This window comes from Triticum aestivum, chromosome 2D (genome assembly GCF_018294505.1).
Source record: "Triticum aestivum cultivar Chinese Spring chromosome 2D, IWGSC CS RefSeq v2.1, whole genome shotgun sequence".
NCBI classification, from domain to species: domain Eukaryota; kingdom Viridiplantae; phylum Streptophyta; class Magnoliopsida; order Poales; family Poaceae; genus Triticum; species Triticum aestivum.
Window position 1 is genome coordinate 278,322,398 of NC_057799.1, and position 144,179 is coordinate 278,466,576.

The window sequence follows — 144,179 nt, forward strand, 5'->3', positions numbered from 1 at the left end:
GGACAACCTAATGGCCAGTTTCTTTGCCGTCTGCTGGCGGACGGCAAAAATTCTTTGCCGTCCGCCAGCGGACGGCAAAGAGAAAGCACACCATGCGGATCGATCACACGGATCGATGACATGGCATGATCTGCTCCACACATGCATCTCCACAACGCAAAACTGATGCGGCCCATCCCATGCCCCCACCACCCACTCTCTCTCCCTCTTATCCTCCTGAGAGCCACCCCCACCACGATCTGTCTCCCTTCTCTCTCGTACGCCTCTGCTCCCCGCCTCTCGTCGCCCCAGCCGGCCGCCGTCCCCGGCTCCCGTCGCCCCCTTTCGGCCACCACCTTGCCCGCCGGCACGGCCCCTTCTCTCTTCTCCCCCGACGCCGCCGTGCCCGGCCCCGTCCCCGTTTGCCCCCGCCGGCCCCGGCCCCAATTGCCCCCTTCCGGCCACCACCTCGCCCGCCGGCGCAGGCCCCTTCTCTCATCGCCCCCGACGCCGCCGTGCCCGGCCCCGTCCCCTTTTGCCCCCGCCAGCCCCGGCCCCCATTGCCCCTTCCGGCCACCACCTCACCCGCCGGCGCCGGCCCCTTCTCTCTTCGCCCTCGATGCCGCCGTGCCTGGCCCGGTCCCCGTTTTCCCCTGCCACCTCGAGCAGCGGCGGCCTGCGGCAGCTCTGCCCGCAACCAAGGGTGCTGGGTGCTGGCCCTCATCGTAGGGAGGGGTCGCAACCAGATCCAGCGCCAGGATGAGCGTGGTGAGCTCTGGCACAGCCGCGGGCGGATTGGAGCTCCTCGTTAAATCAAATCTCTTGTAATTTGTTCGTGTATACTGTAGTGTTTGTGGGTAATGTATTGTGAAATTCATTTGTCGATTCTTGGAGCAAGTGTTGATGGTACTGTAGTGTTTATCGTCGTCCGTTCATTCCTCTCGTCGGTTTGTATTGTTGGAGTACTGCTCGCCAGGCACCGGACACGCCAAACGCAGGACGCCGGACAGGCTGCTCACCGAACTTTTTTTAATATTTACTAAGTTCTTTGCCATCCGTGATTTTACGAGGCTGACAGCAAAGATTGCGTTTGGCAGACGACAAAGGGAGGGCATCTTTCCCGTCAGCCGCTGATGGCAAAGGGCCCTTTGCCGTCCGCTTCAGAAAGCGGACGGCAAAAAAGCTCTTTACCGTAGCCTACTTTACCGGAGCCTTTTGCCGTCCGCGGCAGACGGCAAAGGCCTTTGCCGTCCGCCATCCTTGCCTTTGCTGTCTGCCGTGGCAGACGGCAAAGTAGCTGATTCCTGTAGTGTGAGTTTGCCCCCATAGCATTCTCACATATATTTGGAGATTTTGACATATTTCTTGTGAAGCATGCTTGTCTTACCTCTTTGCACCATATACCTAGTGCCATGAATATTGCCATTGTGGCATCATATTATTCATGCACTTGTGCTTCTAATGGTTATGTGCAAGAGAAGAGAACCATCATGATGGATGATGTGTTTATCTACCATGCGCATACGTTCTTTCTTTTGTTGTGTGCATGTGTAGGATACTTGGACTTTGTGTCGACTTCCACGTCACGTGAGTTGACCATTCGAGCTCTTGAGAGTGAACCACCTTCTACCACGACGATTCTACATCGCTTTTGCTTGCGCTTCGGCATTGTGAAGGACGCACAAGGACACGCCTTCAAGGTGACATCTTTCTTGAGCATGGATATGACGGATCATACTACTTGTGTTGCTTGCGCCATGAGACTTATTGGTCACCTTGGACCATTTGATTGCGCACATGTTAGAGATCTTTCTTTGACTTGTCATTTTCAACGTTCCATGCATCATGATATATAAGCCTTGTATGTTGCATCCGATTCTTGGATTACTTGCTCCTATCACATGTTTGGTTGCAACAATGTCATCACTTCACATGTGCCATGTCCCATTGATTGCTACATGCTTGCCTTGATTGCCTCACACATGATGAACAATTGCTCTTTCCATTGTGTTGAGTGCCACACGATGTTCACTACACCCTATGCACATTATGCTTGGATTGTCTTGCACTTAACCCATGTGTTTAGACATCTCATCTTCTTAGGTGTTGTGAATGATTCCTATGCCTACCATAGACCTTTCATTGAGCGCTTTGCCCATGCTTGCTATGAACGTGAGGTAGATGCTTATTCTCTTGACACACATATTTGCATCTCTACCTCCCATTTACATGCTTGTCCCCATGATATCTTTGCTTGTGCTCGATTGATATACTTACATGCCATGTCTCAATCCTTTGTCACACCATATGCTTTGCATGATGACGACACTTGTTTGGTGAATCACCTCTTGAATGCTTGGTTTTGCACTAACGCTAACCACATTTGTTTTTCCAAGTGTTTGTTGTCCTTACTCCTTTGGAGGAATCACAAGACGGTGCGACATTGGAGAGTGCCCATTTCGAGCTTCAAGATGACAAGTACTTGGTGAACGTCCACTTCTACATGGCGAAGCCATCTCTTTCCCATGGTGATTTGGTTTTTGATCCGAGGTCGGATCTTTCCCAAGGGAGGGGAGATGATGCGGAGCATCCTATGGACATCACCATGTCAAGAGTTCGTTTGGCAAGTGACACGTGTGACATCTACTTCACATACGCAAAGGTGAATCATCTCCTTTACACGTGCTCACTTGACCCCTTCGAGGATGGTATACTACTTGACACTTCTCCCGTGTGCATGCATAGGTATTGTCGGAGCTTCACGGATGTTGAGGAGGAGTGCAAGCGCCAAGGAACAACTACACCATCCGCGAGAGAAGCCTGGAAGCGACGACGGAAGAAGACGGAGTTGCTGAAGCTACAGCGGCCAGACATCCGGGCCAAGGGCCGGACATCCGGCGCTTGTGCAGCCGCCCAACAGCTGCACCAACAGAAGGCCGAACAAGCTTCAGCGACCGGACATCCGGCGCCAGCCCCGGACATCCGGCGCCTCGCCAAAGCCCGGACATCCGGTGCCTCTCCCGGAAATCCGGCATCGAACGACAGAATGCACCCGAAGTTTGGCCACTTCAGCCCGGACATCCGGCGTGAGCCCCGGACATCCGGCGCCTGCCTGCGCGCAGCCCCGGGCCAGAGGCCCATGTATCCCTTTCCCACTTACCCCTTCGTGGCTTAGACTATAAATAGACCACCCCCTCCTCCATTCGAGGGTTAGCAAAGTGATAGCTCATTTGATAGAGAGCTTTGCTCCTTGTACCACTCTACTCTTGAGAGAGAGAGACTACTACTCCTTATGGAGGCCAAGACCTCCATCTAGGAGAAGATCCTGCGGGATATATCATCAAGACCCCCTCTTGGGCGGCCCCCCTCCAAGACCTCCTCACGGAGATGAACTCTACCTTGTATCTTTCCCTTTGTTGTTCATGTACCTTGTGGATCTTGTGTGTTTGATTGTCCAGTGGATGTGTGATTGGACTTGTTCTTGAGTGTTTCCCCTTGTGATTCCTCTCCGTTCTTCCCCGCGTTCATCGTGTTGTTCGAGGGAACCCACTCCAATCATGAAAGATCGGCCTACACCGGGTTAGCCCCGTATCACGTTGAACCCTGCGTCGCCATCGATGAGGGTCTTGGTGACTTGGACGTTCCTGATGACGGGTGAGCAGAGCATCAGGAGGATGCCAGCGGTTGCCGCGCACTTCAGCTGGTCTGACGAGCTGAAGGTGATGGCGCACTTGGACCACCTGAGCGGGCGCGTGGCCTCGAGCCTGGGAAGGGCTGCATTCACCTCGCGAGCAAACTACTTGAAGATATGCTAATAGGCTGGGGCTTGAGCACCACCCAAGATACAGGCGATGGCACGAGGCTCTTGGAAGCCCCCAGCCCCCTCGTCCTGATGATGGTCATCGTTCCTCCTCGGTGGCGGCGAAAGCAGAGGGAGGCCGGCGTTGCCCTGAGGGTGATCCTCACGAGGCTCGTCTCTCCAGTCGCCCTTGCGAGGATTGTCTTGCCAGGGGTCCTTGAGGGAGTCCTGGATTAGGGGGTCCTCGGGCGTCCGGACTATGGTACGTGGGCCGGACTGATGGGCTATAAAGATACGAAACCGAAGACTATCTCCCGTGTCCGGATGGGACTCTCCTTGGCGTGGAATGCAAGCTTGGTGTCCTGATATGAAGATTCCTTTCTCTGTAACCGGCTTTGTACAACCCTAGTCCCCTCCGATGTCTTATATAAACCGGAGGGCTTAGTCCGTAGAGGCAAGAATCATAATCAATTCATACAGGACAGACTTCTAGGGTTTTAGCCATTATGATCTCGAAGTAGATCAACTCTGGTAATACTCATATTCATCAACATCAATCAAGCAAGAAGTAGGGTATTACCTCCATAAAGAGGGCCCAGACCTGGGTAAACATCGTGTCCCCTGTCTCCTGTTACCGTCGACCTTAGACGCATAGTTCGAGACCCCCTACCTGAGATCTGCCGGTTTTGACACCGATGTTGGTGCTTTCATTGAGAGTTCCGCTGTGTCGTCGTCAAGAGGTTCGATGGCCCCGTCAATCGTCTACAACAATGTTGTCTAGGGAGAAACCTTCCTCCCCGGACAGATCTTTGTATGCGGCGGCTTCACACTACGGGCTAACTCGCTTGGCCATCTAGAGCAGATCGATAGCTACGCCCCTAGCCATTAGGTCAGATTTGCAAGCTTGAACTACATTGCGGATATTCACGGAAACTTGATCTTCGGCGGATTCGAGACCACGGCAGCCGCTCCCTGTCACCGCGATGAACATGACTTAAATCTGTCATCGGACCATACCCAGGAGACAGAACCTGCAACTGCTCTGGCCCTAGATCCGGAGCTGACCGCGCCACCCGAGGACGGGAGGCTCAGCCCCGCCTCGGAAGCCGCAGACTCAGCAGCGTCGGAGCCGCACACGGATCCAACCTCGAGTGGGATCTGTGTCACCGGAACCTCGGACTCGTTTCCGGCTACAGGTTTCGAACTATGTGTGTCCGCGCACGTCGAGCTTGATTAGACATCGATCGTCGAATTCAGCTCCGCGGACATCTTCCGGCACTCGCCTTTAGGCGACATGCTAAACTCATTAAAAACACTCTCCTTAGCGTTGGACTCACAGCCGAATTATATCCGGTTCGAACTGGAGGCTGACGACGGAGAATTTTGCTTCCCACCCCCCGCCCACTTAATAGCCACTGTCGAAGACTTAACCGACATGCTCGATTATGGCTCCGAAGACATCGACGGTATGGACGACGATGCTGGAGAGGTGCAGGTCGAAAACCCGCCGTTCACCGGACGATGGACGACCACCTCCTCATATGACGTATACATGGTGGATGCACCAAAAGAGAATAGCGGTGATGACAAGGAAGATCCAGTTGAGGATAAACCTCCTGAGATACAACTAAAGCGCCGGCGTCAGCGGCGCCGCTCTAAATCACGCCACAGCAAAAACAACAACACCGGCACAGGAGAAGATAACACTCCGGACGGTGCTGAAGACAATGAAGACCCCGTTGAGGCAACTTCCGAACAAGATGAACGGGAAGACAGGCAAGTTAGCCCTGATGAACAGGCCACACACGAAGACTCGGAGGACAGTAATTATCTTCCGCTCTCCGAGGATGAGGTGAGCCTCGGCACCGAGGATTTTATTGTGCCGGAGGAACCTCTCGAGCAGGAGCGCTTTAAGTGCCGGCTAATAGCCACTGCAAGGAGCCTGAAAAAGAAGTAACAGCAGCTTCAAGCTGATCAATATCTGCTCAACAATAGATGGACTGATGTCCTGGCAGCCGAGGAATATGGCCTTAAACGCCCAGCCAAAAGTTACCCGAAGCGCAAATTGCTACCTCAGTTCGATGATGAGGTGCTGGAGCCTGTACCATCATCACGCAATGCGGCTGACCGACCACCACGTGGTCAGGACAAAGCGGCAACTCAAGCCGAACACTAGCCCTCCCCACCTCACCGTAAAGGCAGAGACAAAACAGCTCGGGGACATACATATGACCTGCGGCAGGAGTTGCACTGTAGAGCAGGATAGAATAGATCGATCTATGGATCATGGGGACGTGCCCCGACACGCGATAACGGCTATCTATCCGGACGCAATAATCATACTCATGCCCGGGCCGAGAACCGCAAACGGACTCCATCTGAGCTACGTCGTGACATGGCCCGATATAGAGGCGCCGCACACCCCTTTGCCACTGACGAGGTAATGGAGCACAAATTGCCAGAAGGGTTTAAACCCGTAAACATCGAATCCTACGATGGGACAACAGACCCCGCGGTATGGATCAAGGATTTTCTTCTTCACATTCATATGGCACGCGGCGATGATCTCCATGCCATCAAATACCTCCCACTAAAACTCAAAGGACCAGCCCGGCACTGGTGGAACAGTCTGCCCGAAAACTCCATCGGCAGCTGGGAGGACTTGAAAGAGGCCTTCCTTGACAACTTCCAAGGTACATATGTTCGACCTCCGGATGCCGACGACTTAAGTCACATAATTCAGCAGCCCAGAGAGTCAGCCAGGAAACTCTGGACTAGGTTCTTAACCAAAAAGAAACAGATCGTCGACTGTCCGGATGCTGAAGCCCTGGCTGCCTTTAAACACAGCATCCGAGACGAATGGCTCGCCCGACACCTCAGCCAAGAAAAGCCGAAGTCCATGGCAGCCCTTACGGCACTTATGACCCGCTTTTGCGCGGGCGAAGATAGCTGGCTAGCCCATAGGAACAACAATGCAAGCGAACCTGGCACTACGGAAGCCAGAAATAGCAACGGCAAGCCCCGACACAACAAACACAAGCGTCGAAACAACAGCGATAATACCGACGACACGGCGGTCAACGCCGGATTCAGCGGCTCCAAGTCCGGCTAGCGGAAGAAGCCGTTCAAAAGGAACAATTCGGGCCCATCCAGCTTGGACCGCATACTCGATCGCCCATGCCAGATACACGGCATCCCCAACAAACCAGCCAATCACACCAACAGAGACTGTTAGGTTTTTAAATAGGCCGGCAAGTTAAATGCTGAGAACAAGGAGAAGGGTTCGCAAACTGAGGACGATGACGAGGAGCCCCGTCCACCGAACACAGGGGGACAGAAGAAGTTCCCCCCCCCCCCAAGTTAAAACGGTGAACATGATATACGCTACCCACATCCCCAAGAGGGAACGCAAGCGCGCGCTCAGGGACGTCTATGCGATGGAGCTACTTGCCCCAAAGTTCAACCCATGGTCTTCCTGTCTGATCACTTTTGATCGCAGGGACCATCCGACCAGTATCCGTCATGGTGGTTCAGCCGCACTGGTCCTCGACCCAATCATTGATGGATTCCACCTCACGCGAGTCCTCATGGACGGTGGTAGCAGCCTGAACCTTCTCTATCAGGATACAGCGCGCAAAATAGGCATTAATCCCTCAAGAATTAAGGCCACAAAGACTACCTTTAAAGGAGTCATACCAGGTGTAGAGGCTCACTGTACGGGCTCAATCACACTAGAGGTTGTCTTCGGATCCCCGGAAAACTTCCGAAGCGAAGAGCTGATCTTCGATATCATCCCTTTTCACAACGGCTATCATGCACTGCTTGGACGAACCGCATTTGCGCGCTTCAACGCGGTGCCACACTACGCTTATCTTATGCTCAAGATGCCCGGACCACGCGGCGTCATAACAGTCAATGGAAACACGGAGCACTCCCTCCGTACCGAGGAGCACACCGCTGCGTTAGCAGCAGAAGTACAGAGCGGCCTTCTCAAGCAGAACCTTAATTCGTCGGCCGAGCTCCCGGACACTGTCAAACGAGTTCGGAATACTTTGCAGAAGGACAGCCCAGCTCGTCAAGAGCTCGATTAGCAATTTGGCCTCCGTCCCAGTCCCAACTAAGTGGCGGCATTCGTACCGCGCGTACATAACTATGCACTCAAAATACCATGGGCATATACGGAGGCGTAACTAGCTTGTGATCCATAATACGGCTCGACCGCTCCTGGACACACATACTTGCAATTTTTCTTTTTTATCCGCTTCAGGTTTCTTTTCCACAGGCTTCTTCCGACGACCTGATCATCGGTCCTCTCGACAGGATGGATACACTAAGATGGCAAGAAGCACTGGCGTACAAGGGAATTTCTAGGTGGTCTCTTTAATGATAACTCTACCTGCTTTCAGGACCCGCACGCAGCTCTCCCTTGGTTGTGGCATGTCAAATAGCACGGTTGCTTATTGCACCACTTGTACAAATACGTTTTAACGTATTAATGAAACTATAATGGAAACAGTCTGCGGCCCAGCTTCTGCGGCAATAGCTTACTACCCCCCTTTTTTCCTTTTTTCTTGATAATCTTCTCAAGATTGCACCCGTACACTTAGGTACGCTTTAAATCTTCCAGGGGCTTCATCGTGACCCATAATACGGCAACAAAGTCTGAACACTTTTTACAATATAGTTCGGCACCCCAAATTTAGCATTATATGCATTGGCTCCGAATCATGTCTTTGGTCAATAGTTGGGTTGCCTGGCTCCTGTGCTTACTACCTTACGTTCCGCTATATCGGCTAGGGTAGTAAAGGGAGAACTACTGCAATTGTGTCCTGGTTTATCCGGATGAGCACCTCAGTAGAGAAAGCCGAAAACTGACTGTCATGATGTGGCGAGAGCCGGTCAGGTCTTCGGAGGTTTCAAATCTTTAGCAATTTTTCCGCATTATGCGATGAATCGGCTCTTACCCGATCAGGCGTTTACAGTACCCTAGTTCGGATACTAGGGGCTGCGCCTAAATTTTCATTGTCAAACTCCTATGGCTAAGTGAGGGTGATAAAGGCACATAGTCCGATTGCCTGGTTCGTTGCGCTAAACACCTCCTTCAAGGACCAAACAATTGGATCAAGAGTGTTTACATTCCATCCCGAACACCCCCGTACTATCTACGTGGGGGCTGATGCCGATGACTGGCCAACTCTCAAAATTTCATAAAACATGGCCGCACAGGAGGTAAAATAGTAAACAAGCATTATATTACATAGCCGAACTTGTTTCATAACACAGAGCGATACAATATAACTGCATACATTCAAAGATTACATCCTTCGTACATTGCTCCGCCACAATGCGGGATCCCTCCAGGACATCGCTAAAATATTGCTCGGGTGTGCGGTGCTCCTTGCCCGCGGGCGATCCCTGCATCTTGACACGGGCGAAGGCCATCCGCGCACCTTCAATGTAGACCGACCGCTTGATGGCATCAAGCCGAGGGCAGGCATCGACTAGCCGCTTCACGAGACCGAAGTAGCTGCTGGGTATGGCTTCGGCAGGTCATAGCCGGATTATTAAGTCCTTCATGGCCAGTTCGGCCACCCTATGCAGTTCGACCAGCTGTTTTAGCTGATCGCTAAAGGGCACTGGATGTTCTGGCGCGAGGTATTGCGACCAGAACAGCTTCTCCGTCGAGCTCCCTTCTTCGGCTCGGAAGAATTCCGCAGCGTCAGAAACACTGCACGGCAGATCCACAAATGCCCCTGGGGAACTCCAAATCCGGGTTAGTAAGAGATACCTCTTCTTCACATAGTTGCTTTGCATACTAAAAGCCTTACCCGCCGCGATTTTCTTGGCCTCCTGGATCTCCTGGAGGGCGCCCTGGGCTTCAACCCGGGCCTCTTCCGTGCTTCGGCGAGCCTTGGCGAGTTCGGTCTCTTGAGTCGAAGCATCGCGCTCCAAGGACTCGCATTTCTTCACGGCATCCTAGAGCTCTTGCTGGATCTCATCAAGCCTGGCCTCGTGCTTCTCACGGGTGGCTTGTTCCTTGGCAGCTTTCTCCTCGGCCTCGGCCAGGCCTTTTTAAGGACCTCGACCTTGGTCGCCGCTCCTACAAATATCATGGCACTACGGTCAATACGTGTCATTCATTCTTTCCGAATATACAGCAAGTTACCACATAGCTTGCTTGTCCTCCAGCTGCCTTTTTACAAGGCTGAGCTCTTCTTCGGCCCGCTCCAGACTCTGCTTTAGTCCAGAGACCTCAGCAGCATGAGAGGTTCCGGCCAGCAACGACGCCTGCTTATTCACATAAGACATATTTAGTTAGTTTCCTGCAAAAATTACTTGATCCTTTGTCCACCTTTTCTTTCCGAACACCGGACAGTGTCTCAGGGGCTACTGTCTATACTATGACTTTCTCTTTTGTGTCGCTTACCTCAAAGCCTGTCAGCAGGCTGGTGCAGGCTTCGGTCAGTCCGCTCTTGACGGACTGAACCCTCTCAACGACCGTACCCATAAGGATATGGTGTTCCTCCACAATGGAAGCGCCTCATAGCGTTTCCAGCAGATTATCCGGTGCCTCTGGTTGGACAGAGGTCACTGGCGGAATAGGCACGCCTCCTTCTTTCGAAGGAAGCTGCTTGCCGGATTCCGGAGCCGTATAGGTCTCCGGAACCGTATTCGACTGGGGTCGAACTGGACATGGCCCCCATCGCCAGTCTCCATGGGGGTCCTCTCTCCCGGGTGTCCGGCGGCTGAAGGGTCACCCTCTGGCGCCACCCTGACAGCTTCCTGAACCTCTCCCTGGCCCGGGAAGGTCCTTTGGGACAATATCTCGTCGTCGCCCTTGGCCGTGGGAGAGTGAGCGGCCGGCGGTGACTCGCTGGCCATCGCCTTTGAATCCAGCGAACCTCCTGATGAGGATCGCAGGGAGCTATCGTGGGCCGGACTGCAAGCGCATGATTCAACGCGTTAAAACTATGAACCGAAGAGGACGAATACACGAATGTGTCAGAGTCTTTTGTGTACTCACGATTCGGCCAGGGGCTTGTTTCGGGGGCGCGGCTTTGGGCTGCTTTCGACGTCCCACGCAGAGTTACCTGCGAAGGAGCCCTTCCCCCTCTTGGACGCCTACGCCTCCAGATTTGTGGAGGCCGCCCTCTTCTTCCTTCCCCCCTCAGGGGGGAGTTGCTTTCTTCCTCCTCCTCATTGTCGTCCTCGGCGGCGGAGGAGTGGGTCTCGTCGTCTTCGGACGTTATGTCTGAAGCACCCTTGCGGCGAGGGCCACTTTTGGCCCCCTTGGCCTTCTTCTTGGCCTTCTTCTCCGGCGCCTTGTAGGGCGCCGGAACCAGCAACTTCGTCAGGAGCGGGATGGCTGGTTGCTCGGGCAGCGGAGCCGAACACCTAATCCGCTCCGCTTTCTCTGTCCATACTGAAAAAAAAATAGTGAAGTTTAGATATCTTCCTTGAATAAGCAAGTAGAGGATACACCTTGAAACGCGAAAGACTTACCGCACTGGCGGGATGGGCCAGATCATGCCTGCGGTCCTCGGTGGTGTCCGGCGGCGTCTCATTGCCCTTGAAGAGCAACTTCCAAATATCTTCGTGCGTGGTTCCGAAGAGCCTTTCCAAGATCTGGTGCTTCTCCGGATCGAATTCCCATAAAGGGCAGGTTCGACTCTGGCATCGAGGGATCCGGCGAACTAGCATCACCTGGATCACATTGACGAGCTTGATGTTTTTGTCCACCATGCTTTGGATGCGCGTTTGCAGCGCTATCAGCTCGTCGGACGAAGACCAATTCGGGCCCTTCTCTAGCTAGGAGGTGAGCCACATTGGAGCTCCGGACTTGAATTCAGGAGCCGCGCGGGTGGCGTCGCGGGGCTCTGTGATATAGAACCATAGTTTCTGCCACTCTTTGACGGTCTCCACAAAAGTACCTTTGGGCCATGTGACATTGGGCATCTTGCTCACCATGGCACCTCCGCACTCTGCGTGTTGGCCATCCACCACCTTCGGCTTCACGTTGAAGATCTTAAGCCACAGTCCGAAGTGGGGTGGAATGCGGAGGAAGGCCTCGCACACAACAACGAATGCTGAGATGTTGAGGAAGGAGTTTGGGGCTAGATCATGGAAATCTAGCCCGTAATAGAACATGAGTCCGGTACGAAAGGGTGGAGAGGAAACCCTAACCCACGTACGAAATGGGGGATGAACACCACTCTCTCATTAGGCTTCGGGGTTGGGACGATTTGCCCCTTGCCCGGAAGCCGGTGGGCGATTTCTTTCGCCAGATACCCGGCCTCCCGAAGCTTGGTGATGTCCTCCTTAACGGAGGAGGCCATCCACTTGCCTTGCGCTCTACATCCGGACATGGTCAAGTGCTTCCTTGAGGCGGAAAGGATAAGGACTTGGGCACTGGAGCTCGAGAATGGGAGGGCAGAGAGAGAGAAGGCGTGGGTGAAAGAAGGGAATTCTTATCTCCTTATAAAGGCAGTGAATATCAAGCGCCTCCCCACTCGCCTTAAAACTCGCCTGTTCCCAAGGGCTGCAAACGGCACGGTTGGATTACCCACGCCCTTATTGATAAGAATCCCGCAATAAGGGGACACGATCTCTGCTTTGACAAGACGTGCCAATGAGACAGCATCGCGAAGCGGCAGGCTAAAAAACGGTTTGAAATAATGACCGGGTGATGACGTGGTGTCACATTACCAAAAGTTGTCAGCGGATTGGACTCGTGAAATATTATACTCTCTGCGGTTGTGTGTGGTATTTGTTTTGCGGAGCCGGACACGTTCGTTGCGTCCGAAGACTGTGTTGGAGTATTCGGAGAAGGAACCCGCCTTGCAATGTCGAAGACAGTTTGCGCACCGGACACCTCGTCATTGAAGCCTGATTCAGGGGCAACTGAGCGAGTCCTGGATTAGGGGGTCCTCGGGCGTTCGGACTATGGTACGTGGGCCGGACTGATGGGTTGTAAAGATACAAAACCGAAGACTATCTCCCGTGTCCGGATGGGACTCTCCTTGGCGTGGAAGGCAAGCTTGGCGTCCTGATATGAAGATTCCTTTCTCTGTAACCGACTTTGTACAACCCTAGTCCCCTCCGGTGTCTATATAAACTGGAGGGCTTAGTCCGTAGAGGCAAGAATCATAATCATAGTCATTAGGCTAGACTTGTAGGGTTTTAGCCATTACGATCTCGAGGTAGATCAACTCTGGTCATACTCATATTCATCAAGATCAATCAAGCAGGAAGTAGGGTATTACCTCCATAGAGAGGGCCCGAACCTGGGTAAACATCATGTCCCCTATCTCCTGTTACCATCGACCTTAGACGCACAGTTCGGGACCCCCTACCCGAGATCCGCCGGTTTTGACACCGACAGTCCTCACGAGGCCGGTCGCGCCACTCCTGGCGGGGGCCACGGTCGTCCCAGCGTCCCCCACTTCGTCCTCCTCCTCGGCCATAGCCTCGGTCGTTGCGATCGGGGCGTCGACCGAAGCGCCCATCGCGAATGGCCCTGAGCTCCTAATAGTCGCTGGTGTTGTGGCTGTGAACGTTGTGGAAGGCGCAGAATGGGCGGTTGGCCTTGGACGACTCAGGATGGTCGCGGCCGCGCTTCATCTCTGGCTATGCCGCGAGCACGGCAGGCCCCTTGCGCTTCACGTCCTTGATCTTGGCCTTCTTGTCCTCCTGGTCGGCAGCTGGGAGCTCGAGGAGGGAAAGGCGCCCTTCCTCACCCCTCACGCACTTGGTCGCCATGTTGAACATCTTCAGGGCCGTGCATAGCTCCTCGTGGATGGCGAGCTCCTCCTTCATCTTGACATCACGGACGCCATCGCAGAACACGCAGATGATGGCCTTGTCCGTCACCTTGGGGATCTTGAGGTGAACGCTGTTGAAGCGCTCGATGTACTTCTGCAAAGTTTCCCCTGGTTGTTGTTTGATGCACCGCAGGTCGCCTGCGGCCGGCGGGCGGTCGCGAGTGCCCTGGAAGTTGGAAACGAAACGTTCGTGCATCTCGCCCTAGGAGGAGATCGATCCCACGGGCAGGTTCAGGAGCCACGAGCGCGTGCCATCCTTAAGGGCCATGGGAAACCAATTTGCCATGACCTTCTCATCACCGTTGGCCGCCTTGATGCTTAGCTCATAGAGCTGCAAGAACTCCGCGGGGTCGGGGGTGCCGTCGTAGCACGGAGGCCGGTCTGGCTTGAACTTGCCGGGCTAGACGACGTTGCGCAGTTCGGGAGTGAAGGCACGACAGCCTGCTGTGGTCACCGGAGCTCGTCGCGGAGGCAGAGCCTGATCTTGATATCCACGCGACGCGGCCGCAGGCGGCACGCGGTGGTGCTGGGAGCGCAGGAGCGTTTTCTTGCAGCCGAGGGACTTCTTGGCAGCTTCCTTCTTCGTGCGCGGGCGCCCTGCGCGACGGGTCGCGCCGCGGGGCTGCGCGTCTTGGTACGAGGGCAGTGTCTTGATGCGGAGGTGGTGGAGGCGCTCCGTGGGCTACGTCGCCCACTGCTAGAGGTGGTCGAGGTAGCGAGAGGGACGGTGCAGGAGAGCCGTCAGCGGCGCTGACGAGCTCAGCAATGCGGTCCAGCTAGTCGTCATAGATGTCATCGACGGGGCGGTAGCGCAGGAGCTCGCGCGCCATGAGCAGGGCGGCCTGCGCATCCGTGGGCGTGCGACGAGCGTGGGACGACGAGCCAGGTGGGGTCAGTGACAGGGTGGTGGTGCGTCCATCCCGCTGCACGGAAGGGTGCAGTGACAAAGCTTGCTGCTCGTTCCCGGTCGGGCCCGTGGCAGCATTGGAAGCAGGTGATGGAGAATGGCAGGGAGGTCCGCAAACGGGTGCCGTCTGAGCAACGCGGGCAGCAAGGGAGGCCAGGCGCTCAGCACGGGCTCGGCGGGTTCAGCCATGGATACGATGGAGCGGCGGAGCGTGGATCGGTGGAAGAAAGGCTTCAGCGCACCCCTACCTGGCGCACCAAATGTCGGATTACGAGTTCCAGCAAACCCTTGAGGTTCGAAAACTGGGGTGCACACGAAGATCTCTTTCTCCCTAGCTCGCTCTCGCAACGATCTCAAGGCCTAGCTCGCCGAACCCAAGGAACAAGAGACACGAGAGTTTATACTGGTTCGGGCCACCGTTGTGGTGTAATACCCTACTCCAGTGTGGTGTGGTGGATTTCCTTGTAGGCTAAGGATGAACCTGTACAAGGGACGAACAGCCTCCTGAGGAGAGGTGTTCTTGAGCTCGGTGAGCTTGTGTGTGCGAGGATCGCCTTGGTGGGGTGGATCCGATCCAAGATGAGCCGATCCCTGACTACGGTGGTGGCTAGTCCTATTTATAGATGCCCTGGTCCTCTTCCCAAATGTTAGGCAGGAAGGGATCCCACAACGGCCAAGTTTGAAGGGGGACAAGTAGTACAAGCTATCCTGACAAAAGGTGGTCTTCGCCTGCCAAAGGCTCTGGTGGTGACGCCGCCGTGGGCTCCGCGGTGACCTCCGTCCTGCCGTCCTGCTGGTCTTGGTCTCATTGCACCGATATGGAAACCTTTGCCTGATGCCTCGGGACTCCTCGCCTGCGCTTTCCCCTTTAGCACCAAAGATGCAACTCGTACTCTGCACCCGCTGGAGCCTGCCTGGCCTTGGTCGTCACGGCTCACGTCATGCGCACCTCGCGAGGTGCCCCTTGCAAAGATATCTGCGCTCCTCGGGAGCCAGCCTAGTGAGGCTGCCCCTGAGGAGATTTTGGTGTCATCCACCTCGCGAGGCTTGGCCCCTCGTGAGGGTCTTGAGTGGTTGCTGATGGAGATGGGTCGTACAAGGCCGTTGGTGGAGCCGCGCCCTGGGCCGCAGGCAGGCAAGTCTGGGTACCCCCGTTCCCAGGACGCCGACACATTGCATTTTACATATTTATTTTCATTATGGAATATTTGACATATTTCAACTAATAATAACGGACTGGGCATTTTTTAGTCCATGGGAGGCGCTTCACGATCGAGGTCGCGACACTTAACTGTTCTAGAAGGCCCAAATCCATCGCTCCTCTCTTTTAACAATTTGCAGCTGGTGTTGGCATGCCACAGCCCAGTTTCGACATGCTGCGTCCAACTATCAGCCTGTGAAACTGAATGGATCCCCTGCGTACTTCGAAGATGTAAAAAATTTGGAAAACTGGGAATTCGAACGGCAGGTGCTTATGCTACCCATCAAATAAACATCAGGTGCCTGAAAATTCATTTCAAAACAAATGATTTAGCTTTATATCCATGTCGACCCTCGACATGATGGTTGGAAGAAAATTCCAAGTTCATACTGAAAGATCGTTAACAACAATACCAACTTGCAGACGACCAGGTAGTACAAGTACCAATACCAAACTAACTTATAATCTTTTTAGTCCTGGCCCTAGTGTTCGTCTGGTAGAAAATCTTGCAGAGGACCAGCTCCCGCTCCCTCTCTTGCTCCAGGTCCCCGAGGTGGTACTAGTGCATCACCCAGTTGGTCCTCTGCTGGTCGAAGTTGTTGGTGTGCAGCACCAGAACCTTTTTGCTACCCGTCCGCCAGCCGTTGGCCATCACCGGCAAGGTATTGTCGGTCTTGTGCCACATCGCGTGCATGCCGCACTCCGACTGTATCTTGCGACGCGTCCACGTGCCCCTTTCGAACGCCCTGGAGTTGCGCTGGAAGAAATGCTTGCTTAGGCCACTCAGTGTGGTACCTGCAGTATTGTCAAATACAGGATTTAGTGTACATAGTTGGCATTTTCATAACATCTTTGGCATGTTGCAGTCACTTGTTTCACTTTTTATTAACTGTCAAATTGTAATTGCTTCACTAGGTCTGCGTCTAAAAAGAAAAATAGAGCTATAAACAAAGGAATATGTTTGTGCAAGTAGACGGCCGATCGGTATCTCACCTGGAAGTTTCTCAGGATGGGTGTAGCATATGTCGTGCTCGCTGTCGATGGTCGGTATGAACAAATCGATGAGAGGGTGAGATCTCGCGCTGTCAGCACTCACTTTGGACTCAAGGTTCTCGATCAGCTCCTGATCCGTGGGATCGAACTTGACGCCAGCCGGCAGCATCGGCCAATCCTTCTTGGACTTACATCGGTTAATTCCTGTTATATGGTACTCAGTGTATGATCAATTGACTGTTTTAAGTGAATGATGAAAGATTTCGACAGATAAGTGGTACTCCAAATCTGAAGTCCACAATACCCGAACACGCCGCCGGGACTCTTGAGGACATGACGACTAATTTGACCGACTTATACTAGTACTACTACTGTACTACTTACTGGTCGTATTTAGTGTCACATTTTAACCATAGGTTTAACTAGCAAAATGTCAATGCATGTCACCAAAAATTATACCATTGGAAACTATGTTCAAATACGAATCAAATGATATAATTTCTTGTGACATGCATTAACACGTAGTTAGTGAAATTTATGGTCAAAATTTGACACAAATTACGAAGGGGACCAATAAACCAGGAGGGAGGTAGTAGTACGAGTAGCGCAATATACGGTATAGAGGACTAGTACAAATTTAGAAATGGAGTAAGAAGTTACATGGCTGTGCGGCAAACTTTGTAGGCTACATGAGTAATACAAAATATAATTCCCATTGGACAACACTTTCACCAACAAGTACGCACTTGAAGCCTTATATATATAGGGTCGCGCTATTCGTCACTCTGGGTGAGGAATAGTTATTCTTCACCCCCTCTCTATTTTGACATCAATGCACCGTATTTTTACGTTTTGCAAATTTTGTCTTATTTCATACATAAAAAAAGAACGCAAGAAAATATGTACTCGCCGTTAAAAATATTTTATGTTACATAAAATTACAAATGTAAAAACATATTGTAAAACATACATAAAATGTGATTTTTCTGATCTTATAACTTTTTTTAGACCAAATTTTACATATTGAATTAATGTGCATGTAACTATTTATATTCTAAACGTAATTTATTTAGGAAGTGATCGTAAGATTACCTCGGGTGAAGAATAACTTATTCTGCATCCTGGGTGATGAATAGTAACACTATATATATATGGCTTCTGCACAACATCTCTATCATCATTATCAGTACATCCTACGCAGGTGAGTTATGATGCACTTGATCCTAGAAAGGTATCTATCCTTCAAACCAGAGGAGTGCTTCAAACTAACAACAGTACATAATATCCAACAAAAGAGGGTCATGCTACAGCAGCAGGATACATGGCTCAGTCTAGATATCAGTACGAATCAAGTTGTGCATATTTGTTGTTGGCATGAACCACATCGCCGCATGTCGGGTTTGCAAAAGCCATCAATCGCATGGAAGCTTGATGCCTTTCACACACTGAAGATTATCTGGCAACAAGCTGTGTCGACGAATCTCTAGATATGGTGATTCATGAAACCCATGGTATAATGTGTAAACACAGTTCCCCCTGGCAAATGGAAGTTGCATAGCACGATAATCATCGCCGGTGATATGATCAATGATTGGTTGGATGATCGGATAATTGAGCCCGAGGAACATGGAGTGGTTGCCGAGGCTGTAAACCGGCCTCCAGTTGAATACGCCTGGCCCAACGGAGCTAGGATCTTTCTCAAACACGAAGCAGCCATAGCCATCACAGTCACGAACACCCCAGGCATTGTACTGCATGTGGTTTGATGAAATGGTTTGGTCAATTTGGTACGTGTGAATGAGCATGAAATGATCGCCGTCAGCTGAACAAGCAATAAACCACCACCCATTGACTAGTATGATTCCAGGTCCTGGAATCATGAAGGCGAGCGCATTTGCGTCTGCTGCAACAAATCAAATTGGAGACCAAAAGGACAAAAATATACAATCATGTTCAGAGTATGTGTGGAATTAAGATTATTATCACAATGACACATATCATAGACAGAGAATTGCAATGTCGTGGTCATAATCATACCCCAAGTTAAAAAAATAATCCAATGGCTTTCATATTCTAGCAGTATGTCATGGTTGAAACATCATGTAACAATGAGAGGAAAACAACTATGACAGGGCCTACTCATATTCTACCATAGCACTTACTACTGTTCTCATATCAACTCTAAGCAATAACATACGTTGTTACAAAAATCTTGGAAATGAGAGTAACATATAGCAATCATGAGGTTATACTCACAATATCTATTCTAACAATCATTAGATGCCAATTGTTCGCATATCAACTCTAACAATAACATGTGTGGTCATAAAAATCTAGGAAATGAGAGGAACATATGGCAATGATGTGGTTATAGACATACTATCTATTCTAAATTTGTAACAATCAACAGGCAGTTGTATTCATAAGGTAAAGATGAGATGAGATAGAACAATTACACGACGATAGATTCCACCAGTATAGGCAGCCAATTTGTGCGTCGACCGTGTAAACGATGCCATCATGCACTATAGCATCAGACAGAAATGGAGGCTCAATAGGATTGACTATGAGCCATAACCATGTATGGCGACCGGATTCCAGATAGACTAATCCCATGTTTAACAAGGCAATGAGATTGTAATCCATGTAGTCTTCTGATGGTGTGGGCACTTCACAGATTAGAACCTTCAGCAAACAGAGGTCGAGCCAAAAGCTCAACGTGTCTCGTGCGTTGTAGGCAGGAGTGTCCAATGGGCCACGAGGCTCAATGGCGGCGGTGAAGGGTGATCTCTCGTTGGGTGTAGATATCCACGAGATGCCACAGACTATCAGATTGGTGGATGAGGACGATCTAGTTGGCCTTCATGCCCGCCCAATAGTGGCCGCACATGAAGGACAGGTGGAGGTGTGGTGGTAGCATGTCGAGGGGCACCACGGCAACCTCCGTAGGATCGTCAAGTCAGCCACCTGCGAGGATCGGGCATCAGCAAGCAGGGTGTCTTGAAAAGGACCGGCCGGTTGCAGACGAGTAGACGATACAAAGACACCGAGCATGCGGCTAGACGGACGGTGCTAAGCAGGTCCATACGATTACAGATCTGCTCCAAGAGAACATCAGGGAGGGAATTCCAATCGCGGCTCCGCGTGTCAGTCAGTTCTGCCATAGGGTTTTTTAGGGCGCTGAGTGGTTGGGGGGTTTCGGTGCCTGCGAGCCAGCGGGGAAGTGGATTCGGGCGGGCAAGTGAGAAGATGGCGTGTGTGGCCGAGCAGTGAGCGGGGGGATATGGTACGCGCGAGCTACCAAGGAAGATGGCGTGGGCAGGCGAGCAGTGAGCGGGGGGAAATGGTGTGCGGCCGACGATGGGGAAGAGAGGAAGAAGAAGAGTGAAAGACGGGGAAGAAAGTGCATTAAATCTCAATTCTACTAGTACTACTACCAGGATATACCGTCCTTCGAAGTGTAAATAGTTACTCCGATGACATGTGGGTCTACCTCAAGAGGGCCCATATGTCAGTTAATGGAGGAGAGAGGTGTGTAGTCGTATTTGCGGAAGCGTGCTCCACTGGCAAACATGATGGCAGTACTGGGTAAGGTAGATTTATTAACACCAACACGCTGGTTCAGCTAATTAATTAAGTGTCCCATCTGTTGCAGCGTGTATTGTCACTTCACTATGAAGACTAGTTGAATAGTTCTCTCTGACCGAGATGGGGAATAATGGATCGCTAAGACTTCCTATCTACAGTATCCCTATGCCTCTACGATCATCCTGTTCGTCAAGATGAAACATTGGCCAAGGCACCCGGCGCCAATAATGTAGGAGTGCTAGTAGTATTTTGTGTCAAACTTTGACCATCTACTCCCTCCGTCCAGGTGAATAAGTCATCTTTGGTTGCGCACCATGACCAAGAAGGAGGGAAAAACATGAGAACTTAATGTTTATTTGCTAACAATAGCATTGCATGCAATGAACTAACCACTGCATGTCGTGTTTGGTAGTCTCGAGTCATTGAAAACATGCACGCCCACATCTCTTATTAGTTGATATGTCAAGAAAAAAAGAAACGAGGTGGGAGTTAATGCACCACGCCTAAGTGTTTTGGGATTAGTTGGTTTTCGTAAAGTGACTTATACACCTAGACGGAGGGAGTATTTAACTATTAAAATGTTAATGCATTTCACCAAAAATGATATCACTGGATTCGTATTTGAACATAGTTTTTAATGGTATAGTTTTTTATGACTTGCATTGACACTTTATTAGTTAAACTTATGGTCAAAATTTTACACTAAGTACGAAGGGGACCATTAAACCAGGATGGAGGTTCATATACAGGTCAATAAAAAAATCATCAACCAATGTAGTAGTAAATGATGAGTGCCCAAAGAATTTTTTTCCTGAAAGTACTCAATAATGGGCTCGTTTTCCTCAAAAAAAATTGTGTCTACAAATGTATTAATTGGAATGCATGCGTGAGGAACAAATGACCAGAACTTTTACACGCATTGGTGAGTTATCTCTTAATTCTTGCATGCAACGTCTTAATGAAGCTTGAAATATGAACATGTCAATGGGTGGGAGTAAAAGCCTCATGCATGCATGCATGCAACATGCAACACTCACACGTACACATGCACGCAGGCAACACTCACGCATCCATGCGGCACACAGCACATGATGCAACACACACGCTCACGCTCAAGTGCTCAACCTACTCCCTACGTCCGTGAAAGACTGTACATATAGAGATTTACACATTGACCTAGAGGAACTGGAATTTCATGGCATAATTAACGCCCAAAAGTAGCAGACTTATGTGTGCATGTGACCATTGAGAGAAGAAGATTAAATGAAGGTTGTTGCATGCTGTAATTAAGGATAGACATGTAGCCAATAGCTAGAGCACAAGTTGGTGCATTAGTCAATCAATATCGATTAGATTAAAGGCTAAATGCATTGGAAGTGTAGATGTACGGCTTTGTTTTTGAGTCGATGTACACTCTTTGTTGGAAGGCCGAGGGAGTACACATGCATGCACTCACATACACAGCCAGGGTGATTCGCGCGCAAGGGTTGGACTCCTGTCGCGCCTGCGTAAAGTTTTGTTTAACTGATTTCTTTACTCTGCCAACTGACAGGTGGGACCCAGAAGCCAGGTGTCAATTTAACCAGTCAACAAAGTGCCACATCGACTATGTGGTAGGTCAGTAGCGTGCAATACGGTGCTCTACCATGAGCTAGTGATCGTATAATCACCGCAAAACTATATAATGACCATAAAGGGTGTACTGTTACATACGTTGACCGCCAGTGTATTTTTTCGTTTCAAATTAAGCCATATTAACCGGAAAGGACGCAGTATGGACTAGTACTAGTACTGCTTTGATGTGTCCCGTCAACTCGCCGAACAAGGAGAAGCTTGCTTACTATGCCTTCTCCCTCACCCACGCACGCGGTGGCTCGCAGGATGAGGAGAGGGTTTTGACTACAGCACCCTCTCCCTCTCCCTCTCCCTCGCCCTCGCCCTCGCGGTGGACGTGCAGTAGTTCTGTCGGAGTAATTGGACACGGGTATCCCGAAGACGGCAAGACAATATTTCAAGACATCGGGGCTAGCAAAGCCCCTCAGTCCAACTGCCCGGCCGCTCCTGCCGGCTCCCCGTCCGACTGCTCCACCTGGCCGGCTGCCAGCTGACCGACTGCACCGACTAGCCGGCTGCCGACTACAGTCCGACCCGGCATCGACAAGACCCCGACGAGACGGCCATACCGCGGACAAGACAACCGTACCGCGACACTGTCATGTATAGTGTCACTTGTCCCCTGGCACTATTCATGAAGTGACCTAGGGGACAAGCATGACATGTACCATGCCTTGCTCCCATACCTCCACATAGCTTAGATACAAAGCTACCTCACACTATAAAAGGAGACACACATCCATCCATCCATGGATGGACTCACGTACACACTTACACAAGCAAGCTAGCTAGCAAGAGAGCTAGCTAGCCATCCATCCATCCATCCCCATGGGCAAGCATGCCCAAGCACACACATACGGCCATGCTCATGGCCAGCCACTAAAGCATGCTTTGTGCATGCATATATGGAGCCAGATGCCCATGGCACTGCCCCGAGATACAGCTCTAGGAGCCCTTTGTACTGCCCGATGTACACCCCAGATATATATACTCAGACATGCAGGAGTAGGGGTATTATCTCTCCGGAGAGCCCCGAACCTGGGTAAACTAGCGTGTGCTACTCGCATACCCGCTCCCGATCCTATCAGCAGCAGTCTTACCCTCACACAAAGCCCTTGTGGCATCTGTCGACTCACCCCCCCCCCGTGAGAATACCATGACAGTTGGCGCCCACCGTGGGGCGGTACTATGCTACCGCGCTGCTGCTGGTTTCGCAGTCCGGGCGGGACTGTCTTCGCCATCACCACCGTGGTGTCGCGCCGTCCCTCCGATAGCGGCCGAGGGCTCGATATCGACACGCCCTCGGAATGGCCACGAGGGGCGGCGCGTCCTCGCCGTAGGCCTCGCCTTCGTTATCATCATCGCGGCGTCGCGCCGTCCCTCCGATAGCGGCCGAGGGCTCGATATCGACACGCCCTCGGAATGGCCGCAAGGGGCGGCGCGTCCTCGCCGTCGGGACCATTTTCACCATCACCGCCGCGGCGTCGCGCCGTCTCTCCGATAGCGGTCGGGGGCTCGACATCGACACGCCCCCGGAGTGGCCGCGAGGGCGGCGCGTCCCCACCGTCGGCCTCACCACCTTTATCATCACCGCGACGTCGCCTCCGTCTCTCCGGCACCGGTCGGGGGCTCGACACCGCCATGCCCCGGCGCGACCGTGCGGGACGACGCGTCCGCATCGTTGGCCTCGGCATCGCCGGCCGTCCGTCGCGGCTCCGCGGACACTCTGCACCGCGCGCCTCACCAACAAGCGCCCGCGGCCCAGCGTCCCGCTGTCCAGGCAGCAGCGGCGCTGCTCAGCGTCGTTGCCAAGTCCGGCCAGTGCGCACTCGTCTTCCTCCTGCTGCTCCATGCTCATCCTCGTACATGAGTGCCCACGCTGCGCTTGCTCCAGCTCACTTCCATACAAAAGCCAGATAATGGCCGTATATAGCCTGTACACTACCCAGACCATGGTCGTACTCGTACACCACTCCTACAATTCTCAGACGATGGCTCTCTGCCCATACTCCGCCTGCTCCGTCCACGGCAGTGCGCCCGCTCCGCCGCACCACTTCGCGCTCCGGCCGGCTGCACCACCTCCACGCGCTGCTCAGGAGCCCCTGCCGTGGCGACCTCCTCGTCGTCTCCAGCCCCGCACGCGCGCAGTCCCGCGCCCGTCCGCGACCAGCCGTCCGCGCCCCTGTGGCCCGCGGCGGCTCGTTCCCCCTCCGGTGCGCTGCTCCGCCTCCGTCCACACCAAGTGGGCGCCCCGGGCCCCGCCCCACAAACCGCACGGTCGGCCTCGTCCCACGCGCGGCTCGCCTCCACGCGGCTTCACCCTCGACCGTGCTCGGTCCCGACGCGCCCGACTGCCCGTCCGGCCGGCTCCGGGTTCCCCACCCCAGCGGCCGGGAGGCCGCCCTGCGCCCCGTTGCCGTCTCCACCAACCGCGCCCATCGGCGCCTCCGCACGCCCCGTGCCGACTCCCGCTCGCCCCGCGCCGGCTTTGCGCCTCCGCGGCCGGCTCCGCCTGCTCCGCCGGGCCGCCTCCTCGCACCGGCTCGGCCGCGCGCGCGCTTGCCCCACCTCGAGCCCGGCCGCGTTCGGCTCCCCCTGCCGCCCCACGCCAAGCCGGGTCCGGTGAGCGTCGCCTCCACCTACGACCGGGTCGCCTCCTGCGCGCCCCCACGCTGGCTCCGCCCCGCTTGCGCGTGGCACCTCCGGCCGCCGCTCCCCCAACCCTGCCGGCCTCCACGCCAGGCTCCGGCAGCTTGCCGACTCTGCCCCGACTCGGACGGCCGGCTCCGCCCCGACTCGGACAGCCGGCTCCGCCGCTTGCCGACTCCGCCTCGACTCGGACGGCCGGCTCTGCCGCTTGCCGGCTCCACCGCCGGCCGGCTTCGCCCACCACCCGGCCGTCCTGGCTGGCCGCCGGCTCCCCGCTCGCCTGCTGCTGGTTCCCACATCCAGCTGTCCAGGGCCGGCTGGAGAAGAAAAGAGAAAGGGCCGATTGCCCGACGCGAGGCAAAAGAGAAAGAAGAAAAGTCAAGCCGGCTCAAAAAAAAGAGAAGAGAGAGAGAGAAAGAGGTCGGCTAGGACAAAGAAAAGGAAAAACTCCGTCTATCCATCCGCCTGCTTCGTCACTCGGACGGTCGGACGCGACCTGGCCTGCCTGTCCGCCTCGACGCCTGGCTGGTCGAACCTCGGCCCGAATCTCGGGGGCTACACCCCGCGGGTGCGCTGACGCGCCCCCGCGAGGAGAGAAGACAAAGTAGTCGCCGGGAGATCCGGCCAGACTGCTCAGCAGTCGGCCCGAATCTCGGGGGCTACACCCCGCGGGTGCGCTGACGCGCCCCCGCGAGGAGAGAAGACGAAGTAGTCGCCGGGAGATCCGGCCAGACTGCTCAGCAGTCGGCCCGAATCTCGGGGGCTACACCCAGCGGGTGCGTTGACGCGCCCCCGCGAGGAGAGAAGACAAAGTAGTCGCCGGGAGATCCGGCCAGACTGCTCAGCAGTCGGCCCGAATCTCGGGGGCTACACCCAGCGGGTGCGCTGACGCGCCCCCGCGAGGAGAGAAGACAAAGTAGTCGCCGGGAGATCCGGCCCGACTGCTCAGCAGTCGGCCCGAATCTCGGGGGCTACACCCAGCGGGTGCGCTGACGCGCCCCCGCGAGGAAAGAAGACAAAGTCGTTGCCGGAAGATCCGGCCCGACTGCTCAGCAGTCGGCCCGAATCTCGGGGGCTACACCCAGTGGGTGCGCTGGCGCGCCCCCACGGAGACAAGAGAAGAGTTTCGTCCGGCTGCCAGCAGCCGGCAGAAGAAGAAAAGGGTGCTGTAAGACGCCTCGCCGCCTGACCGGCCGGGACCCTCCTTCGAGCGACCAGGGGCTCGAAGGCTACACCCAGCGGGTGCGCCGGCTCTCTTCGGCAAACTCCGCCTCGGCTACACGAAAACCAATGTGAGGTCCTCACCCGCAGATTTTTTCACCGCGAGAGCACGGATAACCCCGAGCGATGCTCGGGGGCTATCTCCGCATTTCATTACAGTTGCATCACTGTTCGCCCCGGCGCCAGCCAGAGTTGGCCCGGGGACTGGCCGCTTGGCCTGAGACGTTAGTTCCCGCAGACGGCTTAGTAGCGTGCGCGGTATGAAAAGCCCACTCTTAGTCACAGACCGCAGAGCGGCTGTCCGACTGGCAAGAGTGAACGCTGGAGGCCACCCACGCGAAAAACGTCCGGGAAGAAAAACGCTTCGGGCGACCCGACCGTTTTCTTTATGAGCATCTACTCGGTTAAATTCGCTCCCAGAGTCTGAGTATTGTACACTCCACTCCGCGGCCCACTCTCAGCCACAGACCGCAGAGCGGCTGTCCGGCAAGCGAGAGCACAAGCCAAAGAGCGGAGGGAACATGAAAAAGATTGAAGGGGGCTCGGACGAAACCGAGTCGGCACCCTCCGCATAAAACTTGCAGTGCTAAAAAGCAATCATTTGATATATCTGCATGGACTAACTTTGTCTTTTGCATGATCATTTCCATGAACACTCGCGAAAAAACCTCCGCCCGACTTTGCCAAGTTGCCCGGAGGCTTGGGGGCTACTGTCGGAGTAATTGGACACGGGTATCCCGAAGACGGCAAGACAATATTTCAAGACATCGGGGCTAGCAAAGCCCCTCAGTCCGACTGCCCGGCCGCTCCTGCCGGCTCCCTGTCCGACTGCTCCACCCGGCCGGCTGCCCGGCCGGCTGCCAGCTGACCGACTACACCGACTAGCCGGCTGCCGACTGCAGTCCGACCCGGCATCGACAAGACCCCGACGAGACGGCCATACCGCGGACAAGACAACCGTACCGCGACACCGTCATGTATAGTGTCACTTGTCCCCTGGCACTATTCATGAAGTGACCTAGGGGACAAGCATGACATGCACCATGCCTTGCTCCCATACCTCCACATAGCTTAGATACAAAGCTACCTCACACTATAAAAGGAGACACACATCCATCCATCCATGGATGGACTCACGTACACACTTACACAAGCAAGCTAGCTAGCAAGAGAGCTAGCTAGCCATCCATCCCCACGGGCAAGCATGCCCAAGCACACACATACGGCCATGCTCATGGCCGGCCACTAAAGCATGCTTTGTGCATGCATATATGGAGCCAGATGCCCATGGCACTGCCCCGAGATACAGCTCTAGGAGCCCTTTGTACTGCCCGATGTACACCCTAGATATATATACTCAGACATGCAGGAGTAGGGGTATTATCTCTCCGGAGAGCCCCGAACCTGGGTAAACTAGCGCGTGCTACTCGCATACCTGCTCCCGGTCCTATCAGCAGCAGTCTTACCCTCACACAAAGCCCTTGTGGCATCTGTCGACTCACACCCCCCCCCCCGTGAGAATACCACGACAAATTCAATCGGTGTCAGATTGCCAGAAGCATATTGTACTGTAGTATCATCATTGTTGGACCTTCCGAAGAGGCGAAGAGCCAAGTGCAAGGTTCACACGAGTACGAACTGTTGAACCTCCCGAAGAGGTAAAGAGCCAAGCTCAAGGTTTTATAAGAGTTGTCATCCTAGTAAGAGTACTACAACTATAGCGAACAGTGCTACTGTATGATGCCGCCACGTCACCTATATCCAAAGCTGTGCCACCTTTTTTTCTCAAAGAGCGTGTTGGAGCCCGTGCAACAACCACACAAGTTGCACGTACACATAACACATTTATTAGCAATAAATTCTAAAGGACAAATGCTAGTATGCCACACAAGTTCGTCTCCACTTCATGTGATAAATTTGTGCATGACTAGTCTACATATATTCACAGCGCTACCATTCACAATTTACCATACTCCACTTACACGTTATAGATGGGCTACATGTCCTCCTCCAGGTTCCAGTCCCAGGCGTTTTTTATGGATGGCATGATCCATAGCGGTGGGCAGCGGGAATCATTGTCGCAGCTTTCTAGTCCGGTTCCACACGATGGAGACTCATCCAAGCTGAAGCGGCATAAATCAGAGATAGTGTGTCCCAGCATGTCGTTCATCCGGCGGTGCACACTCAAGACACAACCATGTTTCATGAATGGCAGGCCTTCGGTGTCGTGCATGGAAGGTGGCATCCGCTTCACAATGGGGTAGCTGTCCCCAATGAAAAGCAAGTACTCTCCAAGAGTGTTCCTCGGCACCCACATAGCATCATGGGGGTCGAACTCGGCGCCATTCATCTGGTACATGCGGCATCTCAGATCTGGACACATGGTGACGTACATAGTCAAGGTCCATGCATAATAATGTTGTGCTCAAAAATGGCGGTCAGTAATAGTGTGTAGCAAATAGTACTACTCCGGTATAGAGGAAGTAAAATAACCAGCTTATTATATATAGTCACTCTTGGCTACATGGATGAGATAGTAAGACATGGAAAAACAAAAATGGTGGGAGCTAGTGGGTTCAAGTCTTCAAGGGCCTAGCTAGCTATACGCGTCCTCCAAGGTAAAAAGTACTCCTACTAGTACTAGTAAGTAGTACAACAATGAAACAGAACGCGAGAGGGTTAAAAAATATAATACTAAATTGTACTACAAGTAAAGTAAACATGTCCCAGTCAAGAAAAGAAAATAACTAACAAGTACTACTACTCTACTACTCTAACACATAGCAATGAGAAAATGGAATACCTGGGTAGATGGTGACGGTCCGATCGTGGTAGATTGTGTGACCACATTGCACATCAGTGGTACGTACCATGGGTAACGACTGCTAACATAGTTGATCCCAATATTCCAAAGTCAGCTACAAGGTTCCAGGTTTGACGGAATTGCGGATACAATGCACATCCAGGATCGGTGATCTTATTTTGATGGGGGGATGACTGGTCCCTCCAAAATAATGGAGTACCGTTGGGGATGCAAATGATGGTTTGTGCATTCCGTTTGTAATCTCCCGTATCGTAAGATGTCAACCAGATGAAACAAGTCCCCTGGCTTGTCACCATGAAGATGCGACCTAGATGGCGCCACATCGACTATGTGGCAGGTCAGTAGGGTGCAATACGGTGCTCTACAATGAGCTAGTGATCGTATAATCACCGCAAAACTATATAATGACCATAAAGGGCGTACTGTTACATACGTTGACCGCCGGTGTATTTTTTCGTTTCAAATTAAGCCATATTAACTGGAAAGGACGCAGTATGGACTAGTACTAGTACTGCTTTGATGAGTCCCGTCAACTCGCCGAACAAGGAGAAGCTTGCTTACTATGCCTTCTCCCTCACCCACGCACGCGGTGGCTCGCAGGACGAGGAGAGGGTTTTGACTACAGCACCCTCTCCCTCTCCCTCGCCCTCGCCCTCGCGGTGGACGTGCAGCAGTTCAATCGGTGTCAGATTGCCAGAAGCATATTGTACTGTAGTATCATCATTGTTGGACCTTCTGAAGAGGCGAAGAGCCAAGTGCAAGGTTCACACGAGTACGAACTGTTGAACCTCCCGAAGAGGCAAAGAGCCAAGCTCAAGGTTTTATAAGAGTTGTCGTCCTAGTAAGAGTACTACAACTATAGCGAACAGTGCTACTGTATGATGCCGCCACGTCACCTATATCCAAAGCTGTGCCACCTTTTTTTCTCAAAGAGCGTGTTGGAGCCCGTGCAACAACCACACAAGTTGCACGTACACATAACACATTTATTAGCAATAAATTCTAAAGGACAAATGCTAGTATGCCACACAAGTTCGTCTCCACTTCATGTGATAAATTTGTGCATGACTAGTCTACATATATTCACAGCGCTACCATTCACAATTTACCATACTCCACTTACACGTTATAGATGGGCTACATGTCCTCCTCCAGGTTCCAGTCCCAGGCGTTTTTATGGATGGCATGATCCATAGCGGTGGGCAGCGGGAATCATTGTCGCAGCTTTCTAGTCCGGTTCCACACGATGGAGACTCATCCAAGCTGAAGCGGCATAAATCAGAGATAGTGTGTCCCAGCATGTCGTTCATCCGGCGGTGCACACTCAAGACACAACCATGTTTCATGAATGGCAGGCCTTCGGTGTCGTGCATGGAAGGTGGCATCCGCTTCACAATGGGGTAGCTGTCCCCAATGAAAAGCAAGTACTCTCCAAGAGTGTTCCTCGGCACCCACATAGCATCATGGGGGTCGAACTCGGCGCCATTCATCTGGTACATGCGGCATCTCAGATCTGGACACATGGTGACGTACATAGTCAAGGTCCATGCATAATAATGTTGTGCTCAAAAATGGCGGTCAGTAATAGTGTGCAGCAAATAGTACTACTCCGGTATAGAGGAAGTAAAATAACCAGCTTATTATATATAGTCACTCTTGGCTACATGGATGAGATAGTAAGACATGGAAAAACAAAAATGGTGGGAGCTAGTGGGTTCAAGTCTTCAAGGGCCTAGCTAGCTATACGCGTCCTCCAAGGTAAAAAGTACTTCTACTAGTACTAGTAAGTAGTACAACAATGAAACAGAACGCGAGAGGGTTAGAAAATATAATACTAAATTGTACTACAAGTAAAGTAAACATGTCCCAGTCAAGAAAAGAAAATAACTAACAAGTACTACTACTCTACTACTCTAACACATAGCAATGAGAAAATGGAATACCTGGGTAGATGGCGACGGTCCGATCGTGGTAGATTGTGTAACCACATTGCACATCAGTGGTACGTACCATGGGTAACGACTGCTAACATAGTTGATCCCAATATTCCAAAGTCAGCTACAAGGTTCCAGGTTTGACGGAATTGCGGATACAATGCACATCCAGGATCGGTGATCTTATTTTGATGGGGGGATGACTGGTCCCTGCAAACTAATGGAGTACCGTTGGGGATGCAAATGATGGTTTGTGCATTCCGTTTGTAATCTCCCGTATCGTAAGATGTCAACCAGATGAAACAAGTCCCCTGGCTTGTCACCATGAAGATGCGACCTAGATGGCGCACGGCGTCTTCGAACGTGTAGGGGTACAAATCTGCCACGGCCAACCTGCGCCAGCCTCTGCCGTTACTGCCTCTTGCATTGATGGCAATCCTTATGTCAAACACCGCAATGATATACTAATCGTCGTAGCCACGTCGCTTTGTCGGCGGGTCCGCAATTGCTATCTTCTTCAATCTCATTTAGGCATCATCATACGTATTCAGACCCAGCCAGTCCAGAGGGCCGATCCCAATGGTGGAGAAGGGGTCTACGGGAACGGCCACACTGTTGTGGATGTTGTGCAAAATGATGGTCGTATCCGGCCGGAGGTATGCAAGCCAATCTTCGTTGGCACTGACCCAGACCTATATATAAGACGGTGGGCAGCGGAGAAATTACGGGATGGAAATGGAACAACTAAGTACTACATGATCAAACTCCATTACTGACTTGCTCATCAGACAAAATCCAACTACCTCTCAACGTCGGCAACTCTAGCGGAGTCAACGTGCAACCATGGCCAGGGAGCGGTGGACTGTTCGAACGATTGTCCCATAGAATAACCTTCTCCTCGAGGATGCATGGAAGACCAACAAGCATGCCCTTTTCCCAAGCCTGTTTGAGCACCGTCTTAAAAAAGTTGGTGCAGGAAGCACCGAGTCTTGCGGCGGTGAGGACGTCGGAGCAGCGTGCGATTTCTCCGAGAGGATCGTCGTCCAAGGTCTCCCAGCCCCAACGAGAAGGAGAACCGCCTGGCGAATCCATGGTAGCAGCGACGAACTGCCTTCTCTTCAGGGGGAGGGGAACTGGCGAGGAGGATATAAGAGCATAGTAACCGCAGGGCCTCGTCCCTTCGCTAAGGAAATTATGCGGGCACGCATAGTGATAGTGCCTCGTGCCCCGCGATGGTGAGGCTATTATTTACTACGTACTCGTACTGTAGCAGTACTAGTACTACTTTATCAATTAGTGGTGCGATGTACTATACTTCTAGTATAGTGCACCAGTTTTGAACTCTTGAATCTCAGGGCCAATGAGCTACAGTTGGAAGTCGAGGGTACTACTATTCTCTAGAAGCAATGATGTACAATCAATGCAGGGAAAATACACCTGCGTAGTGGGTACTCTCGGTGCTCTATTCAAGTGCGTAGCTGGCCTACTCAGCCGCTCCTCTCACGCACACACTAGTAGCCTATTTATCAGCGACGGTTACTCCGGGGGCAGAACATTTGAGTTATTTGATACAGCGAGACTAGGCTTCTCGCTTCCATTTGTGGAGGTGTAATGGATCTCGTCGAACTTTGTTAGTAGTTCCTTCTTTATGAATGAGATGAGGCAAAGCTTTTGCCTCCGTTTCAAAACAAAAAAATCACGTCAAGAGTCTTTTATAGAGCTGATAATATGCGTCCAACACCACAAGCTACAGAGTAGTATAGTACTACCACTTTACGTACAGAGCCATACTGCACAGTTCCCAATGCCGCCAGGATTTTCCGGCTCCTCGGGCTTAATTGGGAGGCACTAGTTTAAATATGCTAGCTAATGAGGAAGTTGCAAGCGAGGTGCGGCTTGGGCGAGCACACAGGCGAGAAACTTTGCATGGTGTGAATTGATATATAGGAGTACTACTCTAGTACGCGAGCCACGAGATGATGGGACGGAAAACCCGTTCACGTGGCTGGGCTATCCAGTGCACCCAAATTGTGGTGCGACACGGCCGTTCGACTTCGAAAGTCAAACTACCAGTGTACAATATTGGCCCGCAGTGAAGTTACTATTTAAAAAAGGCCGCCATGCGTTCAGCCGGGATCGAACCCACAAAATGTGCTATACACTCCCGCGACCACTAGTAGTACTCGTTGGAGTACAGCACAACCTAGAATCGCCTTTTGTCGCTAGTACATTGTTCCTTACAAGAATCCACTAATAATGCCAAGAAACCACTAATAATGCCAAGAAACTACTACCACTTGCATACGTGGCAGACTTGAGATAAGACTACCTTATCAACCATTGTACATGCCCTTACCAACCAGCCCTACCAAGAAATGACTATTCTAAAAAGTGTCGTTATAGGCACGTTTCAACCCATGTCGCTCCTTAAGTCAACGCCTTCTATTCGACCGACAAGTTAGGCGTTATGACTTATGCGACCTGCATGTCAGTCTGGACAAAAATCCCCGAGTGACCTCCTACCTCCGGCCCGTCCACCTGGTCATCCTCGGCCATGGGACGCAGCTACCGCAGCCGGCAGAAGGCGAGGTTAAAACCGTCAGCGGTGTGGAGCCCATATTGCGGCAGCCCAGATGCCAGCTCCGTCCGGCGCTCGCGGCCGCTAGCTATCCAAGATAGCACACACCCTGCTGGATGCATCTAGCTGCTTGTCTGCAAGGTTTGCTAGCTAGGTTGGCACGGTGGTGCGGCGGCTTGCTCGCGCGGGCTGTGCTAAGGCCAGCCATCTGGCTCAAGCAAAGGCCAGCGAGACGGCTTGCTCGCGCGTGAGTCACGCTCGGGCCAGCCAGCCAACCCATGCAGATGCCAGCGCGGCGTCCGGCCCGTCCGGCGGAGCGGCGGCCAACTCGCTCATCACCGGCGCCACCGACCGAACACGCATCAGTGCTGTTTGAAGTAATGTTCGGGAAAAATAATGATTTGAGGAGGAATAACAGGATAGAAGGTCATATGTGGGTCCCTCGTGTCAACGGTCAAACAAAATGTGTTGGTTTAAGCTGCCTTGTCAGCACGGACGTGTGGGCCAAGCCTGTCATAAACGGGTTTAAACGAGCCTAATTGGCACTAGGTAGTTGTTTTTTGGCACGGATTAAGAATTTTGGGTATGTTTTTGCTATTTTTTGTACAATAGTTTCTTCCTAGGGCTGGTTGAAAGTGGTAGTTTTTTGTTAAATACTCTACATACTGCAAGTAGGAGTGAAAGTTAAGCTTTGGAAGCCAATAAGCAAGGCTAGTTACATAGTGCCTATGTGTACGTGATTGAAACTAAATATCAACCATGAGTGACTAATATCTTGATGGAAAACACAAAACTATGGAAATACTAGCATTTTTTGCATGGTTGGAAATACTAGCAATGTTCACGTGTGTTGCAACGGATCATAATTAGAATAATACTTATTCACAAACTTGATAGAAAACACTCTAATTTTGATATACATATATCACTAGAGATATATTATGTTTCAATCAGAATATATTCCTTGGGCTGTTTTGGTGAGGTGAGGGAGAGATGTGGTTTGTTTTGAGATACTAATTATGGGTTTTCTGCAAATTGGTAGAGAAGTGGGATGTTGGTGAGAAAAGGCAACAACTTACCTCATAGTCGTTAGATGTAGATCTAATGGTCAGAAATGACGGATGGCAGACACACCATCATCACCAACTAAGTCTTCCGTAGGAGTACTAGCAAGATGTCTGTGCATTGCACGGAACATCAAGATGCATTTTTTTATAAAACACCCGTTGTGATTGACCCATGCGGGAGTAATCCCATGTGTAAAAACTAATGATATCTCGAGAAAGAGGAGAAAGGTGAAGAGGAGTGGGCGGCGTGGTGGTGATTGATGGTCGGACTGAGTGGAGGCATGGAGATGGACGACGCCGGTAGCGACCACCATGCCAATTTGTTCCAGAGGCTTCCTTTTTTAATTGCTCAACAATGAGGTTGTTGGAGATAAGGATGAACGAGGGAAGGCCTTGTCTGCAAATGTGGAGAGAGGTGCGGGTATCTTTTAGTTTAATTTCTATCTGTCAGATATAGATCAGACGGTCTATATTGCAAGATGGCACGCGTACCATCATCACCAACTCGGTTTTTTTATAAGATAAGAAATATAAGTATGGAGATACAAACGTATTATTGATACTTGTTTCCGTAAACTTGAATCTACATTCTATTCAACGGCTCAGCATGTGGGGCCTTAGCACAATGACTCCTCGACTGTGTAAAACAAAGGTTCTCCCGTCACCGATAAGGAGGGGGTGATGGCGGTGCGCTTTCGGCTTGCTCTAGTCCTAGTAGTCATACTAGGTGGTCTATGCATGTGTAGATTTATTCTTTTTCACGTCTCGTCTTCGTTGTACTGCCACGACCGTTGATGAATAGACGGTAAATTATTGACGGGAAAACCTTTGTTGAGCGTGTGTGCGAGAGAGAGGCAGTGTGTGATATGTGTAGAGACTGAGGCAATGATAAGAGATTCTTTGTGTCTCTGTGTGTGGAGGATAGAGAGAGACATGTACATGGGACTTTGTGTTGTGTAACGTGGAGACACATAGACATAATCAGAGAGTGAGTGTGTGAGGTACACATGCGGACATGGGGAGATATGTGTGAGTTAGAGAGAAGGAGAATTTTGGTGTGCATCTAAGTTAGAGATAGGGGGGTGATATATACATACCTAGAGCTGGAGAGAATTTGCAAGGGTGTGTCTCTTAAAAGAAGGATCCAGATAGATGGATGTTTGTGTGTGTCTGTGTGTGTTTGTGTGCGCATTTGTGTGTGAGAGGGAGTGTGTGTATGTGGAGTAGAGAGACCACTAATGATGTAAACCTAGTATAGGGAAGGGGGAATGGTGTGACATGTGTGTCAAAGAGAGACAAAGGCATATGTAGTATTGGGATAGCATGGGTGCGGGCGGGGAGCAGACTATTTGGAAGAGACATCGAGTGTGTGTGGGAGAGGGGTGTGAGAGCGAGAGAGAGAGAGAGCTAGTGATGGAGAGAGAGAGGAAGAGAGGGGGGAGAGAGGGGCCGTTTGTGTGCAGAAGTGGCGTATAGATAGGGAGACAATGTTGATGTTGTTCGAAAGTGGACTATGTACAGAGACGCAAGGGAAGCGAGTCATCGTGTGTGTGATAGGGACTTCATGAGAGATCTAGAATGGATGGTGTAGAGAACAATGTGTGAGATTGAGAACGCTGAAACATTAGGGAGCTATGGAAAAGGTCACGGCATATATGTATACAGGGAAGGAGCTGGGGCGGGTCCGCATGTGGGAGAGATAGAAAGAGGAGAGTGGTGCACAAGGAGACAAAGTGTGCTTGTTTGCAGTGGGGGTGGTGTGAGGTGAGTGTGCGAGAACCACATAACTAGGGAGATAGACGTTTGGGGGCGACGTTTTGTGTGTATGGGAAAGATACACTCTACATAGTGTGTGTGCTTGGGAAAGAGAGATGCCGGGAGACCTAGAGAGTGGGGGAAGAGATGTGTGCATGCCCGAGAGACAAAGTGATAGAGACCTATATTGGGGTCTAGACTTTAGAAGAGAGGCGAGTGTTAATGTGTTCGTGTCCGGGGGAGAGAACGACTTGTGTGTGGGGGGATGGGGGGGTTGGCTTCAGATAAAGAGTGAGGTGTCTATATTTGAGGGACTTTAGCGTAATTGAGATATATATGGTCAATAGTGTGTGCACTCATGGTTGGTCAATTTGTTTCACAGTTTGGACTATGAGATAATGATACTTTTGAACATGCGTGATATACCTTGAAGTACTAGAATTACAAACCTAAGATTGGAATTTTGGAATTCGACTCCATCATTAGTTTTTGTAATTCATTTAAACGAAGGTACATTTTTTAAGCCGGGATTTCGTGATTTCAAATTCATATATCAAACCTAGAGATATACACATACGGGCATGTTCAAACTTTATAATCATCCACTTTATTCATACACATACACATACACATTTGGAATTTCATTTGAATTGGACCGTATGATGGTATTTGCTTGTACTAGCTCAAAAATCCATATTTGAATTGAATGGACAATCTAAGTTTCGAGTTGGAGACATTGATTTTCAAAACTTGCACTTTTTTGCGTGCAAAACAAATAAATTCTCGGCCATGATATCATAGTCGGCCGTACAAGAGGAGAACACTTAATTTCACGCGCCAAAAGCTTTCAAACTTCCCGCTCACATCAAAATATCTCTGCCCGAAAGTTCAGCCCTGCAATATTCCTGTTTTACCCCTTCCACATGAACGGAAAATGGCTGCTTTGGTAACTCCATTGTTTTCCCCTCTTTGCCCCCAACATTCTTCCCCAGAGCCCCTCCCCTTCCCCTCCCCGACATACCCCCCAACCACGCCAAGCCGCCGAATCTAGTCCTCTGCCGCAGAGGTGGATCTCACACCCCGCCGGATCTACCTTTCGCACCTTGGAACCCCCAACTGCCAACTCACCACTTCACTGAAGCCGCTTCAGCGACTGGCTTGTCCACCGCTCCAGATCTCCTTGACCGCCATCATGGTCCACCACACCGGATCTGCTTAACCGACGCCCTCGTCCTCCACAGTGTAGGCCCTTTACTGACTCCCTCGCCCGCCCCATCGCCGTCCCTTCATACAAGCCCTCATCCGCCGCAACAGATCCGCCTCACCGTAAGCACTGTACACCGCGCCCGCCGACGCCTTCGTCCACTACACCGGACCCGCTCCACGGACGCCATATTCAACTCCACCGGCCCTGCTTTACTGACGCCGCAGCCTCATCAGGTTATTCCGATTTGTACTCCTACGGTTTTTCTCTTCTTTATCGTGGAACTGTTCACTTACCACATATGAGCTTTCTTGTATGTCGACAGGCTCCGCAACCGAAGCACCGTAGCCGCTTCAGCAACGGCGATAGCCGGCCCAAACTCAACCACAACACGAGCACCATCGACGATCCTTAGCTATCAAGTATGACAACGATACCCATACGCCGCCGAGAATCAGGTACTATTATCCAACGGCCGGCGCCTATGTTCACTTTTTAGCATAAGCACTGCACCTTTGAATTTCTTTAGGGCATCATTCAATTTTTCATGAGACGTGTTATTCTGCTTGCACCTTCAGGGCCATACTTCTAGCAGTGAACATGTTACATGTCCTAAATTACAAACCAGTGCACATATAGTTACAATGCTTTAGTTTTGTCCTAAGTATTACTGTACTTCCTAGATACCACTTCCTACTATTTTACTTCTTGCATGATATATTTATGATAATGGTGTTGTTCTGATGCCACCTGTTGGTTCTATCAGACTGCTTCATTTTCTCTATACTTAATTACACATCAGCAAACTAGCATGTGGTTCCGCTGCTTTATGTTCATTTTACCCTACATTTTCTGATGCTAGCTATTACATCACTGCTCTGAGACTCTATTCATTACTTTTTTGTGCGTTCTTGATCTTCCCAAGTTGCATGACTAATTTGATGCTTCTATTAATTATGGAACTGCCAACCCCATCAAGCAAAATATTTGTTCTTTTGGGGCTGGCACCTCGAACAAGCATAAAAATAGAGTGAAGCACATATATTGTCGTGTAAGCACACACCCTTCTTTCATTAGTTTAGATGAACCATTGATGATCAATTCAAACCAGTGCATGCAATTAAAATTAATTTACCTAAATAGAGGTTGCAGAATAAACTACAATAACTAGATTTGCAACCACGGGATGCTGACGATATCTTCAAAGAACATTGCAACAACAGAGAGGCTTCACATCAACATATGGTAAGCCAGTGTGTTTTAGTACATGTGAAATGTAATGCGGGTGGGCTGCTTTCTTGGCTTCTGCCCTCAACCTGTAATCCTACAGAATTACAAATAGTTCCGTTGTCTGCTTTGCTATATTGCTTGATTCGAATGCTTGTTTATTACTTGTTAGGCTATACCTGAGTTGGCCAATATGTCAGCAGTGCCTGTTGTACTATCGTAAACAAATGCATGCCTAGTTCATTTGAGTCCTTAACTTTTCCTATGAACTTCATCACAAGACTGTCTTCGTAGTTTATATGAGGCCACACTGTTAAGTGCTTTATCAGATTATTTCAACTGCTTAGATGCCTTGGCAACTTAAATATAGCGGTGGTACATTCCCTTTCTACTAGGGATGTCGACTAGGTCCCGTTTAATTCCGATTAAAGTCCACTAGTGGTATGATAGTTCAAAAGAGTTTTTATTTTTTGAGGAAAATGAACTAGGGAGCTAGCAAAAACAAACTAGATGGGACTGGCGGATGTCGTTTATTTGCCACTTACATCCCTAGTTTCATCTTACCATTTTAATTTCTTTTCGGCTGATGCTGCTTTGAACCATTTAAATATAGCTTGCCATGCTCGGTAATAATTCGTATGTCGTTTACCATGTAAGCTTACTGCCTGGATCATGCGATAACTATCTCTTACTTATGTCCAGCGGAAACCTTTCAGGATGCCGTTCACACTAGGACACAATGTACAACCCCAGAATCTATTTATGGAAGTAGTGCACCATCCATGTTACCAGATGGTAGCAGTTCAGAGACAACACCGCAGGAGAGCAGTCTGAGCACATATATTATAGTTCTTGAGGCTCTACTAGAGGTAGAAAGAGATGGTGTGGCTGCCATGAATGAGGTAATCTTGATCTTGAGGCTGGAAATTATGCAATTAGCTGCACGCATTATGCAAGCAACCCAAGAATTGGAGGAAGTAAGAATGTTGCATTTGCAGACGGAGGAGGTCCTGCTGTTTCTGCTATCTGAAGCCCAGGGTAATCCCAGTTCTTCTTTAGATACCAGTTGAAATTGTCATTAGATTATTATACTTGCATGTTGTGTCATGTCTCTGAATAGATTATGTTGTAAGACCCCCTATGTTGTCCATGTGTTGTAATAATCCGAATTTTTTAGGGGAGGTAATCCTCAGTAATTGCATACTTGACATAAGGTGAACTGATTTTCGTGTGGGCATATTGTATTGGATGAAATAACTGTTTGACTCAAAGTGTATCCAACCTACTGAATTCGAAGATCACGGCATTTCGAAGTCATAATCATATATAAAGGTGGAATAAATCTTTGTCGTTGTTTTTAAGAAATAAATAACAAAACGTAGAATTATCTATGGATATTCGTAATCGAATACAAATTGGATTTGAATTTAGTTGCCAGGGCCCAGGGTAAACGTGAATGCTAATTCTGACAAGTTTTGAACGAAGCGGTTCGACACCCACTATCATTTGTGGGCTTCCCGAAGCAAGTGTTTGCGAGATGGAAATTACTGTCTACCCCTGACACTTGACGTCCTAATCGACCAGATTTACACTGTTGTCGATAGGGATAGGCTAATAACTTCAATCAGACGTGACACGACTGCCTCTGAGCCCATTCAGACGCGGTGGGCGCCAAACGTGGGCGGCAAAACGCATTTGATTCAAGCTCGTCCGAAAGACATGTGTCTCTCCCTACATTTCCCCATTCATACACGGCGGGCGACAAAACAAACTCTCCTCGTCCGAAATCGACGTAGGCAAATATTTTAAATAGGGGCAGATGTGTAACTTCCCTTAGACGTGACACAACCGCCCTGCCTATCAGCCCAGTTCATACACTGTGGGCGCCAACAGTGGGCGGCAAAACACCCTCTCCTCGCTCGAAATCGCTACTGGCAAATATTTGGGAGACGCGAGATTACCGTCCTATCCCCAACTGATGTGATGTCTGAAATTTTAAACGGGGGATTAGTTTGTAACTTTCCCACATTTCAGACAAGCGCGTCCCAAAGTTTGAGATCCCCCTCCCTCCCCTCCATTTCCCCATTCAAACATCATCGGCGCCACAACAACCTCCCCACTGCGGCCAGCCTCCTCCGTCCGCCACCCCATCCTCCACCTTGCGGGAGCCGCTACCCCTACCCCGTCATCCACCGCAAGAGATGGACGTCTCTCATCCACGGCGCCAGACCAGGATCCTTTCATCGCGTCATCTCGCTTCATCGGTGCCGTCGTCCACCTTGTCGTTGCCGCTCCTACGACCGCCTCATCCACGGCAACATGACGTATCCCCCGACCCGGCCGTCTGCCGTCTAAAGTCTTCTTCCACGCTGCCGACAGCCATCGCACCCACAGCACCATCAACGTATCAGCAGGGGCCTACACGGCGTCGCAAGAGAGGTGGTACTCTTTCATATGTGCTTAAGTTATTGATCTCACCCAAAAAATAGATCGTAAATTGTTTACTGTACTTTTCTTGTTCGTACCAAATTGTAGTGGCTAGTTGAAAGCAAATATTGGTTGCGAAGTAGCTTTGTCTGGTTTGCACCTTCAGATCCGCCATGGCACGGTCACTATACTCGTAAAGCTTATGGCTTCCCCCCTTTATATTCACTACCATCATCGTAGGTGCTTCGTTCGTGCTAGCACTGCTCCTCAAGACATCAACCCATCAGGCGAAACAACATGCCACTCATAATTTGAAAGCTTAGTTGTTGAAATACGAATCTGATATGATGCTCATATTACTAAAACAGAGAATGTTTAATTGGTCACCTAATGTTCCTATATTCGTTTCGAAAAGCATGTGTGCCACCCACTGGTCTAGCTAATTCCACTTTCCTGATTTTACTCTTAATGCTTAGGGTTTTCCCCTTTTATCTACTCTACTATGATATGCGTAGGTGCTTTATGTCGTACCAGCATTACTCCACCCTTCAAGCTAAACAACACAACACTCAAAATTCCAAAGGTTAGTTGTTCAAATATGATTGTGATATGATACTGATATTAGTTACCTGACACATTTAATTGGTTAGCTAAAGGTCCCACTTGAGTTTCCAAATGCATGTCACGGCATATAGAGAGATAGTAGAATTGCATTTATTTGTCACTTGTTGACTGTACTTTCTTGTCCATACCAAATCTTAGTTGTTATTTCAAAGCAAACATCGTTTGCTAACTACCCTTTGCGCGGTTTGCGGCTTCGGATCTGCCACCCCACTGCCACGGTCAACACTATACTCATCATGCTTACGGTTTCCCCATTTTATGATGACCACGATCAACCTACGTGGTTCGTGTCGTAATAGCACTGCTCCACCCATCGAGCTAAACAAGCTTAGTTGTACAAATTCAAATATGATATTATGCTGATATTAGTAAAACTGAGACATGTTTAATTGGTCAGCAAAATGTTCCTACTTTAGTTTCAAAATCCATGTGAGCCAAATATGGAGACATCGGAAGGAATAGTATTTCTCTGTGCGCTCTGGTTCATCATGGGTGGGCAACTGACATGGTATAGAAAGACTTGTAATATCTTCAATCTGCTTGCTCTTCTGCTCTTCTTTAATATGATCCTCTTCTCTTCTTTAATAAGAATGTTCCTTGTAGGGAAGAGTAGCAGAGACATTTGCGGTCGACTGGTCAGGTCGAGTTGTTCTCCCTTGGTATATTTTGAATCTGTCAGGTCAGGTAGACTTGTTCTTCTTTACTATATGTTGAAGTTGTCATCTGTGAAGTATCATCACTTCTGGAGCTCTCATATTTTGAGTAGTAGGCCACATTTTATTAATGCACACACCAAATTACAGCATGCATGGCATCTCTCAGAAGAATTGCAGAGATAGCACAAAGGGGTTTACAGGGAGGCAGTATTGGTTTAGAATCACTTATGCATTACAAAGATAATCTCACTTGTTTTTACGTTTTCATGCATGTCAGGTATTGAACATTATCAAAATGAATATGACAATGGTTGCACGAGAGGAATATTGCGGAACAATCCACTGGCTAACAAACTTGGCATGGTGGAGGATGGCCTATCTTATTCACCCATCAAGGAGCTTGCTATAACTTGGCAAGGTTGTATTGGTCGCACATATTTTGCGTATGACCTCTTGCATTACTTCTACTTTGTTACACCACCATCTGCTTAATTTAAGCAGCATATATCACTGGTATGCGTCGGTCCTAAATAAACGGTTTTTAACCCTTTCCGCGGCGGCATTTGGAACCGTCGCCAAGTGAGTGTGGGCGATAGGGGGGTCCTTCACACACGACCCAAAAACCGTCGGGGATAGGGCCCCTACAGTACTCCTACTCGTTTCTGCTCGCATTGCCATCGCAGTCGGTATTCTGTCGTGCTACGTTTACAATCCGCTGCCCATCACAAACGGTTCACTATTATAGAACGTGTATGATGCGCGGCCTCACAAATGGTTCACCGTTAAGAAGATTAGATAATCGTCGTACGAGTGTCCGATAGGATTACGAAACATCGGACCATCGTAACATCGTCGTACATGAGAACTATCGCACACGCTATTCTGTGGTGCAATGTTTACATGCATACTTCATCAGAAACAGTTCATGGTTGCGAATCGTGTATGATAAGGCAACTAATACAAACGTTTAGTTTGCCTGCACCATCTGTGATATTGTCTGACATCGCACACGCTTTGCAAATGGCAACTGTGTGCATGCTTGCACACGTTTCCTCTCTGTGAACCGTCTCCGATTATGGTGCATATCGCAAACATTTGTGTTTTACCAACCGTGTGTGCCGTAACAACCTGGAGAGCGTAATTTCACCGTAATTTAGTTGCTGCTTTTCCAAATTGTACCGGATTTGGATTTGAATTTGAATGTATGCTACAGCTTTATTCATATCCATCAGGTTCAAACAACCAATGCATTATTCGATTCATAGGTACATATGTTCAAGAATTACATAAGAACCAAATAAAGAACGATGAACCACAGTTGTATAGTTATACTATTAAAGACGGTAAAGAAAGAGGCGAAATATATTCTGGTTGCTGAACAAGGTGAAGCGGAATGCCCATATTATGGCCTCCTCCATGCAGAAGGCACGCACGACTCTAGTCCAACCCCTTGTGATGGTCGACCGCCCATCCTTCACGGTCTTCATGAAAACATCTAGATAATCATCGTGTTCTGGTAGAAATACTTTAACCTTTGCATGCCCACCAATCATGTAGTTTGAGAAGTAATCTTGAGTAAACTGCTTTGGCAACCACTACAAAGGAAAAAAGATTCAGACATTGTCATCTAACACAACTCATTATGGGCAGTAAAAAGAAGGCTGCAGAGTTCTTACATACCATCCTGCAGTTCGCTGTTGTCTTGGATAAAGTGTAAACAAATAGTTTAATTGCCATCTTTGGACCCATTTTACTAACAATCTTTATCAGCTTCCTCACTTGATGCTGGTTCATCGATATCTCATTGCCCCATACGCAGAAAGGGTCGAAACACAGGTCTTTACCAATGACATATGTACCTAAAAGCACCAAGTCAATATTAGAAGCTAAACAGCAATTGCACAATGATGTAGTACAACACTCTTTTATAATATGTCTATATACATCCGTATGTGGTAGTCCATTTGAAATCTCTAAAAAGACAAATATTTAGGAACGGAGGGAGTATCTTATAACATCCAATATACTCACAGATTAGATGAATTACATCTTATATTATGGGCCGGAAGGAGTTTAGTTCATTCTTACAAATTATCGGCTGATTAATTGCTGCTATATCCATGGGTTACAGTTAGTTTGAGCTAGTTCGGGCTCAAATAGCCCTAAAGTATACCTAAACATGAGGGCTAGTTTGAGCTAGTTGCATCTATAACCCACCCAAAAAAAACTAGTATCCAACCCAAGAGGTGCTAATTGGAGCTAGTTCTCCTAGTGCGTTTATTGTCAATCTAACCCTGCCATCCAAACAACTCTTTGGATGGAGTTAGTTCAGGGTTAGTAATGAGCTAGAAACTAACTCTCTCCTAGCTAAGTTGAGTATCCAAACATGGTTGTGTAGTTGCTATTGCTGCTGCTGCTCTTCTACGTATATCTAGACATCATTAGAACATTAATGTAACACTCTTCCTTGTTGCTATGTAGCCTAGGATTGCATATTTAGACATTAAGTACAGTGCATGTTGCTATGTAGCCTCAGATATATTACATATGGCCCTAGTTAACCTAAGGAAAAATGGGTTGCATATATATTCAGTTAAAAGTCTGATTCACCGATTAGTCCCTTATCAGCCGCCGGCCTATATGGTACCAGCTACCGATATCCTGAATAGTGAGCAGATATAAGCCATGGGATGAAACTAACCTCGATGGAAAACAATAGTCGTTCCCAAAATTGTCCTGTGTAGGTACATCGAGAAGCATGTTAAGCACAACAGGCTAAATATCAACCAAAATTACACATGGCAGACAAAATAATCTCCAAAAGATAGCTTCAGTGTGCAGGTTTAAGCACGCTAGTAAAGCAAAACAAGTGGAAAGGTGTGCTAACTGCAACAGGCCTAACATTTAACAACAAGCAAACATAGTCATTCAAACTGGTATTGTGTCGGTCTAAGTACACTAGTTATAGTTAAATAAAAATGGAAAGGTGTGTTAACTACAAGATGCAGCAACCAAATGTAGTCATTCATAGTGGTATTGTTGAAACTGGTACTGATGAAATTGACCTGCACAGTTCATACTTGCACATATAGAACATCATGTTGTGAATAACTGGAATAAACAAGGCATACTACGAACAACCAAAGATAGCATTTGAAACTGAACATATGCTAACTCCAAACAACCGAACAATCAAAAAAACTTTAAAAGAGGCCTATGCTAGCTATAACAGGCTTAACAGCAAGCAAATATATGCATTCCTATCGGTATGTTTAAAACTGGATTGATGAAATGTACTGCACAGTAAATAATAGCACATATAGAGCATCACGTTGTGAACAACTGAAATAAACAAGGCACACTGCAAATAACCAGATATAGCAATTAAAACTGGACATATTCTCACTACACTACAAAAGGGACTCGACAAAACAAATCATGGGTTTCTTCACTTGTCGCGGATGGGCTCGTTCCCGTGGGAAGAGCACGGACCCTGGATGCGCTCCATGTTGTCGCAGATGGGCTCCTTCCCCTTGGAAGAGCAAGGCTGTAGGATGCCCTCCCTGATGTCGCAGACGGGCGCTTTCCCCTTGGAAGAGCAAATGGGCTCTTTCCCCTTGGAAGAGCCGGAGAGGGTGCCCTCCTCGTGGCCGTTGTCGATGAGGTCTGACTTGGAAGCTGTGGATCCCAAGCCAACGTCGCAGCTTCAGAAATGACAAAAGGGGCTCGATGGCGATGTAGAATGGCAAATTGTTGACAGCGAGCCAGAGGAGATCAGCGGCGGGGCCATGGATGAGATCGACGGCGGTTGAACCCGAGGGGTTGGGGGTGGGCTACTTAACCTGTGACACAGCCCGCCTCAGGGCGTCGTTGTCGATGACCTCAATGTCGTAGCCGGCGGACGAGACATGCCCGCATACTCTAGCCCGCTGCTTGAGTGTCTACCGCCAGTAATGGTCGTCAGCTTCCTCGGCGATGTCGGGCGAAGAGACTACTATACACCTCTTTTGGGCCAGTCACTCCTCGAGCTCCATGGGAAGCATAGTCGGGCTTAGGCTGCGACGCTCTAGAGTGGGGGATGGGGATGGGGATCTGTGGGAAAGGGGCGTTTGGTAGGCGTCATCTAAGAAACTAAGGGCGACATGGGTACGGAGATCGGTGGGTAAGCTGCACGGGAAAACCGGCAGATGTTGACAATGGAGGCCTTGCGGTGGCGGCAGCAGCGCCGGCGGGGACCTTGCCAGGGTTTCGAGCAAGGGAGGGTGTGTGTGTGCGCGCACACACGCCCGAGGAGGTTTTGTTGTGTGTGTGTGTGTGTGGAGGGGGCGCGGGGTGTTTGAGGAAATGACGTGGGTACTGAAAGTTTACTACGCGGGAGTGAAATGCCGGGCTATTGAAAATTTTGATGATAGTGCATCGCACACTGTCCGAAGATAACAACCGTGTGTTATGAAATAGAAAAACCTTCGAGGCGGGCAGATATTTTCTAGGGATGCAGGCGGGATTGGGAACAAGAAACATCGCACACGATCCGGAGATAACAACCGTGTGTTATGAAATAGAAAAACCCTCGAGGCGGGCAGATATTTTTGAGAGGGGAGCCTTGTGGAGCCCAATGTACTATGCGGATGTGTGCGTGACAGGTGCACCGGCATGGCTCATGGTTAGTTTGAGTGAACCGTGTGTGTTGCGTCATCCAACTTGTCTAATGTTCATAAATTTGGCGAAAAATGACGCGGGAGAGGGTCAGAACACGAACACACTTACCTGTGGACCAAATTTATGTATCAAATGGGTGGTTTGATTTTCAAATACCAAATGCAACTTCGATGTGGCACCTCTCTCGCAAAGTGCACGGTATTGCTTGCCCCCACCCCCCTCGTGTCGGCACGAAGGGAATCCTAATCTATGAATGCATGCTCTCCCTCCCCCCAACCGAGGTTCACCTAGCAAAGTGCGAAGTAGCTAGCAGCCCCCCTCCTCCCTCGTGTCGGCACGAAGGGAATCCTAAGCTATGAATGCATGCCCCCCAACCGAGGTTCATTCACCCAGCAAAGTGCGAAGTATCTAGCAACCCCCTCCCTCGTGTCGGCACGAAGGGAATCCTAAGCTATGAATGCATGCCCCCCCCCAACCGAGGTTCACCCTTGCAAAGTGGAAAGTAGCTAGCAGCCCCCCCTCGTGTCGGCACGAAGGGAATCCTAAGCTACGAATGCATGCCCCCCCCCCCCGAACTGAGGTTCACCCTACAAAGTGCGAAGTAGCTAGGAGCCCCCCTCCCTCGTGTCAGCACGAAGGGAATCCTAAGCTATGAATGCATGCCCCCCCAACCGAGGTTCACCTAGCAAAGTGTGAAGTAGAGCTAGCAGCCCCCCTCCCTCGTGTCGGCACGAAAGGATTCCTAAGCTATGAATGCATGCCCCCCCAACCAAGGTTCACCTAGCAAAGTGCGAAGTAGCTAGCAGATCCCCTCCATCGTATCGGCACGAAGGGAATCCTAAGCTATGAATGCATGCCCTCCCCCCCAACCGAGGTTCACCCTAGCAAAGTGCGAAGTAGCTAGCAGCCACCCCTCCCTTGTGTCGGCAGGAAGGGAATCCTAATCTATGAATGCACACGCCCCCCCCCCCCAACCGAGGTTCACCTAGCAAAGTGCAAAGTAGCTAGCAGCGCCCCCCTCATGTTGGCACGAAGGGAATCCTAAGCTATGAATGCATGCCCCCCCCCAACCGAGGTTCACCCTAGCAAAGTGCGAAGTAGCTAGCAGCCACCCCTCCTCGTGTCAGCGCGAAGAGAATCCTAAGCTATGTATGGAGGTGATGCGTGCATGCATGTTTGAATACACAACATTTATGTGGCGCGTATGTCAAAATCGTACACTAGCTCCCCACACAGAGCGAGATCGGTTCATGATGTGTCGTTGTACTAGACACTTCGACTCGATGGGAGGGATTCATGCGTACACATGCATGTGTGTGTGCTCAAAGTGTATCATGCATGTCATCCTAGAGCAAAAATAATAATCCCCTCCTAAGTCAAATTAACCTCTCTTGTTCTCAGGCAAAAATAAGTGATGGACCAAGCGGGCCCACAGATGGAAAGCATCGATATCGCTGATAACTGCTTAAGTGGGTGGAAGAGGACAACCACCACCGCGTTGCATGTGGGCCAAACATATATATGTTGAATACCCAAAATGCACAACTTTGATGTGCCACATGCCTCAAAAACCGTAAACCATGCACCCACACAGAGTGAGGTTCATATCAAGCGTACTACATATGATGGTCCCCTTCCCCCCTCTTCACCGCATATTATATGCTCCTGCCGTAATATATGTACAACCGAAAAGAATTCTCATCGATGGTGAAATTAATTAACCTCTCCCGATGTAGGTCAAAGTGATGCATGCATGCATAGACGATGGCCTCGTGGACCCACAGATGGAAGCGTCACACATGAGTGTCCTAGCTAGGATATATATGCATGTGGCCCAAAAAGGTGTTGTGTGATGTTTGAATAACCAATTTCACAATTTTGATGTGGCACGTGCCTCGGTAACCAAAAAGTCCCGACACTGAGTGAGGTGTACTTGTTCACGGACGCATACGTATAGTATATATGCTAGTCCCCTCCCACATCTTCGACGCGTACTATATACCACCATAACACAAACAAAAAAGATTCTACCTTGCCGGTCAAATTAACCTCACTGCCGGCTCTTCGTCAAAGTGATGGACGATGACCTCACGGGCCCACAGAAAGCGTCACACGCGAGTATCGAGTGTCGTGTAGGACAGCCATCGACTGCATGTGGCCAAAACATTTATGTATGAAAGGGTTGTGTAATGTTTAAAATAACAATTTCACGACTCTGATGTGGCACCAGCCTGCCTAACAAAATGGCCAACCCACACGGTGGCTCACAACTCGTAGTGTACTGCGAGCCACCCGCCACCCCCAGACGCACACACCCACACACACTGCGAATCCACCGCAACTACGATGCATGTTAAATTAATTATCCCGCGGTGAACATACATGTAACCAAAGGAGGGACGTTTTAATTTCAAAAAAATCACAAAGATCATTAAGATGTTTTAGTACATTGATTGATTGATTTTCTATGGGTATAATGTGCAAAAATCAAATTTGAGCTACATGCACACGTGACAGTGCACCTAAATGGATTGCAAAAACACATGTGTCTCACTGGGTGCATGTTTACTCCCTGTGCAACAAATTTCAAACATTGAGAATCTTGATTTTTAAATTCTAGTACATCCAAAACTTATTTGAAGTTCATGAAACTTATCGTGTTGTCATATCGACACCAATACAAAGTGGCATTGTACTTTTTTGTCAAATTTGAGACCAGTTTTGATGTAATCTTTATCTAATTACAGACGGGAGATTGTTAATAATTGGGAACCAATATCCCAAACGGATTATCTATTCGAACCGTGAGCGTTAGACCAACAATGGATACGTGCCATGCTTCGGTTCAGCAATAAAGCAGCAGCATTAATCATCCAAATAGAAAAACAATATACGTGCCGCCGCGCGACCCGTGTGGCGTGCGAGCAGGCATGAGTTGACGGGACGCATGCGAGCAGTCGGCCGCGCAGGCAGACGGGGAGGCGTGCGTGCAGGTGTGTGAATTGACGGAGGCGTGCTCACTGCACAGTGCCATCGGGAGGCGTGCGAGTAGCTGTGTGAAACTTTGGTAGGCATGCCAGCAGTCCGGCGCGCAGGCTCACCGGGAGGCGAGCCATCGGTTTGACCGTCGCCCGCCTCCCTCCCACAACTCCCACTACTCCATATTAATGGTGCGCCCGAGCGGCCGCACCCCCCATCCTCGCTATGCACACACAATCCTCTCTCTCCGCTTGCATCCTCGACGCCGCTCTCAGTCCCCAAAGTCGTCAGTGTATGAGGATGCCGCCGAAGTGCCCCATCGGAGGGAGTGGCGACGCCGGGGCTGCTAAAGCACCGGAGCATGGCATGGAGATGGAGACAGAGGTTGCCGCCACCGTCGGCGAGTTATCGCTGCACCCTGATGTCGTTGACGACGTCGAGCTTCCACAGCCGGAGGCGGAGTTCCACACCGACTCTGACGACCACTCTGGCGACGACTCCGACGACCACTCCGCCGACGGCTTCGACGACGAGGACAGCTGGTTAGTCATCTATACCCATTTATGTGTCAAATAGATCATAGGGTTTCTCTGGTTACCCCTACCTCCCCCTTTTTGGAATAGAAATCATGTGGTTATGTTCTCCCAATCCATGAAATCTAAATAAGTTTCATTAGATCCGTGTAGTGTATTGATTGTTTGAATGGTACAGGTGATAAGTGATTAGTTGTTTCATCTATGCAAATGATTTCTGCTAGTAATCCGACTAGGGTTAGTGTTTGCGCTAATAATTTCTAGCCAGGACTTGACAATTAATTTTGAATGACCTACATATGTTTGTGCCATTATTTTCTTCAAGATTGGTCTGTACATAGATGACTGTGCTTAAAAATCGAACCATAATCTCTGGATATGTATAAATAAATAGCCATAAATTCCTAATCCTACTTCACGGCATGTAATCAGTAATTTGGTGCCAAATTTGTTTAACTATTTGTATAGGTGTTGTCTGATGATGTGGACAGCGAGGATGAAGATGCCCAGAGGAGGTACAAGAAGCGAATCCTGAGGGAGCTTTATGCGGGAATGCATAACAGGCGTATTAGGACCTGGAATGACGGCTATGGATGCCCATTTTGCAACCACAAGATTCATGACGCGTATCTAAGTGTTCTGGCGCATGCAAGAGGACGGGCCGTTGGCTCCTTCAAGCAGAAGTATTCTCGCAGGGTGGCGCACGGCGCGTACGCCGAGCACCTGGAGAAGCTTCAGGATCGTGTCGGCCGCATGTGAGATGAGATGTGGGATGGATTGAACTATGTACGCTTGAGTATGCTTAATGACGGTTGAACTATGCTTATGTACGTGCACGCTTATTATCTATGTATGAGTATGTTAAATATTTCGCCAAATTTTGGTAAAATTACAACGGGGGACCAATAAACCAGGACGGAGGTAGTACGTCAATCACACACGGTTCCCAAAATTGGAACCGTGTGCAATGACTTTCATTTTGCGTGCTGCGTCAATCACACACGGTTCACTCTAGCAAACCATCGTCCCCAAAAAATTTTGTGGGACAGAAAACCCTCACCACCCAATTCAAAAAAGAAAAAAGAAAACCCTCACCATCCCCACGTCACAAAAACCCTCACCCCACCCGCCACCCCCTCGGCCCCTCCTGTATGTTCCCCATTCACACCTGCCCAAGCTCCTCCGCGTCTATGCCATGGCACCGCCTATCACGATGGTAAACACTTAGCTCGACGCATGCCGCCGCTAGGCTGCCGGCAAAGCCCACCGCATTTCACCACTTCCGCTTGCCGCCGCCTATCGCCATCGACTTTCTCGACGCTGCTCGCGGTCGACCTAGCTCCGCTCGGTTGGGGAATCTGCCGTACTGAGGGTTCTTTCTCATGGACGACAAGGTAACTAATTTAACAAGATATTATCTCATCTCTTATCCCAGTTCATCTGCCTCCTTTAATCACCCGGCGGAAATCGCCGTGAATTCATTTTTATTCGAGCTGATTTGAGGGTTTCTTTCATTCATAGAATGTATAGTGCGCCGACACTTCAGGACTTTGTGACCGCCGCCAGAGATTCCATCTCATTGTACCAGATAACTTGAGGACGCGCGCGGTATGTTCAATCTCACCCTAAATCGGTTGGCATGGCCTACTTTCCTGAACATATTCTAAATATTGCTACATTTGGATAAAAGGTGCCACATGCACCATATACGTCAAAGGGGATTTTCCCCTCTTCTTTCTATATTAGGCAAATTAATGATGTATTGTTCTTTCGATTACTCTCATATTTCCATGACATCATGTTTACCCTATCTGTTTAATTATAGATTTTTGTCCTTCGATTTGAACTGTTGTACAGTTTTTTCAATTTGGGCCCATATTTGCATGTTACCATATTTTCTTTAACAATCCTACCATTTTCTGCAGGACATCCCTCGCTATGCAACAGATTATGTAGTGCACAATTTTTCCCTTTACATAGATCAAGGCTCCACGAATGTCATACTGCACACAAACCATGGATTTACAATCGTTGCTACTGTAAGACTTGATGAACGTGGTGACTCCTATTTTGGCACTGGCTTTTGGAATGAAATTGCAAAGTTTTATGTACTGAAAGCTGGCACTAAAATTGCACTGCACATAGAAGGGCCTGGTCATGAGATATATGCTAACTTCCCCGACAAAATCATCCGTCCAGACTTTGTTCGAAGTAAGTTTTCTTTTCAACTATCTGCATATGTTGACTTACCCAGCAATGTCAAATGAATTGTGTAGTATTTAAGCAACCAATTGTTATTCCCTTTTCTTACTATATTCCTACCTAATAACTTCTAGTTACCAATACACTTTTCTATTGCCCTGTTTTAACTAAATATTCCCTGTACTCCCATTTCTATCAGAAAGCGCCGCTGACAAGGAGACTCCGGAGGTGGAGAACGGGGCTGCCAACAAGCGGAGGCGGGGCGAGCTAGAACCGCAAGCGACTCCAGCAGGCCTAGACTTAATCAGCAGCCTCCCCGATGATATGTTGAGAGTCATCATCTCCCTCCTCCCAATCAAATATGGGGCGCGGACAACCCTCCTTTCCCGGCGGTGGCGCCCCCTATGGAACTCCAGCCCTCTCGACCTCATCGACACCCACGAGCTCTGCCATGGCTATCGCAAAAGCTTGGATGCGTTCTCCAAGATCCTCGGCAGTCACCTTGGCCCAACCAAAGGCCTTAGAATGGGCAAGTTCCGTTCCAACGGCAAGGACCGAGCCAAGCTTGACGACTGGTTCCGATCCCCCGCCCTAGATCAGCTCGAGGAGCTCACTTTTGATGATGGGCATATGCGGTCGCTGCCAACGTCCGCACTCCGCCTCGCGCCCACGCTGCGCGTCGCCAAGTTCAGGAACTGCCATTTCCGCCCCTTAATGACGCGCCCGCTCTTATTCTACCACGACTGAAGCACCTCGAGCTCGTCGCCGTCTGCCTCTCAAAGGGTGACATGGAGCGCCTGCTCCGTGGCTGTACTGCACTCGAGTACCTTCGTCTTCAGGCGATCAATGGGTTGAGTACCTTCCACATCACCTCCATGACTCTCCGGACTATTTATGTGTGTTGCTGGTGCGGCAGGAAGACATCACAAGATGTGGACCACGGTATGGTCATCCAGGACACACCTGCACTTGAGAGATTACTTGTAGTTGATCAAGAAGGTCCAACAAGAATCAATGTCATTTCTGCGCCGAAATTGACAGTGGTGGGCTACTCGTCTGACAAATACTCCGAACTTGTTATTGGATCCACACCCGTTCAGGTACAACAGCCGCCTTCTACCTCTCCTTCTACAAATTAACATTATTTCTAATTTTGAAGATGTTTGTTCGTCTGTCATTCAGAAAATGATTCCGACAAGCTTGACCCCGAAACTGCGCACAGTGAAGGTCTTGGCACTAGAATCTATCGGGCCCGACCTGGAGCAAGTTGTCAGTTTCCTGAGATGCTTTCCGTGCCTGGAGAAGCTATATATCGAGGTGATGTTCCTTTCCTGTTAAATGTTAACCATAAGGGAGTTCAATTTGTGACACCTTTTTCCAAGTTTACAATGACAATGTACTACGATTTCTGAAGGTTCTTTTGGAGGATTTCAGTACATACATGCCCCCCCATATTGGTTGCTTGATCCATATGGTTACAATCAATAAGCATTTCTCCTTTGGATTCATCTGTACTAGTTTTCTTAGGGAACTTTTCATCCACTCCAACCTCTTGTGAAGAAGGCTACATTTTTCTAGAATGTAATCAAATGCCCATGTTAATCATGTCAGATCGAAGATGGCATGTTAGTGCATTTTACAAATCCTGCAAACCAAATAGCTAGGCCTGTAGTAATGTTCAAAACTGCATGTAGGCACTAACACGTTTTCTTCTTTTGCAGATAAGATTAGGCCCAGTGGTGGATAATGTGATACAATATAACAATCACGTCGAATGCCTAGATCTGCATCTCTCAGAAATTACTTTGAACTCCTACCGAGGGACCTTACCGGAGATTATATTCGCCAGGTTCTTTGTTCTCAGAGCAAGGGTGCTGAAGGAAATGAGGTTTGCCCTACATTTATTTCGCAAAAATGAATGGTTTGTTGATCAGCGCCGGCGCCTGCGGCAGAATGGAGTAGGCTCCAAAAATGCTGAATTTCATTTTGGAACTTCAGATGACAGAGTAATCGGAAGTCATCGTGTCAACCCCATACATGACTTCTCAGTGGCTGGCCCCTTTGCAAAAAATGTGAGGTTTCGAAGCCAGACTTAGAAGCGGTGATATTAGTTTGAACCTCTCTGATATCCATGTTCAGCGGATCAGCGCGAGCGTTTGCAGCTGATGAGCTGAATTTCATTTCTAATATCAGTTTGAACCTTGTAATCTTCGAATTTGAGCCATATAACTCTGGAATTTGAACCTTGTAACATTTCGAGCTTTTATGGTACAATCGTTGAAATGGCATCGTATGAGACTCGTATATTGCTAGCACTATTTTTACCTTAATATGCAATGGTCTTAGATTTTATTAACCATTCTTGAATCAGTTTACCTTGTCGCTCTCACAGCACACGATCTGTATAGCTAACTCGACTGCGATCTTTGACATTATTGCACACAGTTGGTTTCTTCCACCGTGTGCACTGTAGAGCGCAGAATTAATTATCGCACTCGAGTGTCCATCATCACCCTTCTGTGTAACTTTGACCTCATCACCCAAGGGTAAACTTATGACCGAAGTCATTCCACACACTTCGTTTTTACAAAGCTTTTTGCCAATAAACGCCCATGATTTGTCCCTCTTGTAGCCGACGTGTGGCCAAACTAGCCAGGCGGGAAGCTTGCGCGGTAAACAGCGCGGTAGCACGGGAACAGGCTCACCGACGATACATTTGGCGCCTCTTCGAGCCCACGTGTGCGGTGTGGTGTTGTCAAGCGTGCACTAGAATCCTCCGCTATGAACGTCGTGACAAGACGTAACGATTGCAGGCCGGCCGGCCCACATTTATTACAGCGGCCATTTAACCTACCCTTGTGTCTCTTCAACCTTTCGATCGCGCCTACCATTGCAAGAAGCACACCCACCACGAGGAATTCTTAGAGGGTATCCTGCGCGGCTCCAGTGGCGCTCTGAGCGGCAGTTCACCATGCGTGCCGTGGTGGACACCCACAGAAGCTTCATGGACCTCTCGGTGGTGTACACCAACGACCCGGTCTAGGTGGAGCACTCCATCCACATCATGGAGCTGTTGCTTGCCGAGGAGAAGTACAAGGTGGTCGGGTTCGACCTCGAGTACACCCGCGCTCATGCCGGGTCTCGTCCCAAGGTCGCTGTCGCCCAGATGTGCATGCGCCACCACGTCCTTGTTTACCACTACTGCCTGGCCACAAGGCATTCGAGCGTTTTGCCAGGTTTGTCAACAGCCCCCACTACATGTTTGCTATGGTGGACATCACCAACGATGTAAAGGCGCTCGAGAATTCGGGCATCGCCTGCCAGAATCTTGTCGACATCCAGGGCCAATACAAGATCAGGGGCAGCAAGGAGCATGAGAAGGACTCACTGGTTCACCTCGCCGAGGCCATCATCGACCCCTACTACAGAGACATGAAAGATTCATGCAACAAGGACAAGCGTGCCTGGCACTCGGCCTGGATGGAGAAACTCGACAAAGCTCACGTCGTGTACGCGGCCAAGGAGGCGTACACGAGCTACGACATGTACAGGCGGATCGTTGACATGAGGAAGTCCCTCCTTCCCCAAAACGGCCAGGGATCCAGCCGGAAGCAGAGCAATGGCAAGCGTCGTCGCAACAATAAGTAGATGATTAGATCCTCGTTTCTCCTACTTTAGTATGCATGTAATTGCTTTCTTTGGTGTGTGGAAATGTTATGTGTGTAGTCACTTGTGTAATTGTATGCTTAATTTGGTTATGCAATGCTGTCTTTTTAAGTATATATGTTGATGCTCTGTAGACAGAGCGTAGATGTTGTGCGGACAAAGAAAATCACATCGCACACGGACTAAACAATGGAACCCGTAGGTGATGTTTTCATCAATCACTCACATTTGTATACCAGCAATCGTTTGCTCACAACACACATGGCTTGTTAGCAGTAATCGTCTGTGTTGTTATCAGTCTTCGCACACGTTTCCGATTACAGACTTGTTTGCCTCGTATCACACACATCTTGTTCATTTGAACCGTTTCTGTTCTCATGTCTCAACGCAAATAGTTCATCCGAGTGAACCGCATGCCGTATATCGCACACACCTTTGATCTGGCTGACCGTTTCTTTTGTGTTGCCTAATCACAAACAGTTCATCCGAGTGAACCGTATGCTGTACATCGCACACACCTTCATCTGGCTGCCCATTTCTTTTGTTCCTCCTCATCGAAAACGGTTAATTGAGCTGAATCTTATGCCCTGCATCCCACGCGCAACTAAAATCTGAATCGTGTTTGATGCATCCTCCATCGCAAACGTTTTGCACCTTTTTTGACGGTTTTTTACACCACCGTTTGCGATTATGGCATCGCACACAGTTTTGTCGAAGGGTCTCTGATCGTAGTGTCGCGTTAGCAGCATCCTGCAGTAGTGTATGAGTATATGCCATACCTATCCATTTTCTGTACCTATTCCATGTGTCGTCATACTATGTTTTTTCAGTCAAATGTTGTTCTTTCGTAATAGATGTCCAAAAGGAAGAGGGTGAGTGTAGATCCTCAATGAGTACAAACTAGGTATTTCGAAAAGGTAGTGATACCTGTTAAATCAGATAGATCAGCAGCCACAGAAAACACGGGCCCAACTGTACCACACTTTACCCCTACTCCACTGGCCAAACCCCTCTTAGAACTGCTGAGAGCCCAGCGTCAGGTACTGTCGATGATATCAATTCAAAATTTGAACTCCTAAATTTCTGCATGTGCCTTACTCAAAGGGTCATAGGATCTCACAACAATACTGGGCACTGCGTTGCTCTTGTCAGTACCTCTTGCCCTTTGTCAGCATACTTACACTCATTGTTGTTTGATTATGTAGCATCACTGTAAATGTTCGCTTCTTTATCCTCCCTTTGCTTGAAATTATAAGATCTATATTTACTCTTAGATAAATGTAGAATTAACACAATGATTATGAAGTTTTGGATTGCTCATGTAAGTACCTGTTGTCATGTACTCCCTCTGTATCGAATTAATTGTTGATCAATTGGATGTATTTAAAACTTAATAGTGCTAGATACATCCATTTGAGCGACAAGTAATAATGGACGGTGGTGGTATTACTGTACTTGCATCGCAAGATAGTTGATTGTCTAGCATTACTCTGCATCTTATCTTCCCTGCCCTCCACTTTCTCCAAATTATCATATCTACATTAACTCTTACCAAAATGTTGAATAAAGCCAATGCCATGTCATTTTGTGACATGCCAACTCCACTAGAAACTCAAACTCCAAGGTCTAGATGGCAAACCACTAGAATAAGCTATGGCAATGAAATCCTTGTTGATAGACTTGCATTCCTTGCTTCACTGATAGCTCTCAAGTCTTCAGATATTAACACCATCTTGGGTATGGACTGGATGTCAGCTCATCATGCCATGATTGATTGTTACACTAGGTCTGTTCAGCTTACACACCCATCTGGTGAGATAGTAACTATCTCTACTAGAGTTCCAAAGCGTCAACTCTATTCACTTAATGCCAGCCCTCTTCTAGACCTTGAAGATATTCTGGTAGTCCGTGACTTTCCAGATGTCTTTCTAGAGGAACTGCCAAGCATTCCACCTGACATAGATGTCGAGTTTGTCATAGATCTCATTCCAGGAACCACCCCAATTTCTAGGAACAAGATGGCACCCTTAGAACTAGGTGAGCTTAAGAAACAACTCGATGAGTCCTTGCAAAAGGGTTTCATACGTCCTAGTTCTTCTCCTTGGGCTTGCCCTGTCCTGTTCGTCAAGAAGAAGGATGGTACGGATCGGATGGTAGTAGATTATTGTCCCATTAATTTGGTCACGATAAAGAACAAGTATCCGCTCCCCAGGATCAACGACCTATATGATCAGCTCGCTGGATCCTCAATATTCTCTAAGATGGATTTGAGGTTAGGCTATCATCAAATCAAGATTAGAAACGGGGACATTCCTAAGACGGCTTTTGTCACTCGTTATGGCCAGTACAAGTACACTGTTATGTCCTTTGGTCTAACCAATGCTCCAGCCACATTCTCCCGCTCGATGAACTCGATCTTCATGGAGTACTTAGATAAGTTCGTCATGGTTTACCTCGATGATATTCTTATTTACTCGAAGAACGAGGAAGAGCATGCCGAACATCTTAGACTTGTGTTAGAAAAACTCAGAGAGAACCGCCTTTATGCCAAGTTCTCCAATTGTGAATTTTGGTTGCCAGAAGTGACCTATCTAGGCCATGTGATCTCTGGTAAGGGCATTGCTGTCAATCCTGAGAGAGTTCAGGTCATCCTTGATTGGACTCCACCTGAATCAGTTAAGCAAGTTGGAGTTTTCTCAGTCTATCGAGTTATTGCCGCTGCTTCATTGAGAATTTCTCCAAAGTTGCGAAGCCTGAAGTCCTTAAGAAAGATAAAAAGTTTGAGTGGTCACCACAGTGCGAGAACAGTTTTCAGGAACTGAAAAGACGCGTGACTTCTGCTCCCATACTTGTGCCACCGGACTTCTCCAAGGACTTTGTATCTATTGCGACGCCTCGCGACAGGGACTAGGTTGCGTTCTGATGCAGGATCGCCATGTGATTGCCTATGCATCTCGATATTTGCATCCACATGAGGATAATTATCCTACACATGATCTAGAGCTTGCAGCCGTAGTCTATGCACTTAAGACATGGCGACATTACCTTCTTGGTAATCGTTGCAAGATTTACACTGATCACCAAAGTCTGAAATACATCTTCACCCAACCGGATTTGAATCTCAGGCAAAGATGTTGGGTTGAGTTGATCACGGATTATGACTTAGGAATAACTTACACCCCAGGGAAAGCCAATGTCATGGTTGATGCACTAAGTCGTAAGGCTTATTGTAACAACCTTATGTTGCAACAAGGTCAACCACTTCTCCATGAGGAATTTTGCAAGCTTAACCTTCACATTGTTCCGCAAGGATTCCTTTCTACCTTGGTGGCGAAACCTACTCTTATGGATCAAATCATAGCTGCGTAGAAGCGTGATAAGGGAATATCTCAGATCAAGGAGAAAATTGCTAGTGGGGTTGCTAAGTGTTTCTCTATGGATGATCAAGGTGTTGTTTTCTTTGAGAACTGCTTGGTGGTTCCCAAGAACCCACATCTATGCCAGCTGATCCTTAAGGAGGCTCATGAATCTCCTCTCACGATTCATCCCGGTAGTACTAAGATGTATCAGGACCTATGCCAGATGTTCTGGTGGACTAGGATAAAGAGAGAAATCGCTCAATTCATTGCTAACTGCGATGTTTGTCGTCGCATTAAGGCAGAGCATCAAAGGCCTACTGGTACCCTTCAGCATTTAGCTATTCCTGAGTGGAAATGGGACAAAGTTGGTATGGATTTCATAAACGGCTTTCCCAGGACCAAGAGAGGGAATAATGCTATCTTCGTGGTTATTGATCGTCTTTCCAAAGTGGCTCACTTCCTTCCTGTTCGAGAGAGTATCACTGCTAGCCAGCTAGCTGACTTATATATATATATATATATATATATATATATATATATATATATATATATATATATATATATATATATATATATATATATGTGCCACTTCATGGTGTTCCACTAGAGATCAATTTGACCATGGTAGTCTTTTCACTTCTGGGATAGTTTTCAGAATGCCATGGGCACCCATCTTTCCTTCAGTACCGCTTTCCACCCTAGTCGAGTGGTCAGGTGGAAAGGGTCAACCAAATTCTAGAAGACATGCTTAGAGATTTCGTTATCTCATTCGGTTTGGATTGGGAGAAGTGCCTTCCTTTCTCCGAGTTTGCTGATAACAATAGCTACCAATCCAGTCTTAAGAAAGCACCCTTCAATATTCTCTATGGACGAAGATGTCGAACACCTTTGAACTGGTCAGAAACCGGTGAAAGACAATTCTTTGGACCAGATATGATCCAGGAGGCAGAAGAGCAAGTTCGTATTATTCGCGAGAATTTGAAAACAGCCCAGTCTCGTCAAAAGAGCCAGTATGACCGTCATCATATGGAAGTGGCTTATGAAGTTGGCGACAAGGCTTACCTTCAGGTTACTCCTCTAAAGGGTACCCATCGTTCCGGTATCAAGGGCAAGTTGGCTCCTCGTTACATTGGTCATTTTCGCATTCTTGCTAAACGAGGAGGGGTTGCCTACCAATTGGAACTACCCCCACATCTTTCTCGAGTCCGAGATGTATTCCATGTCTCTCAATTCAGCCGTTGCTTCTCAGATTCCATCCTCGGAGTGGACCATGAAATGCTTGATCTGCAAGATAACCTCACATATCGAGAGTACCCTGTTCGTATCCTTGATCAAGCAGAGCATGTCACCCGACATCATAACATAAAGTTTCTCAAGGTTCAGTGGTTGACGATGACATGTACCTAGGGTAGTGTTTCTCAAGGCTATTGAGTATAAACCGCCTAGGAGTGGCCGGGTTATACTCATGGTGAGTTATTCATATTGAAGCCCACGAAGACAAGGAGTATGGCGCTTTATGGAGGAGATTTAACAAGAAGGCCCAAGGCCCAAAGGTGGATTAGGGCCCGTAGATGTAAACCGCCATATGATGTATGACTTGTGTTGTAATATAGGAAAGGATAGAAACCGAGCCGGACACGTTTATGAGCCGGCTAGGATTCTGTAAACTGTCGGGCGTCAACCTGTGTATATAAAGGGATGACTCGGCGACGGTTTAGGGACAAGAAACAACAGATCGAGAGCCAGGCAAAGCGTATTCGCTCCCTGGTCATCGAAACCCTAGCAATACCACCTCAACTAGATTAGGCTTTTACCTTCACCGCGAGGGGCCGAACCAGTATAAACTCTTTGTGTCCTTTGTCCCGCTTTAACCCCTTTAATCTAACTATGTTGCGATGGCTCCACGACTAAGTCCTCACACTAGGACATCTGCCGTGACAAAACCACGACAGTTGGCGCCCACCGTGGGGCTATCGAACGATGGTTTCAAGTTCTTAGAGGGCAACTTTGAAGGGATCAAGGGATACGCTGTGGGCCGGATGACCAAGAGTCCTCGTGGCAAGCTCCACATCGACGATGCAGGCTGGGGCCCTGAGGCCGGCTCATTTGAGTACGGGTACTGGGTCCCCTTCGGCGGAATTCATGTCTTCATTGGCAAGATCGGCGAACCGGGCCCTGAGCCGGACATCTGCACCGACATCGTCGAAACGGCTCAGCGTGCGAGACCCGCCCGGGTTCAACCTGCCATGAAGCGTGCCTTCATGGGAGTCATCCACGAAGCGGAATCTGAGGACAGATCGGCATCTGGTGATGAAACTGTCGTTTACTCCGATGACGAGTCATCTACCAGAGAGACCGAGTCATTGTACCAACTGCAAGACGGCCGGCTTGGGGGCTGTTCCGATGGTGACAGTATTCCGGACCCCTTCGACCCGCCGAGCCGGGTTGCAATCTTCATGGTTGGTACACAGCCAGTGCAACACTCTTCGACTGCAGCAGCGATGATCTCCGGGTCAGCAGCGGCGACAGCAGCCGGGGCAGGAGGCCCTGTGCGACCGCCGGCTCAGGTTTTGTCCGACTTATTTGACACTTTGGCAACGCTGCTGGAGGTAGAAGTTAGCCCGGCGAATTAGGATCAGCATAACGCGGAAGTTGCGAAAGTGAATGATCAGATAGCTCAAGCCAAGGCAGACCTGGCAGCTGAGGACACCAGGATGGCTGCAGAGCGGGCCGAGTTGGATGCACATGCTTATCGGCTTATGTTAGATCAGAACGCTTCAAATGATGTCATGAGGAGAAGGTACCGGTCTCACCTGCCTCTGGTTTATGAGGCAAGGAATCTCTTTAACACGCCAGGAGCAGGAACCAGTAACCAGCCAGTGGTGAACCGGATGGAAGCACCTGGAACGGGAGCGCGGTTCAGCCGCGCACGACGGATCCGCCTCGTCAGAATAATATCCCGTCACAACACATACCAACGCCTCCGGGTCATTACTCTAACCCTTTGGATAACATAGTCGTCGCCGCTTCACGATTGGCGGCTCTCCTAGTCGAAGGCGAGTCCCCAGTAGCGGTTGAGACGCGACGGGCTAGAGAGCTCCTTCAGACAGCCTTGACTCAGCATCAGGCTTATTCGTACAGCCGCGAGAGGATTCATTCCACCCCCCGCCCAAGCCAGAGTTACAGCAGGCATATTGATGAACCGGCTGTGTCAAGCAGTGCGTGGAACCGTAACCCTCCTCGTGGGCATAACCCGGCGGGCGGTGGTGCTAATGCTCAGAACATGGTGGATCACGGTAGAGCACGTCGAGAAGCTGAGGTAGCGGAGCAGTACGCGGCCCGTCAGCTTACTCCGGTTCGTCCAACAACTTCGGTGGAACCAGGTGTTGCTTTTAGTTCTTTGGGGGTGCCGTGTCTCACCCCGGCTCTACGTAATGTGCGGCTGCCCAAGGATTTCAAATGTCCCCGTAAAGTGCCCAATTACACTGCCGACTTACCCCCCGAATCATGGATTGAGAGCTATGAGATGGCGATGGAAATGCTGAACGTTGATGATGCTGCATGTGCTAAATACTTCACCATGATGTTGGAGGGAACAGCTCGTACCTGGCTGAAAAGTTTGCCAGCTAACTCCATTGGATCATGGGCCGAGTTAAAGGCCCGGTTTATCTAGAATTTCAAAGACACGTGCAAGCAGCCCATGTCCACTGTGGATTTAGCCACCTGCGTCCAAGAAGAAGGTTAATCGACAACCCATTGGGTGCGCCGGGTCTCAGCAATTCTGCATTCGTTGGACCGCATCAACGCCGATTCAATGGTCTTAACGTTGGAAGGCAATTGCCGGTTCACGCCTCTGAAGCTGAAGTTAGGACGGCTCAAGCGTCACTGCAATGACATGGGGACACTTATGGCGGCTCTGGTTAAGTATGTTGACTCTGATGGTACCAAGGACCTCGAGTCTAACGATCAAAAGCCGGGAAAGGGAAAGAAGAGCAGCAACACCAGAGGGCAACAGCATAACCCGGCGGGCCACGGAAACAACGGTAAGCGCAAGGCTGATAATAGTTTGGATTTTGTGGGTAACACCAACACACAAAATAATGGTCAGCGTCGTAAGGGTAAACCGCCCCCGCGGAGTGGAGGATCAGGTATCAATCTTGAGCACCTGTTAAACCAGCCTTGCCCAAGACACAGGACGCGAGAAAGGCCGTCTACGCACCTCTAGAAGGATTGTTTTATTATGAGGGAGTTCAAAAGTTCAAGTCTTTTCCAAGATGGTCATGGACCAGGTGGCGGTTCAGGACCCGGTTTTCATGGGCTGGGTTACGACGGAGGCGGTTCTGGCTTGGGGTTTCAAGGCAATCAAGGTAGTCATGGCAACCAAGGTGGTTATAATCAGCAGCATAATCAGGGGAGTCAACAGCAGCAACAATCGGGTTATCAGAGCAACCCGAAGCAGTTGAATAGTGGGCAGTATCATGTCTTCACCACTAGCCTATGCAAGCGTGACCAGAAGCTTCATAAGAGAGCAGCGAATTCCGTTGAACCGGCAGTTCCCCGTTATTTGCGCTGGTCTGAGCAGCCCATCGTATGGAGTCGAGAAGATCACCCGCCCCGGGTTGACAATCCGGGTCACCTGGCACTGGTGGTGGCACCTTAGGTTGGAGGGTATAAATTCACCAAGGTACTCATGGACGAGGGGAGCAGCATCAATATTCTCTATTATGAAACCTTGCGTCGCATGGGGTTGACAGATAAAAATCTTAAACCGTCAAACACTGTTTTCCATGGTGTGGTGCCTGGTAAGTCGGCGTATCCAGTCGGTAAGATAGCCCTGGAGGTTGATTTTGGAGATGATCATGACTCTAGGTCAGAGACGTTGACCTTTGAGGTGGTGAAAATTAAGAGCCCTTATCATGCCATGTTTGGACGGCCGGCTTATGCTAAGTTCATGGCAAGGCCCTGTTATGTTTATCTGCAGCTCAAGATGTCGGGTCGTAAGGGGACTATCACGGTACATGGGAGCCAGAAGATAGATTTGGAATGTGAAGAAGGTGATGCGGCTTATGCTGAGTCGGTTTGTGCAACAGAGGAGTTGAAATTTTATAAGGACAATGTTGATCCGGCAGATATGACTTCTTTGAAAAAACCAACTACAGAGCATGATCCGGCCTTGAAGTTTAAATCGGCTGATGAGACTAAGTTAGTCGATTTTGTTCCTGGCGATTCATCCAAGAAGTTTAGCATCAGTGCTAATCTGGATCCGAAATAGGAAAGCGCGCTCATCGAGTTCATCCATGAGAACCGGGACATCTTTGCATGGAAACCTTCTGACATGCCAGGTGTACCGAGGGAACTCGCTGAGCACACTCTTAACATCGATCCCAAGTTTAAACAGGTCAAGTTGTTTCTTCGCCACTTCAATGAAGAAAGGCGCAAGGCCATTGGTGAGGAGGTAGCCCGGCTCTTGGTAGCAGGGTTCATTGTGGAGGTTTTTCACCCTAAGTGGTTAGCTAACCCCATGCTGGTACTTAAGAAGAACGGCACTTGGCGTATGTGTGTGGACTACACGGATTTGAACAAGGCTTGTCCGGCTGATCCCTTTGCTCTCCCCTCGTATTGATCAGATTATTGATGCTACGACGGGTTGTGAGCGTTTGAGTTTTCTGGATGCTTACTCTAGTTATCATCAGATCAAGATGGCAGTTAAGGACCAGGAGAAGACGGCTTTCATAACTCCGTTTGGAGCCTTCTGCTATGTGTCTATGCCTTTTGGGCACAAGAGTGCCCAGGCAACTTATCAGCGATGTGTGCAAAATTGCCTTCACAGTCAGATTGGGCGCAATGTTCATGCTTATGTAGATGACATTGTGGTGAAGTCAAGAAAGAAGGAGACCCTGATTGATGATTTGAAGGAGACGTTTGACAATCTCCGGGTCTACAAAATGATGCTTAACCCGGCAAAATGTGTCTTTGGCGTACCAGCAGGCAAGCTTTTGGGTTTTTTGGTGTCTAACAGGGGCATTGAAGCTAATCCGGAGAAGATCAAAGCCATTACTTCCCTGGCTAAACCAGCGTGTGTCAATGTCGTTCAGCGTTTGGTGGGCCAGATTGCAGCTTTGAGCCGGTTTATAAGCTGCCTTGGAGAAAAGGCCGTCCCTCTGTATCAGATGATGAAGAAGTCAGATGATTTCATTTGGATTGATGCTGCTAATGAGGTGTTTGAGGATTTGAAGAAACAGCTGGCTGAGCCGCCCGTTCTTGCTGCTCCTATTGATAAAGAGCCCTTGTTATATGTGGCTGCTAATGCCCGGGCTGTTAGCGTAGCCATTGTGGTGGAACGGAAGGAGGCAGGCAAAGAATACCCGGTTCAGAGACCGGTTTACTATGTCAGTGAGGTGCTTATCGAGTCTAAGCAGAGGTATCCGCACTGGCAGAAGCTGGTATACGGGGTGTTCATGGCCAGCAGAAAGCTCAAGCAGTACTTTCAAGGACATCCTATTACAGTGGTCAGCTCTGCTCCTTTGGGAGATATCATTCAAAATAGAGAAGCCACAGGACGAGTTGCCAAGTGGGCCATTGAACTTGGACCCCATGGTCTAAAGTATGTGCCTGGCACGGCCATCAAGTCACAAGCACTCATGGATTTTATCAATGACTGGACAGAGTTGCAGGCGCCTGGAGATAAACCGGATAACACGTACTGGACAATTCATTTTGACGGGTCCAGGCAACTGGAAGGCTCGGGGCTGGAGTTGTGCTTGCTTCCCCTCGAGGTGATAAATTTTGTTATGTTCTCCGGTTGATGTTTCCTTGTACTAACAATGCAGCTGAATATGAGGCCTTACTTCACGGTCTTCAGATGGCTAAGGAGATGAACTTAAGCCGGGTGAGATGCTTTGGCGACTCCGATTTAGTAGCTCAACAAGTCTCTGGTAAGTGGGATTCTAAGGATCCGCTCATGGCGGCTTATCGACCAGAAGTGGATGTTATTGCTGGTTACTTCAAAGGTTATCAAGTTGAGCATATTGATCGGAGGAAAAATGAAGCAGCTGATGCCTTCAGCCGGTTGGGTTCTCAACGTAAACCGGTGCCGCCTAATGTCTTTCTTGATGCCTTGCATAACCCGTCGGTTAAGTTACTTACGGAGGAGGATTTGGCTGTTCCTGACCCGGAAGCCCAGTTGGTGGCGGCGGTTCATGCCATTCCTGATTGGACAGTCCCTTCTTTGGCTTACATGACCCGGGGCGAGTTACCTGAGGATGAAACTTTAGCCAGGAAGATAACCCGGCGGTCTAAGTCAATGACAAATGTCAATGGAGAGCTACATCGCTGCAGTGTTACAGGGGCTTTTCAATGTTGTGTTTCTCCAGAAGAGGGCCGCGAGATCCTGCGTGAGATTCATGAAGGATATTGTGGTCATCATGCCGGTTCAAAGTCTCTCGTGGCCAAGGCTTTTCGTCACGGATTTTACTGGCTGACGGCTCATGCTGATGCTGAAGATCTGGTCAGTAAATGTAATGGTTGTCAGAAGTTCTCACGACGCGCCCACGTGTCGGCTCAAGAATTGAGGATGATTCCAATTACTTGGCCGTTTGCAGTCTGGGGGCTTGACATGGTTGGGCCTTTCAAGAGGTCCAAGGACAAAAATACACACCTTCTGGTGGCGGTTGATAAGTTTACAAAGTGGGTTGAGGCAGAGCCGGTCAGTAAATGTGATGCGGCGACGACGGTTCAGTTCATGAAAAAGGTGATTTTCCGTTTTGGCTTTCCCCACAGTATCATAACTGATAATGGCACTAATCTGTCCAAGGGTGCTATGAAAGAATTTTGTCAACGTGAGCACATCCGGCTTGACGTGTCATCCGTGGCTCACCCCCAATCTAACGGTCAAGCGGAGAGAGCCAATCAAGAGATTCTGAGAGGCATCAAGCCCCGGCTTATGGTTCCTTTAGAAAGGACGCTGGGTTGTTGGGTGGAGGAGTTACCTTCTGTGTTATGGAGCATCAATACCACTCCCAACAGGTCTACGGGTTACACACCTTTTTTCATGGTTTACGGAGCAGAGGCGGTTCTCCCCAGTGATATCCGTCATGACTCGCCTCGTGTGGCGGCTTATGTTGAAGCTGACAACGAGAAAGCACGTCAGGAACCACTTGACCTGTTAGATGAGGAGTGTGACATTGCAGCGGCTCGTTCGGCGATTTACCAGCAAGATCTGCGTCGTTATCACAGCTACCGGCTTAAAACCAGAACTATTCAAGAAGGCGATCTGGTGCTCCGGCTCATCCAGGATCAGACTGATATGCACAAGTTATCCCCACCTTGGGAAGGGCCCTTTGTGGTCAGCAAGAATCTGAACAATGGGTCATACTACCTTATCGATGTTCGAGAGCACAAAGACTCACGCAAGTCGGAGGAGGAGACCCACCGGCCGTGGAATATCGCTCATCTTCGGCCTTACTACACCTGAGCCATAGGCTCCTCTTATGTACATATTCTTGACAATGTATATATTATGATCAATATAATAAACCGGCATCCCTCCTAAAGCGGGGTCTCTGTCGTTTTTTCCTTCAAATAAAGAGTTTCTGGTCACTTGGGGGCTTCTGTTTGTAAAGCAGAGTTCTGATTGCCCATTGATCCGGCTTATAGGCCACATAAAAAAAGAAAAATATATATAAAACTTGGGGGCTTGCTGCCCAAAGTCAAAAGGGACCAAAGAGAGTCTGTTGCACAAGCACAACTCAAACATAGGCGCCCATTGAGCACAGCTGAAAATATTGCTTGGGGGCTCTTTTGTTCTAAAGAACAAAGAGTCTATAACCTTGTAATAGGCTATAAAAGCCAGGCTTGGAAGCCAGGTGTATTCACCTAAAACCCAGGGTTATCCTGCCTTTTTAAGTAAGTCACTCCGCCTAGGTAATCCTGGTAAGACCCGTCGAACGTTTGACAAGTCAATCTTATACAGACCCTGAACTTGTCATAGTTAAAATGATGATTGGTTAATGTGAGGTTCATCTTATAAGGTTTGTAAAACGGTTTAACTCACTGGCCTGGCAGCCCATGAAAAGCCTCGTTTTGGGCCTGGCAGCCCATGAAAAGCCTCGCTTCTTGCATGTTTTATTTTGAAATCTTTCTTTTTGAGGTTTATTTCGATGAGGTTTATACTAATCCGGTGTTTATTGACCCGGTCTGGCTTTTGACTATAAGTCGCCAGTACAAACTTAAAAGATAACCGGTATCTATTGACCCGGCTTGGCTTTCGACTATAAGTCGTCAGCACACGATCAGCTACAATCCGGTGTTTATTGACCCGGTCCGGCTTTCGACTACAAGTCGCCAGTATGATATAAGGATAATCCGGTGTTTACTAAATCCGGTCCGGCTTTGCTATAAACCGGCAAACATAGGAGGAAGTATCAGTACTCAGGATTTGGGTTATCACCCTTACTACAATAAGTTGGTAAACCAACAACGTGATTCAATATCACAGGTATGATATATTTCATATTTGATTATTATTAAGTACAACCTTGGTTATAAACCTTGGCTATATGTTGGGCATGATGACCGTCCAGCGGTAAACCGCCAGGACACTTTAAACTTGTTGTATGCAGGAACGGATTCAATATGCTGCTAAGGATTGTGAGCAGACATCGCATATCTGGATAATGGCGGATTAACAGTGGCATGCAAAGTATATATGCACGATGGCATAACAGATCAAGCATATAAACTAGTCTATTACAAGGTGCTTTAAAGCCCAAAAAGAGTAATTGTTTTCAATAAAGTCTTGCAGAAAATGCAGAAGCTAAACCGGCCCTGGTTTATGAATCTTCGCCAGGCTGGCTTGAAGGTTGTGGATCATCCTGCGCCGTTTCATCCTCCTCCTGTCCACCCAGTGGCTGGAAGTCAATGGTTGCCCAGTCGATCCCAGTTAAGGCCTTGAATATAGCTTCATCACTTATAAGTGTGGAAGGTTCAACATCAGGGGCGTAAGTGTGCTTACGGTTTGGCGGAATAAGCATTGGAGCGTCATAGGTTGGCGGGTTAACTCTCTTATTGTCAGCGTCATAAATCGACTGATAATGAGAAAGATCGGTCTCTTCAGCCAGCTTGCTAGCCAAGGGGCGCATTTCCTTCGTCAAAGCTCGGAGGTCATCATTATCAAAATCTGACCTGTCCTCCTTTATGCTCGGATAACCGTTTCCCACGTCAGTCGGATCAAGATCAGGTATCCATGCTTTAGCCCGGGTTAGCGCGGTCAGAGCACCTGCCCTTGCAGCTGATCTTTTTAACTCTTCAAACCGGGCAGGCATCACCGACAGCCTCTCTAATGTTTCCTTGATCAAGGTTGGGGGCGGTTTGGTATGACAGGCGGTACAGATGATCCGTTGTGCACCGGTATATAGTTGCTCTATAAGAGTATAGGCAACCTTCAATTTATTCCGCATGTCTAAGCCAAGGTGAGCGATGCGAGATCCTGTATCATACATAATAATCAGTAAACCGGCAGTTTTGTGGATATTACATGATTCAAAGCTTATGAGGAGGTTCTTTACCGAAAACAGCACAAGTCATGGCGTTTATTTGCTGCTTCAAGCCAGTCAGCTCCTCTATTACCGGATTAAGGGTTGCTTCAGCGTCCTCAGCCCTTTTCAGCAGAGTTGCTTTCTCCGTATCCCAGGCAGCCCGCTCGCTTTTAAAGCTCTCCTTCAGCTTCTCCATGGCTGCTAAGGCACTGGTCAGCTCCTCTTTGGCCTTGGAGGTTTCTGCTTGTTGGGACTTAATATTTTCTTGAAGGTCGGCGGTTTGGGATTCTTTTTTGCTCACCTCAGCCTCTAAGGGACATGTCATTCATGAGTTAACAATACATATTTGAAGTACCAAGCGCATAACAAGTTATCCACTTGGCACTTGGGGGCTAATGCCTATTGCTTCCTATCAAAAATTCCTTGCAAGTCCCAAGCTCAATTCAAGTATTATTCTTGGCACTTGGGGGCTAATGCATATTTGCTCAATCAGCCTGGTGATTAATCTGTTTACCAAGGTGTTCAACAACAATTTTGAGTTTCCTAGGATACAAGTCCTGGTTCATCTTCAAAAAATAAACCGGCCCTTGGGGGCTACACAGGTGAAATTGAAGGATTAATATTCTAAAGTCCCGTTTCATCTTGAAAAGATACACCGGCCCTTGGGGGCTACGCAGGCACAAGTTGAAGTATTACAAAAGTCCCGGTTTATATTGGTATTATAAACCGGCCCTTGGGGGCTACTGGTGTTGATATTATAAATTGGATAAAAGTGAAGAATAATTATGCAAAGTTAACTGTATTTACCTCATATCGCTCCTTCATCATGTTCACTAAGCTAGCTTCATAGTCGCGGCTTGTGTACAGGCGGTTTAAAAACCCAGAATGGATGTCTTGGGCGCTGAGATGGGCATAGCTATCCAAATCTGCTTTCCATTTACCCTTGTCAACAACAGAGATTTCTTCTTTCGCACTGTGTTTTGACAGAGCAATGGGGTTGCCACGAGTTGTGTAGCCAAAGCCAGTAACTACAACATCATCCATTTTGTCATCAGCAGCTTTGACTGGGCTCGGTGGTTTATCAGCCGCTTTAGCCGGTCTTGGCGGATCAACAACATGACCCGTTGGATCATTTTCCATCTGTTCAACAAAGGTTTCATGATCTTGCGGTGGCAGATCATCAAGAATGGCATCAGCATTTGGCTCAAACAGTTCTGGGGTCCTCTCCGGTTCAATGGCTGGGTTATCATCAACCGGTTTATTCAACTTGGCCTTTTTGCTGGGTCTAGGCTTGGCACTGAGAGGAACAAACATAAAGGATATACAGTGGGTAAACAAAAGGTGTTAAGGGATATTTTAAAGCATAACTCACCCAGGAACCGTCTTGAGGGTTGGAAGTTGCGTTTCTATTGATTCGCCAGAAGAGGAATGGGAAGTTCCTTGATAATTTGAATCAGACGGAGTAAGAGGTTGCCGGAAATAACCCGCCTTAGGATAATATGGGTCAGAATTATAAGAGACCTCTGGGCAACGTTTATGAACCGGCGTGTTCGGTAAACCGGAAGAAGTTACCACATGGCCGCTATGCCGAGTTGTGCGGCGAGCTTCGTGTTGTTGTTTCTTCAAAAGAAAGTTTGGATCCATGTGAGCTAGAGGGTGAGAAAATCTTACTTTCCGGTGTGCTTGACGGGTTTTCGGAGTTGGCAGAGGTTCTGAGCCGTAGGAAAGAATAATTACCTCTACGTCACTAGCTTGGCTAGCCTCTGCGTCCTCCTGATAATAATCATTATCAATAAGATGTATGAAGAAGGAACCAAGTGAATCAAGTTCTACCTCTGACTCGTGATTTTCATCGTCATCATCAACGTTTAAATCGGTGGAGTCGGCGGTTTTCTGTTTGGCAGGCTTCTTGGTAACCTTAGTCTTGACACGAGGGGTTTTCGCCGGTTTATCCTGCGGCTTCTTCTTCCAGAATGGATCATCACCCTGTCAAAGATTGACAAAAGTTATAAGGGAATATTAAAAAGGGTCGGATTAAAACAAGAGTTACGCAATTCTAACAGCTGGCGGTTTATTGGAAACACAGAAAGGATTAAGCCCTGTTTTACTGCATTCGGCCACCGGCTCATCCAGCATCTTCTTAACAGCTTCAGTAATTTCAGCACCAGATAGCTGGATATCAATATGGCGTTGAGGGTCTTTTAAGTCGCCTGTGTATTCACACATTAAACCAGGGCGGCGGCTTAGAGGCAAGATACTCCAAGAAACCCAGCAACGGACAAAGTCGATCCCTGTTAAACTGTTTGCCACAAAGGTTCGGAGCTTTGAAAGCTGTGGTGCATACTTGGCTCGTTCTTTTGCGCTCAGTCGTTGGGGAAATGGATGTGTACTGGTAAGCCGGTGAGCATGATAACCCGGCAGAGGATTTTCTTCAGCTGGAGACGTATCTCGGCAATAGAACCAAGTCTGATTCCAGTCTTTGGGTGACTATGATGCTTGGCGTGAGGGAAACTAACATCTTTTCTCTTCTGAATTGAAACCCCGCCAAGTTCAGTATTGGGCCCATCCGTAAATTCAGTACGGCAGTTCAAATAGAAGAAGTCTCTGAACAGTTCAACAGTGGGTTCTTCCTGCAGATAAGCCTCGCAAAACACTTGAAAATTACAAATATTGGACACAGAGTTAGGTCCAATATCTTGAGGGTGGAGTTGGAAGCTAGCAAGCACATCACGGAATTTTTTTGATCCGGGAGGGCTAAACCCTCGACCCAGATGATCAGCGAACACAATCACTTCTCCATCCTTGGGCTTAGGAGGATTTTCTGGACCAGGGGCTCTCCAGTGGATGACTTCCTTTTTTGCTAAAGTGCCGGTTGCGACGCACCCGTTCAGTTGTTCTTCAGTAAACCGGGAAGGAACCCAGTTGCAAGCATAAAAGGACTTGGCCATTTATTCAACAACCTGAAGGAAGATTTGTGTCGTTTTAAGATTCATGATTAGCAAGCAGTTGCAGGTTAAGAGACAGAAAGTGTTAAAGCATGCAAAATTGTTAAACCGAAGGTTGATGTTATCAGAATTATAATGACAAGCGATTGGCGGTTTAAGAGGGGACTAATGGTACCTGGCGGGTTATCATTTTCTAAAGTTAAACCGCCTATATTGATACTGAAGGTACAGATCTGAAATAACTAAGTAATGGAAAAATAGGTTTCACAAGTTGGTATTATAATTTTGGATCTGCCATATGTCAGAAAATGAAAGTATATTCAGACCTAAATATTGATACCGAAGCAGTTGATAAAGGTTCAGATTGGAGTTTCTCCTTAAACGAAATGCACCGATGAAAAAAGAAGGATTATGGCCATCGCTATACAGGTTGAATATTGAGTTTTGAATCAAAGAATTGTTGTGCAGTGATGAACACCGACGAACACCGATGAACGCTCAAACCCTAAAAGACAGATCTACGGTGGAAGAAAGGGAGGCTTACTGATGCTGAGGGAGCAGTGGAGAGGCGCCGCGATTATCTGGTGCGTTCAGGGTAATGCAGCGGCCGGAGTTGAAGTCGAAGATGAGGCTTGACAGCGGCGGCTGAGTTCGAAGCGCTGGGGCGGTGCGAGGAAGACGACGAGACGCAGGGGCACGAGGGGGGAGTGAAAATGACCCCTGGCCCTATTTATAAGGTGAATGGATAAGTCACAGGCGCGGGAATCGAGAGGTCGAAAAACGAATCTGTAGATATGCAGATGCCTCGATTTTTGGAGATTCATTAAAGGAGGTACATTAAAAAAAATTGGTTATGTGTAAAGTTAATGGCAGATGACGTCATGACGGATTATCATGGACTTGGAAGATGACGTCACGGCGGGTTACAAGGTTTTCGCAAAAGTGTTGAAGAGGGAATACTGAAGATTGACATGAACAAGTTCAAGTCAATCTGGGGCCTAATGTTGGGGATATAACTATTGAGTATAAACCGCCTAGGAGGGGCCGGGTTATACTCATGGTGAGTTATTCATATTGAAGCCCACGAAGACAAGGAGTATGGCACTTTATGGAGGAGATTTAACAAGAAGGCCCAAGGCCCAAAGGCGGATTAGGGCCCGTAGATGTAAATCGCCATATGATGTATGACTTGTGTTGTAAGATAGGAAAGGATAGAAACCGAGCCGGACACATTTATGAGCCGGCTGGGATTCTGTAAACTGCCGGGCGTCAACCTGTGTATATAAAGGGATGACCCGGCGACGGTTTAGTGACAAGAAACAACAGATCGAGAGCCAGGCAAAGCGTATTCGCTCCCTGGTCATCGAAACCCTAGCAATACCACCTCAACTGGATTAGGCTTTTACCTTCACCGCAAGGGGCCGAACCAGTATAAACCCCTTGCGTCCTTTGTCCCGCTTTAACCCCTTTAATCTAACTATGTTGCGATGGCTCCATGACTAAGTCCTCACACTAGGACATCTGTCGTGACAAAACCATGACAGGTAGGGTCCTAGGCCTGACCTACATGCCCTACCCAAGGACACTACACAAGAGGCCAAGTCTTACAAAGTTAGAAAGGAGATACCGACTGAAATCACCACAGAGTGCAAATCATTCGACAGAAGATCCACTCGGGTATCCCACTTCCACTCGGCCGTCGTTATTCACTCGGAGTATAAGATTTCACTCGAAGGAGAGAAGACCTAGAGCCACCCCAGGATGGCAACGGTCGGGAAATCACTTTGTCACCGTAAAGACCATTAAACACGGGCGTTTCTGTAACGTTCGTGCCTTTATTCTCTCGTTAAACCCTTGCGTAACTGAGGACAACGAGGGGGTCAACGGACTCTATATAAGCCACCCCTCCCCTCTTGCATAAGGGTTCACACCCCTTGTAACTCAACACTCCAATAGAAACAAAGCCTCCGCGGCACCGAGACGTAGGGCTGTTACCTCCTCCGAGAGGGGCCTGAACTCGTAAATCCGAGTGTACAATCTCGCCGTAGCTAGGCTCTAACCTCTCCTACGTGTACCTCCTACCTCTACTATCAGATCCGTTCCCACGACAGTTGGCGCCCACCGTGGGGCAGGCGTCTAAGCGACTTCCGGCGAGGTTGCATTCTTCGAACTTCATCGACATGGTTTCCGGCGGTGGATTGTGTTTGGGCCACGAGATCCATCTCGGCGCGCTCAGTTTCATCGCCGATGATTCGGCCTGGCTCCAGGAAACCCCCTCGACGTCAAGGCGCTCCCTATCCGCGGGGCGGCGCACTTCCGTGTGAGTGCGTGCGGCGTCCTCTTGCGGCAGCCGTCGACTCAGTATCAGTTGGCTCCGGTGGCGTCTTCCCTCCCCGATGCTCACTATCGCAAGCGATCCGGTCGCTCGCTGCTCCAGCGGCGGGTGAAGCACGCGGTGGCTCGTCAGTCGGCCACTCCTCAGATCACGGCAATCGAGCCCGATGAGTCCCTTGATGGCTTGTTCGATCTATCGACTGGTCACTCAGATAAGCTTTCTGAGTGCGAAAGCAATGATCCCGCGGCGGAAGTCCTCATAGTTGTCCCCCAGCGTAGCCCACCAGGATTTCCCCGTGGTGGAGGCGAAAGCGGTGGCCCGTTGCACGGCAACGATGAGTACTACATGCAAGCCCTCACTGCGGATCAGAGAGAAGAACTGCAGCGCAGGAACGAGCAAACTCTCCAGACCCCCATCGTTGGGGAGACCGCCGAGGCTCAGGCTTTGGAGGTTGCGCGCGTAGCCACTCTGGCTGAACGTGCGCGCCTGGAGGATCTCCAAAAGTCACTCGACGACCATGCTCGCAGGCCACCTCCAAATCCTAGTCGACGGCAACGACAATTGTTCCCGACTGGATCTTGAGATGAGTGTCAGGTATACCGCACTCCCATCCAGAATGTTGTAGCAGCTGCGCGTATTGCAGATTCAATCCAACCATCCCGTTCCGAGGCTGGAAGAGGCCTAGAGCAGATTCGGACACTACTCAGAGCAGCTAGGGAGCAGAACTCAGCTGTTTCTCATTCACGTAATAGGATTCACAGCATGTCCGTCAGAGCAGACACAGTCCAGTCTGCTCACAGCCCAAGATCGCCTCCACGGCGTGAAGATCGTGGTTATCACCAGGACCAGTACCTGGATCGAGGCCACGGGCAGTTTGATCCTCAATATCACCGTGACCACCGCCGTCGAGTGCCTACGCCCCCTCCGAGGGGTGGTTCCTACGCGCCCTGGCGATATGATGATAGGCGACCGTACGGTGACGAGCAGAGGATTTCAGTCGGTTCCCGGGAGCCTGGGTTTGATGCAAGGTCAGCCCTCATGCAGGGCCTGGTTGACAGAGGCAGGGCTAACCAAGAGGGTTTATACAGAGATCGCCCGAGTAGAAGTGGAGCATTTGTCTCTGGGCCCGAGTGTTTCAGTAGGGCCATCCGAGCTGCTGAGATTCCTCCGAACTTCAGGTTGGCCGCAGGAGTGAGCAAGTTTACTGGCGAGTAAAAGCCAGATACATGGTTAGAGGATTACCGAGTGGCCGTGCAAATTGGAGGAGGCAATGATGATATTGCCGTGAAGCATTTGTCATTGATGCTGGAAGGCTCAGCCCGAGCCTGGTTGAATCAATTGGCCCCCGCTAGCATATTCAGCTAGGGAGACCTAGCTCGAGTGTTCATCAGAACATTCTAAGGCACCTGCAAACGTCCTACTGGTTTGCCTGAATTGCAGCACTGTGTTCAGAAACCGAATGAAACTTTGAGGGATTACATCCAGCGTTGGACCACACTTCACCATGTGGTGAACAATGTTTCAGAGCACCAAGCGGTTTGTGCCTTCAAGGAAGGCATCCGGTACAGGGAGCTCATATTAAAATTTGGTCGCTCTGGAGCCATGTCTCTGAACCGAATGATGGAGATAGCCACTCGGTATGCGAATGGCGAGGAAGAGGACCGACTCCGTAGTGGAAAAGGGAAGGCTGTAGACCCTGCCACCGGAGGCGGGAATCCCAGTCGGAAACAGAAGCACAAAGCTAAAGTCGTTGGTCAGGCCGAAGCCGTAGTGGTGGCTCCTCAAGGCAAGTTCAAGGGGAAGGCCAAAGAACAGTGGGTTCCCAAGAAGAAGAGAGATCAATTGGGTCAGGATGTCTTGGATCTACCGTGTGCCATCCACACGAAGAAAGACGAGGAGGGTAACCCAATTTTACCCAAGCATACCACTCGATAATGGAGACTCCTCATTCAACAGTACCGTGAAGGTCAGCTGAGTGAAAAGGGCTCTGGCAAGGATGAGGATGAATAAAAGGCAGAAGATTACCCGAAGGTCAACGCCACTCTGGTGATTTTTGCTGACGTTGAGAGCAAAAGTTGACTGAAAGTCATCAACCGAGAGGTAAATATGGTTGCTTCGGCAACTACAACGTACCTCAAGTGGTCAAAGACTCCCATTACCTTCAACCAGTCGGATCACCCAGCTCACGTTGCTACCCCCAGGCGGCAAGCTTTGGTAGTGGATCCAGTCGAAGGAGGAACTCGGTTGCGCAAGGTTCTCATGGATGGCGGCAGTGGTTTGAATATTCTTTACGCTGAAACCCTCCATGGGATGGGCATTCCGGTGTCCCGACTCAGCGAAAGTAAGATGCAGTTTCATGGTGTCATCCCAAGAAAGAAGGAAAAGTCACTCGGTCAGATCACTTTGGATGTGGTTTTTGGTGACTCAAAGAATTTTCGGAAAGAAAAGTTGACGTTTGAAGTGGTGGATTTTCACAATGCCTATCATGCTATTCTGGGCCGACTGGCTGATGCTCGTTTCATGGCCCGCCCATGTTACATGTACCTTAAGCTGAAGATGCCCGGACCCAAGGGTGTGATCACCGTCACTGGGAATAGGCAGAGAGCCGAGGAATGTCTTCAAAAGGGATCCAAAATTGCTGATGAACACATGGTTGTGGTGGAGTTGGGAGAGTACAAGAAGAACACTGATCTGCGTGACTTGTTCCGCTCTAAGAAGCCCGCTTCTGAGTATGCTTTTCAGTCAGCAGGAGAAACCAAACAAGTTCACATTCACCCGGAAGATCCCACGGCCGCTTCGACCAATATCTCGACAACACTTGATAGCAAATAGGAAGCCGCACTCATCCAGTTCCTCTGTGAGAACTGGGACATCTTTGCATGGAAATCATCCGACATGCCAGGTGTACCCAGGGGACTGGCTAAGCACCGTTTGAGAGTCGACTCGAAGGCCAAACCTGTCAAAGAGCATCTCTGTCGCTCTGCTGCGGTGAAGAGGAAGGCGATTGGCAAGGAAGTGGCTCAGCTCCTGGCAGCTGAGTTCATACGCGAGATATACCACTCCGAGTGGCTCGCCATTGTCGTCATGGTACCCAAGAAGGATAATTCACTCCGCATATGCATTGACTTTAAACATATCAATCGGGTCTGTCCGAAAGGTCATTTTCTGCTCCCCGCATCGATCAAGTAGTTGATTTGACTCCGGAATGCGAGCGCTTGTCTTTTCTTGATGCGTATTTCGGATACCATTAGATCCAACTGTATGGGCCAGATGAAATAAAAACGGCCTTCATCACCCCTTTCGGGTGTTTTTGCTATGTCACCATGCCATTCAGTCTCAAAAACGCTGGTGCCACATTCGTGCGCATGATTCAAAAGTGCTTGCTCACTCAAATCAGTTGGAATGTGGAAGCTTACATGGATGATATCGTGGTCAAGTCACACAAAGGTTCGGACCTACTGACTGATCTTGTTGAAACCTTTGCCAATCTGAGAAGGTACGACATCAAGCTGAACCCGTCCAAGTGCACATTCGGAGTACCTGGAGGCAAGTTACTCGGTTTCCTTGTTTCCGAACGGGGGATAGATGCCAATCCTAAGAAGATCGGTGCAATTGTCCCAATGAAGCGCCCTGAGCGTTTGCATGAAGTCCAGAAGCTCACACGTTTTCTCGCAGCACTGAGTCGGTTCATTACTCGTATCGGTGAAAAGACACTGCCTCTTTACCGACTAATGAAGAAAGCCGATAAGTTCGAGTGGACTCCCGAAGCTGAAGCAACGTTTGTGGAGCTCAAAGCCCTGCTTTTCACCCAGCCGGTGCTTGTTGCTCCAAACAACAAAGAGCCTCTACTCTTATACATTGCGGCCACTGGTCAGGTTGTCAGCATAGTGCTCGCAGTGGAACGAGAAGAAGAAGACAAGGCCTACAAAGTTCAATGACCAGTGTACTATATCTCTTTCAGATTTAGGGCTCCACAGACCCAAGAAAGGTTCAAACTCTGGGGTGTGTGCAAAGAACTCAACTTCTCCAGCCAACCAACTCGTCACTCTCACGGCCTAGCTCGATGAACAAGAAAGGAAAGAGACACTTCAGTTTAGCCAGGTTCGGGCCACCTTGCGGTATAAGACCCTACTCCTACTTTGGGGTGGATTAGCCTCGCGAGGGGCTGAGGATGAGCTGGTACAGAGGAAGAACAACCTCAGGAGGTCTGTTCTTGTGTGGGTGCGAGCTGAGGATCCGGGTTCTCGATCCTGGATCCCCTTCTATGGTGGTGGCTAAGCTACATTTATAGTGGCCTTGGTCCCCTTCCTTCGAACGAAGGAGGGAATGGATCCCACAGTGGCCAATCTGAAAGGGGACATGAAGTACATCCTATTCTGACGAAAGGTGGTGTTCACCTGCAAAGCTTCTGTTGTGACGCCATGGTGGGCTCGGCGATGACATCCGTCCCGCCGTCCTGGCGGTCTTGGTCTTGTTGCACGGGACTGGAAACCCTTGGCTGAGTCCTCGGGACCCCGCGCCTACGCTTACCTCCTTAGCACCAAAGGGGAAACCTACCGCTCTGCGCCCATTGGCGGTCGCCTAGCCTTGGTCATCATGGCTTGTGTCACCCGAACCTCATGAGACGGGCGCTTGCATAGAAATCTTCGCTCCTCAGGAGCCAGCCTAGGTAGGCCGCTCCCTCTGGAGGTCTCAGTGTCGTCCGCCTCGCGAGGCTCGGCTCCTCGCGAGGGTATTGTCTTGCCGATGCTGAAGATGGGCCGTACCAGGCCGTCGATGGAGCCACACCGTGGGCTGTAGGCAGGCAAGTCTAGGTACCCTGGTTCCCAGAACGCCGACAGTAGCCCCTGGACCCAAGGCGCGCTCCGACTTGGCTTCATGGCGAAGCCAAAGGGCAAGGGCAAAGCGTCACGGGCCCAATCACTTGCGGGCCAAGTCGACACATGGCACTTGATGGGACATGGGCGTCTCCACTTCCCCATGCTGCCTTGGCAACCGTTTGACTTGACAACTGCCTGTTGCATGCAGAAAAACCATCATTACTTGGAATCATGGGAGGCCGGCGGTTGGCCTCCCTCCGGTTATAAATGGGAGAGGGGGCGGAGCCCCCTGCTCATCTCTGTCTTATTGCTACTTGCTCATCCTTCTTCCTTTCTGTCCCACCATCTTGCCAGCAAGTCCCTGGCGCCAGTGAGAAGGCTTTTGGCTGCGGAGAAGGGAAGGCTCCCAAGGAGGGGCCAGACTCGCCGCCACCCAAGAGAGGCCATGGACACCCCCGTAAGCACGCCGCGACGCCGGCAGTGGCTCCCCGTGGGCGCGGGCGCACCCCCTCAAGGGCTCGCGCCGCCTCAAGGAGCCGTGGGCGCGCGCCCTCCCGCGGCGGAAGTTGTCGCAGCCGGGGTGGCCGCGGCGACGAGGTGAGGTGCGCAGCGGTCGTTCAGCCGCCGCGCCCGTGATCCCACACGGCCGACGCACCCCTAGAGTTCACCATGTGGTCGGAAAGGCCTGCAGGCATCCGGTTCCAGCTTCCGCGCTTCTTTGCGGGCGCGCTGTTAGCCGAGGAGCCCGGCGGTCTCTGGCTGCAGGCCGACGGCAGCTGCAGGAAGGCCTCATGGGTGGAGGTCGAGGTCACCACCGCCGGCAACGTGTTCCTAAACAGCGGGTGGCAGTCATTCGCCCGCGCACAGGGTCTGCACGGGAGGTGCACCTTCCACTTCAGGTACGATGGCGTCGCGACCCTCTATGTCAGGGTGTTCGGGGGAGTCAGCCGGCGCATGTTGTGCTGCTCGGAAAGCGATAGCGACAACGACGACGGTGACGACGATGATGGCCGGAGGGGTGGCGCCATCACTGGTGGTGAGCTTGCCCTTGGCGACGGTCGTGCCGCCTCCAGCAGCGGCTGCTCCTCCTTCAAGGAGAGCACCAGCTACGGCGACTACGACGAACCGCCGCGTCGCTGGGCTTGGACCGGGGAGGGTGATGCCCCGCGTCGCCGCCATGCCCCGATGAAGCAGGAGGAGGACTCCGACTGAGCCAGAGCGCTGCTGGGGCCGGGCCTCGAGAGCCCCTGTAGTCGTGCGGCTTGCTTTTGTTTCTTTCTTCCTCCTGCAAAACGAAGTAAAAGGCCCTGCCGGGCATGTAATGAACTATGGCACTTGCGCCGTTATGTTATCATTTTTATGTTGCATTGCCATACCCGCGTTGTTGTTGATTGTGGTTGGGCGACTTAGCTTGGTATTCTTGTGGTGCACTCCCCTGTCGCGAGAGCGTGCCTTGCCGCGAGGAGACTCAGAAGTCGCTGAGCCTTAGGAGGCACCCTGCAGCTGTAGGATTAGGAAACCTCTGGAGGTGTCGTGCCCATAAGCTCGTTTGAGAGCGTCGCGCGAGGATGAAGATGCCAAAAGGCCATGGTACTGAGGCTTTGGCTAGGTGTGTTTGTGGGGGGGCGCGAGCACACACACCTGCCCAGCCGCTGCGCGCGGGACATGTGAGGAGGAGCGACGGGCAACTGCTACCCCCCCTGAGGCAAGACCTGGAAGAGCGAACGATGCATGGATAAGAAATTTCCCAATTCTCAAAAGGAGACGCGAAAAACTTCAAATTCCATTTAAGAAGTTGCAAACCAGCTACAGAAAGCAAGCAAAAGAACAGCTGTGTCCGACACCTATACCAGTCTTCTTGTCTTGCCACCAGCGCGGAGCATGGGGCCTCAACTAGGACATGGGTGGGAGCCCCCGTGAGGCCCAGGGGCAGCGCTCAGGAGCCTCTAGGGCGTGTACAGGCCCAACTCATTATTACATGAGAGTGTCATGAGTGGAGACCTTGATCACGGATAGAACTTCCAAAAATGCTGGATGTTCCAGGTGTTCTGGATGGGGACCCCGTCCTGCGTCTGCAGGCATGCAGCGCCGGGCCTGGAGACACGGGCGATCCTGAACGGGCCCTCCCACATGGGCGAGAGCTTGTGAAGCCCCTCCCTGGAGAGCACCCGCTTCAGGACGAGGTCACCCACCTCGAGGGTCCTGGAGTGGACGCTACGGCAGTGGTACCGTCGCAGCGCCTGCTAGTACCTCGCTCCACGGAGCGAGGCTTGGTGGTGGCGCTCCTCCCCAGCACGAGGTCCATCCCCCTCGAGGTGTCCTGGCGTGCCTCGTTGAATGCCAAGACCCATGGGGAGCGATGCTTGACCTCGTGAGGGAGGACCGCCTCGGCTCCGTAGACGAGGAAGAATGGAGTCTCGCCCGTGGGCTTGGTCGCAGTGGTGCAGATGGACCACAACACGAACTGGAGCTCATCGAGCTAGCCCCTGCCGCAGGCCTCGAGCTTCTTCTTGAAGCTCCTCACCTTGAGGCCCCTCAGGACCTCCGCGTTGGCGTGCTCGGCCAGGCCATTGCTCCGCGGGTGTGCCACCGAAGCATAGCATATCTACGTTCCAAGGTTAGCACAATTTGTTTTGAAAAGGTTACTTGTGAACTGAGAGCCATTGTCGGTGATGATGCGGTTGCGAACCCCGAAACGGCTCACGGGGCCCTTGGTGAACTTGACGACTGAGCTAATTGGGATGGTGCGGACGGCTTCCACCTCCACCCACTTGGTGAACTTGTCGATGACGACGTAGAGGTAGCGGTAGCCCCTAGGCACTCGAGGGAACGGGCCCAGGATGTCCAACCCCCAGACTGCCAACGGCCACGAGAGCGGGATGGTCTGGAGGCCCTGAGCGGGCCGGTGGATCTACTTGGCATGGAACTGACAGGCCTCACAAGATATCACCAACTCAGTGGCATCATTGAGCGCCGTGGGCCAGTAGAATCCGCTGCGGAACGCCTTGCCCATGAGGGTGCACGATGAGGAGTGATGCCCGCAGTCCCCACCATGTATGTCGGTTGGCAGCTTGCACCCTTGCTCCTTGGAGATGCAACCTAGAGAAACATCGCTTGGGCGCCTCCGGTAGACGTCACCGTCCTGGATGCAGTATGCGGTGGCCTGGCGGGCCACGCGCTCAGAGTCTTCCTCCTTCTCCAGCAAGGTGCCCTAGAGCAGGTACGCCTTGAGCTCCTCGGTCCAGCACCCCTCCCGAGGCTCGAGCACGATAAGTAGGCGGGCTCCCGAGGTCGGGCCGTAGGCTGGGGAACCCGAGGGGGGTGCCGGGGCAGCTCCTCCCGAGGCAGCGCCGGTCCTGCAGTGGGGCTCGCTGCTGACGGCTCGAAGAGCCGCTCCTCGAAGACACCAGGCTCCTGAGGGTGACGTCGGGACGCCCTCTTGCGATGTCGTCTGCCTCCTTGTTCGTGCCATGCGGCACGTGCTGCAATTCTAAGCCTAAGAATCATTTCTCAATTTTGCGTACCTCCTCAAGGTATGCCTCCATGTGCTCATCCTTTGGCTTGTACACCTTGTTGGAGAAGTTGACAAGGAGTTGGGAGCCGCCCTTGAAAGTGAGGCGCCTAACCCCCAGAGCTGCCGCAGCCTTGAGGCCAGCGATCAAGCCCTCGTACTCAGCGATGTTGTTGGAGAAGTTCTCGCCATGCAGGAAGTAGAGTTGCACGGTGTAGTAGAGCTTGTCCTGGGTAGGTGAGATGAGCTGATGAGGACATCAATACCATTGTTACACCCACAGCCCCTACTGTTACATATAATGGACCAATTACTAGAGCTTGCGCACGCCAATTAAATTACCAGGTACTTTCGTAATTGGATACTTTTGTTTTGCTTACAAATGAAGGGACTAGTTTGGAGAAGGATGAACATTGGAGCAAGAACAAGCATGGAGTTGATGGCATGCGCAAGGGGAACAAGAACGGAGTTACAAGTGATGATTTCAGGACTTTGAAGCCACCATAAGGAGTGAATGAAGCCTTGGACGAAATATACAAGATGCCACTTCATAAATTTCGTCCAGAGGCTATTCTAGGTGCTGCATCACCTTATTATTGGGCCAGGCCCATGTAATTTCGAAATACTTGAGTATAGGCTGTTTTTAGAGTCCGTATGTGTGGGGAAACAAGAGATAGGGTTGTTTTCGGACCCCTTCCCCAAGGGCCACAAAATTCCCCCTATTCGTCCATATATACAGCCCTTAGGGCGTCGTTTAGACTTTGGGATTTGTTTAGTTAAAAGTTAGCCATTGCAACTTCGTGTACTTCGTTTGTGTCCAACGACCAGACCAAGACCGCTTCCGGATCCCCACCATTATCAATACTTCATATATATTTGCAATATTCAGATTGCTTTATCATATTCTTGCTCATTCTTTGATTGCTTGCAGGAATAGACCTTCGTGGTCAGGCTGATCGTGCTTCTGGCATCGTTAGTAACCTCAGGAGATTGGTTTAGCGATTGCTAAGGCGCAACATCGTGCACGTTTGTAGTCGGATCGTCAAAGTCGACTCCACCAAATCGATAGTTATCATCTCATCGAAAGATCGGGACACCCTCGCCTCTATCAAGTGGTATCAGAGCTCCAGGTTGCTCGGTGAGATTTTACAGTTTTTCGTAGTTTAGATCGAGTCTGTTCGTCATACTTATAGTCCACGAAAAAGCCACACAAAAAATTAGGGTTAGTTCATCCTATCCGAACCAATCTGAGCCTTTGCATAATCTTTTCTGTATTTGCTTTGTTGACTTTGCGGTTGCATCGTCGTGTCAAGTTGCCGGTCTTAGCATCTAGTCCTTTAGAGTTTCGAGTTCTGTTCACAGGTTGTCACGTCGCCGCTGCCATATATCACCACCGCATCATCATGATCGCCGCTGTCATATACCACCACCACATATTCACCGCCAATTCGAGTCCATCTACGCCACCACATATCCGCCGCCATCACGCCAATCCGAGTCCACCTGCAACATATATCTGTCACCAGTCCGAGTGCCACCAGATTCATCTCCGCCACCAGTCCGAGTTCCACCAGATTTATCTCCGCCACCAGTCCTAGTCCGAGTCCAGTATTTTGTTACTCTGTTTTGGATTTCCAGATCACGCCATACTCCGAGTCGTGATAGAGAAGGACTCTCAAACTTCCTTACCCGCAGTAGAAAAATAGTTCCAGTTTCAAAAAAAAACTAAGTCTGGAAAATTCTGGCTAGGCAGTTTTTAGGCCATTTGTAGACTTTTTCGAAAAAAAATGTTGCGGTGCAAAAAAAAGTGAAAAAAGAGAAAAATTCAGAGCGTGCTCCTCCCTTGTTTACGTGCAGCGCCGTGATTTTGTTAGCGTTCTAGGCTCGCGTCTCTAGCACGGTCTAGCCTAGGACCAGCACAGTACCGTCGTTGAGCGTTTATTCAACTTTGCATCTCTGAATTGATTATTGCTGACCCTTTTTGCTACCATATTATAAGCCTTCCCAGCTCCACATACATCTACGTCGTGCGTTTGACTCTCCCGGGTAATCGCTCTGTCCAAGCTTTGAGAGTTTTGACTACAACGGTTGCCGATCGCCGCCTGCTGCTGGGTAAGAACTGGTAAGAATTTGAGATTCGCTTGAAGGCTTTGTGACACACCACCATCACCACCACTTCCTAGTAGTCTGTAGGATCATATTCTTGTGTGTTTCTATTGTCGTTAACCATGGCAGGATCACAAGCCGATGAGACTGATTGGGAGAACATGACGAACAAGGAGTTGCATGATAAATTTCAGCAAATGATGAGTGGCCAGGTGGGAGATGTGCTAAACAGATTTGAAGAGGCTATGGAGAAGATAGATGCCATGGAGAAGTCATTCGAGACAAAGCTGGATAACAAGTTTAATGAATTGCTCAAGCGTCCTCCCCAACCACCACCGGCTGCACCTGTCGCACCTCTACAACAACAACAACAACATCTCCAACGCCGCCTTCCAAATCAAGTGGGACGAGCACAGCGCGTTCCAATTGAGACTGGTCAAAATTCGGGTGCCGCTGCACCTACTGTTGATGCTTCTTTGGCTCCTGCTCCTGCAGCGGCTGAGGAGGATGACGATTATGCGGGTGATTATGAGGATGAGGTTGATCAAAATCAGAACTACGTGCAGCCACCAGCACCACCACCAGCAGGTCGACCTCAGGTATATATTCGCAACGGTAGGCCGGCACCACCACCTCAGGTACGAGATCATGACCATCTCCCTAAACTGAAATTGAATATTCCACCATTTGAGGGTAGATATGTTCCTGATATATATCTTACTTGGGAGTTAGAAACTGAACAACGATTTACATGTTTACAATATCCTGAGGAGAGACGTGTTCCTGCTGCTGTTTGTGCTTTCACTAGCTTTGCATGTGTTTGGTGGTCTGAACATTGTAGATTATATCCTGTTCCAGCTACTTGGGCTGCTTTGAAAACTGCTATGCGTACTCGTTGGGTTCCACCATATTATCAACGTGAATTACTTCAAAAATTGCAGCGTTTAAGACAAGGGAAAAATTCTGTAGAAGAATATTATCAGGAATTACAAACTGGCATGATTAGATGTGGTATTGTTGAGGAGAATGAAGCTATGCTTGCACGTTTTATGGGTGGATTAAATAAAGAGATTCAGACCATTCTAGAGTATAAGGATTATAATAATATCACTCGTTTATTCCATCTTGCTTGTAAAGCTGAACGTGAAGTGCAGGATCGACAGCCATTGGCGCGAACTAACTTTTCTGCAGGTCGACCTTCATCATGGACACCGCGTGCATCTTCTACTTCCACTTCACCATCACCTCCATCAGGTGCCACCTCCAGCCGTGATACAAGAAAGCAGGCACAACCACCACTCTCTGCCAAGAGCACACCTGCCGGGCCTGCGCAGAGCTCTTCTTCTTCCATGGCATCGACAGGGCACACAAGTGATATTATTTGTCGTCGCTGTAAGGGAAGAGGACATTATGCGCGAGAATGCAAATCTCAGCGTGTGATGATTGCTACTGAGGATGGTGGGTATGAGTCCTCTAGTGACTATGATGAGGAGACTTTGGCTCTTATTACACATGAAGAACACGGTGGAGATGATTCTGATCATGAGACGCAATACATGGTTGCTGAAGATGCTGACAGGTATGAATGTTTAGTTGCTCAACGTGTTTTGAGTGTGCAGGTTACACAAGCTGAGCAAAATCAGAGGCATAATTTGTTCCATACAAAGGGAGTTGTGAAGGAACGTTCTATTCGCGTCATCATAGATGGATGGAGTTGCAACAACTTGGCTAGCATGGAGATGGTGGAGAAGCTATCTCTCACCACAAGACCACATCCACATCCTTACTACATCCAATGGTTCAACAACAGCGACAAGGTTAAGGTAACACGTACTGTTCCATCGTGAATGGCACACTTTATACCATGTCATAAAAGCAATGATGCTGTTAATGTTGCTGATTTGTTCTTTCGTGAAATTATTCGCTTGCATGGTGTGCCAAATACTATTGTTTCCGATCGTGATACTAAATTTCTTAGCCACTTTTGGAGATGTTTATGGGCTAAGTTGGGGACTAAACTACTTTTTAGTACTACTTGTCACCCCCAAACTGATGGACAAACTGAAGTAGTCAATAGAACATTGTCTACTATGCTTAGGGTTGTTTTGAAGAATAATAAGAAAATGTGGGAAGAATGCTTGCCTCATATTGAATTTGCTTATAATCGTTCATTGCATTCTACTACTAAGATGTGCCCTTTTGAAATTGTGTATGGTTTCCTACCTCGTGCACCAATTGATTTGTTGCCTCTTCCATCTTCAGAGAAGGTTAATTTTGATGCTAAAGAACGTGTTGAATTGATTTTAAAAATGCATGAGTTAACTAAGGAAAACATTGAGCGTGTGAATGCTAAATATAAACTTGCTGGAGATAAGGATAGAAAACATGCTGTGTTTGCACCTCGAGATCTTGTTTGGTTACATTTGCGTAAGGATAGATTTCCTAATTTGCGCAAATCAAAGCTAATGCCACGTGCTGATGGTCCTTTTAAGGTGTTAGAGAAAATAAATGATAATGCATATAAACTTGAGCTACCTGCAGATTTTGGGGTTAGTCCCACTTTTAACATTGCAGATTTGAAGCCTTATTTGGGTGAGGAAGATGAGCTTCCGTCGAGGACGACTTCATTTCAAGAAGGGGAGGATGATGAGGACATCAATACCATTGTTACACCCACAACCCCTACTGTTACATATAATGGACCAATTACTAGAGCTCGCGCACGCCAATTAAATTACCAGGTACTTTCGTTTCTTGGTAATGATTCTAATGTTCATGCGAATATGATGCTGCCTAAATTGGATACTTTTGTTTTGCTTACAAATGAAGGGCCTAGCTTGGAGAAGGATGAACATTGGAGCAAGAACAAGCATGAGTTGATGGCATGCGCAAGGGGAACAAGAACGGAGTTACAAGTGATGATTTTAGGACTTTGAAGGCACCATAAGGAGTGAATGAAGCCTTGGACGAAATATACAAGATGCCACTTCATAAATTTCGTCCAGAGGCTATTCTAGGTGCTGCGTCACCTTATTGTTGGGCCAGGCCCATGTAATTTCGAAATACTTGAGTATAGGCTGTTTTTAGAGTCCGTATGTGTGGGGAAACAAGAGATAGGATTGGTTTTGGACCCCTTCCCCAAGGGCCACGAAATCCCCCCCCCCTCTTCCTCCATATATACAGCCCTGAGGGCGTCGTTTAGACTTTGGGATTTGTTTAGTTAAAAGTTAGCCATTGCAACTTCCTGTACTTCGTTTGTGTCCAACGACCAGACCAACACCGCTTCCGGATCCCCACCATTATCAATAGTTCATATATATTTGCAATATTCAGATTGCTTTATCATATTCTTGCTCGTTCTTCGATTGCTTGCAGGAATAGACCTTCGTGGTCAGGCTGATCGTGCTTCTGGCATCGTCAGTAACCTCAGGAGATTGGTTTAGCGATTGCTAAGGCGCAACGTCGTGCACGTTTGTAGTCGGATCGTCAAAGTCGACTCCACCAAATCGATAGTTATCATCTCATCGAAAGATCGGGACACCCTCGCCTCTATCATGAGCACGGCACCAGCCCCCGCGCCTTGGCATGCAAACGCACCGTCGAAGTACATGACCCAACCATCTGGTGCCTCGTCTCTGGGCGCGAGAGACCGGTCCTCGCCCGCCTCTCGGCCAGGGGCGTCAATCCATTCCACCACAAAATAAGCGAGGGTCGCGCCCTTGATGACTGTGGTGGTGCTGAACTCCAGCTGGAACGCCTGCAGTTCGATGTTCCATTCAGCGACCCTTCCCGTGGCGTTGGGGCTTCGGAGCACCCTCTCGAAGGGGTAGGCCAAAACAACCTTGATGGGGTGGCCTTGGAAGTAGTGACGTAGTTTCCTAGAGGCAACGAGGAGTGCGAGCAGGAGCTTCTGCGGCATGGGGTAACGCGCCCGCGCGTCATGCAGCAGCGTGGTGACGAAGTACACGGGATGCTCGACGAGGGAGGAGGCATCAGTGGGATCCCGTGTCTCGTGAGGCAGGGGAGTCTTAGTATCTTTGTCAACTGGTGAGGCGGTCGTGACCTCAGGAGCTTTGTCATCTGGCGGGGCAGCCGTGACCTCAGGAGCGCCATCCTCGGGAGCCCCACCGCCTGGTGGGGCGGCCGAGGCCTCAGGGGCGCCGTCCTGAGGCTGCGGCGCCTTGGTCGGGCGCGGGGTGCTGAACCGCGCACCCTTAACCGTACGCTCTTCCCGGACCGCCACGAGCGCCGCGGTGCCTGAGTGAGGCGGGGCGGCCAGGTAAAGCACCAGGGGTTCAAGAGGGCGAGGCGCTACCATCACCGGCGGGCTGGTGACGTACCTCTTGAGGCTTGGAAGATCGCATCGGCCTCTGGAGTCCACTCGAATGGGCCCTTCTTTTTCATCAGCTCGAAGAACAGGAGGGCCCGCGCGCCTAGCTTGGAGATGAAGCGCCCCAGCAAGGTTATGTAGCCCGCGAGCTTCTGCATCTCTTTGAGGGTTTGCAGCGGGCTCATCCTCTCTATCGCCTTGATCTTCTCTGGGTTGGCCATGATCCCTCTGTGCGACACCAGGAAACCCAGCAGCTTGCCGGACGGGACACCGAACATGCACTTCTCCGGGTTGAGCCGCAAGTTCACCTTGCGTAGGTTGGCGAATGTTTCTCCCAAATCTTCGACGAGAGTTCTTGCCTCCCGAGATTTGACCACTATGTTGTCGACGTAGGCCTTGGCTCCTCCCGAGCTGCTGGCCCAAGGCGATGTGCATCAATCGCTGGAAGGTCACGCTGTCGCAGCCCGAACGGCATGTGGGTGTAGTAGTACACTCCGCACGGTTTCAGGAAAGCCGTCTTCTCGACGTCCTGCACCGCGATCTTGATTTGGTGAGCCTAAGAAGGCATCCAAGAAGCACAACAAATCGCACTCGGCAGTGGAGTCGATGATCTGGTCGATGCGCGGAAGAGGGAAGGTGTCCTGAGGGCAAGCTTTATTGAGGCTCATGAAATCAACGCACATGCGCTCCTTCCCGCCTCCTTGGGGACGCTAACAGGGTTCGCCAGCCAATCCGGATGCTGCACCTCCCGAATAACGCCAGCCTCCTACAACTTGCGGGTCTCTTGAACGGTGAACGTCGGGTTCTCCGGGGCTTGCCGCCGTGCCTTCTGCTTCACGGGGCGCGCGTTGGGGCACACCATCAATTGGTGCTCGATTACTCCATGCGGAACGCCGACCAGGTCCGTCGCCTCCCATGCAAACACATTCTTGTTCGCTTGGAGGAAGCCGACCAGCGCCTCTTCCTGGTCCTGGGGGAGGCTGGCGCCTATGGTGAAGGAAGGGCCTGATCCCCCGTCGTCGTCGGCCGGCACCTGCTTTGTCTCGGCCCGATCTTGAGAGAACAAGTGCTTCATCTTTGCTGGCGCCGCCTTCGGGATCTCCGGGGCGCCCCCGCGCCTGGCCGCTGCGGCCTTGAAAACGAGCTTGAGGGCCATGAGTGCGTCCTTGGTGTCCCCCGCTATGGTGAGGACACCGCTACTTCCCGGCATCTTCATGATGTTGTAGCCGGGGTGAGTCGCCGCCATGAACTTGGCGAGGGTCGGATATCCGAGAATGGCGTTGTACGGGAGGCCGATGCGGGCGATGTCGAATTCGATGAGCTCGGTGCAGTAGTTGTCGCGCGTGCCAAAGGTGACAGGAAAGCGGATCTGCCCAGAGGGCAGCTGGAACCATCGATGACCCCCGAGAAGGGCTTGGTGGGGAGGAGCCGGTCGAAGGGCACGTGAAGTAGGCCGAAGGCCTCCACAGAGAGGACGTTGAGGCCTGCGCTGCCGTCAATGAGGGTCCTGGTGACTGCTATGTTGTAGATGGTGGGGGTGCAAAGCATGGGAAGCACACCGGCGCCCACCGTGGTCTTGGGGTGGTCACTGGCATCGAAGATGAGGTCGGCCTAGGGCGCCACCCAGCCCGGAGGGGCCCCTCGCCGTGACTGGGCGGCCCCCACCTGGCAAAAGAACTGCTTGACGTGGCGGTCTGAGGCCGGCGCCTGCGACCCACCGAGGTTGGCCACAATGGCATGGGGCACCAGCGTCGCAAAGTGCGCGATGAACAGGCCGCGCAGCTCTTCCCAGGACGTCACTGAGGAATCTGGAAGGTTGAGGAGCCAGGTGCGCGGCACACCCGTAAGAGCCATAGGGAGCCAATTCACCATGACCTTCTCGGAGCCGCCGGTCGCCCAGATGGCCTCCGCATACACCTGGAGGAACTCCACGGGGTCCACCGCGCCATCATGTCGCGGCGCCAACTTCGGTCTGAACTTCAACGTCCATTGCACCCGTCGCAAGGTGGGGGAGAAAGCCCGGTAGCCCGCGATGCCTCCAAACGCGCCCAGCGGCACGAGGAGTGGAGTGGCGCCTGCCATGGGAACCAAGCGGCGAGCGCGGAGTGTAGCTGATGAGGAGGCAAACCTTCAACACACCCCTTCCTAGCGTGCCAAATGTGATGTAGGGTGGAACCCTAGATGGCCGATCTTTCACGAAAGGAGCGGATCCCTACGAAGAACGTGATGAACACGAGGGGGAACATGAGGGAAACACGAGGGGAACACGAGAGAAATCACTCAACCAACAAGAATAGATCACACATGCGCTAGATCGATGAACACAAAGGTAAGATACAAGATCCCAAGTCAACAAAGGACGATACAAAGGGTAACCAGTTCTTCTCCGTGAGGAGGTCTTGATGGGGGTCTTCTCCATGAGGAGGTCTTGAATCCAAGGTGGATCGTCTCCGTAGAGGGGCCACGGTCTCTCTCGTGGAGTAGATCCGATATGGATGAGCAAAGCTCTATCTCTAAATGAGCTAATCCTTTTCTAACCCTAGAAAGATGGAGGAGAAAGAGTATATATAGTCTAGGGGGTCGAAGGGGTACATGGGCCTCGGCCCTTACTGTGCGCAGACAGGGGTGGCTGGATGTCCGGGCGACGGGCCGGATGTCCGGGGCTTCAGGAGGGGCCGGATGTCCGGGCTGGGGGCCGGATGTCCGGGCTGGAGGGTAAAACTTCTGGATGTCTTCTGTCGTCGATGCCGGATTTCCGGGGGAAGGGCCGGATGTCCGGGCTTTGGCGAGGCGCCGGATGTCCGGCCGCTGATGCTGTTGGCCGTCTGTTGGTGCAGCTCCTTGGCGGCTGCACAGGCGCCGGATGTCCGGCCGCTGTAGCTTCAGCAGCTCCGTCTTCTTCTGTCGTCGCTTCTAGGCCTCCCTCGCGGATGGTGTAGTTGTACCTTGGCGCTTGCACTCCTCCTCGTCGATCATAGTGTTCCGACAATACCTATGCATGCACACGAGTGGAGTGTCAAGTAGTATACCATCCTCGAAGGGGTCAAGTGAGCACGTGTAAAGGAGATGATTCACCTTTGCATATGTGAAGTATATGTCGCACGTGTCACTCGCCGAATGGACTCTTGACATGGTGATGTCCATAGGATGCTCCGCATCATCTCCCCTCCCTTGGGAAAGATCCGACCTCGGATCAAAAACCAAATCACCATGGAAAAGAGATGGCTTCACCGTGTAGAAGTGGACGTTCACCACGTATGTGTCATCTTGAAGCTCGAAATGGGCACTCTCCAATGTCGCACTGTCTTGTGATTCCTTCAAAAGGAGTAAGGACAACAAACACTTGGAAAAACAAATGTGGTTAGCGTTAGTGCAAAACCAAGCATTCAAGAGGTGATTCACCAAACAAGTGTCGTCATCATGCAAAGCATATGGTGAGACAAAGGATTGAGACATGGCATGTAAGTATATCAATCGAGCACAAGCAAAGATATCACGGGGGCAAGCATGTAAATTGGAGGTAGAGATGCAAATATGTGTGTCAAGAGAATAAGCATCTACATCAGGTTCATAGCAAGCATGGGCAAAGCGCTCAATGAAAGGTCTATGGTAGGCATAGGAATCATTCACGACACCTAAGAAGATGAGATGTCTAAACACATGGGTTAAGTGCAAGACAATCCAAGCATAATGTGCATAGGGTGTAGTGAACATAGTGTGGCACTCAACACAATAGAAAGAGCAATTGTTCATCATTTGTGAGGCAATCAAGTCAATCATGTGACAAGCAATGGGACATGGCATATGTGAAGGGATGACATTGTTGCAACCAAACATATGAGAGGAGCAAGTAATCCAAGAATTGGATGCAACACACAAGGCATATATATCATGATGCATGGGACGGTGAAAATGACAAGTCAAAGCAAGATCTCTATCAAGTGTGCAATCAAGTGGTCCAAGATGAACAATAAGTCTCATGGTGCAAGCAACACAAGTAGTATGATTCGCAATATCCATGCTCAAGAAAGATATCACCTTGATGGCGTGTCCTTGTGCATTCTTCACAACGCCGAAGTGGTAGGAAAGGTGGCGTAGAAACGAGTCGTGGTCGAATGTATGAGGCTCGCTCTCAAGAGCTCGAATGGCCAACTCACGTGAAGCGGAAGTCGACACAAATTCCAAGTATCCTACACATGCACACAACAAAACAAAGAACGTATGCGCATGGTAGATAAACACATCATCCATCATGATGGTTTTCTTCTCTTGCACATAGCCATTAGAAACACAAGTGCATGAATAATATGATGCAATAATGGCTATATTCATGGCACGAGGAATATGGTGCAAAGAGGTAAGGCAAGCATGCTTCACAAGAAATATGTCAAAATCTCCAAATATATGTGAGAATGCTATGGGGGAAAACTCATTATCAAGACTAAGGGCATTGGTGCACTCAATACATGTCAATCATCTATCATGATAGAGGCAATATATGGAGAGATATGACAAGAAGCAATAACAATCATGTGCAAAGCATGTAGGTGGTTGTCATCAACCGAATGAAATGAGCAAGTATCAATCATTGGTGATGCAACAAGGCAAGCAATAGTAATCAAGTCGTGCAAACTAGTGGAGCGAAGATGCAACACACTAGAGGGAATCATGGCAATCATGTCATGTGAGTAAAGAATAGGCATAGGCAATGTACATGACATATCGCAAGCAGAACACAAATCAAGATCATAGTATCATCATAGGCATGGGGTACAAAGCAATCATGGCAATAACAAATAATATCTCCACCACATTTGCAAATACACATACAAGTACTAGAATCAATCATCATGTGTAATGCAAAGCATGGGCCACAAATGCATGGCAAAGGCATAGGAATGGGCATATCATGCAAAGTGAACATGGCAAAATGGGCAAAGGATATATAATGGACAACAACCCATAACCATGTGAGGGCCACGTAAAAGAAATGCGCGAAGTGAGCGGTGGGAAAGGCAATCCATGGGATCCCAAGTCATCATTTCTCTCTAGAGCTCATTTTGTCAACTCGTGGGATTGCGAGGTTGACAAGTATTCATGGGTACCTACACAAAAGAGACACAAACCAAAGAAATTGTGCGCGTGGTAAATGTACACATCATCCATCATGATGTGTATGTGCAAGTGAGTGTTAGCACAAGATAAGCATCGCTCAAAGAAATTTGATGCATGGTATAAGAACATGTCATCCATCTTGAAAGAATAGTTGTTATGTATGACACGATGGGGATGCAAATTGAGCATACTAGTATATGGCACAACAATATCATTATGATTCATGGAGAGCATATTGTGCACATAATTATTGGGATCATGCAATGGATAGGATGGATCAAAATCTCCTAAAATGTATGAGGAAACTATGGGGGTCTCCTCATGAGCAATATTGTAATCATATGGAGAAAATGGACAACATCCACAACAATGCATATCCGAAGCTAGGTGGTCATGGCATGGCATATGAGATAAATGATGCAAAGGGAGCCTGTCAATATCATCACAAGAAAAACAAATGCCAATAACCATGGGCTTTTCATCTATGCCATATGTGCAAATTGGGTTAATTTTAATGGCATATGCATAGTCACTACGAAGAGATTGCAAATATGACATATGATTGATCTCATGCATAGCATATGACAAGTCAAGCGGATTGTCAAACATGATGTGACCTAAAGAATTGTCACAAGAAATCCTATGTAACATGGCATCACAACTAATAGACTCCACATGGCAATCATCATACTCATCATAAATGGGTAAATCATCCCATGGGGAAATCTCACTAGCATGAAGCATGGTAATAGGTGTGTCAACATCATGCAAGCAATCATTGGTGAGATAGTCCACTAGTGGGACAAGAGAAGTACCATCCCCTATGTTACCTTTGGAGCATCGCTCATGTGTTGTAGGTGAGGTGTCGAAGACCAAGTCGTGGTCGTCTTCATCTTGATGGAACCATGTGGGGGGTGCATCATCGTCCATCATGGCCATCGTCGTCTCCATTGGAGGTATGGACTCGTCGAGGATAGGCATGTCGTCATGTAGGAGACCTAGCACCAAGGAAAACACACTCGGAGTAGAGGTTAAGTTGTTAGAAATCAAAGTGGCCTCACATGCCGTGTCGTGGCTCACTCACTCCCGGTAAGATGCTCTCACTCATATGGTTGGTGGAGTCACTCAAATGGCACTCAACCTCACATAGGATGTGTGGCATGCTCTCATGTGTGGGGCTAGTGGTGGTCACACTCATCCTATCATAGGAAATGCTCTCAATGTCATATATGGTGGAGTCACTCATGTCACTCATGGCTAGGTGGCTCTCCTCACATGGCAATTGGGTCATCTCATGATATGTGGGCGTCGGAGAGATGTTGGTGCAAATGTCTCCATGCTCAACTCCTATCGCCGCCTTGGTTGAAGGGATAGTCCCATGCTCAACCTTCTTGTCGCCGTCTTATTGTTGGAGGCCCATATGATGTGGCACCTCGTAGCTCGTCTCCATGACCGAAGGGAGTTTCCCATGCTCGGCCATCTTCCTTGAGGGGCTTCCGAAGATGGAAGTGTCGCCCTCGCTCGTAGGTGGTCGCCTTGGACTTGATGAAGTCGTTGTAGGCGTACTTGTGGGAAGTAGGCGAAGATGCCGAACGTCCAAAGGCGAAAATGCCTTCATAGCACTTGGCGAAGATGCCGAAGTGGTTGTTGTAGCCGTAGCTCCGTCTTGGTGGTGCTCGTCTCGCAGTCTTCTCTTTTGCTCTTGAGGCATGGACTTGGCGTGAAGTAGAGCTTGTTGGCACTTGTGCATTTGCGCTTGTGGAGCATCTTCATGTTGATGGTATCGTTGTCGTACTTGAGCTCGTAGTAGATGTCGTTCGTCGTCGTCGTGCACATGATGCTTGGAGGTGACTTGCCCTTCATGACGATGTGGATCACGAACGTGATGGTGGTCGCCATGTAGATGTGGACGTGGACGACTTGCGCTTGCGTCTCGTGGGCGCTCGGAAGATGATCGCCTTGCTCGCCGCCACCTTGAGGATGATGAAGGGGAAGAAGACTTGTAGTCGGCCACCATGTCGCGTAGTTGATCCTTTAGCTCGCCCAGCTTGGTGTCGATGTAGTCCCTTTTCCTTGCTTCGGAGTGTCGTATGTCGATGGCGAGGTTGTCGAGGCGCTCTCGCAAGGTAGATTGTGCACCTTGCATTTCGTGTTGTAGTCCGAAGATGGACATTTTGGTGATGTAGTTGTTCGCGCCGTCGTTGTTGTCGAAGACCGGAGATGAAATGCCTTGCCTATCCATTACAAAACTCAAGCAAATATGAGTGGGAGAAAGAGAAGAACTTATACCAAATGTACCTTGACCGATGTTGAAAATGGATCAATGATCACTCAATGTGTAACAAGGAAATAGCACAATTGGTACCAATTCTTGTCGGTTTCTCACACCTACACAAATAAGGCTTATGGTGGAGCTTGGTGAGGATAGTGGCACAAAAATTTGATGCAAAATGTTAGCAAGAGTCAATAATGTTGAAAGAGATTCGCAAATTCGCAAGTGAAACAAGTAGACCAATAGCAAAGAATGGCACACCGAAACACACACACGGATAGATAAATGGGGTCGTGCAACCAAGGAATGAGCACAAAATGTGGAGTCCACGGAAAACGCTCGTGTTGCACAACTCAAGAGAGACGCTAGCACGATTGCTCAATAGGCGGATACGACACTTGTGCACAACCTATGATATGCAAAATGGATAAACTTCTATCCCAAGTATGCTATGTATGTATGGTTCCCGGTGTTTCTCTCAAGATGATCCAAGATGATCGGATATGACAATCTTATATGCAATGTGGTATGATGCTGTGGCACTTGCTTACAAGCTTCTTTGCTCTTCTCTTTTACTTAAAAGCTTTTTTTTTGTATGTATGGCCACTTTGCAAAATGCACAAACCAAGATAGCAATAGTGTGTATGCGGGAACAAACTTGTGACACAAGAGATGATATGATACCAATATGGTATGTATGCTATGGGAAGAATGATCACTAATGTACACAAGTAACGTTGCCGGCAATACTCAAATGGCTAGTCTCGATAGGCAAGTGACGCAAAATGGGCTAGGGGGTTATCAATGCAATTGCAAGGGGAATATACCATGGTGTCGTCGAGGTTACCGTCCTTGGCGATGATGAGTGGCGGTGTTCTTGATGTAGATACCAAGATGATGGTGACTCGTCCCTAAGTAGCCGAAACACCTTAGGAAACGGAAAAAACCACAACTCAAAATCTCAAGGACAAAAGTCAAACGGTGGTAGTGTAAGCGGTGGTGGTTCTGCGGAAGCTCAATGGGGTTGCGGAAATGCAATGATGGGTTTTGAGACGCAATGCGGAAGTCGAGGGTAAGGTGGATGGACTATACACGGTGTTGGAGTTGGAAGCACGGTCCCTAAGTAGCCGAAACACCTTAGGAGACGCAACTCACAACACAAACAAAATTGGGTTAGGTTGTTGTCGGAAGTGTATGGTGGGTAAGCCTATGCGGAAGTGGTGGTGGTGGTTGATGAAGAAGCAACCATCCCTAAGTAGCCTAAACACCTTAGGAGACTCAAATCACAACTCAAACAACCACAAATGCTATGGGGAACAAAATTGGTTAGGTTGCGGAAGTCGGTGGTGGTTATGCGGATGTTGTTGTGGAAGCCCTAGGCAAAGATGCCAAAGTTGTCAAAATTTGATGGAGTCAAATGGTGATGGGACATATCTAGAGGGGTAGAGGATGTCAATAGCTACTCAACGAGCTACAGAACGCGAAAATCGGACTCCGGATGTGGAAGTTATGCACAAAACGGTGAAACGGAAAAAGCTGAAATTTACAGGGGTCGGACATCCGGGGCTTTGGCCGGATTTCCGGGACCTGATGTCCAGAACCGCGCGCGAAAATGCGCTCCAGGAGCCGGATGTCTGGGCCACGGGCCGGATGTCCGGGGGGGCAGATGTCGGGGGCTACGGGCCGGAGGTCCGGGCTCCAAATCCGAGGATGAACTCGAGGAACTCGATTTTGGGGGCGGAAATTGATGATTTCCGGGGCAAAATGGCGGAGATTTCATGGATGGAAAGTGGGGAAAATTGGGGGAAAGCTAGATCCACAAGTAACAAAGCAAATCCATGGATCAAATTCAACAAAACATCATCAAACCAACAAATCACAAAAAAAAATTGGGGCTATTTTTGATGGGGATATTCGAATTTTGGGACAAAATCAACAAAACTAGGCTAGAAAACAAAGAGAGGGGGCTCCGAAATTGTGATCAACGTGGCTCATGATACCAAGATGATGTAGGGTGGAACCCTAGATGGTCGATCTTTCACGAAAGGAGCGGATCCCTACGAAGAACGTGATGCACACGAGGGGGACATGAGGGAAACACGAGGGGAACACCAGAGAAATCACTCAACCAACAAGAATAGATCACACATGCGCTAGATCGATGAACACAAAGGTAAGATACAAGATCCCAAGTCAACAAAGGACGATACAAAGGGTAATCGGTTCTTCTCCGTGAAGAGGTCTTGATGGGGGTCTTCTCCGTGAGGAGGTCTTGAATCCAAGGTGGATTGTCTCCGTAGAGGGGCCGCGGTCTCTCTCGTGGAGTAGATCCGATATGGATGAGCAAAGCTCTATCTCTAAATGAGCTAATCCTTTGCTAACCCTAGAAAGATGGAGGAGAAAGAGTATATATAGTCTAGGGGGTCGAAGGGGTACACGGGCCTCGGCCCTTACTGTGCGCAGACAGGGGTGGCCGGATGTCCGCGCGACGGGCCGGATGTCCGGGGCTTCAGGAGGGGCCGGATGTCCGGGCTGGGAGCCGGATGTCCGGGCTGGAGGGTAAAACTTCTGGATGTCTTCTATCGTCGATGCCGGATTTCCGGGGGAAGGGCCGGATGTCCGGGCTTTGGCAAGGCACCGGATGTCCGGGGCTGGCGCCGGATGTCTGGCCGCTGGTGCTGTTGGCCGTCTGTTGGTGCAGCTCCTTGGCGGCTGCACAGGCGCCGGATGTCCGGCCTTTGGCCCGGATGTCCGGCCGCTGTAGCTTCAGCAGCTCCGTCTTCTTCTGTCGTCGCTTCTAGGCCTCCCTCACGGATGGTGTAGTTGTACCTTGGCGCTTGCACTCCTCCTCGTCATCCGTAGTGTTCCGACAATACCTATGCATGCACACGAGTGGAGTGTCAAGTAGTATACCATCCTCGAAGGGGTCAAGTGAGCACGTGTAAAGGAGATGATTCACCTTTGCGTATGTGAAGTAGATGTCGCACGTGTCACTCGCCGAATGGACTCTTAACATGGTGATGTCCATAGGATGCTCCGCATCAAAATGTCAAATTCAGGGCTCCGCAGACCTAAGAAAGGCTTGAACTCTAGGGCGTGTGTGAAGAACTCAACCTCTCCCGCCAGGCAACTTGTCGCTCTCACGGCCTAGCTCGATGAACAGGAAAGGAAAGAGACACGGAAGGTTCGGGCCACCTTGCGGTGTAAAACCCTACTCCTGCATTGGGGTGGATTAGCCTCACGAGGGGCTGAGGATGAACTGGTACAGAGGAAGAACAACCTCAGGAGGTATGTTCTTGTGTGGGTGTGAGCTGAGGATCCAGGTTCTCGATCCTGGATCCCCTTCTATGGTGGTGGCTAAGCTACATTTATAGTGGCCTTGGTCCTCTTCCTCTGAACGAAGGCGGGAAGGGATCCCACAGTGGCCAATTTGAAAGGGGACATGAAGTACATCCTATCCTGACGAAAGGTGGTCTTCGCCTGCAAAGCTTTTGGTCGTGACACCGTGGTGGTCTCGGTGATGACATCTGTCCCACCGTCCTAGTGGTCTTAGTCTCATTGCACGGGAATGGAAACCTTTGGGTGAGTCCTCGAGACCCCGCGCCTACGCTTGCCTCCTTAGCACCAAAGAGGAAACCTTTGGCTGAGTCTCATTGCCTGGTTTTGGTCGTCATGGCTTGTGTCACCAAAACCTCATGAGACGGGCGCTTGCATAGGAATCTCCGCTCCTCAGGAGCCATCCTGGGGAGGCCGCTCCCTCCGAAGGTCTCGGTGTCGTCCGCCTTGCGAGGTTCGACTCCTTGCGAGGGTCTGGTCTTGTCGATGCTGAAGATGGCCGTACCAGGCCGTCGATGGAGCCACGTTGTGGGCCGCAGGCAGGCAAGTCTGGGTACCCTGGTTCCCAGAACGCCGACAATCTCTGAAGTTCTGACTCCGTACAAGCAGAGGTATCCTCATTATTAGAAGCTTGTCTATGGAATTTAGTTGACAGCGAAGAAAGTTGCACATTATTTTCAAGACCACTTGGTTTCAGTCGTCAGTGACGCTCCATTATCTGAAATCATGAACAATCGAGATGCAACTGGCCGAGTGGCTAAGTGGGAAATTGAACTTCTCCCTCTGAATATTAAGTTTGAAGCAAAGGAGGCGATCAAGTCCCAAGCACTTGCAGATTTCTTGGGCGAGTGGATTGAACAGCAACAGCCGACTCAGGTTTACTCGGAACACGGGACCATGTTTTTCGATGGATCTAAAATGCTTAATGGTTCCGTTGCCGGAGTGGTTCTAGTATCTCCAAGAGGTGATCGGCTCAGTGATGTCCTCCAGATTCACTTTGATTCCTCCAATAACAAGGCCGAGTGTGAAGCACTGCTCTACGGCTTGCGTATGGCTATCTCAATCGGTGTCCGTCGCCTGATGGTCTACGGTGACTCAAATTTGATGGTCAATCAGGTGATGAAGGAGTGGGATGTCAGAAACCCTGCCATGACAGGATATTGCAACACTGTAAGGAAACTAGAGAAAAAGTTCGAGGGTTTGGAGCTTCACCACATTCCTAGAATCAAAAATCAAGCAGCCGACGATCTGGCAAAAATAGGTTCCACTCGGAAGCCTATCCCCAGCAATGTGTTTCTTGAGCATCTCCATTCCCCGTCAGTGCAAGAGGATCCTTTCACTGAAGAGCCTCCCCAAGCGATAAGTCCTACCGATCCGACCGAAATCGAGGTCCCTGCAGTCATTGACTTGGTTATGGAGATCCTAGTAATTACCCCCGACTGGACAGTGTCGTACATCGCATATCTGCTTAGGCAGGAGCTTCTAGAAGATGAAGTTGAAGCACGAAAGATTGTCCGCAAATCAAGGCTTTCACAGTGATAAATGGAAAACTCTATAGAGAGAGTGTTACTGGCGTAGCTCAACGATGTATTTCTCTAGAAGAGGGTCAACTGATTTTGGAAGAGATCCACTCGGGGACCTGTGGTCACCATGCGTCCTCTCGAAAATTTTTGGCCAAAGCATACCGAGCTGGATTTTACTGGCCGTGTGCCAATGAAGCTGCATAGGAGATCATTCGACGGTGTGAAGGATGTCAGCTCTACGCAAACATGTCCCATAAGCCCGCATCTACCCTAAAGACCATTCCACTTGTCTGGTGTTTTGCTGTGTGGGGGTTGGACATGGTTGGACCACTCAGGACCGGCAGAAGTGGCTTCATTCATCTGCTTGTAGCAGTCAATTCACCAAGTGGATTGAAGCCAGGCCTATCAAGAAGTTAGATTCAAGGACAACCATTAGGTTCTTGAAAGAGTTGATATTCAGATACGAAGTTCGTATTATCACGGATAATGGCTCAAACTTCAATTCGGAAGAGTTCAGAAACTTCTGCGCCACCCAAGGCACTCGGGTAGACTACGCATCTGTTGCGCACCCACAGTCGAATGGTTAAGATGAGAGGGCGAACGGCCTTATCCTTCAAGGATTGAAGCCTCGACTCATGCGTGACCTTGAGCATGCAGCTGGAGCCTGGGTTACTGAACTGCCATCTGTCCTATGGGGTTTAAGGACGACTCCAAACCGGTCCACTGACCGCACTCCTTTCTTCATGGTGTATGGAGCTGAAGCCGTGTTGCCTAGTGATCTCTTCCACAATGCACCTCGAGTGGAACTCTACTCGGAAGCTGAGGCGGAGCAAGCATGACAGGACGCCATTGATCTTTTGGAAGAAGAGCGTGAGATGGCCGTGATACGGTCGACTGTTTATCAGTAGGATCTTCGTCGATTCCACGCCAGGAATGTCAAGGGTCGAGCATTTTAAGAAGGAGATCTCGTGCTCTGAGTGGATCAGGAGCGACCACAAAAACTTGCCCCCGCGTGGGAAGGCCCCTTCACTACTGCAGGATGCTGCTAACGCGACACTACGATCAGACACCCTTCGACGAAACTGTGTATGATGCAATAATCGCAAACGGTGGTGTAAAAAACCCTCAAAAAGGTGCAAAACGTTTGCGATGGGGGATGCATCAAACACGGTTCATATTTTACTTGCGTGTGCGATGCAGGGCATATGGTTCAGTTCAATTAAATGTTTGCGATGAGGAGGAACAAAAGAAACGGGCAGCCAGACGAAGGTGTGTGTGATGTACAGCATACAGTTCACTCGGATGAACTATTTGTGATTAGGCAACACAAAAGAAACGGTCAGCCAGATCACGGTGTGTGCGATATACGACATGCGGTTCACTTGGATGAATTGTTTGTGTTGAGACAAGAGAACAGAAATGGTTCAATATAACAAGATGTGTGTGATACGCGGCAAACAGGTCTGTAATCAGAAATGTGTGCGAAGACCGATAATAACACAGACGGCTGCTGCTAATAAGACGTGTGTGTTGTGCGATGGGCTTGCATACATAACAACAACATATATATATACACATTTATAAGGACATGGTTGCATAAACAAATTAAACATCCACTTACATAGGTGGCTACTACAACCATGGCATTTGCACACACAAAAGTAAACTATTACATGCATAATTACATAGGTGGCTACTACACACATGACATTTCCACACATGAATAAAGTAAACTATATATTACATGCATGATTAACTAGCATAATCAATCATCTGGTCATCATCTACTTCTTGTGACGCTTGCTCTGCTTGTGGCTCGATCCGGGCTCGTCGATTTGGGTAACAAGGCACTTCCTCATGTCAATGATCCATCTGTGCATCTCGTACCATGTGTACACGCTCTTCGCCGCGAACCTGAGGTGAGGTTCATCCAGTTGCCGCATCCAGGCCCTGTGCCAGGATACGGGACTTGTTCTCTGCGCATCCTGCTTCATCTTTTCGTAGTAGGGGTCGATGATAACCGAGGCGAGTTCGACCAAGGATTCCTTCCTCGTGCTGCCCCAGACCCTGTAGTGGTCACGAATTTCGAAAAGGTTCTTGCAGGCCAAGCCCGTAACACTGAGCGCTTTTACATCGTCGATGGTTTCCACCATGGCGAACTTGTAGTCGGTGCTGTTGACAAACCTGTTGAAACGGTCGCAAGGCTCTGTGGCCATGCAGTAGTGGTAGATGAGGACATGATGGTGCACGCACAACTGGGCGACGGCAACCTTCTGATCTATGCCAGGACGACCCGCGGTGTACTGGAGGCCGATGCCGACCACCTTGTACTTGTCTCAAGCAAGCAACTACTCAACGCTATTGATGTAGTCGTCCACCACGGCCGGGTCGATGGTGTACACCACCGAGAGATCCGTCTCCCTCGCGTGGGTCTCCACTCTATGCTCGCCGAACTCCGTTGGAGCGCCGCTAGACATCCCCTCTCTATGTGTCGTCGTGGGTGTGCTTGTTGTGTTGTGGGGCACCATCGAAAGGGTGAAGAGACTAAGGTTATAATGGCCGCGGGAATTAAAGGGGAAGCCGGACGGCCAGGAATATTGGTAGGCCCTGATGGCAGTTCTAATTTGCAACGCGTAACTCCATCATGGCGCACGTAACTGCATCGCGTGGCAACGCGCGCAGTACAACCGCATGCATATGGGGCCCCCGACGTGATCGTGTGCACTCCCAACTGCTGGCAGAGAGCGCGCAGAGAGATGCGAGCAGAGCACTCCGCGGATTTGATTTTTCAACCAATTTATATGCACTGGAGCAACATGTAGTTCAAATTTGAATTATGCACATAAAATGACTAGAAAACCCAGTTAATGTATAAAAATGTCCAAACGAACCCCGAAAAATTCCAAAATTAAACACAACACTCCTGTTGTTCTATGTTGACACTAGAAAAATTTTGAAAGCAATAAGAGGCAACGGATATGGTTTCGTCCCCAAAGGTGGCACGTTCCCTACCGAAACCATCACGCTTGTTGTGAGAAGCTCTTGTTTGTGAGAAGCTTATACCCAAACCTGCCCCAAATGGAACAAAAAATTTACCACAGCATGTTGATGCCGCTACATGATAGCATGCCAAGTTTCATGAATTTTAGACGAGTTTTGGATTTACTAGAATTTAAAAACCAAGTATCTCAACGTTTTGTCGGCAATCAACAGTGCCCTGGTGTTTGAAATTCATTCCCATTTCTTGCATGGGACCTAAGCATGCACCGAAGGACAAAGATTTGTTTTTTGAACCAATTTATATGCACTGGAGCATGTGCATGTAGTTCTAATTTGAATTATGCACAGAAAATGCCTAGAAAACCCAGTTAATGTATAAAAATGTCCGAACGAACCCCGAAAAATTCCAAAATTAAATACAACACTCCTGTTGTTCTATGTTGACACTAGAAAAAATTTCAAAGCAATAAGAGGCAACGGATATCGTTTTGCCCACAAAGGTGGCATGTTCCCTACCAAAACCATCACGCTTGTTGTGAGAAGCTCTGGTTTGTGAGAAGCTTATACCCAAACCTGCCCGAAATGGGACAAAAATTTACCACGGCATGTTGATGCCGCTCCATGATAGCATGCCAAGTTTCATGAATTTCAGACGAGTTTTGGATTTACTAGAATTTAAATACCAGGTATCTCAATGTTCGCGGCCGAGTGACGGTGGCAGGGTGTTTGAAATCCATTCCATTTCTTGCATGGGACCTAAGCATGCAACCAAGGACACATATTTGATTTTTCAACCAGTTTATATGCACTAGAGCATGTGCATGTAGTTCAAATTTGAATTGTGCACCTGAAATGCCTACAAAACCAAGTTAATATATAAAAATGTCCAAACAAACCCTGAAAATTTCCAAAATTAAACACAACACTCCTGTTATTCTATGTTGACACTAGAAATTTTTTGAAAGCAATAAGAGGCAACGGATATCGTTTCGTCCCCAAAGGTGGCACGTTCCCTACCGAAACCATCACGCTTGTTGTGAGAAGCTCTGGTTTGTGAGAAGCTTATACCCAAACCTCCCCAAATGGGACAAAAAATTTACCACGACATGTTGATGCCGCTCCATGGTAGCATGCCAAGTTTCATGAATTTCAGACGAGTTTTGGATTTACTAGAATTTACAAACCAAGTATCTCAATGTTTGCGGCCGAGGGACGGTGGAAGGGTGTTTGAAATTCATTCCCATTTCTTGCATGGGACCTAAGCATGCAACCAAGGACACAAATTTGATTTTTCAACCAGTTTATATGCACTGGAGCATGTGCATGTAGTTCAAATTTGAATTAAGCACCTGAAATGCCTACAAAAACAAGTTAATGTATAAAAATGTGCAAACAAACCCCGAAAAATTCTAAAATTAAACACAACACTCCTATTGTTCTATGTTGACACTAGAAAAAATTTGAAAGCAATAAGAGGCAATGGATATCGTTTCGTCCCCAAAGGTGGCACGTCCCCTACCGAAACCATCACGCTTGTTGTGAGAAGCTCTGGTTAGTGAGAAGCTTATACCCAAACCTGCCCCGAATGGGACAAAAAAATTACCACGGCATGTTGATGCCGCTCCATGATAGCATGCCAAGTTTCATGAATTTCAGACGAGTTTTGGATTTACTAGAATTTAAAAACCAAGTATCTCAATGTTAGCGGCCGAGTGACGGTGGTAGGGTGTTTGAAATTCATTCCCATTTCTTGCATGGGACCTAAGCATGCACCGAAGGACACAAATTTGATTTTTCAACCGATTTATATGCACTGGAGCATGTGCATCTAGTTCAAATTTGAATTATGCACATAAAATGCCTGGAAAACCTAGTTAATGTATAAAAATGTCCAAACGAACCCCAAAAAATTCCAAAATTAAACACAACACTCATGTAGTTCTATGTTGACACTAGAAAAAATTTGAAAGCAATAAGAAGCAACGGATATCATTCATCCCCAAAGGTGGCACATTCCCTACCGAAACCATCACACTTGTTGTGAGAAGCTCTGGTTTCGGAGAAGCTTATACCCAAACCTGCCTCCAAATGGGACAAAAAATTTACCACGGCATGTTGATGCCGCTCCATGATAGCATGCCAAGTTTCATGAATTTCAGACGAGTTTTGGATTTACTAGAATTTAAAAACCAGGTGTCTCAATGTTTATGGCTGGGTGACTATGGCAGGGTGTTTGACATTCATTCCCATTTCTTGCATGGGACCTAAGCATGCAACCAAGGACACAGATTTGATTTTTCAACCCATTTATATGCACTGGAGCATGTGCACGTAGTTCAAATTTGAATTATGCACCTGAAATGCCTACAAAACCAAGTTAATGTATGAAAACGTCCAAACGAACCCTGAATAATTCCAATTTTTTGACGACACACCTATAGTTGCATGTTCATTGCAGATAAAAGTTCTAGCAATTCAAACACCATCCTTTGCAGTTGTGACTCCATTACGTAATTCAAATCAAGACGAAAAATAAGTAGATCGCACACAGTTTATTATCACCAACCGTGTGAGATGCAGCACAAAATATCTTGGAGCACCGTCGGAGTGTCAAGCACACTAGCTCGCTCCTCAGATATCATTTCACTATTCAATCGTTGCCGGTGAAAGATGGGGACATGGACCTGTGTCGTGAGGGAAACTTCGGCGGCCCACTCCAGCGAGAGCGCGGCCGCAGCTGCCAGGCACGTGGTAACAAGCTTTGTGATGGTGACCGCAATCTGTGTCCGGGCGGCCAAGGAAGCCCAAACGGCCGCTGTTGCTTCTCAGGCGGCGGCAGCAGCATCTGCCTCGGGGATAGCAACTGGCGAGAGCAGCTGTAACGCCTGGATAATTAGGCTACAGTAAAACTCTCCTGATGATGCCATGTCATCTCTGTTACTGTTGCTAATCAACTGTTAGTTCAAAACATTTCAAATTCAAAAAAATGAATTAGTGACAAACACCCAAAGTTTTCAAAAGTCAAAACAAAAATGTTCGGTGGGTGCCAAATATTGCATGGGTAATTATTGTGGAGAAAACTTTTTTTAGAAAGTGCCTAAGTATTTTAAAGTGAAATAAAACAGAAAAGGAAAATAAAGAAAAGAAAAGAAAAGGATCCCCCTCCCTCACTGGACCAGGCGGCCCTTGCGCGCAGGCCAGACCGGCCCACCTGGCCCAGCTGGCCTACCGCCGGCCCAGCCCCTCCCGGGTCGCCTTCCCCCCTGTTCCCCCGACCGGGGTCGCAACAGGGGCACGTCCCCGCCCGACCACCTCGCCGGCACCGACGCCGGGAGGGGATAAGGCCGCCCCGACGCCTCGGCCTCCACCCATCTCTCCCACTTGCCCCCCCTCTCGCTCGCCTCTGCGCCTCCCAGATCCACGCGCTCCCCCCCTCTCTGTCTCGCTCGCCCGCCTCACCCGAGCGCCATCGCCGTCGTTCTCCGTCGTTCCCGCGGCCACCGTCATCGCCCTGCACCCCCGACATGCCGTAGGCGTCCGCCGTAGTCCTCTACCTCGTCTACGCTTCGCCATCGAGCTCGAGGAGCACCGCACGGTCGGGATCGAGCTCGTCCCCATCTTCTCTGTCGCCGGTGACCGTCGTCGTCTCCGGCCACCTCTGCGCTCCTAAACTGTCACGGGCCAACGTGTGAGCCGCGCGGTGAGCTTCTTCATCCCTTGCTCCTCTTCATTGACCTCTCGCGCCCCGTAGCTACCTTGTCGTCGTTGCCGTGAGCCCGTCGCCGCGGATCGCCTCGCCGTCGTGGCCACAGCCGCCGTCACGCTCGCGCAAGCCCACGGCCGAGTTCCTGGTGCTCCCAGGAGCCCAACAAGCACGAGCCCGTGCTTCCCCGTACCCCCTAGCTCTAGATCCGTCGACGCCCGAACTCCGGCGTCCGCTCCGCCGCTCGCCACCGCCGTCTTCGGCCGTTTCCGGCCAAGCCACCCCCATAGTTCGACGCGCAAGTGTGCGCCCGTTCGAACGCGGGTAGCCGCGCACGAAACGACCCACCGAGGCGAAATCCCGAGGCTCGCCGGCGCCCTCCGCCGCATTTTGGCTCGCCGGAGCTAACTCCGACGCCGGCGTCCGACGTGGCCGACCTGGGGCCACCCCTTGGGTCACTGCCAGTGGGCCCCCTGGCCCCCTATTGACCAGTTGACCTGGTCAACTGGGCTGACTGGGCAGGCCCCAGCCACTGACGTGCGGGCCCCACCGCTTAATCCTATAATTAAAACATTTTAATAATTAAAACTAATTAGTTTAGTTAATTAGACACTGACAGGTGGGGTCCAGTAGTTAACTAACCTAAATTTAGTTAGTTTAAACTTCTGTTAGTCCACTGTCTATGACAGGTAGGACCCACTGGTCAGTTTGACTGGTCAAACGGGTCAGCTGACTGCTGACGTCATGCTGATGCATTGCTGACGCATTAATAGATTTCTGTTAATAAAAATAATTCCAGAAAATGGTTTAATCTTTGAAAAATCATATAAAATAATCCGTAACTTGGATGAAAATACTTTCTACATGAAAGTTGCTTAGAACGACGAGACGAATCCGGATACACAGCCCGTTCGTCCGCTACACATCCCTAACATATCGAAGTCGCAACTTTCCCCCTTCGTTTCATCTGTCCGAAAATGCGAAACATCGGGAATACTTTCCCGGATGTTTCCCTCCTTCGCCGGTACCACCTACTGCCGCGTTAGGGCACACCTAGCACCGCTCATTGTCATGTCACGCATCTTCATGCTTATGTTTGCATTGTATTTACTGTTTCTTCCCCCCTGTTCTCTCCGGTAGACTACGAGACCGACGCTGCTGCTGCCCAGTTCGACTACGGAGTTGACGACCCCTCCTACTTGCCAGAGCAACCAGGCAAGCCCCCCCCCATGATCACCAGATATCGCCTATTCTTCTCTATACTACTTGCATTAGAGTAGTGTGGCATGTTACTGCTTTCCGTTAATCCTATCCTGATGTATAGCCTGTCCTTGCTTCTACTGTTGTTACTTTTACCTGCAATCCTACATGCTTAGTATAGGATGCTAGTTTTCCATCAGTGGCCCTACATTCTTGTCCGTCTGCTGTGCTATACTATCGGGCCGTGATCACTTGGGCGGTGATCACGGGTATATACTTATATACTCTATACATGACACCTGTGGTGACTAAAGTCGGGTCGGCTCATAGGAGTACCCGCAAGTGGATCTTTGTGGCGGAGCGACAGGGCAGGTTGAGACCACCTAGGCGAGAGGTGGGCCTGGCCCTGGACGGCGTCCGCGGTTACTTCGACATAACACGCTTAACGAGTTCTTGGTATTTGATCTGAGTCTGGTCATCTGGTCTATACGCATTAACCAGCTACGCGGGAACAATTATGGGCACTCGACGTCGTGGTATCAGCCGAAGCCTTCGTGACGTCAGCGACCGCGCGGCGCGCGCCGGATTGGACTGGAACGCCACTAGTCTAGGTCTGCTTCCGGCCGCGTACGCAACATGCAGGTGTGCAATGGGCGATGGGCCCAGACCCCTGCGTGCATAGGATTTAGACCGGCGTGCTGACCTCTCTGTTGTGCCTAGGTGGGGCTGCGACGTGTTGATCTTACGAGGCCGGGCATGACCCAGAAAAGTGTGTCCAGCCAAATGGGATCGAGCGTGTTGGGTTATGTGGTGCACCCCTGCAGGAAAGTTTATCTATTCGAATAGCCGTGTCCCTCGGTAAAAGGATGACCCGGAGTTGTACCTTGACCTTATGACAACTAGAACCGGATACTGAATAAAATACACCCTTCCAAGTGCCAGATACAACCCGGTGATCACTCTCTAACAGGGCGACGAGGAGGGGATCGCCGGGTAGGGTTATGCTATGCGATGCTACTTGGAGGACATCAATCTACTCTCTTCTACATGCTGCAAGATGGAGATGGCCAGAAGCGTAGTCTTCGACAGGACTAGCTATCCCCCTCTTATTCTGGCATTCTGCAGTTCAGTCCACTGATATGGCCCTTTACACATATACCCATGCATATGTAGTGTAGCTCCTTGCTTGCGAGTACTTTGGATGAGTACTCACGGTTGCTTATCTCCCTCTTTTCCCCCTTTCCTTTCTACCTGGTTGTCGCAACCAGATGCTAGAGTCCAGGAGCCAGACGCCACCGTCGACGATGACACCTACGGCACTGGAGGTGCCTACTACTACGTGCAGCCCGCTGACGACGACCAGGAGTAGTTAGAAGGATCCCAGGCAAGAGGCCTGCGCCTCCTTCGATCTGTATCCCAGTTTGTGCTAGCCTTCTTAAGGCAAACTTGTTTAACTTATGTCTGTACTCATATATTGTTGCTTCCGCTGACTCGTCTGTGATCGAGCACTTGTATTCGAGCCCTCGAGGCCCCTGGCTTGTATTATGATGCTTGTATGACTTATTTATGTTGTAGAGTTGTGTTGTGATATCTTCCCGTGAGTCCCTGATCTTGATCGTACACATTTGTGTGCATGATTAGTGTACGGTCAAATCGGGGGTGTCACAGCAGCACAGCAGCTGTCCGTTCGGCAGTGGCAGCCTTAGCCCTGATGGAGGCCGCCCACCACCATGTCGAGGCCGTCCATGCCCAACTCGTGGCGGTCAATGCACAAATCAAACAAAGCTTCTCCGACAACGGTCGGCAACCCACGGCCGAAGAGTTGGCAATCACCGAGAGAGTTCGAGCAGCCGTCCGTTCCTGCGTGGCATACCTTGCCACGACGGAGCCCGCCAAAGCCCAGATCGCGGCCGCCCACACCCAGCTCATGGCGGCCTATTCCAAAGATATGGCGGACGCGGATGGTGAGATGCTTGCCGAGTATGGTGCAATTGATGCCATGGGGCCCCTTCCCCAGGAGACCGTCAGGCGCGAGCTGGACATGGAGGCGGCGGCGGAGATCGACGAGCACCAGCCGTAGTAGTACTCTTTGTTTTGTTTAATTAACAGCTCCGGTCTTTAATTTGTCAGAGTAATGTTTAGGTCAGCTAGCTCTCTTTAATTGCTGAACTTGCTCGATTAAGAAGTGTGGGTGTGTTGTAGTCTCCTTTGTGTACCCAAATTATGCAATGACGTGGATGACCACTGTAACCAGGGAAATTCGAACCAAATTTTTTTACGTTCAAACTCATCACACACAGGTTAAGCTATCTGAATCGTTTGTGATGTTCACATATCGTACACAATTCTGAATAAGGGACCATGTCTGATGACACTTTGCGCGCCAGTTTTTTCGCTGAAGCGATTCCAAAATTTCGACTTCCGCGGAAATATCTACCTCCCGGCCCCTCCCCCTTACCAAAAGCCATATTTCCCCTGTTTCCGCCTTCCTTTCCAAGTTGAAACCTTCACTCCTTGCTTGCAGCACCGCCTCCTCACTGGCGACCCTCCTTCACGCTGCTCGGCCTCGCCTATCCAGGCAGGTAATCCACACCCGACCCCCATCCTCCTCCTCCTTCCACATCCCACATGCCCCGACCGCCGGCACAAGACCTTCCACCCAAATCACCGACCCCTCCACCAAATAAGCGCTGCCCTAAGCCATGGTGCGCGCAGTATAGCCAGGATCTCAAGGACCATTTGGCAGCGGAGAAGCAAATCGCGGCCGCACGCGCGGATGAGGTCGCGATGGCTGCCATTCGTGTCGATCCCCAGATCTTGGAGGAGCACCTCGCCATCGAGGCCACCTTCAACGCCTCGAGCGCCGACGACGCGACGCGGTTGGCCGTTTGCTTCAATTCTGCAATGCGATGTTCAATTGTTGTGGGTGCATTCTGTTATTGTATATCATGTGAGAAATAAATCGAATTTGGCTGTACTAAATACATGAGAAACAAATACAATTGCTATATTTCCAAGTTGTTAAGCATGCTTGGTTTGGTTAACTGTCTGATCTTCTATTAGGAGTATGTTATATTGTGCAATGTGGTGCTCAGTTAACGTTTGGTTCATTTGTTGTGGTGTTTAGTTAACTATTTTGTTTGGTTCAATTCTGGAATGTGATATTCAATTGTTGTGGGTGCATTCTGTTATTGTATACCATGTGAGGAATAAATTGAATTTGGTTGTACTAAATACATGAGAAACAAATACAATGCTATATTTCCAAGTTGTTGAGCATGCTTGGTTTGGTTAACTGTCTGATCTTCTATTAGGAGTATGTGATATTGTGCAATGTGGTGCTCAGTTAATGTTTGGTTCATTTGTTGTGGTGTTTAGTTAACTGCTTGGTTCAATTCTACAATGCGATGTCCAATTGTCGTGGGTAGAATTTTGTATTATTGTGCATGTGAGGAGTAAATCGAATTTGGCTGCACTTAATACATGAGAAACATATACAAGTGCTATATTTCCTAGTTCTTAATCATGCTTGATTTGGATAAATGGGTTTTCCATGTGGCTTCAATTAATCTGATGAATCTGCAATGTGCTTCTTTTTCATCAACATTTTTTACTGATAGCATGCGAACCCTTCCTTAGCCTGATGACTAACTACCTTATATGTGTTGCAAGGAGACAATGGGAAGCATTGAGGTTTACAATCGAGGTTAGCACGTGCATGGTCTGTTGTCTAATAGCACATTATTGTGCAATTGCAGGAACCATTCTAATATTTAGGTTTTTAAGAATTTGGTCTTGCACATGTAGGTCCTGCTGTCAGAGGTTTTGACCCATGATGACCCACAATTATAGGGGATCTATCGTAGTCCTTTCGATAAGTAAGAGTGTCGAACCCAACGAGGAGCCGAAGGAAATGACAAGCGGTTTTCAGTAAGGTACTCTCTGCAAGCACTGAAATTATCGGTAACAGATAGTTTTGTGATAAGGTAATTTGTAACGGGTAACAAGTAACGAAAGTAAACAAGGTGCAGCAAGGTGGCCCTATCCTTTTTGTAGCAAAGGACAAGCCTGGACAAACTCTTATATAAAACAAAAGCGCTCCCGAGGACACATGGGAATTATCGTCAAGCTAGTTTTCATCATGCTCATATGATTCGCGTTCGTTACTTTGATAAGTGGATATGTGGGTGGACCGGTGCTTGGGTACTGCCCTTCCTTGGACAAGCATCCCATTTATGGTTAACCCCTCTTGCAAGCATCCGCAACTACAAAAGAGGTATTAAGGTAAACCTAACCATAGCATGAAACATATGGATCCAAATCAGCCCCTTACGAAGCAACGCATAAACTAGGGTTTAAGCTTTTGTCACTCTAGCAACCCATCATCTACTTATTAATTCCCAATGCCTTCCCCTAGGCCCATACAATGGTGAAGTGTCATGTAGTCGACGTTCACATAACACCACTAGAGGAAAGACAACATACATCTCTTCAAAATATCGAACGAATACCAAATTCACGTGACTACTTATAGCAAGACTTCTCTCATGTCCACAGGAACAAATGTAACTACTCACAAATCATATTCATGTTCATATTCAGAGGGGTATTGATATGCATAAAGGATCTGAACGTATGATCTTCCATCAAATAAACCAACTAGCATCAACTACAAGGAGTAATCAACACTACTAGCAACCCACAGGTACCAATCTGAGGTTTTGAGACAAAGATCGGATACAAGAGATGAACTAGGGTTTGAGATGAGATGGTGCTGGTGAAGATGTTGATGGAGATTGACCCCCTCCCGATGAGAGGATCGATGGTGATGACGATGGTGATGATTTCCCCATCCCAGAGGGATGTTTCCCCGGCAGAACAGCTCCGCCGGAGCCCTAGATTGGTTTCGCCAGGTTCCGCCTCGAGACATCGGCGCTTCGTACCAAAAGCTTCCTTCTGATTTTTTCCAGGGCGAAAGACTTCATATAGCAAAAGATGGGCACCGGAGGCCTGCCAGGGGGCCCACGAGGTAGGGGGCGCGCCAGGGGGGTAGGGCATGCCCCCCACCCTCGTGGACTGGGTGTGGCCCCCCTCTGGTGCTTTCTTCGCCCAATATTTTTAATATATTCCAAAACTGACTTTCGTGGAGTTTCAGGACTTTTGAGTTTTGCATAATAGGTCTCTAATATTTGCTCCTTTTCCAGCCCAGAATTCCAGCTGCCGGCATTCTCCCTCTTCGTGTAAACCTTGTAAAATAAGAGAGTATAGGCATAAGTATTGTGACATAATGTGTAATAACAGCCCATAATGCAATAAATATCGATATAAAAGCATGATGCAAAACGGACGCATCAACTCCTGATAACCCACAAGTATAGGGGATCAATTGTAGCCTCTTTCGATAAGTAAGAGTGTCGAACCCAACGAGGAGCTAAAGGTAAAACAAATATTCCCTCAAGTTCTATCGACCACTGATACAACTCTACGCATGCTTAACGTTCGCTTCACCTAAAACAAGTATAAAACTAGAAGTACTTTGTAGGTGTAACGGGATAGGTTTGCAAGAATATAAAGACCACATAAATAAAAACTAGGGGCTGTTTTAGGTAAAGAAGCAATAAAGTTAGTATAGCAAGTGTGGAAAAGTGGTGGTAGGAGTTGCGAAATTGTCCCTAAGCAATTGACTACTTTACTAGACCGATAGCAAGTTTTATGTGGGAGAGGCCACTACTAGTATGTCATCCCTGATTGGGAATTCTATGCACTTATGATTGGAACTATTAGCAAGCATCCGCAACTACTAACGTTCATTAAGGTAAAAACCAACCATAGCATTAAGATATATTGGTCCCCCTTCAATCCCGTATGCATCAATTTCTACGCTAGGTTGAAGCTTCTGTCACTCTTGCCCTCCAATACATAGTCCTATCAACATACAACTAACCCTATGGTGTGATCCACGCGCGCGCTCATATGACGGGCACCAAAGGACAGCAACATAACCACAAGCAAATTAAATCAATCATAGCAATTCACCAATTACCGATAGGACAACGAAAATCTACTCAGACATCATAGGATGGCAACACATCATTGGATAATAATATGAAGCATAAAGCACCATGTTCAAGTAGAGGGTACAGTGGGTTGCGGGAGAGTGGACCGCTGTAGATAGATGGGGGAAGGTGATGAAGATGTTGGTGAAGATGACGGAGGTGTTGGTGTAGATTGTGGTGACGATGATGGCCCCGGCGGCGTTCCGGCGCCACCGGGAGAGAGGGGGAGAGAGCCCCCTTCTTCTTCTTCTTCTTCTTCTTCCTTGCCCTTCTACCTAGATGGGAGAAGGGTTTGCCCTCTGGTCTTTGGCTTCCGTGGCATGGGAGGGGCGAGAGCCCCTCCGAGATTGGATCTGTCTCTCTGTCTCTCTCTATTTCTGCGTTCCTGATTCTGCCCTTTCACCGTTTCTTATATTCCCGGAGATCCGTTACTCTGATTGGGCTGAAATTTGGAAACGATTTTTGTCCGGATATTGGCTTTCTTGCGGGGAAATAAGGGAACCAACCGCCTTACGGGGTGGCCACGAGGGTCAGGGGTGCGCCCCCCTACCTCGTGGCCCCCTCGGGCATCGTCTCGCGTTGATTCTTCTTCCCAAAAATCACATATATTCCAAAAAAAATCTCCGCCAGTTTTTATCCCGTTTGGACTCCGTTTGTTATGGATTTTCTGCGAAACAAAAAACATGCAACAAACAGGAACTGGCACTGGGCACTGGATCAATATGTTAGTCCCAAAAATAGTATAAAAAGTTGCCAAAAGTATATGAAAGTTGTAGAATATTGGCATGGAACAATCAAAAATTATAGATACGACGGAGACGTATCAGCATCCCCAAGCTTAATTCCTGCTCGTCCTCGAGTAGGTAAATGATAAAAAAGATAATTTTTGATGTGGAATGCTACCTAGCATAATCTTGATCACATAATCTAATCATGGCATGAATATTAAGACACGAGTGATTCAAAGCAATAGCCTATCATTTCACATTAAGACAATAATACTTCAGGCATACTTATAAAGATATTATGTCTTCTCAAAATAACATAGCCAAAGAAAGCTCATCCCTAAAAAATCATATAGTTTGGCCATGCTTCATTTTCGTCAGACAAAATGCTCTCATCATGCACAACCCCGATGACAAGCCAAGCAATTGTTTCATACTTTAGCATTTTCAAACTTTCTCAACTTTCACGCAATATATGAGCGCGAGCCATGGACATAGCACTATAGGTGGAATAGAATATGATGATGGAGGTTGTGTGGAGAAGACAAAAAGGGAGAAAGTCTCACATCGACACGGCTAATCAACGGGCTATGGAGATGCCCATCAATTGATGTCAATGCAAGGAGTAGCAATTGCCATGCAATGGATGCACTAGAGCTATAAGTGTCTGAAAGCTCAAACTGAAACTAAGTGGGTGTGCATCCAACTTGCTTGCTCATGAAGACCTCGGGCATTTGAGGAAGCCCATCATTGGAATATACAAGCCAAGTTATATAATGAAAATTCCCACTAGTATATGAAAGTGATAACTCAAGAGACTCTCTATATGAAGAACATGGTGCTACTTTGAAGCACAAGTGTGGTAAAAGGATAGTAACATTGCCCCTTCTCTCTTTTTCTCTCTTTTTTTTGTGGGCCTCTTTGGCCTCTTTTTTTTGTAAAGTCCGGAGACTCATCCCAACTTGTGAGGGAATCATAGCTTCCGTCATCCTTTCCTCACATGGGACAATGCTCTAATAATGATGATCATCACACTTTTATTTACTTACAACTCAATATTACAACTCAATACTAGAACAAAAATATGACTCTATATGAATGCCTCCGGCGATGTACCGGGATGTGCAATGATCTAGCATAGCAATGACATCAAAAAACGGACAAGCCATGAAAACATCATGCTAGCTATCTTACGATCATGCAAAGCAATATGACAATAAATGCTAAAGTCATGTATATGATGATGATGGGAATTGCATGGCAATATATCTCGGAATGGCTATGGAAATGCCATAGTAGGTAGGTATGGTGGCTGTTTTGAGGAAGATATAAGGAGGCTTGTGTGTGATAGAGTGTATCGTATCACGGGGTTTGGATGCACCGGCGAAGTTTGCACCAACTCTCGAGGTGAGAAAGGGCAATGCACGGTACCGAAGAGGCTAGCAATGATGGAAGGGTGAGAGTGCGTATAATCCATGGACTCAATATTAGTCATAAAGAACTCACATACTTATTGCAAAAATCTACAAGTCATCAAAACCAAGCACTACGCGCATGCTCCTAGGGGGACAGATTGGTAGGAAAAGACCATCGCTCGTCCCCGACCGCCACTCATAAGGAAGACAATCAAAGAAACACCTCATGCTTCAAATTTGTTACACAACGGTTACCATACGTGCATGCTACGGGACTTGCAAACCTCAACACAAGTATTTCTTAAATTCACAATTACCCACTAGCATGACTCTAATATCACCATATTTATATTGCAAAACTATTGCAAGGAAGCAAACATATCATATTCAGTGATCTACAAGTTTTATGTAGAATTTTATGACTAACCATGTGAATGACCAATTCCTGTCATCTCTCTAAATAGATATAAGTGAAGCAGGAGAGTTTAATTCTTTCTACAAAAGATATGCCCACGCCCTAACAAATATAAGTGAAGCAAAAGAGCATTCTGCAAATCAACCAAGGACCATCTCATACCAGCATGGTGCATAAAAGAAAAGTGAAAACTAAATGCAAAAGACGCTTCAAAATTTACACATATAACATGAACGACACGAAACCGAAAACATACCAATACTTGTTGAAGAAAGATGGGATGCCTTCCGGGGCATACCCAAGCTTAGACGCTTGAGTCTCCTTGAATATTTAGTTGGGGTGCCTTGGACATCCCCAAGCTTGAGCTCTTGCCTCTCCTCCTTCTCCTCACAACGAGACCTCCTCGATCTTCGAACACTTCATCCACACAAAACTCAACAGAAAGCTGGTAAGATCCGTTAGTATGATAAAGCAAATAACTACTCTAAGTACTATTGCAAACCAATTCATATTTTGTTTTTGCATTGTAGCTACTGTAATATAAATTTTCCATGGCTCAATCCACTGATAGAAATCGATAGTTTCATCAAAACAAGCAAACTATGCATCAAAAACAGAATCTTTCTTAAACAGGACAGTATGTAGTAATCTGAACATTCACCATACTTATGATACTCCAAAAATTCTGAAATAATTAGAAAAAATAAACAATTTTTATAGAAAGACAGTGCAAAAAGTTTCAGAACCGTTTGACGTTCCAGTAAAAAATGTAAAATTGGGCACTACAGCCAAAGTTCTGTTTCTGCACCGCACAAACCAACAAGCAATGTAAACATCCTAAAGGCAAATCTTGGCACATTATTTTTGTTTTTAAACTTTATAAAAGCACACAACAGAAATAAATGACTCTGTAAAACTTCCGGGTTGTCTCGCTGGCAGCGCTTTCTTTAAAGCCATTAAGCTAGGCATATAGTGCTCAAGTAATGGATCCACCCGGATCCCAAGGTATATCAAAGCCAATTTTAATTAACAATGATTTGTGATTTAGTAGTGAGCACAAAGCAACATATATCAAGCAATGACGAAGTCTAACTCTCTTACTATGCATCGGCATGTCATAAAAGAACAATTCATGCACACATAGTAAAGGCCAATGCATAGTATAAACAGTTTCTTGCAATTTTATCATATTGGAAACATGGAGAGGCGGAGATGTAGTTCCTCTCTCATAATAATTGCAAGTAGGAGCAGCAAGCACATGCATATTATATCTATCAAAATCATCATGTGTAGTAGTGAAACGCAACCCATCAATATAATCCTTAATAAGGGCAAACTTCTCTGATATAGTGTAGTCGGGGGAATTCAAAAAGATAATAGGACTATCATGCGTGGGTGCAATAGCAACAATTTCATGTTTAACATAAGGAACTATAGCAAGTTCATCTCCATAAGCATAATTCATATTGGCATCTTGGCCACAAGCATAGCAAGCATCATCAAAAAGGGATATTTCAAAAGAATCAACGGGATCATAACAATCATCATAGCATTCATCCTTCGGTAAATTCGAAGGGAAATTAAACAATGTATGGGATAAAGAGTTACTCTCATTAGATGGTGGGAACGGGTGATCAATCCGCTCTTCCTCCTTTTGTTCTTCGCTCTCCTCCTCATCTTTTTCATCCAATGAGCTCACAATGTCATTAATTTCTTCTTCCATAGACTCCTGCAAAATATTAGTCTCTTCTTGGACAGCGGAGACTTTCTCAATAAATTCATCAATATCATAATTGTATTTATAATTCTCATAGCAATATTTAAGGGTAGCTAAATTTTCAGGTCTATAAACTGAATAATCAAAATCTTCAAACTCTTTAAACAAAGATTCAATTTCACATGCACCCTTAAAAGCAACAAATTCTTCTATCTGTTCCACATCATAGTAATCATATATACCATTAGCATAAGAAGCTAAGGTTTCATTGTCATTAAATTTGCATGAAAAGGGAAGGTGTGGAGCCTTCATCCTAGAGCAACAAGTATAATCATGTCTCAAGCCTAGATCCCGAGCATACCAACGCAACATATAAATTTGATCCCATAATAGTTTCCCTTTTTGAGTCAAGCGATAATCCCTAAAGTATTCATGTTGATCCAACGTGTCTCCCGTTATATAATTGAATGGGGTTTTCTCAGGATTATTAAAGTAGTGCATAATATTTTTCACCTAATGAGCATCGAGGGTTTTAGGAGGTTCCCCATCTCCATGAGTAGCAAGTAAACCTAATTTTTTGGTATTTCATGTTCCATATCCATAACTAAAGATAGAGAACAACTTAGAACAGCAAATAAAAATTACTTAGTGATAAAGCAAACAAGCAAACACGAGAATATTCACCCCACGCTATAAGAGAAACTCTATCAGACCCCGCATCCGCCCCGACCCGCAAAATAACCGCCAAAATGCGGGTACGGGCCGGAAAGCCTGCCCGACCAGACCCCGCATCCCGCCCCGGCCCACAAAAATTTTTAGGGGCCGCGGCAAATTCCTGACCCCAACCTGGGAAAACGCGGGTTTCGCCCCCGCGGCTGCGGTGCCCTGCATCACAGAGAAGCAGTTCGCGGGAGGGACATTTCAGCCCGTGCTCTTTCCCCCTCCTTCCGCCGCCCCCGCCTGCCGCCGGCGATTCCAGCCATATCTGTGGGCGGAATCGCTCCGCGGGGCCGCCCACACCCTCCCGCGCCAGTCCGCTGCACCGCCCCTCCGGACCCGGCGAGAAGAGCCTCCCCCCGTCGCCGCCGCCGCTGGGGATCGACCACCGTCGAGCGCACCCGACTCGTCGCCGCTCGGGATCACCCGCCACCGGTCAGTCTCTTTTTTGTGATTTTTGCGAGCTGTGTGGTAGATTGACGCGCCGGTGTGCGTGTAGATGGAGTTGACCCCGTGCGAGAAGTTCTTGCTATCCGATTCGTCCGATTCGGACGACTCGGATGTGGAGACCATGCTTGCGACCTTTCGACAGCAAACATTAGTCATGGCGCTTGCCGTGAAGGAGCATGAAGACGAGTACCGTAAGAGGAGGCGAGGATCTACTGTCGGGCGTCTGTGCATTCCTCGGAATCGCGATCTTGGGAACGAGATGTTGATGCAAGATTATTTTGCGGAGAATCCTACCTATCCTATACACCTCTTCCGCAGAAGGTACCGAATGCGCCGATCCCTCTTTGTGAAACTTGTTGAAGCTTGCGAGGAAAATTGCCGGTATTTTACTCAAAGAAGAAATGTCGCGGGCTTAAAGGGATTTAGTGCATATCAAAAAATCTCCGCGGCGATGCGGGTGATTGCATATGGCGTTCCGGCTGACTATGCCGATGAGTATCTTCGCATTGGTGAAGATAGCACAATTGAGTTTGTGCGTAGATTTGCGAAAGTGATCGTCCGTGTCTTTGGTCCTGAGTATCTTCGGGCACCCAATGAAGATGACACAAAGAAATTGATGGCAGCTAATGAGAGGAGAGGTTGGCCTGGCATGCTAGGTAGCATTGATTGTATGCATTGGAATTGGAAAAATTGCCCCAAGGCTTGGCAAGGAATGTATTGTGGCAAGTCTCGTGATGCAACAATTGTGCTAGAGGCCGTTGCATCCGAGGATTTATGGATTTGGCATTGCTTTTTTGGTATGCCTGGCACTCTCAATGATATCAATGTTTTGCAACGCTCTCATTTGTTTGCTAGGCTTGCTAGTGGTGATGCTCCTGCTTGCAACTACACTATCAATGGGCATAAATACACAAAGGGGTACTATCTTGCAGATGGTATATACCCTCCTTGGTGCACAATTGTCAAGAGCATCAAAGAACCCAAAACAAAAAAACAATGTGAATTTGCAAGGGTGCAAGAGGCAGCCCGAAAAGACATTGAAAGAGCATTCGGGTTTTGCAATCTAGGTTTGCCATTGTCCGTGGTCCTGCTCGTTTTTGGGATAAGAAAACCTTGAAGAACATCATGACATGTTGTGTTATTCTGCACAATATGATTCTTGAAGATGAGAGAGGAATGAACTTAGAACTCTTTTACGACAATGTGGGTAGCCAGGTCAAACCAGCTAGAGACCCAAACCGCATTAGAGCTTTTCTTCAGACATACAAGGAGATTGAAAATGCAGACACACACTTTCAACTTCAGGAAGATCTCATTGAGCACCATTGGCAAAGGGCTGGACAGTGACTAATTTTTGTATTCATTTGGATTTGTATTCATGAAAAGTGACTAAGTTTTGTATTTGCATTATTTAAGTTTGCTACGGTGATTTGAATAATTAATTGTAATGCGGATGATTATTGTTTTATGTTCGATTTGAATAATTCAGTTTGTTTTCGATTGTTGAATTATGTTGGATTTGATTTTTGCGGCTGATGATATGCGGGATGCAGCGGCGCAAAGAGCAGACCCCGCATAGCCGACCCGTAAAAAAGCATATTCCGCGAATATGCCTTTTTACGGATCCGTTTGGGGGGTCTGCATCTATGCCAGCCTGAGGCAGCCGCAAAAGCTGTTCTGCGCGAACTACAAACGCGTTTTGCGGGTCGGCGGGATGCGGGGTCTGCTAGAGTTGCTCTAACTCCCCGGCAACGGCACCAGAAATAGGTCTTGATAACCCACAAGTATAGGGGATCAATTGTAGCCTCTTTCAATAAGTAAGAGTGTCGAACCCAAAGAGGAGATAAAGGTAGAACACATATTCCCTCAAGTTCTATCGACCACTGATACAACTCTATGCACGCTTAACGTTCGCTTTACCTAAAACAACTATAAAACTAGAAGTACTTTGTAGGTGTAACGGGATAGGTTTGCAAGAATATAAAGAGCACATAAATAAAAACTAGGGGCTGTTTTAGGTAAAGAAGCAATAAAGTTAGTATAGCGAGTGTGGAAAAGTGGTGGTAGGAGTTGCGAAATTGTCCCTAAGCAATTGACTACTTTACTAGACCGATAGCAAGTTTTATGTAGGGAGAGGCCACTGCTAGCATGTCATCCCTAACTTGGAATTCTATCCACTTATGATTGGAACTATTAGCAAGCATCCGCAACTACTAACATTCATTAAGGTAAAACCCAACCATAGCATTAAGATATATTGGTCCCCCTTCAATCCCTATGAATCAATTTCTATGCTAGGTTGAAGCTTCTATCACTCTTGCCCTCCAATACATAGTCCTATCAACATACAACTAACCCTATGGTGTGATCCACGCGCGTGCTCATATGATGGGCACCAAAGGACAGCAACATAACCACAGGCAAATTAAACCAATCATAGCAATTCACCAATTACAGATAGGACAACGAAAATCTACTCAGACATCATAGGATGGCAACACATCATTGGATAATAATATGAAGCATAAAGCACCATGTTCAAGTAGAGGGTACAGCGGGTTGCGGGAGAGTGGACCGCTGTAGATAGATGGGGGAAGGTGATGAAGATGTTGGTGAAGATGACGGAGGTGTTGGTGTAGATTGTGGTGACGATGATGGCCCCGGCAGCATTCCGGCGTCACCGAAAGAGAGGGGGAGAGAGCCCCCCTTCTTGTTCTTCTTCCTTGACCTTCTCCCTAGATGGGAGAAGGGTTTCCCCTCTGGTCCTTGGCTTCCAGGGCATGGGAGGGACGAGAGCCCCTCCGAGATTGGATCTGTCTCTCTATCTCTCTCTGTTTCTACGTTCCTGATTCTGCCCTTTCACCGTTTCTTATATTCCCGGAGATCCGTAACTCCGACTGGGCTGAAATTTGGACACGATTTTTATCCGGATATTGGCTTTCTTGCGGCGAAAGAAGGGCACCAACAGCCTTACGAGGTGGCCACGAGGGTCAGGGGCGCTCCCATCCCCCTGCCTCGTCCCCCTCGGGCATCGTCTTGCATTGATTCTTCTTCCCAAAAATCACATATATTCCAAAAAAATCTCCGTCAGTTTGTATCCCGTTTGGACTCCGTTTGATATGGATTTTCTGCGAAACAAAAACATGCAACAAACAGGAACTGGCACTGGGCACTGGATCAATATGTTAGTCCCAAAAATAGTATAAAAAGTTGCCAAAAGTATATGAAAGTTGTAGAATATTGGCATGGAACAATCAAAATATATAGATACGACGGAGACGTATCAACTCCCCCAAGCTTAGACCTCGCCTGTCCTCAAGCGGAAGCCGATAACGAAAAATATGTCCACATGTTTAGAGATAGAGGTGTCGATAAAATAAAATACGAACATGAGGGCATCATGATCATTCTTATAACAACATATATATATATATATATATATATATATATTGTCATATGATTTCTTATGCTAAAGTAACAATCTATTCACAATGTCAAGTATGAATCTGAAACTTCATTGAAAACTAACAAACTATGATCTTGGTCATTGAAGCAATTGCAATTTATCATAACATCGGAAAGAGTCAATATAAGAGCTTTTCAGCAAGTCCACATACTCAACTATCATTTAGTCTTTCACAATTGCTAACACTCACGCAATACTTATGGGTATGGAATTTTATCAGACACAGAGAAAGATAGGGGCTTATAGTGTCGCCTCCCAACCTTTTACCTTGAGGGTAATGTCAACAATAATAGTTTATGATAAGTTACATCCAATTGGATATATATATCAGGATCTTTCCAACACAATGTGCATGCCAAAGGATAAAGTGTAAAAAGGAAAGGTGAAGATCACCGCGACTCTTGCATAAGGCATAAGACAAAAATAAAAGATAGGCCATTCGCAGAGGGAAGCAGAGGTTGTCATGTGCTTTTATGGTTGGATGCACGAGATCTTAATGCAAAAGAACGTCACTTTATATTGCCACTTGTGATAGGGACCTTTATTATGCATTCCATCGCTTTTATTTCTTCCATATCACAAGATCTTATAAAGCTTATTTTCTCCACACTAATAGATCATACATATTTACAGAGCAATTTTTATTGCATGCAACAATGAAAACTTACTTGAAGGATCTTACTCAATCCATAGGTAGGTATGGTGGACACTCATGGCAAAACTGGGTTTAAGGATATTCGGAAGCACAAGTAGTATCTCTACTTGGTGCAGAGAATTTGGCTAGCATGAGGGGGAAAGGCAAGCTCAACATGTTGGATGATCCATGGCAATATACTTTATTTCGGATATAAGAAAACATAACCCATTACGTTGTCTTCCTTGTCCAACATCAACTTTTTAGCATGTCATATTTTAGTGAGTGCTCACAATCATAAAAGATGTCCAAGATAGTATATTTATATGTGAAAATCTCTCTTTCTTTATTACTTCCTATTAATTGCAACAATGACCGAAACTATGTTTGTCAACTCTCAACAACTTTTATTCACCATACTCTTTATATGTGAAGTCATTACTCTCCATAAAGTCAATACAATCCCTTTATTTCTTTTAATTCTTTCTTTTATTCCCTCAAGATCATAGCAAGATAGCAAAGCCCTCGACTCAAGACTAATCTTCATTATATATAGCTCACGGACTCGATTACATAGAAGGATCATAAAGCAAAAGTCAAAACTAGATCATACTAAAACTTTATTCTACTAGATCAAGATATTACCAAAAGGATCGAACTAAGAAAAACGGTAAAGATATAAGTGTGATGGTGATATGATACCGGGGCACCTCCCCCAAGCTTGGCAGTTGCCAAGGGGAGTGCCCATACCCATGTATTTATGTCTCTTTCTTCGGAGGTGGTGATGTGATATTCTTGGCGATGATGCCCCTCAGGATACGATTCTCTTCCTCGAGCTTATTGACTTGCTGCTTGAGGTCCATTATTTCCTTACGGAGCTTGCTCGTGACGGCTAAAGATCCTTTCACCCATGGATGTTGCATAGCTGCGGGAGAACAAGTAACACTCTTTTTCATATTTTCATAAGAAAGAAATCTAACATTGGAAGGGATGACCGAGTTTGGAATACCTGAGCTCTGTAGTTCCCCCATCGTGAATCCGGCTCGGAAACGAGAAGTAACTTCTTGATCCTCTTCCATGGCATCTATCCTTTTCAAGTCGGCCTCCATCCCTTCCTCCGCTGATGGCCCAAAGTGGTCAGCATCACTGTTTGCTCCTGGTCCCGGTGTCGGATGAGACACCCGACTCTCCCCGACTGACTCTTGGGAAGACATCTTGCTCTAATCTGCGGTAGAAACAACTCAAAATGAAAAACATAGGATATTTGTGTGGTACGGTGGTCAAAACCTTCGGGAGATTATATAATGAATTTTTACCGACCAAAAGAAGTATCATGCAAGAAAACGGAGTCCGGAGAGCACACGAGGTGCCCACGAGGCAGGGGGCGCGCCCTCCACCCTCATGGATGCCTCGTGTCCTTCCCGGACTACTTCTTATTTTCCTAATTTCATAAATATTCCAAAACGGAGAAAAATTGCTATTAGAACTGTTTTGGAGTCGGTTTACTTACCGTACCACATACCTATTCCTTTTCGGAGTTTGAAACGTTCTGGAAAGTGTCCCTTATGTATTCCTCCGGGGTTACGGTTTCAATAACATTAGTTTCAACATTTATGGGATTACCTGAGATATAAAGTTTGATTCTTTGACCGTTCACCACCTTCGGATTTGTGCCTTCGAAGTTGTTGATTTTTATGGCACCGGAACGATAGACCTCCTCGATAACGTAAGGACCTTCCCATTTAGAGAGGAGTTTTCCTGCAAAAATCTTAAACGAGAGTTGTATAACAAAACATAATCACCTACATTAAACTCACGCTTTTGTATCCTTTTGTCATGCCATCTTTTAACTTTTTCTTTAAACAGTTTGGCATTCTCATAGGCCTGGGTTCTCCATTCATCAAGTGAACTAATGTCAAATAGTCTCTTCTCACCAGCAAGTTTGAAGTCATAGTTGAGTTCTTTAATGGCCCAGTATGCCTTGTGTTCTAGTTCGAGAGGTAAGTGACATGCTTTTCCATAAACCATTTTATACGGAGACATACCCATAGGATTTTTATATGCAGTTCTATAGGCCCATAATGCATCATCAAGTTTCTTGGACAAATTCTTTCTAGATCTATTAACAGTCTTTTGCAAAATTAATTTAATTTCTCTATTTACTTGACCACTAGATTGTGGGTGGTATGGAGATGCAATTCTATGATTAACATCATACTTAGCAAGCATCTTACGAAAAGCACCATGAATAAAATGTGAACCACCATCAGTCATTAAGTATCTAGGGACTCCAAACCTCGGAAAAATAACTTCTTTAAGCATCTTAATAGAGGTGTTATGATCAGCACTACTAGTTGGAATAGCTTCTACCCACTTAGTAACGTAATCAACAGTAATCAAAATATGTGTATACGCATTAGAGGAAGGAAACAGTCACATATAATCAAAGCCCCAAACATCAAATGGTTCAATAACAAGTGAATAGTTCATAGGCATTTCTTGACGTCTACTAATATTACCAATTCTTTGACATTCATCACAAGACAAGACAAACTTACGGGCATCTTTGAAGAGAGTAGGCCAACAAAAACCGGATTGCAATACCTTATGTGCAGTTCTATCTCCAGCGTGGTGTCCTCCATAAGCCTCGGAGTGACACTTGCGTCGGATCTGTTCCTGTTCATGCTCAGGTACACAACGTCTAATAACACCATCTACTCCTTCTTTATAAAGATGTGGGTCATCCCAGAAGTAATGTCTTAAATCGTAGAAAAACTTTTTCTTTTGCTGGTATGTGAAACTAGGTGGTATAAATTTAGCAACAATGTAATTAGCATAATCAGCATACCATGGAGCAGTACGAGAAGCATTTATGACAACTAATTGTTCATCCGGAAAACTATCATCAATAGGGAGTGGATCATCAAGAACATTTTCTAAACTAGACAAGTTGTCTGCAACGGGGTTCTCAGCTCCCTTTCTATCAATAATATGCAAATCAAATTCTTGTAGCAAGAGAACCCATCCAATAAGTCTAGGTTTGGCATCTTTCTTTTCCATAAGATATTTAATAGCAGCACGATCAGTGTGAATAGTTACTTTAGAATCAACAATATAAGGTCTGAACTTATCACAAGCAAATACAATTGCTAAAAATTCCTTTTCAATAGTAGCATAATTTCTCTGGGCACTGTCTAGAGTTTTACTAGCATATTGAATAACATTTAATTTCTTATCAACTCTTTGTCCTAGAACAACACCTACAGCACAATCGCTAGCATCACACATAATTTCAAAGGGTAAATTCCAATCAGGTGGCTGAACAATAGGTGCAGAAATCAAGGCTTTCTTAAGTATTTCAAATGCTTCTACACAATCCTCATCAAATACAAAAGGAACATCTTTTTGTAAAAGATTAGTCAGAGGCCTAGAAATTTTTGAGAAGTCTTTAATGAACTCCCCTATAATAACCAGCATGACCAAGGAAACTTCTTATACCTTTGATGTCCTTAGGATGCGATATCTTTTCAATAGCATCAACTTTGGCTTTATCAACTTCAATACCTCTTTCAGAAATTTTATGCCCCAAGACAATACCTTCACTAACCATAAAGTGGCACTTCTCCCAATTCAAGACAAGATTAGTTTCTTCACATCTCTGCAAAACTCGATCAAGGTTGCTTAAGCAATCATCAAAAGAAGTTCCATATACAGAAAAATCATCCATGAAAACCCCATCAATCTTTACACAAAATTCAGAGAATATAGCAGTCGTGCATCTTTGAAAGGTAGCAGGTGCATTGCATAAACCAAAAGGCATACATCTATAAGCAAAGGTACCGAAAGGGCAAGTAAAAGTGGTCTTTTCTTGGTCCTCTTTTGAATTTGAGAGAAACCAGAATAACCGTCTAGAAAGCAAAAATGTGTATGTTTGGATAATCTTTCTAGCATTTTATCAATAAAAGGTAACGGGTAATGATCCTTTTTAGTAGCTTTTTTCAGTTTGCGGAAATCAATTACCATTCTATAACATGTAACAATTCTTTGTGGGATCAATTCATCTTTATCATTAGGAACAACAGTAATACCTCCCTTCTTAGGGACACAATGGACAGGACTTACCCACTGACTATCAGCAACGGGATAAATTATACCTGCCTCCAGAAGCTTTAGTATTTCCTTTCTTACCACTTCTTTCATCTTAGGATTTAACCGTCGTTGGTGATCAACAACCGGTTTAGCGTCTTTCTCCAATTTTATTTTGTGCTGGCATAGAGTGGGACTAATGCCCTTAAGATCATCAAGAGTATATCCAATAGCAGCACGGTGCTTCTTAAGAGTTTTCAATAATTTCTCTTCTTCCTGCTCTGAAAGGTTAGCACTAATAATAACAGGATATATCTTCTTTTCATCAAGATAAGCATATTTAAGAGTATCAGGTAACGGTTTAAGCTCAAACACGGGATCACCCTTGGGTGGAGGAGGATCTCCTAGAATTTCAACAGGCAAGTTGTGTTTCAAAATAGGTCCCTGTTTAAAGAATACTTCATCTATTTCCCTTCTTTCATTCATAAACATATCATTTTCATGGTCTAGCAAATATTGTTCTAAAGGATCATTAGGAGGCATGGCAATAGAAGCAAGACCAATAATTTCATCTTTACTAGGCAATTCTTTATCATGGGGTTGTCTACGAAATTTAGCAAAATTAAAATCATGAGACATATCCCCTAAACCAATAGTAACAACATCCTTTTTGCAATCTATCTTAGCATTAACAGTATTCAAGAAGGGTCTACCAAATATAATGGGGCAAAGTCATCTTGTGGGGAACCAAGAACAAGAAAATCAGTAGGATATTTAACTTTCCCACACAAGAATTCAACATCTCTAACAATCCCAACTGGTGAAATAGTATCTCTATTGGCAAGCGTAATTGTAACATCAATACCTTCTAACTCAGCAGGTGCAATATCATACATAATTTCTTCGTATAAAGAATGAGGCATTGCACTCGCACTAGCACCCATATCACATAAGCCATGATAGCAATGATCTCCTATTTTAACAGAAATAACAGGCATGCCTACAACAGGTCTATGTTTATTTTTAGCATCGGGTCTAGCAATTCTAGCAGCTTCATCACAGAAGTAAAAAAACATGCCCATCAATATTATCGGCCAAGAGATCTTTAACCATAGCAATACTAGGTTCAACTTTAATTTGCTCAGGGGGTGTAGGTGTTCTAGTATTACTCTTATGAACCACAGTTGAAGCTTTAGCATGATCCTTTATTCTAGCAGGGAAAGGTGGTTTCTCAATATAAGCAGTAGGAACAGTAGGATCAATATTATAAGTGATAGTCTTTTCCTCAACTTTAATAGGTTCAACTACTTTCACTTTAATGGGAGGATGATATTTAAACCACTTCTCCTTAGGGAGATCAACATGAGTAGCAAAGGATTCACAGAAAGAAGCTACTATCTCAGAGTCAAGTCCATATTTAGTGCTAAATTCACGAAAAGCATCGGTATCCATAAAAGATTTAACACAATCAAACTTAGGTGTTATACATGACTCCTTACCTTCACCGAGTTCCCAATCTTTAGATTTGCGTTTAATTCTTTCAATAAATCTCATTTGAATTCAATAGTCTTCATCATAAAAGAACCAGTACAAGAAGTATCGAGCATGGAGCGATTATTGAGAGAAAGTCGAGCATAAAAATTTTGAATAATAATTTCTCTCGAGAGCTCATGATTGGGGCATGAATATAACATTGACTTAAGCCTCCCCCAAGCTTGAGCGATGCTTTCTCCTTTGTGAGGCCAAAAATTATATATATAATTACGATCACGATGAACCAGATGCATAGGATAAAACTTCTCATGAAATTCCAATTTCAATCGGTTGTAGTTCCATGATCCAATATCATCGCATAGCCTAAACCATGTCAGTGCCTTTCCCTTCAAAGATAAAGAGAAGACCTTCTTCTTGATAACGTCCTCGGGCATACCTGCAAGCTTAAATAATCCACAAACTTCATCCGCATAGATTTGGTGCAAATCGGGATGCAATGTTCCATCTCCTGTAAAAGGATTAGCTAGCAGTTTCTCTATCATACCCAAAGGAATTTCAAAGTAAACATTTTCAGTAGGTTCAGTAGGTTGAGGAGCAACTCTTTGCTCTACTGGTCGGGGTGAAGATACCCCGAACAAGCCCCTCAAAGGATTACTTTCCATAGTAACAAGTGACAGTAAATTTCAGCACACTATATAAATTTTTCCTTACCAAAGGCGCTTCACTCCCCGGCAACGGCGTCAGAAAAGAGTCTTGATGACCCACAAGTATAGGGGATCTATCGTAGTCCTTTCGATAAGTAAGAGTGTCGAACCCAAGGAGGAGCAGAAGGAAATGACAAGCGGTTTTCAGTAAGGTATTCTCTGCCAGCACTGAAATTATCGGTAACAGATAGTTTTGTGATAAGGTAATTTGTAACAGTTTTTAACAAGTAACAAAAGTAAACAAGGTGCAGCAAGGTGGCCCAATCCTTTTTGTAGCAAAGGACAAGCCTGGACAAACTCTTATATAAAGGGAAGCGCTCCCGAGGACACATGGGAATTATCGTCAAGCTAGTTTTCATCATGCTCATATGATTCACGTTCGTTACTTTGATAATTTGATATGTGGGTGGACCAGTGCTTGGGTAATGCCCTTCTTTGGACAAGCATCCCACTTATGATTAACCCCTCTTGCAAGCATCCACAACTACAAAAGAGGTATTAAGGTAAACCTAACCACAACATGAAACATATGGATCCAAATCATCCCCTTACGAAGCAACGCATAAACTAGGGTTTAAGCTTCTGTCACTCTAGCAACCCATCATCTACTTATGACTTCCCAATGCCTTCCCCTAGGCCCAAACAATGGTGAAGTGTCATGTAGTTGACGATCACATAACACCACTATTGTCAGCGTAATCAACGTCGGCACTCCCGCCCTCACTTTCCGCTCCTTCAATGAATTGTTCCCCATTCGGCACGGGCGAGTACATCTTTGTGAATGCCTGCAAGATATGGATTTCAAAACCAGTCGGATTCCAATACAGTGGCCTATTGAAAACAGAGATAATTCACTTGACAAACTATGTCTCACCTCTCCTGGTGGATGCTCGGCATCAAAAGGCAGTATTTGTTTGGCTCCGCATGGTTGTCATGGGCACTGGTGATGCTCCTAAGCCACTAGGCCACGGTATCCTCACTGACTTCTTGTGGATGAGTCTGAGCGGTGTCATCCGCACCTGAGTACAACCACATGGGATGATCGCGCGCTTGCAAAGGCTGGATGCGTCGACTGAGGAACACCTCCAGCAGATCCAAACCCGTCACTCTACCCCGGATCAGCTCAACAACTGCTTCAACCAAGATCCCCACCTCACCCTTCTCCTCCTCATCCACGGTCAATGAACAAGGGGCGCGGAGTCTCTCGAAAGAGAAAGGGGGAAGGCCAGTCAATGCATCAAGAGTCGGAATGTTGGTGCAGTAAAACCAGGTCGACTGCCAACCCTTAACCGACTCGGGAAAATTCATAGAAGGGAAGGCGCTTCTACCTCTCATCTGGACACCTAAACCCCCACACATCTGGATTACGTGGGTTTTCGCGTCAGTCGGATTGGATTTCTTAATCGACTAGGATCGACAAGTGAAAATATGTTTGAACAACCCCCAATGAGGATGGCATCCTAGGAAGTTTTCGCACATTGAGACAAAGGCAACAAGATACAATATGGTGTTCGGAGGGAAATGGTGGATCTGAGCACCGAAGAAGTTCAAGAAGCCACGGAAGAATGGATGCGGGGGCAAAGAAAGACCTCTCTCCACGTGGGTAAGAAGAAGAACCCGCTCGCCGTTGCGCGACGCAGGCTCGGTCTCCCCCTCCGGCAACCTCCAGGACCCGGAGGCCAGCAAGACGTCGGCGACGAGCCCCTCGAGATCGTCCTCCGTTACCGGGGAGGGGATCCAATCGCCCTGGATCCAGCCCGGCTGCAAAGCGGGCCGCGAGCTCGACCCCTTCTTCCCCTTGGCCACCTTCTTGGCGCGCTCTAGTGCCTTCGTCTTGTCCTTTGCCATCTCCGCGGTGGTTCACGGGGGCGAATGAGGCGGTGCTACTCTGAGGAGGATGAAGCAGAGAGGCGGAGAAGAAAGGGGAAAAGTGGAGGGCACTGCTGCCTGCATCGGCTACGTCGACTTTTATACCCCCACGTCTGAGTGACTGACCGGTGGGCCAGCACGATCTTAACGCATCTTGCAACTGGCGCCTGCCCGATACGTGGCGAAAAAGGAGGAGCGAAGATCAAGGAGTACCCCCACTTGCTCCACTTACCACGCCGCGGCCGTCTCGCGCGCTTCTCCAAATTTGCGAATCCCGTGAAATCCGAGTCTAGCTAATCAATCGGTTGCGTCAGGAATATCCAGATCCGGTCCGACCAACGTTTTGTAACTTGTTTCACTCGGACACGCAAGAAGCCAGAATTGATCAAGGCAACTGACAGAGGATTTAACAAGCTCACGCACCTTCAGATTCCTAAAAAGTGTCTCCGTGACATTGAGTCGGGTCGAAACCAGCTTCAATCCATCCTCACTCGAACCTCTATCCATTCGGGGGCTAATGATGATGACATGTACCTAGGGTAGGGTCCTAGACATGACCTACATGCCCTACCCAAGGACACTACACAAGAGGCCAAGTCCTACAAAGTTAGAAAGGAGATACCGATTGAAATCACCACAGAGTGCAACTTACTCGACAGAAGATCCACTCGGGTATCCCACTTCCACTCGACTGTCGTTATTCACTCGGAGTACAAGATTTCACTCGAAGGACAGAAGACCTAGAGCCACCCCAGGATGGCAACGGTCGGGCAATCACTTCGTCACCGTAAAGACCAGTAAACACGGGCGTTTCCAGTGACGTTCATGCCTTTATTCTCTCGTTAGACCCTTGCGTAACTGAGGATAGCGAGGGGTCAACGGACTGTATATAAGCCACCCCTCCCCTCTTGCACAAGGGTTCGCACCCCTTGTAACTCAACACTCCAATAGAAACAAAGCCTCCGCGGCACCGAGACGTAGGGCTGTTACCTCCTCCGAGAGGGGCCTGAACTCGTAAATCCGAGTGTACAATCTCGTCGTAGCTAGGCTCTGCCCTCTCCTACATACCCCCTACCTCTACTATCAGATCCGTTCCCACGATAGTGGTCTCATCATTCTGGGAGAGAAGCTACCTGGGAGCGAGAAGATCGCCTTCGATTGGAGTACCCCACTCTCGTTCCAACGCCTCCTGAATCTCGGGACGAGATTCTTTCGAGTGGGGGCGAGTTGTCACATCCCTAGTTCTTGTAATGTCCAGTGCTAGCATCTGGTGTTGCATCATGTTTAAATTTCAATCAAACATGAAATGGGGAATGGGCAAACCCTAGCACCTCTTTAATCTTCATAGGTTCAAATAAAAATATTTACAAAGAACCCAAAATGCCTTCCAGAAAATTTCATGATTTTTGATAAAGGTGAAAACCTCTTCCAAAAATGATGAATGTATTTCTAGGTCATTTTTTATTTTTGAATTAACACAAAAGTATTTGAATTAGAGCCATTTAAATTCTATATATATTTTAAATGGTCCAAATATTCTGAAATTAGTTGTTGTGCTCTGGAATAATTCAGTATGTATCCACAAAAGTTTTCAGAATTTATCAAAATGATTTAGTGCCAAAACTAAATCAGAACAGAGAAAACAAAATAGAAAAATAAAACAGAAAAAGGCTTACCTGGCCTTACCTGGCGGCCCACCTAAGCTGGCCCAACCCACTGGTTCTGCCTGTCATCCCCGACCTCGCGCCAGGAGGACAAGGGCGTGTATCGAGAGCGCGCGGCCACGCGCCGGCCAACTCCACCCTGCCAGTTTCACCCCCGACAGCCTAGACGTCCCTGGAGATGCCACGCAAACCCTGGCCTCTCTCCCACCCTCTCCCGTGCCTCCCCCCTCTGCTCTCTCTCTCCCCCGGATCCGGACGCACCCGAGACCGCCGACGAGCACCGCCGCGGCCACAGCCGTCCCTGCGCCTTCCCGTACTATCCCCGTCGTCCGCCTCGACGTCGTGAAGCTTCCCACTCAACAAGCGCAAGCCCGGATGCCCTACACCGCCGACTACGCCATCATCCTCGTCCTCTGCATCAGAAGACCGCCATCGTCGATTCGCCGTCTCCGCCACCTCCCCGTGCCAGCTGAGCTCCGCTTCGACCCCGCGGTGAGCTCCGCCGTATTTTCCCCTGATCCCTGAGCTCGTACTCGTTCCCTATCTGCGCTAGCCGCTCGAGCCGAGAGCTCCTCGCCGCCGATCATGAAGCCACCGTGGCTAGAGCGAGCACCGCTCGCGTACGAGTAGCCCATCATGCTTAGCACGCCCCCACAAGCCGGAAACACGCAACCACTCCTCCCCCCGTGCCTTGTAGCGCCGGCACCGTTGTCATCCGAACTCCGGCCGCCGCCTCCGTGGTCGCAGCCGACGTTTCCGACGACCCCGCGGCCTCCCGAGCGCTCAGCTAGATGCGGCCGTGTGCGGGCTACCTCCCGGTGGCCTTCGCGCGTCCAGCCGCCGGCCGGACTCCGGCGACAGCCGACTTGGCAGGGTCATTAGCACTAATCCCCGCAAGATGGACCACCCCTAGATGCTGATAGCAGGCCCCACAACGCGTCAAAGCGCCAGTCAACACGGGATTAGCCCCTGTGTCACCGACCAGTGGACCCCACTGGTCAGATTTGACCTAGGCTGGCCCGTTGACCAATGACGCAGTAGTGACATAGTGCTGACGTCATAGTAGTGTTTCTAGATTATTTCTATTTCAGAAATGTTTTGGAAATTCCAGAAAAATAGTTAAACTTCAAAAAATTATAGAAATTAAACCGTAGCTCAGAATGAAATAATTTATATATGAAAAATTATCAAAAAAATCCAATCTATCCATTTATGCTACTTTCATGCATGTTTAACTAGATTATACCTACTGTATAAGTGAAAACACTAATTGGCATTCCAAGTTCTTAATATGGGAGTTTGCATTTGAACCCTTGGTTCAAATGGACCTCATTTAAAGTGTGGCTAGATGCATTAGCACACTTCATAGCATTCTTGCCATGTCACCTCCAGGCATCATATTGTTGCATATGTTGTGTATTGATTGCTAGCACCATCCTTCTCGATAGGTCCTACTCCGGAGAGTGTTCCAAAGTACCTGTGTGAGGAGCAGTGCTCCACTGTTGATATTCCAAGAAAGCGAACCCCTTTGAGCATTCTGATACAATCCCACTCTCTTGCTCCAGCTCTATTTTACTGCATTCAAACAACAACATTTCAACTGTTACTTGTTGCGGTAGCTGAACCCACTTCCTCTGCATGACCTGTCTTTGCCACAGTAAATAGTAAAACCTTACTAGCATGGCTAGGAGTTGCTTGAGCCCCTGTTGTGATCTTTACTGTGCTATGTCTATTATGCTTGCTATGCTTAGAGTTGTGTCAGGTCTGGTTCATATGGGTGATGGATTGGAGTGAATCGATGGTGTTCTGCTGATAAGAGCTAAGTGTGTGAAAACGATTTGATAAAGGTAGAGATGAGATGCCATGTAGGAGTACATGGTGGGTTGTCTCATTAGGACCGTCCTTAAGAACTGAGTCATATGTATGCTATCCCTGAAATATGACCATGCTCGACTTATTAATTGCCCTGATCTCTGTTCAGGAGTTGCAACTAGTTTCTGGTGTTTATCGGTTGTGCTGGGGGCCATGCTGAGCGCTGATCGGAGGGGTAGGCTTTGATGCGGCAGGCACCGTGGCTGGGTGTACCAAGCGTAGAACCATCCGACGAGGTGGATTTGGGAACCCTATATTGTACACATTGTTTGAGGCCGTGATGGAAACCTCGGCCAGACTTCCGTTGCGGGCCAGTTCTTAGATAGGCGTTAGACCGGGACTAGAGTCTTGTGTGGTTAGTCAGGTTGTTGTCTACAGCTACATCGCTTTTGCTTGAAGTCTGCCGAGCACATGTCATGTGTGCAGGCGCTAAGTGGTGGAAACATGTGTGAAGAAGTACACCCATGCAGGGTAATGATCTATTCGAATAGCCGCGTCCGCGGATATGGACTACTTGGAGGCTTATATGGTCATAGACAACTTGAAGTGGATACTCTAAAATGCGCAAGATAAGTGTGAGTGATATGGATAGCACTTCCGTAGGGAGACGGAAGAGGATCCATAGTAGTGTATTGTTGTGGTGATTAGTGGACTCGTGTGCGCTTTCTCACCTCAAAGAATTACTCGTAGTCATAGTACAAGATAGCCACAGAGTCAAAGCTGGCTTCCTGCAGTTAAACTCCACCACCCCCTTTATTGATACTGATGCATATGTAGCTAGTTCTTATGTAAGTCTTGCTGAGTACATTTGTACTCACGTTTGCTTAATTATGTTTTTGCAGAGGAGACTCTGGTCTCACTAGTAGTTCCACTTGGACTTAGACAAGTAGCTTGTATCCCAGCTATCTTGTACCCTTGGGAGGGTCTTGTAGATAGTCAGGTTTCTCAGCCTTTTTCATTTGTAGTTGTCTGTACTCAGACAAGATATGCTTCCGTTGCTTGTATGCTCTGTATGAAGGGTCATGTGACCCGTTGCTTGTAATAAATGTTATGTTGGCTCTTCTGGGCCTTTATCTATATTAGTTGTTGAGTTAGGTTGTGATGCCATGTTGTACAACACATACTTGCATGTTATGTGTATGTGTAATGTGTATTGCTATGTGTGGGATCCGACACCTAGTTGTTTATTCTTGGTAGTCTTCCTTATGGGGAAATGTCTCCTAGTGCTTCCACGGAGCCATGGTAGTTCACTACTGCTCCGGAACACATGGGTTGACCGGCATGTGTCCTTCTTTGCTCCTGCGTCTATCCCTATGGGGAAATGTCACACGGTGTTAACCGAAGTCCTGATAGCTTGCTACAGTCCGGTTACACTCGCTGCTTACCGACACGTGCATTGCTGGGTCATGAAAGCATGTCCCTGCAAGTTTGTGCCACCTTGGGTTTACGACTAGTCATGTCGGCCCGGGTTCTCTATCGTATGGATGCTAGCCAGACAATCATATACGTGAGCCAAAAGGCGCAAACGGTCCCGGCCAAGGTAAGGCTGCAGCCGTGGGAATACCGTGCGTGAGGCCGCAAAGTGATATGATGTGTTACATGCTAGATCGGTGTGACTTAGGATCGGGGTCCTGACAGGTGGCCACGTTGCACAAAGAGCAAAAGCAGTGAGGGGCAGCGTGGCGATGGACTCTCTCTCTCTCTCTCTACCCAGGTTCGGGCTGCTTTGGAGCGTAATACCCTACTCCTGCTGTGGTGGACTGATCTGGAGGAACACGAAGGCTCGACGCGCTCTAGCTCGGCAAGGTGCCTCGGGGAAAGCGACATGAGCTTACAAGTGTTGTGGGATCTAAAGTTTGAACCCTTTGCTAGGTTGCCTCGAGCCTCCTTTTATAGGTTAAGGGGTGACCACAGTGGCAAAACAGTCATTTGGGTGCGATTAGATAGCTATCAGTGCTATCATACCTAACTCTGGCAGTTAGGACAAAGTGCATTAAATGCACTGCTAGGTGTCATGCCGAGGGTGAATACCAGCAAGCCTGTCGCGTCGCTTATCTGGCCCTTCTTATCATCTTGACACGCCTCCTGGACGGGTGTCAATAAAGCTAACCTCTTCTCCTTGAAGCTGCCACGTGCTCGATAGGATCCACCTGGTTGCTTAGCACCTTGACACCGCACCGATTAGTGACTTGGGTGCAGCGAGGTGGAGCGGTGGCGTCTTGGTGAAGGTCCCTTGTTGAAGGAGCTTGGGGGGGTTTGATCTTGGCGGCCCTGGCAAGCATGATGGGGAAAATCTGGACTTGCCCTTGGGTGTGGTCTCGATGATTCGTGCGGAGTCGAACGACGTGGGTCTGTCTATGTTCACGGGAAGTTGATTGAAGTGCTTGCGTGATTCGAGGGGGGAGGTAACTGCCCCACTACGCCTGCCATTTCTCCCACGTATGCTTCATACACTGCGCAGGGTTGGTGGCGGACACGAGGGGCAGGGAAATGAGTGCCATGGAAGAAGGCATGGCGCCAGGGTTTGGCGTTAGAGGGCGGTCGGCAAATCTGGACATCGTCAGTGACGCAGATGGACCGGGTTGAAGGAGCGAGGCGGTTGCCATAGGATGGTGGGGAGCCAGCCCTCTGCCATGCTCCGTTATAAAAAGGAGCACGGAGGTGAATGGAAGGGCTCACCCACGCATCTTATCCTTCTTCTCGTGCCCTTCTCCCACCATGGTGAGGGGAAGAGGGCGTGCTCGAGCTCCGGCGGCGGCGACAAGGGCCTCCACTCGGCACCGCATCCCCACCCCTGCTGGGGACGTTGGGGCAGGATCCAGTGCGCAAGGCGGAGCCATAGGACGTGGTCATGGTCGGCGCAGTGCTCGGGGCCGAGGACGACGCGGTGGTGCTCCAGTCGCTCCCCCACAGCTGCTCCGACTCCAATGGACGGCCATGTTGGAGACACAACACTAGAGTTCATTGTCAGGCTGTGCGAGCCCCCGCGCAACCGTCTTTGGCTCCCTGGCCCTTTCGCCAGGGTGATGGAGGTTGAACAGCCGCATGGGTTGAAGTTGCACATGAGGGGTTGCTGTAATGGCAACATGCAGGTGGATGTCGAGTTCCCTGCACATCATGTCATGCTTCTCCGACGCGGCTGGAAAACTTATGCACGTGCCCATAGCCTGGCGGAGGGGCACGTCCTTCATTTTAAATTAATGGAGGCGGATTTGCTCCCCATCAAGGTCTTCGGGCGCTCGAGTGCTCGCTTAGGGTGCTACGCGGAAAGCTCGACCGAGGACAAAAGCTCCTACTCGAGTGACAACGACGAAGAGGACACTAACGGCAAAGAGGGCGACGCCAAGCCCCCGATCGTCAAGCATGAAGACAACAACTCGGACTCCGGCTCAGCATCGGACGCACCATCGCCGTCAGCTAGGCACTAATAACACCACCATCTACAGCTGGACACCCGGCAGAGCGATTTGCTGGGGGTGCTTGGCCTGGTCGACTTCACTTCCACAAGCTTGACCCCGACAGGCTTCCTCGTGGACTCCGGCTTCGTCTTCCCTGCTGGTGTTCCTCATTCTGTGTTCCTCTGATCCTGGTGGGGGTGACCAGGGCATCGCCTAGCCGCTCTCCCTGTGCCCGGCCTCTTCTTCCTTGCTGGGGAGGCACCCTCCCGATCTTGTGAGGATGAGTCCTGCGGGCCCTGACGGGGTCAGGCTGGGCTGTTGCCCAGGCGCCCCTTTTTCTCTCTTTCTTTCTCGATGCAACTCCTAGGAGGAGAGGGACAAGAAAGGCATTACGGGGCACTTAACTTTTTTCAATTTAAAAGATGTAGGCACTAGCCAAGTTTTAGTTCAAATCATGTAACCATCTATCCATGTCTATATCCTATATGATCTCTACTTGTTTATTTGTGTATTGATGAAAAAAGAATGTCCGCCGGGCACTTGTGCATGTATCAAATCCATGCTGAGGAGCGATTCCTCAATACTTTCAAGTAAATAAAGTTCCCCGGCAGGACATCTTATCGGTCCCTTCCACAGCTGCCACTGAACCATGTCTGATAGGTTAGGCGCGTGGGTGGAAACTGGCCCCTTGTCAGCCCCCCCCGAAAGGCTACTGTGACCAACCTGACTGAAGAGACTTCGGACCAAAGGATGGGAGCACAGATGTTGGGGGCGACAAGGTTTCCATACGCACAAGCTTTTCGTACAGGACTATATTATGGATGGCGAGGTGAACTTATCTGCGTTTGTTGTTCTTCTTATTGCTCCCTAATAAGGAGGAGCTGTCGGGGACCAATATGCTGGCTCATTCTCATTCTTCCTTCCGGGAGGTTCATCCACGACCGGGGGCCCTGCTGTTGATCACAAAGAAGTGCAGGGGAGAAAACAGCTGCATATGATCTTTTGTGAAGGATTAGTTATCTCATGCTAGGGTTATTGTAACCCTAATAAATATATACTTAATAAAACATGCATGCAAGTTTTTGTGCCAGCACTTCGTTTTATTATCTTTGCACAGGGTCTTCGCCTGGCTTTGTACAAAGGGTTACAAGTCCAGGGGACTATGCTTGTACAAAACAGGCACCGGGGCAAGGCCCGGCAGCCGCGCCTTACGGGTAGAACTTACGAAGATGCTCAATATTCCATGAGTTTTGCACCGGGATACCATCTTCGGTGTCCAAATGGACCGCGTCTGGTCTGGTGACACGTACTACCCGATAAGGGCCTTCCCACTTTGGTGTCAACTTGTTTGAACCCTTAGCGGACTGAACGCGCCTAAGGACAAGGTCACCTTCCTAAAGGCTCCGGGCGTGAACCCTGCGGCTATGATAGGGGCACAGAGCTTGCTAGTATCGTGTAGTACGTATAGCTACCCAGAGACGGTCCTCCTCGAGGAGCATGGCATCGTCATGCCGTAGCTGCTCTTGCACTACTTCATCATAGGCAAGTACCTGAGGCAACCCGTATATGAGTTCTATGGGGAGCACTACTTCTGCCCCGTACACCAGGGAGAAGGAAGTCTAGCCAGTAGATCAATTTGATGTCGTCCTGATTGACCAAAGAACGACCGGCAACTCATCGATCCAATGCTTGCCGCATTTCCGCAATCTATCAAAAGTTCTTGTTTTTAGCCCTCACAGAATTTCTGCATTCATCGTTTCCGCCTGGCCGTTGCTCTTTGGATGGGCAACTGAGGCGAAAGAGACCTTGCCTCCAAGGCTTTGGATGTACTGCATGAAGGCGCGGCTCGTGAACTAGGTGTCGTTGTCAGTGATTACTCTATTGGGTACTGCAAAACGACACACCAATCCATTGAAGAACTTGATAGCTGATTGTGCCGTCACCTTTCTCACTGGTTCCACTTCAGGCCACTTTGTAAACATGTCGATTGCCATGTACAAGAATTCAAAGCCCCCCGTGGCACGAGGGAAGGGGCCCAAGATGTCGAGCCCCCAGACCGCGAAAGGTCAGGATAAAGGGATGGTTTGCAAGGCTTGAGCTGGTTGATGGATATTCTTGGAATGGAACTGGCATGCTTCACACTTGGTGACGAGCTCAGTTGCATCCCGAAGGGTGGTGGGCTAGTAGAATCCTTGCGGAAAGCTTTCCTGACAAGTACTCTTAATCCCAAGTTTGAGCCACACGCACCTCCATGTATCTCTGCCAACAACACTAGTCCATCCTCTTGACTGATGCACTTCAACTTCACGCTGTTCGGCCTCTTTCTGTTTAGAATGTAGTCCACAAATTAGTACAGACTGCCAGGCTACTTTCTCAAATTCCTCTGGGTTGTCAGGAAGTTCTCCAGTTTGCAAGAATCAGACTAAGTGTTGTGCCCATGTCGGGGCCTGGGTTTCGACGACAAGGACTAAAGGCATCTCTTCAGCTGTGAGAGCACCTCCTTCAGCAGTAGGAACCCTAGATTTTGCCTGAGGGCATGGCTCACCAATCAGCGTGGGGTTTGCCTCGACAACCTTTTCTCCAGCGGGCCCAGGGAGCTCTGCTAGAAAATGTTTGTCGGTGTTGAGTTTCCTTCTTTTTCTGGCCAAGGCTGATGGAGAAACTGTTGGTTGGGTGAGGTGGAGCAAAAAAGTGCCAAGTTCCACAGGAAGCTTCTGCGTAGCGCACTTTGACAGGTGATCAGCGATGTTGTTTTCTGCACGGGGTACATGCTCTGCTTGCAGCCCGTCGAAGTGCTCCTCCAACTTCATTACCTCTTCCATGTAGGCTTCCATTAGCGGGCTCTGATAATCTTTGTTCACCTGCTTCACAACAAAGCTGAGAGTCGCCGCGTATGATTAATTTCTTGATCCCCAATTTGACAGCAATATGGAGCCTGGGAAGGAGCCCTTCATATTCTGCCGTGTTGTTGGTGGCATCTTCCCTGGGGAAATGCATTTGGATGACGTACTTGAGGTGTTTTCCGATGGGTGTAGCGACTAATACTCCTGCGCCAACACCTTGGAGTGAGAAAGCGCCATCAAAGGACATGATCCATTCCTTAGGGGCCTCCTTGCTGGGGAGGGATTTCCATGGTCTCTTCATCAGGCGTCGGCGTCCACTCCGCTATGAAATCTGCAAGTGCTCTGCTTTGGATAGTAGTCATGCTCTCAAATTTTAGGGCAAAACTTGATAGCTCCAGGGCCCATTCCACTATCCTGCTGGTGGCTTCGAGGTTCCTCAAGATTTGCTGTAGTGGGA